At 37.0% G+C, this 122,634-nt stretch overlaps 6 protein-coding genes and 1 long non-coding RNA gene across 8 annotated transcripts; 4 read left to right on the top strand and 3 right to left on the bottom strand.

Moving 5' to 3' along the window:
- Positions 1-2,844: 2,844 nt before the first annotated feature.
- Positions 2,845-24,686, bottom strand: LOC119783392 (phospholipid scramblase 1-like). The gene is made up of 7 exons (XM_038284896.1): positions 24,550-24,686; positions 13,364-13,546; positions 12,606-12,648; positions 9,310-9,530; positions 4,531-4,695; positions 3,716-3,877; positions 2,845-3,628 (listed from the first exon to the last, which is right to left on the bottom strand). The coding sequence occupies exons 1-7, from the start codon at positions 24,565-24,567 to the stop codon at positions 3,602-3,604; spliced, it is 819 nt and encodes a 272-aa protein (XP_038140824.1). The 5' UTR covers positions 24,568-24,686; the 3' UTR covers positions 2,845-3,601.
- Positions 19,926-21,744, top strand: LOC119783393. Its single transcript, XR_005280788.1, has 2 exons — positions 19,926-20,027; positions 21,460-21,744. It is a non-coding gene; the product is annotated as an uncharacterized LOC119783393 (long non-coding RNA).
- A 14,432-nt stretch (positions 24,687-39,118) lies between the features above and the next one.
- On the bottom strand, positions 39,119-59,593 carry LOC119783413 (phospholipid scramblase 1-like). Its single transcript, XM_038284924.1, has 8 exons — positions 59,436-59,593; positions 58,869-58,955; positions 48,889-49,160; positions 48,123-48,165; positions 45,983-46,203; positions 43,472-43,633; positions 40,654-40,815; positions 39,119-40,560 (listed from the first exon to the last, which is right to left on the bottom strand). Exons 2-8 carry the CDS (start codon positions 58,879-58,881, stop codon positions 40,501-40,503), a joined length of 933 nt encoding a protein of 310 aa, XP_038140852.1. The 5' UTR covers positions 58,882-58,955; positions 59,436-59,593; the 3' UTR covers positions 39,119-40,500.
- Positions 59,594-70,558: 10,965 nt separating this feature from the next.
- On the bottom strand, positions 70,559-75,848 carry phf23b (PHD finger protein 23b). Its single transcript, XM_038284919.1, has 5 exons — positions 75,298-75,848; positions 74,117-74,148; positions 73,915-74,007; positions 72,167-72,776; positions 70,559-72,069 (listed from the first exon to the last, which is right to left on the bottom strand). The coding sequence occupies exons 1-5, from the start codon at positions 75,323-75,325 to the stop codon at positions 71,876-71,878; spliced, it is 957 nt and encodes a 318-aa protein (XP_038140847.1). The 5' UTR covers positions 75,326-75,848; the 3' UTR covers positions 70,559-71,875.
- Positions 75,849-75,998: 150 nt separating this feature from the next.
- On the top strand, positions 75,999-81,778 carry elp5 (elongator acetyltransferase complex subunit 5). 2 transcript variants are annotated; one of them, XM_038284920.1, is made up of 9 exons: positions 75,999-76,160; positions 76,295-76,390; positions 76,487-76,547; positions 77,962-78,042; positions 80,524-80,735; positions 80,852-81,027; positions 81,110-81,205; positions 81,289-81,389; positions 81,491-81,778. In XM_038284920.1, the coding sequence occupies exons 2-9, from the start codon at positions 76,336-76,338 to the stop codon at positions 81,597-81,599; spliced, it is 891 nt and encodes a 296-aa protein (XP_038140848.1). In that variant the 5' UTR covers positions 75,999-76,160; positions 76,295-76,335; the 3' UTR covers positions 81,600-81,778. The 2 variants fall into 2 exon arrangements, with proteins under 2 accessions (XP_038140848.1, XP_038140849.1); XM_038284921.1 differs by having other exon boundaries at positions 76,085-76,390.
- Positions 81,779-85,693: 3,915 nt separating this feature from the next.
- On the top strand, positions 85,694-110,923 carry ctdnep1a (CTD nuclear envelope phosphatase 1a). Its single transcript, XM_038284948.1, has 8 exons — positions 85,694-85,826; positions 98,864-98,930; positions 103,150-103,268; positions 103,371-103,442; positions 103,636-103,752; positions 103,851-103,962; positions 106,548-106,632; positions 109,715-110,923. The coding sequence occupies exons 1-8, from the start codon at positions 85,722-85,724 to the stop codon at positions 109,773-109,775; spliced, it is 738 nt and encodes a 245-aa protein (XP_038140876.1). The 5' UTR covers positions 85,694-85,721; the 3' UTR covers positions 109,776-110,923.
- Positions 110,924-117,852: 6,929 nt separating this feature from the next.
- Positions 117,853-121,464, top strand: gabarapa (GABA(A) receptor-associated protein a). The gene is made up of 4 exons (XM_038284938.1): positions 117,853-118,087; positions 120,120-120,198; positions 120,284-120,402; positions 120,543-121,464. Exons 1-4 carry the CDS (start codon positions 117,998-118,000, stop codon positions 120,621-120,623), a joined length of 369 nt encoding a protein of 122 aa, XP_038140866.1. The 5' UTR covers positions 117,853-117,997; the 3' UTR covers positions 120,624-121,464.
- Positions 121,465-122,634: the final 1,170 nt, after the last annotated feature.

Raw genomic sequence — 122,634 nt, 5'->3', positions numbered from 1 at the left:
CTGATCTAACAAGCCAAAAAAACTCTATATTTGATAAACATGGCACAGCAGTGGTAAGATGGATTCAGAGAGAGGAGAGAAGAGAATAGAATAGAAAATCCCTTTATTGTCCCTCAATGGAGAAGTTCTGGTGTTTACAGCAGCAAAAAGATTATAGAAAAATGGTCACACAAATATGGACCTTAGAAAAATGTATAAGAATAACATAATTATGAAAAGTAAAAAAAAAAAATAGTTAATTTAAATACTGTACTGTAAAGTGTTTTAACAATATAAATACAGTGCACCTGGAGAATAAATAACTAATATTCAGCTATGGAAATTTTTACAGTAATGGATATTTGAAGATAGCAGCAAATACCATGTATAATGTAATTATTGCTCTCCTTTCTTCAACACACCCTTAACCTCTAAAACATCTAGATGATTTATTTGAATTCATCAATCATATTCCCAATATACACTGTCCAGGTGGATTTTTCTTTTTATAGGACAAATTCCCAATTATTTGAGGGACTCTTCTAGTTCTAACTGCTCTCCATACATCCAAAGATTTATTTTAATTGGCTTTATCCTTTTGGTAAATAATGCTGTTTTAGTCTTTACCAATAGCTTTATTTTTAATCCTATGCCTGTACCTCCAGGATTGCCTCTTCCATTTCCTAACCATAGATCCAAGACTGTTCATCTTTTCAGTAGGCTTCCTCATCTGCAAACAATGACACTCCAAAAACACAACATAATGAAACACAATATTTATCATGATCAAGAAGAGAACTGGGCTGAAAATGCTTTTTTAATATTCATGATTTTCTCCTTATCTCAGTCAAAATCTCTAAAGGGTTAAAAATAAAATCCAAATAACTTTTTTGTTGTTTGAAAAAATGGCAAGATTTCCTAGAGAACATATTTGATAAAAAAAAAAAAAAAAAGATGTGCTTTATTTAAACACCACGTAATAGTTTGCAGCTCTAGACAAATGCCATTTTGCAGGACACTGGATAAAATGGCTCTTTGCATTTGAAGGTTTGCAGAACCCTGTGCTAAAATAACGTCCTTGTGGTCAAAAGTTGTCGATTCCACATCAAAATGACATCAAATTGTCTTTAAAATTTAGCCAAAAACCTAAATCAGCTTGACATTAATTTGATGTATGTCAGTGATTTTATTGGTGTCATGTTGACATTAATTCAATATCAAGCTTCATTGAAACTTCACCCAAATAATAACATTGCATTGCAAAAAATTGAAATTTAATACATAATTTTTTCCTAAAATAAGTATATTTTTTCTTGAACTGTAGAGGTAGTGAGACATTTTGCAAATGGAGTAAGACAATTTATTTTAATTTAAAATAAGAAAAACAATTGCATTGTCTTATTTCGAGTCCATGTTATCTAATTTCAATCTGAAAAACTCACACAGAGAGAAAAGATAATTAGAAGAATTTATTGATAGAAAGTATAGTCTTTGGCGCTCAGACCTCGGCAGGAACATTCATGCTGAATTATGCTTTAACATGCATGAGTAGATAAATGAGAATAGGGATGTTCCCCCGGCCTGAAACTGGTGGTGGTTTAATCGGAGCTGGTTGACAAGGTGATCTGCTGAGCAGAATGTGGGACTAGAAGACTGAGGGAGCTGACGCCAGGCTTCACTCGGAGACTCTGGAACTGTCCATGATGAGCAAGCATGAAGCGACAGTGGAGAGGAAAAACTCCCCCTTGGGAAGAAACCTCTGGCAGAACCGGGCTCAACATGGTGGTCTTCTGCCGGACCAATGCGGTGAGACAGGGGATGGTGACAACTGGGATTAATACTCTCTGATGAGGTTGAGGTGAAGTCGAGTCATGGATGACGATTCAGCTGCGATGGCGGGGAAGGGGATGGAGGTGGGTGAATTGTCGTCTGAATCGAAGTCCGACATTGCGATTGCAGGATAACGGCTGGGATGAAGATTTGGAGCGTTTATAAAGTGAGAGCAGGACGCTGATTGGGCTTGTGGTGGAGTAGTTCGAAGCTGAATGGCTCGCTTCGGAGACGGATTAGCTTCTGATTGGATGGAGGTACTGTATGTGAGTCAAGGCAGGTGAGCAAATACTTTTGGCAATATAGTGTAAGTCAGAGTTTCTTCAATTGAACTTCCGCTAGAGCTTCATTTTAAGAGTAAAGATACTCTGTTTGCAAATCATCTTATCTACTGAAATTAAGGGTAAATACACTTAAGTTCAGACATTTTACTTATTGGTAGATTGTTTTTGCTGTGTGACGTTATTTAGTCAAAATGTTAAGTTTTTGTAAATAAAATATTTTTTAAAGATTATTTCTAGGCATTTTGGGCTATATTTTTGAAAGTAGGCAAGAAAAAAAATCTGGGATTAGAGAGGGCAGAGACATGCAGGAAAGGTTCTGCTCTGCTCCCTAACTCTGGAAATCTCTCCCTCCTGATATTCGCAATACTGATACTTTACTCTTTTAAATCAATACTAAGAAACTAATCTGTTAAACAGATGATACCTCCACTGATTACCTGTCCTGTTTTTAGTGCAGTGTATAGTTGATTGTTTGTTGTTGAGTGTCCTTGGGGGTTTGAAACTCGCTTTAAATCAAATATATTACTATTTTTTAATCTGCCCTAGTGTTAATGACTAGGGCAATTAATGATCTTCCCTTTTTTTCTTTCCCTAAAGTAGGGCATATTTTATCTTTCTGTCAGCATTATCAAGAAAGATAGAGACTTACTGTACCTAAGTGCACTCTGACTTTGGACTCATTTCAATGAAGTGTATGAGTTCTCCTGTAAAATCAGAGGTTTACTAAATAAGATTACAAAATAAGAGCAACAATAATACAAGAAAACGTTTAATGTTATATCAGATAAATACATTTTTGTCTGTAAAAGAAAATGCAGAAGCTACAGAGCAAAAATAGAAGTGAGCAACTTCTGCATGAATGAACATTAAAAAAAAAAAAATTACTGCAAATTATGACAACTATCTTCACTGAACACAATGTACACAACACGGCTTAATTTCCAGCCTTTAGAGAGAGATTACTGGCATACTGGCAAAAGAAACTGAATGCTTACAGCATTAGTGGCACATTGCATTTTTAGTCAAACGGCTTTGTGAAACGGGCCCCTCATCCAAAACTTAGAACCATCTGCTGTCATAACATTAAAAAAAACAATTTATACATCTAGATCAGTGAGAATATTATAATTGTATTATTTCTTTTATTATTTCCTCATGAGAGAGGTTACAAAAATGTCAATAACAATGAAGAGCACAGATAGATGTGACAGAAATTTGAAATATGACAAAATATAATAAACATTATTTGGATACACTGAGTTCACACCATTCTACCTGGAATATCTATAATATTCCAGGTAGAATCAGCTCAGACAGATTTTCAAAAAAACCACAATCTAATCAGCAGGTTACATTTATGATTAATCCTTAATATATTTATTAATGAAATGTAGATCTTCTGTTGAAGAGTGAATCTAGAAGACAATAATACAAACACTGGATAACATAAGTGGGCTTTTGTACTTGATTTCCCTTCATTCGGTAAAAAATCATTTGGTGTTAGCCCCTCAGTTTCTCTCAAAGAACATGAAGTCCTGCAGGACAGAAAAAATGAAAAACAAACATTAAGTAAGATCTCAGAAGAACAGATTAAACACCTCCATTCATATTACGGGACTTACGATGAGGAAGCAGGTCCCCAGGAGCACAGCCTTCATCTTCACATCTAGGTCCATGGGAAACTGAATGCCGAAGTTTTCAGCGTCTGTGAAAAATTCCTTCACTAGGCCACTCCACTGCTTACTGATCCGACCAATCGACTCTTCACCATCTTTCCCTCTGAGCTATACAGCAGGGGAAAAACAAAACACAGAGGCTCAATAGATTGCGCACCTAAGTAGTAGTACCAGCACCAGTTCAAAACCAGGAAATATTTGCACACACATTGATGAAGTACATCAAATCTCAAATACATTTATGAAAATCTCTGTCACCAAATTTATTAGATTACAGTTTATATCTTATGAGAAAGGAAGTAAAAATATAAAGAAATGCACAAAAACAAGAAGGCATTATAGGTTCTAGCTATATAAATATCACAATCTGAGACTTCAACACCATCAAGGGGCCATTCTGTTGGGTTTTAATCCAGAAAAATGTGAGTTTAAAAGATTAAAAGTTATAATTATCACTCTAACACATTCTATAAGATTTTATGGATGCATTTGTATAGAAAATGAGTAAAAGGAGGGAAGTACCCAGCCAAATCACCTTTGAAGGATGCCAACAAGACTTTATAAATATGCAATACATGTTCTTGATGTTACTATGAATTCCACCTTAACTTCAGTGTTTTAGAAACAGACATTTCTCATGTAGAGGAACAGCATCCAAATCCCTACTCTTAGTTACATATTACTGATACTTTCTGTCTGCAAAAATTAAACAACTCAATATAAAAGATAGGAGAACACTCTATGGACTAATCAGAGCTCACCTCAAAGTTAACATCTCCACAGCAGCAGCTGCAGGTGAAGCAGGGCCCCACCAGCTTCATCACGGTCTGTCCATCTGCTCCCTGGATGGAGAACTTGGGCAGGCAGGGGTGCCAGTCCTGTTTGACAAACCCTATGGTGGTTCCTGGTGGAGACTGGACTTCCATCTGGGGAGTCAAACACACATTTTGACACATAATTAGTCCCTTTGGCAATGATAACCAAAGCTTTTATTTCACCATCATGGTATGCAGGGATAATAAATCTCACATGGCTCCTGCCTGAGAATAAAACAGAACTGTTGTGTGTGAGGCTATTAGTTTGGGCTAATGAATCATAATGCTTTTGGATTTAAACGGGGCTGACAAAAGGTCTATAGAGGCTAATAAACCACCTCTGACTTAGCAGACTGGAGACAAGATGAAAGATGTAAGTTTGATTACATCTAGACATGACAAAAATAGTTTGACCAATCCATGATTTTTAAAAGGCAACATGAAAGTGCAAAATTATCTCCAGTTTATCAGTAGTAGATTACTAAATTAAAAAGAAATACTAAAGGCATGAGAGTGTGGTGGACACTTAGGATGGAGAAAAGACCTGACTGTTGTGTTTCCCCATCTACTGGGCAGTCGGAAAGTTTGGGAGATTAAAGGGAGACTCAGCAATACTTTTCACTCTTCCTAACATTTATTTCCTAAAGAGTGATAGGGAGGAAGATCAGAGGCAACAGCCCAACATCGAACACTAAAAAGAATAAAAAGATAGAATAGAATATAATTTCTAATTATTCCCCCTGTGGGGAAATTAATATGTCTCATTAGCAAAGTGAAAAGCAGGTGGAAGGATGTAGATACACTAAGGTGTAAAAAAACATAATGGAAGACTGTACAGTAAGTGCAACCTTAAAAGAATACAGGGAAGAGAAGAGCAGAAGAGTGCTGCAGTTAAGTGTTTTGGCCACAGGTGACAGTATAATAAGAAAACTCTGTAATGCCTCTACACATACTGTAGCAAATAAAGGTGCACGCAAGTACTAAAAAAACTGGCAAACAATTTCGACCCGAAAGCAATATCCACTTAAATCTTATCCAAAAACACAAGTGGAATAATAAAATACTGCAGTAACTTAACACTGTAAAGCAGTATTCCCCTACCCGTATGGGAATGTGTGGGCACTTTTTGTGGAAGTTAACGACACACAAAGTCATCAACCATCTCATTAACCTTCCAAAAAAATCTGCAATAGTCTGGCTAGGAGCTAGTAGCAGAGATGGGGGATATTGGCTCAACAAGTCATGTATTTGCTATGCCCAGCCACTGAACCAGGTGAGTCCAGTCTGCACAGATGTGGACAAAACATAGAGAAGCAGCTGTCAGTTTTTTTTATATAAAGTTTGTTCCCTTTATCTTAATACCCATCTGTTTAGAGCTGCATTTGATTAGTAGTCAAGTTAAAGCTACAGTGTGTAATTTTCAGCGACATCTAACGTCCAGACTGCAGACCGCAACAACCTGAACATCCCCCCCCCCCACCGCTTCTCCCCCCCCCCCCCCCAACAGTACGGCGAGCGTTACGGGACAAAATGTCTTCCACGACGTCAGCATCACCTACCTTCTCAAGTGATGAGGTTTGTTTACATAGATAATTTTACAGATGGTATTTCATTAGTCTGTGTAGGGTATAGATTTCATGTAGACTTAAGATAATAAATATCCCCGGTTTTTTTCCAGCGTAATGGGCGATCACGCAATCGCTCGTTCTTTCTGCGCTGCCGTAGCGCAAAGATGTCTGCCTCCATGGCTGCGAGACCCGCTCCTATGTAATTATAAATAACGAATTCTAAGGCAACGCGAATATTAAGGTTAAGAGGCTGAGCTTGTGGATGATGATAAATAACATAGTTATGTATAATATATTACATTTCTGACTGTATATCCCTGTAATTATTACACACTGTAGCTTTAAGTCAAAGTAAGTGTTTAGAATGTCTTTTTACTGTTTAAAGTTAACTGTTTACTGAGGTATCATCAGTTTAAGTCTCTGGTCCCACTGTTTTATTTGCTTTACTATAATATATTTACATTACTTGCTTTAATTCTGCTTTTATTTTTCTTCTGTTTTAGAATTTAATGTATTTCTACTGAAATGTGACACAGATAAACTTGCCTTGCAATCAAATCCATTTGAAAAAGTGCACACAAAAAAAATCTTATACAAATTGAAATGTATGCACATCTCCCAATGATTATCATCATATCTGTTTGATGATTTTTATGATTTGGAGTTAGGATTCTGATGTTTTAATGATTTTTTTTGTACTCACCTGATGTTTTTACTGCACTTGTTCTGATGTTTTTATGACATAAAGCACTTTGAAACGCCTTGAAGCTAAAATGTAATATACAAATAAAATGTTACTTACCTCCCTACCAACTTATTTACTAACTGGTTTTGAAGAGGGAGCATGGGGTTCTCTGGTACTGTGCAACATGGTAAAATCCATTTAATTTATGGAGTTATCTTTTGATATAGTGTTTATCTTTTTTTTTTCTAGACACCAGTCATGAAGTGCACCTGGATCATAATGCGTATAGTTTATGCAATGGCAATAAAGAAATCTTATCTTATATTCATAGATAGTGTATGAGACATAGCCAACAGTTCCTTGTTTTCAAGTCAGTGTGATAACATGATGTGATACCAGGGTGGTACCATACCGTGATGCTCCTAACACAATGTACTACTATACAATTGAGTACTACCGGTATTATTAATTTTGTTATGAATGTGACAGACATACATTGATGATACTGTGTAAAAAAAGACCATAAGACCATAAGAGAAGTCACTTCCTATCTTTAAGCTGATTGATTGTAATTATTGCAGTTCAGCAAAAAGCCTGTTAATCAGCTATCAATGATAATCAGCTGTGCTGAAGCAGGGAAACCTCTAAAACCTGCAAGACAGCTGCCCTTGATGACCGACTCCTTACAGCAATATTAGCTTTGATTATGTTGGCCTTGTTAGTCATCTCTAAAGTCTATGACTTTAGCAAGGCAATACAAAGAAAGGTCAACAAATTATTGTATGGCTGAACTGCATGTAAGAGTAATTTGATCCACTACAATTGCTAGCTCAACAAAAAGGTGCATCAGCAAAGTATTAGTTTACAGTTTTTGACAATTATTCATCCAGGTTATCAAAGGCTACGTTCACACTGCAGCCTGAGGTGAGCCAAATCAGATTTTTTTGGCCCATATGTGACCCGAATCTGATCTTTTTATGGCAGTCTGAACAACACAGATCCGACAACACCAATCAGACCCAGGCCACTTGGCTATGTGGTCCTGAATCCGATACGAATCTGATCTTTTCAAATGCGACCTGTGTCTGAACAGCCAGGTCGCATTCATCCAACCTGAACGCCATTTATACCTGACAGTGGTCATTATTCTGCGTCTTGCTACATAGAAGCAGCAAGAAAAACAACAACCATGGCAGATGATGATGTGCAAAGCAGTAGCTATTTATGTTTAACCATATTGAAAAGATTGAGTTTTTATGGTTGGAAAAGACCGCTAGATGCACGCCAGCACTACCATCCATGTTTACTTCCGTAAACACAGAGCACGCTGGCCTGTGATGTCATTGCGTCCTCTACTGTGCATGCGGGACACTTGCGTTGTAAGACTAAAGTTCACACAGGAGATCACATACAAGTCGCATATATTTAGAAATATTTAAAAAAAAAATCGGAATTGAACATGAAGGCCTGCAGTGTGAACGTAGCCAAAATAATCTCATTCTTTTTGCTTTGAAAGATTCCTTTTTCAATTTAATAAACAAAACATCAATCAAATTGAAGTTAAGATATAAAATGCTCTCAAATTATTCATTTTCTTTATACATCACAAACATCTGACAAAGAAACAACAAGGATGTGTGAACTTTATGAGGAAACGATCCACTGTTGTAATAATTATAACCTTAGAAAAGACTGAAAATAATGTGACCAAAGAGACATGTTAACTCAAGGTCAGTACACTATATGGCATCAATGGTGTCCACAATCTTGTAATCAGTCACTGTGCTATTTGGTGACATGGTGTGTACCACACTCAACATGGACCAAAGAATAGGAAGGAAAGATTTGTCTCAGGAGATTAACATGAAAATTAAAGACAAGGATGATAAAGGTTTAGGCTATAAGACCATCTTCAAGCAGCTTGATGTTTCCACCAAAAATTAAGTATAGTTAAGTATTTTTTTTTACACTTCTCTAATTTCTCAAGCATTTAGCAAAAAAAAAAATAGTACATGTCTTGATAAATGGAAAGTCTAATAAAATTTATTATAGCCACTAAACTTATTTGTATTTTCTTTGTGTCAAGGTTTTGCTTCTTTAGTTTTCACAAGATAACTATACAGCTTTTTTTTTTTTAAACACCTTTTTTTTATGAATTTCTTTTAGAAGAGAAAAATTGTAGTCAATCTTTTTCAGCCAGCTGTTTGTTAGTGCACAGCAACAGATTGGGGAGGAGAAGCTGTAAATTGTTCAATGTTCAAAGCAGCCAGACAAATCTCTTTCAGCTCCAATCCTTTCTGTATAGACTGATCTATGCCTAGTTTCATATAGACACTCAGGGCGTGTTATCAACCTTTCCTCTGTAACAATACAGAACTACAGTATATGGCTTAAATAATTAGAAAATTAGATTCTTAACAACTCCTTTTAGAAAAGTTATGTTCAGCCAAAAATACACTATTGAGTACAGACCTCCTGCAGACAGCAAGGGCAGCAGCAGCCGATACATCGCAAAGGCCGGATAAGACGGATGACCTCCCTGTCCATGGTGTCCTTGATCTTCATGTCAAAGCAGCGCAAAGAACCAATACAATTTCTGGTGCAGCAGTCGGTCTCTTCGTTGGCAGTGTAAATCTTCTGGCCCATGGTGTTCTTTATATCATACTTGTTGTTTCTCTCGAATCCAATGATAGCTGTGGAAGAATAAAGAGTGTGGATGGTTCAATAGTTTTATGTGGAGAATAAATAGTATCAATTCAAAAATATTGATCCTTATGGGACACCATAAGCAATGTCCAAGATTGACAACTGATATGATAACCATTTTTACAAATTGCTGTATTCTAATTTAATGGAGCCTAGGTGGAAGTGCAACTGAAGAAACTCATTGCTTTCCTTCATCCACCTGCGACACATCCACTCAGATGACACAATTTCAACCCACCTCCAGCCCCTCCTCCACCATCTTAGCTAAAGCTTCATCAGAGTGTTATTCCTCCCGGACTCTTACTGCGTTCCCTGTCTCATCTCAACCGGTCCGGCAGAAGACCGCCATGTTGAGCCTGGTTCTACCAGAGATTTCTTCCCAATGGGGAGTTTTTTCTCTCTACTGTTGCTTCATGCTTGCTCATCATGGACAACCTGTGTTATCCAAACTGGACTTCCATCTTCCAGGTCCCTGAATGAAGCTCTAGTATCAGCTCACGCAATCCACTGGATCTCCCCCTAAAGCTCAGCATACCGTCTCGCTAACCAGCAGTCTTCAGACTGACCAACTTCATCTATCTCCACTCCACCACCAGTTTCAGGCCTGGGGGGGAACAGCCCTATTCTTTGCTCCTGTTCATGCATATATATCAAAATTCAGCGCTATGTTTCCTCCCTAGGTCTGAGCGCTAAAGACAAAGTAACTGTATCAATAAATTTCTCCTAAGTGTCTTTTCTCTTCGTGTGAGTTTTTCAGATTGAAAAAGCTTTTCATCCACTCCAGAAGCACGCCGTAAAGCACTCCTAATTAATATATAGTGATCCATTGAGTCAAATGCTTTTTTTAGATCAACAGACCTGCAAAACCTTTTTTTGTCTCTGAAGCTGGTGATTTCTTCTATTATTTACAGAACTCACAGTCATGGAGCTCTATGGTTTACATCTACACTCACCGGCCACTTTATTAGGTACACCTGTCCAACTGCTCGTTAACACTTAATTTCTAAGCAGCCAATCACATGGCGGCAACTCAGTGCATTTAGGCATGTAGACATGGTCAAGATAATCTCCTGCAGTTCAAACCGAGCATCAGTATGGGGAGGAAAGGTGATTTGAGTGACTTTGAACGTGGCATGATTGTTGGTGCCAGAAGGGCTGGTCTGAGTATTTCAGAAACTGCTGATCTACTGGGATTTTCACGCACAACCATCTCTAGGGTTTACAGAGAATGGTCAGAAAAAGAAAAAACATCCAGTGAGCGGCAGTTCTGTGGGCGGAAATGCCTTGTTGATGCCAGAGGTCAGAGGAGAATGGCCAGACTGGATCGAGCTGATAGAAGGGCAACAGTGACTCAAATAACCACCCGTTACAACCAAGGTGGGCAGAAGAGCATCTCTGAACGCACAGTACGTCGAACTTTGAGGCAGATGGGCTACAGCAGCAGAAGACCACACCGGGTGCCACTTCTTTCAGCTAAGAACAGGAAACTGAGGCTACAATTTGCACAAGCTCCTCGAAATTGGACAATAGAAGATTGGAAAAACGTTGCCTGGTCTGATGAGTCTCGATTTCTGCTGCGACATTCGGATGGTAGGGTCAGAATTTGGCGTCTACAACATGAAAGCATGGATCCATCCTGCCTTGTATCAACGGTTCAGGCTGGTGGTGGTGGTGCATGGTGTGGGGAATATTTTCTTGGCACTCTTTGGGCCCCTTGGTACCAATTGAGCATCGTTGCAACGCCACAGCCTACCTGAGTATTGTAGCTGACCATGTCCATCCCTTTATGACCACAATGTACCCAACTTCTGATGGCTACTTTCAGCAGGATAATGCGCCATGTCATAAAGCTGGAATCATCTCAGACTGGTTTCTTGAACATGACAATGAGTTCACTGTACTCAAATGGCCTCCACAGTCACCAGATCTCAATCCAATAGAGCATCTTTGGGATGTGGTGGAACGGGAGATTCTCATCATGGATGTGCAGCCGACAAATCTGCGGCAACTGTGTGATGCCATCATGTCAATATGGACCAAACTTCCTGAGGAATGCTTCTAGCACCTTGTTGAATCTATGCCACCAAGAATTGAGGCAGTTCTGAAGGCAAAAGGGGGTCCAACCCGTTACTAGCATGGGGTACCTAATAAAGTGGCCGGTGAGTGTATACTGACTTTAGAAAGTAGTTTGCATTTATCAATGAAATTTTCCAGGCTGCTAATAAAGTGTGTTCCTAAAATTTTGAAAACTGTGAAAGTAAAGAATCAGGCGTATACTGTAGTTTGCAAACATGCGGTTTAGCATAATAGCATGATCTTTGCAATTCCTATTTAGTTGGAAAAAAGAGGTTAGAGATATGAGTCAGTGGTTTCACAATTCAATCAATAATGCTTTTAAATGTTGTCTTATCAACATCATTACAGTGGGTGGATATTTTATTTTTACCTTTTTTAATTACAATCATCCCTCCCTCTTCAACTGCCATGAGAAATAATAATTTTGGATTTTTTTTTTTGTTATCAGTATCTCACTGCAGTTCTCTGTTATCCCAGGACTGGGGATCTTTTCTGCTGGTTTGGGGCCATTATTTATATAAAAATATATATATTATTAGCCACTACATTGATATAGTCAACAATTGTATTTTTGCTCATCAAATATTCTGAATAATTGATTTCTTTGGATCCTTTTCTAATAACTTTACAATTTATATTTTGTATTTTTATATTACTTTTAATCTTTTCTAATAGCTTAGTATAATATTCCTTTTTAGATCTCCTTAAAAATGTGTTTCACCAGGCCAGAGCAGCTAAGGGCTTACTGTAACACAATCCTGGTTGACCAGAAATAAAACATACCTCCTCTAAAACACATCCCAGTCCCCAGACCTTAATCCTATAAAAAAAAAACTTTAAATTCTCCATCCATGCATTAAGCATTCTCAAACTGAATGTTTAAATTTTGTGGATTATCAGTATAGGTTTATTCTAGTGTAACAAAAACATTTGCTTATTTATTGCATATATATTTATAGAGGGGGCAGAAAATGTGTACGATTTACCTTCTAGGAGCTCAACTTTTTGATGGATCAGGATCTGGTCGATCTATAACAGAAGACAAAGAGCGGACAATTTTTGCTGAAGAAATATTAACCTATGATTACTTTTCCCATGCTTAAAAAAAGAAAAACATAACAAGCATATATAAAATATTTTTAGTGAAAACTAATATATATCAAGAATATTTGCTTGGGAAAAAAAAAAAACCTCCACGAATTAAGGCAGTACATGCAGTCTGTCTCATATGGGTAATTTCACATTATTTCATCCAAGTCCACAGCTTCCTGCCTTGGGAATTTTGAAAAATTATTAAGAGAAAACCTGAGACTAACAGATTTTTTTTCTGTTTGTATCAAAATTCAAAAGGCTATTCAACAGGATAAAGTTTATATCAAGTTTTAAAATCTTGATATGTGACTTAGACATTTCAAAAGCCGTAGTCAGACTTTTAATAAGCTTTGATAAGTTTAGTGTGAGCAAGATGGAAGTAAAATAACAGTGCATGTGCTGTTTAACAGTGTTGAAGATTTGCATGAACCACATGATGCTTGGGGGGACACTGGGTCCAAATAGCCTTTTTAGTGTTTCATCAACCTAAACTTAAAGCTATTGTTCCCCAAAAGATGGGCAGTAAGCAAAACCTTTTACTAAAAACAGTGGGGCAATGGAAATGTTGACAACAGGCACCATTCACATATTGTTATCCAAAAGAATCCAAGTTGTGTAAGTTAATACGATATTTCCTCATTGTTTGACCTACCTGTGTGAGGTACTCAAGCCCAGGTGGAACACCAATTGGCGTCATACCGAAACCCATTGGTTGCTGGCCAAACCCCCCAAGTGGAGCACCACTTGGAGCCATTCCGAACCTCCCTGGTTGCTGGCCGTACCCCAACCCATGACCCCCAGCTGGGTCGGGTTGATACACAACAGGAGGTTGGCCCTGAAATACAGTGACACATCATCTCTTACTGATTCAAAACTGATTTTAACAACTTTTAGAAGGATAATAGAATATACTGCATATAGTACAAGTTAACCAAGAATTTTATATGACAGGCTAACACAACATTGGGCAAAATCGTAAAGCAAATATTTTAAAACATTTCAGAAACAGTACAGAAGAAACTTTATTGTAAATTTATAAATAAAATTAGACAACTAGCAGTGCTTTTTAATTTTAATCAAAATAAAGCTGCCTTTTTTTACTTAAAGACAAAATAAAAAATAAACAATGCAAATTTTACAAATGTTCACTCGCTCTCAAGAGTGTTGAATTTGAAAATAAATTGAAATGAAAAATAAAAAAACATTTTACATTCAATTTTTAAACATAACAGGCAGAAATTTATTTCGTAAAAAAAAATAAATAAGTGGAAATGCTTCTTAAAATTCAAAATTATTGTTGTTTTTTTACTCATGAACAAAATGACAAATATATATTCCCCACTGGATTTTTGCTTTCTTCTCCAAGTAGCTCATTGCTTACTTAATTAAAATAGTTAAAGGGATGTTTAACATTTAATTTTCAAAAGATATCCTAGCAACAGCTTTTAAGAATTTATGTTGAGATTCACAAATTAATATATAGATGTACGGTATTAAAAGAATTGCTTTCTCAATTCAACGGCAAAGCTGCATTTTTGACTCAAAATAAATTGCTAGTAGATCATTCAAACTAAATTTGTATTTACTTCTTCAAGACTACCTGTTATGGGACAGAACTTAAGAGAAAGCTAAAAGGATTTGCTTTTTCATTTTAATGCCCGTCCCTCCAAAAAGTGTGCCATAAACATTTGAACAGGCAATTCCAAACAGCAAGAGAGAGAAGTCAATGGAAACTTGGACTCTCAGAGCTTTGCGGTGCTTTTAAAATAAAATTTAAATTAAAATTTATTTTTTATTTTTTTTTGCCACTTTTTGTAGAAACATGTTTTGCTTTCCTGGGAGCAGATGTTTGCTCTGAACATGATTTGCACTTGTGTTGAAAAGGAACTGCATTTGTGAGTTTTATTACTTTTGATTTTATGAGTAAAGCATTTACATTTTCTCTGAAGTCAATGTTATGTATTATCTGCATAGCTCTCAATAGCAAGTAGTAGTAGTAATAGTAAGATATATTAAAAGTATGAACTGAAATCTCAGTGCAGTGATTTAAATCCAGTGGTGATATTTGGTCCAGGAGGTTTTTTCTTTATCTTAGTACTGAGACACTCCATGACAGCATGTTTTCTACATGTTTGACATTACATTTTTATGCTAATATTGCATCCACAATTGCACCTAGAAATCTATTTCCATTAACTTTTACAATATTATCTACCACATCTACCAGTATTAATGCTCAAGTATTACTTTTACAATTTCTAAATAATATGAATTTAGTTTAGTTTAAACAATAAAAATAATATGTTTCCATCAAATCCCCTGTTTAATTTACACAGTTCTACAGTAATCAACCATTTTTCCCTGATCAAAAAATGGACTTTCATCTGAATCCGTATAAATCATTATTGATAGTGCAAGAACAATTTCTGTTTGCTTAGGAATTTGCTTTATCTGTCGTTTAATGTTTTTTTCTTGAATTTCTGAGGACTGTGATAGTAGAAAAATGGGCCTGTAATTCTCTATTCTTAACCTTTTTTACAATTCTCATGCCAATGTAATTAAAATCAGTAGATGTTTCATCTTTACACTTTTCAACAATATCCATTATTTCTTTTTGTTCCAATGCTATGAGAAAAATTAAGAATTAATTTCTATCTATAAGAAAATCGTCCCAATCCTAAAGGAAAAATTGATCAGATTTTTTTTCTTGCCATGTTTAGTTAACTATATCATCCATATTTTCTTTTTTTTTTTTATTGTTATATATAAAACGCTGGTCTAGAGGCATTTTGGCTTTCCCATATTCCTTTGATATTTATAATAGCATTGCTATTCACTAACTCTAACTATATTGCTTCATTTTTTATTATTATTTTATATTAGGGCTCTGCCTTTTTAGTTATTTATTTTATAAGTTCTCAATTAAGTTTATTTTTTTATATAGATATTTTTTTAAATCCTTGGTCGATCTGTATGTTTTCTACTATATTGCTTAAGATACTAGTTTTCTTATATAGTGATGTTAATATCCTTAAAAGTAAGTTATATGCATTCTCAATATTATTCTGTTATAGGTTAAGGTCCTGTCAAAATACTTAACTGGTTTTTATTTTTGACTTTAAATAGGAAATAATAATATAGTTTAATTCAAGATGTTAAATTTTGACTCTTAAATACATGTGGTAACCACAACCAGCTAAACTAAAAGCAAAACACACAATAAACAAATATTACCACTAAGGGATTAAAAGAACAGAAAAACTATTTTCATCTTTTAACATCAGGACGTCTTGTCATTCAAATTTTTATGCAAATCTCTCGGGAAATTCAAATGGTGTTGAACACAGAGTCCCATAATGTTTTTCTTGGACTGCTTTAGAAAAGACTGCAAATACTAATTTTAACCATATAGTCACACCAAATCAGCATTATTTGAGACTTTCTGCCTTCCAGACATCATGACCGACTAAACTGTGGGGTAAAACTGAAAAGAAGAGGATCTCAGAACCAGAATGCAAAGCACTAAACGATTAAAGCTGCTTGTTTCTTATCTGATGATCAGAAGATATGCCAAGTCATTTATTAACAACAAAATGATTCATTGAAAGACAGTAGAAGAAGTGCATGACAGTACTCTCTGTGAGAGTAGACTGCTACTGAGCATCTGTTTAGTCTCAATTATGTTACTTCTGCATGGTGGGAGCACAGAACTAATTATGCCTGAGCCCGGCACAAAGGGAGGCCTTTTACAGGATAGGGAGTAAACAGGTAACGTTAGATGAAGTGTAAGAAGTAGTGGTAGTAAACAAAGTATATTCCCTATTAGTTTGTATGCCTTGTCCTTTAAAGGACAATTAGGAGTTCATATATATGTATATGTGTGTAAGAGTTTATGTATATATACAGTATACATATACACATATATATAGATTGATAGATAGATATAGATAGATAGATCTATATATATATATATATATATATATATATATATATATATATATATATATATATATATATATATATATATATATATATATATATTGTTTTTTAAACATATTTAAAGTGTTGTAAATGCTTTCCATTTTGCTGATGTGAGTATTTATTATGTTGTTATGCTGAACTGTGTTATCAATGCATCATTATATTGATTATGGGTTAACCATTTACATTTATTTTACAAGAGTACATATAATATATGTATACTATTAAAAAAAATTATATATATATATATATATATATATATATATATATATACATTGCTCTAGCTACTTTGTTTGTACGTATAGCAGCTAATTATTTTACAAACAAAATTTATTGTTTAACAATGGTACATTTAGTTAAGAAAAAAACGTTTATGTTAGTCATATTGAGGTCACATTGAGGTTTCGATTGTAGCTTTGCCTTGGCATGTTGTTATCTAAAGCATGAAGATAGGACTGCACCAGATCCTTAAGATTTGACCTCGACCGTTGGCTTCTTGGATACAGTTCAAGAACAGCTTCCTGCTGTCCTTTAGTGTCTGATTTTTTTCTTGTTGTAAGTCTGCTCAGCTTTGTATTTTTTTGTTTGTGGGGACAGACTAACAATCTTCATTCATTCTGAGTTTGTGTGTGGTGTGTTTTGTCTTTGTGTTGCTTCCCGGAATATACGCTTCCCATGTTGCTGTTGATGCATATCTGAGACCTGATCCTGCTTCGAGTGTGATCTTGGGTTTAAATTGTATGTCATCATTCTGCAGTCAATAGACGGCAGTTTAGTGTCTTACGTCGGTTTGTCTGCCTGGAGTGGTATAAAATCAGGTAGAATGTTATTGCATTGACAACAAAGGGATAAAGTTTACAGGAGATCCCGTTCTATTGGTGACAAAAGGTAATGTTAACTTTATTATTAGTTTTACTACCCTTATAAGCATATAATTATCAATAATTACACTATAGATCGTTGTAGTGTCACCAAACTTGTAGCACACATAGATAACCTCATCTAGTTCAGACTGCAACTCTTACTTTGGTAAAATGTGCTAAACTCTATTTTTTTTTTTTTTTTTTTAGATTTTTACGTTGTTATTATAAGCATATAATAGCCAATAATTACACTATAGATCATTGTAGTGCTACCAAACATATAGGATACATAGATAACCTAATCTGGATCATACTACAATTCTAACTTTAGGAAGATAGTTCAAACCGTATTTTTTGGAGATTTTTTTACTGCAATTGGGAAAATGTGCTAAACTCCATGTTTTGAGATTTTTTAACTGTTATTATAGGCATATAATTATCAATAACTACACTCTTATGAACTGTAGCCACACCAAAATCACTGTATACCTCATTCACACCATCCTGGTGATACTACAACTCTTATTATATCAATTAAATACTTTTTTAATATATTTGGGGGGATTTTTTTATTTGGATAAATAATCAATAAGTCCACCATTATGAACTGTGACTTCACTAAAATCACTGTACACATCATTCACACCCTCCTGGTGATACTACAACTGTTATTATATCAATTAAACACTTTTTTATATTTTTTGTGCCCTACACATCTCATGTAGAAGGGCTGGTCATATCACAGGTTAATTACTTTACAATAGGGACAGTGACAAGGTAGAGTGATTACAGAAACTTGAAGAGGGGAGGGGGGGCTGGCAGGAAAACTGAAATTCTCTGGGACATCTAGTGTTAGGAGATGTTAATAGGAGATTTCCAAGTTCTAATAAAGCTAGAATTTCACCAAATTGTCAACTTACCACACCTGATTATCAATGTTCAACCAAAGGCCTATTAAAGCAATGAGCTCATCTGTTCTCTCCACACTGTAATGTGCATAAAATAAAGGTATTTGATTGAAAAGCTTACATTAGTTCATGAGATGGAAACATGTATTGCACAATGAGGTTTAGAGTGTCTTTCACATCAAAGAAATACATATTAATATATGACACAGAAGACACACTTAAGACACAGTCAGGATGATTTTCACCACTTACAGAGGTGTTTTAGTTTGGCTCTCTAGTTGCAATGCATCCTCGGATACACTGAAGAACCACTTACTGAGACGACTTGAGTTTCATGTAACCGCACCATTATCTGGACCATTAGCTTCCAGTGCATAGGTTAAAACAAACAAAAAACAAGAACCGATTGTTTCCACTGTCTGGTTATCTAATATATGTCATTAGTTATCGATAAGCTGCTAAATTACAAATATTTCACCTAAATTTACTCTAATTTGTAACTGATTTATTTTCACTTCACACAACAGTTTTAGAAAACAATTTTAAGATCACAACAGTGTAACCATTTTTTTTAAAAAAGGTTTTATGATTCTGAAAGTCTCTGTGTGATTCATTGGCTTTGGCAGACACTTTTCACCAGGGTGTGTATACGCTGGGAAACAAGTCCTATGCTGTCCTTTAAAAAAAAAAAAAAAAAAAGAAAAGAAAACTTGGAAAATCCAAATCTAGAAATGCTAAACTAAAAAAAAAAAAACCCCATTCAAAGCGTGTGCTGGGACCAAAGCAAAGAGCTGTCAGTCCTGCTCTAATAGAAACAAACTTGGTGCCAGGTTTACCAATGTTTTAGTAGTTTGCATGATCCCATACCCAGTGGGCACCGTTACATCAATTTGATGTTAAAGATTGGTCAAGATTTTGACTTCCATGATAATTATTCTACAGAAGCTTAGAGTTGTAAAAAGGTCCAACCAATAAATCAATCTAGCATCCAAATACTGCCTCATATTGCTAATAAACATATTTGAACTTAAAACAATATCTCTGCACAAAAACTTAACATCAAATTGACGTTGATTTGATGTCTGGGAATAAGGTATTGAATTGATGTCATATTGATGTCACAAAGCATCTTGGGATAAGGGACTTTGCAACAAGCATGAAGCTATTAAAATCTTGGTTGTGTTATTCATGCTGAAAATACATGCACCATTTGACCACCAAATGTGGGGAAATGCATAATATTTCAAAAAACATTTTTGAATTACCAATTATTTTATTTATTTTTTTATAAAATTTTTTTTTTTTTTTTTTTTTTTTGCAACCAGGACAAGCGCAGGTTGCAAATTGTCGGAAACTGAAGAATTACCAATTATTTTCAAAGACCAATTCCTCACGGTTTATATACTTTGAAAAATAAACGTTTAAACGTAAGTGAAGTGTGATTGGACGATCGTTGTCACAGTTGCCAGCCTACATTCAGAATCACTCCCCGCCAGAAGCTCCACCTTTTGCTGCAATTTTTGGTTTGAACGCGCTCTTCTCGGCTAAAAAAAGGTTTTTGTTGGTAAGTACATTATAGTTATATTTTTGTCATTATTAGTGTACACTGACTAATCTTTCAAAACTTTCATGCTAGCAGTTAGCCAGCTAATGCATATGCATATTAATGCTCAACCGCAGTAAATGGCACTATCGGAAATATTTAAAAGATACAGAATTAGCTGGGAGAATTTAATGTGTGTATGTGCGTTTGTGTAAGTATAGATAGAATTTAGTTTCATGAAGATATAAAGATATATAGGCATTATATTTCTGAATTACATCTCCGTCCAGTTGATGGCGGTAATGCACACAGGATGCAAACTGCCAGAAAACTCAATAGAAGAAGAAGATGGCACTATCGGTCTCCGCCAGTCACGTGACATTTGTTGCTAAGACGCCATTTTTGGCGGAAAAGGCGTAGTGTAAACAACCGCAGCATAGCTAAACGAAGGACTAAAGGATTGAGTTTGTTTCTCTGACTATATGGAAAAAGTAAGCAGAATGCGAAATTACCGTACCGGTGTCGTGCCAAGGTAGTTATCCCTGCGAAAATTTTTATCCCCTCGTCGGGAGCGCGCACGGAGTAGGAAGATCAACCCGAGTTAACTCCGCCTCAATTCCAACGTGCAGAACTTGAAATTTGAAAGGTTTTACGTGTATGAAAGTGGAGCTTTACTGTTTTATTCTTTACTTCACATGTTATAGCAGAATATCGCCAGTGATATTGATCTAAAACTAATAATAAAACACAAACGTTTACTTGAAAGCTGGTCGCTGACAGCATTGTCTACTCCTCCCTCTGAAAGCAAACAGATCCTTGTTCTTTTCCACACGTTCCTTAAAAAAATCTCTCATTGTTTCACAGTGTCCAAATGTTCTCATCTTCCAAGGCACAAAGCAACAAAAAAAAAAAAAAAAAAAAATCTATCTCTATATATCTATATATATATATATATATATATATATATATATATATATATATATATATATATATATATATATATATATATATATATATATATATATCCATCCATTTTCTTACACCCTTATCCCTCAGTGGGGTCGGGAGGTGCTGGTGCCTATCTCCAGCCATGTTCCGGGTGAGTGTGTATGTATGTATGTATATATATATATATATATATATATATATATATATATATATATATATATATATATATATATATATATATATAGATATATAGAGATAGATTTTAATCTTCAAAGAAACAATTCAGGACACACCCCTCACATTTATGTGGAGGCTGTGTGCAGTGTCATATGTTCATAGATCTCTGTGCATGTGTGTATTTATGTTTTCTTTGCACCCTCTCCCACACCAACACACAAATGGGAGTCACAAGAGGAACTGACAAGTCCTTCCTTAGGTGGGGCGCTCCTCCATGTTGATCTTATACTCAAAACTTGTACAATTTGCTTTTTTTTTATCTTTTCAGATTCCATTCAGCTATCACAGCCTGGAGCCAGTGAAGCTGACATTGTTTCCCCGATGGCGGCCTATTTGCGTTCAGCGCCAGACAGGAAAGGTGGTGGTGGTCGCAAGACTGCTGCAGCTCAAAATGTTTAATGACTGCAAAATCTATAAAGTATTTCACTTTAGTTCATTGCTGTTGTTTGTGTACAATTTATAGTTCACATATTTGTAGTCAGTTGCCTGTTAAACTACACAGCTGTTGAAATCAATGTTTTGGAATGTTTTAGAATAAAAATGTTTTGTTATACTTGTATGTTTGATCTTTGAGAGAATGCCATGGGGGATTTTTTGTAGAAAAATAGCAATTGTAGAACATCAACTTAGTTTAGATGATCCAAAAATGATTAATATTAGAACTATTGACAATATACTTTACAGAATTGCTATTTTAAAGGCCATGCTTGAAACACTGCAGAACTGCAATACAGCTGTCTTGTATTTCAAACAGAATTGGGTTTGTTTAGGCCATTTCCTTCTCAAAGGAACTTTTTTTTTTTAATCCTAATGAAGGTCCTGTGAGACCGCACATTTATCTAAGTAAATGAAGCCAAGTCTGTTTGCAATACAAAACGTTGCAGAATCTTTCCGTCTGTGCATATTTTTAAATGTTTTTATTTGCAAATGTTTGACATAAAAACAATGTCAAAATAACATCAATATCATTATTTGAGTGAAATTTTACAAAAGCTTGACATTGAAATAATGTCAAAATGACATAAATAAAATCATTATTTGACATACATCAAATTGATGTCAAAGGACTGATTTCAATTTGATTTACGTTTTTTGACCAAATTTTGATAACAATTTGATATCGGTGTTTGATGTCAAATTGATGTTTAATTGACATCTTTTGCCCACTGGGTAAGCTTAATAAAATATGCTTCGCTTTTCATTCTGGTAATAAGTTTTTACATGTAATAAGAAATTGTCAGCAAAATCTAGAGAGTCGTGTTAATTTCAATGCAGATACATTTTGAACGGTTCTTGAAGTCTTTCCTTTTTGCACGTTTCAGTCGTTTATTTTTAGTTGTTTTTTTGTTTTGTTTTTTAACCCAGTATCATCCCGTGACATTTCTGTCATCTGGAATAATTTATTGGACGTATTATGAACGCTTCCAGGAAAGTTTTTTCGGCCTTGTGATAAGGATATAATAAAGTAATTTGGGTCAGTTTTAAACTGTACATGTTGGTCTGTCATTTCATTTACTCCCTTTACTACAAATACTTTTAGAAATACAAAAGTCCTATTAAAATGTCCTGCTTTGCTTTGCTTTTTTTGTACCATTACAGACATCCCAAGTTCCAAAAACTCATTTCAGGGAGATGCTTATCCCCCAACCCCCCGCAGACAACGGACCCGCACCGTGCCCCATACATATAAATTTAAGGCCAGCAACTTTTCAACAACTGTTTATTAACTAACAGTTATTCCTTAAACACTAAACAGAACAGTATTAGTCTTTTATTTTTAATACTTTCAATCTTGTAGCCTTGAACATCGGTTGTGCTTTCTGTTTTTAATAGGACTTCAGCATACAGTGCACCTCGCCACGGTGTCATCATTCCTCACCATGGCCGGTTCTAGACAGGGGCCCACGGGGGCCGGTACCCCTGTAGATCATGTCCTGGCCCCTGCTATGGCCCCTGTACCGAAGACATATTACTTAAAAGAAATTCTAACGATGAAATGAGCTGGAGCAGACATAGTAACAGGTCCCTTGGATCTATTTCATTATTATTCTACAAATTCTGTTAAACTAATTATTAAAAAACAATAAGGTGATAGCTTCAGTGGGATTGAGATAGGATCCCAGTTTTCATCCGTTAATTTTTTTTTCCACAAATAAAAAAAAACTTTTTCAGATGAATGTAACAGTATTTCTTGAGTTCCAAATCAATTTTTATAGAAAACGGTAGTTTTAACTTAAATTAAGTCAAAAAAATATGTAAAATTCCTAAATTATAAGAAATATAATTTTTATTGAATGTAATTGAAAAGAAATTTCACTTCATGCAGCTCTCTTAATATATTTGAATGCCTTGCCCTGTTTTTTTTTTTTTGTTTTTTTTTTCATTTCATGCTTTTCTGGGCCCCCATGAAAGTACGCTGGCCCCCGGTACATTTGGTCTAGATCTGCCACTGTTCCTCACCTTCACTCCAGCTATCTAAGGGCGAGAGGCTAGGGTACAGCCTGGACAAGTCGCCAGTTCATCACAGGCAACGCAGACATAAACAGGACAAACTACCACTCACACTCCTAAGGGCAATTTAGAGAAGCCAATTCACCTAAGAGTCAATTTTCTGGACTGGAGGAGGAAGCCGGAGTATCCGGAGAGAACCCAAGCATGCTCAGGGAGAACACGCAAACTCCATGCACAAAGACCCTGGGCTGCGTATCGAACCCAGAATCTTCTTGATGATGCGGGATATTGATGCACGAATTATTGTACTGTCTGCACGCTCTCACTGGCATTAAAATACACCACCTCCCATAGTCTAAAATCCGGGATAAATTATCCGATTCGCGGGCATCCGTGAATAACTATCTATATCAGGGAGACTCCCTGAACTTCCGGGAAACTTGGGATGTCTCTTTACATCTGCAAAGAGTCGTCCTTATCCACAATTGCGTACACTGCAGTCTCTGTTGACTGATATTTACGCCAGTGATCTTGATGAACTGATCGCACAGATGAAGTTTTCAGGCGGACATTCTCACTTAACATATTCAAAACATTAAAACTACTTTTTACCCGCTGACCACAGCCAATATAGCGGCTTTTCTTACAGGTAAAGGAAGGATGGGGCGCATCAGACGCACTTCAGCCGCGCGCCTGAACTAAACTGGTACAAGAATCAAAGATGAAGCAGCGCGCGGTCTGAATGTAATATTATTCTACGAAGTCAAGGATGCGCTGTGGTTTATTTTCTCTTTAAGGAGAGATTTTCATTTCAGGTTTTGAATCTTTCTTTTAATTTCCTATTTGAAAGATCTCTGGTACCACCAGTTACCATTGAAAAAAACAAAAGATTAAAAAAATAACTTACTCGTGAATATTTATCCATAGGAGCAGATAAGCAGGTCCACAGTTACCAAGTACTTCAATCCTTTCCTCAATCTGTTTGCTTCTGCTGTTCTTTCCTTCACTCCACCCACCCTCAGTCTTTTTCCCTCCTTCATGTCATAGTACTCCTCACTGAACAAACATGAGCAGTGGGAGGAAACAAGTTTCATTCAAGATAAAAATAAATAAATAACGTTTTCATTATTATAGATGAACAGTAGCAGACATAGCCAGCCAGGAAGGGAAAGATGAAACATTTTGTTTGCAACTTCGAAGAAAATGATCGTGTCCTTATGATGTGTGTAAAGACTGGATAAATTTCTCTCTGGTTTCATTTTATAGTTCCCTATGCGCACCTGTAACCAGCAATACGGTAGTTTCGAAATCGACTTGAAAAGTAGGGAGATTTACCAGAAATGAAACACAAAATCTTAACCAGCAGGAAGGAAATAAAAAAACAAATGCTTATTTGAAGACTTGCAATGCAATGAATTTAGATAGATATGCATACATATCTAGATGTATATATATATATACATAGATGTGGGACTTTGCATTGAATCAAAATGTCATTGTTTGCTTTAATGAACCAAGAAAATTGTTTATCTGGCTAGATTGACTTTAGGCAATTACTTTAAGGGCATTCCTCAATCAATAAAATCGCATAATGCATGTGCAGTGCACAGTTTATGATGCACAACAACGTGTTTACCAGTGGGTTTATTTTCTTTTTCTGCAAGCTTAAAGTGATTACTGCTAGGAAAAGGAAAATAAAGATAGATAGATAGATAGATAGATAGATAGATAGATAGATAGATAGATAGATAGATAGATAGATAGATAGATAGATAGATAGATAGATAGATAGATAGATAGATAGATAGATAGATAGATAGATAGATAGATAGATAGATAGATAGATAGATAGATAGATAGATAGATAATATTTTCTTAATCATAAATGGCTATAAGTGTTTATCTTTCTGTTGCACTTCTGACACAGCTAATGCTCTTATATTCTATGAAGAAGGCACCATTAGTAATACTAAACCTGATGCCTCTACATTAGCTTTAAGGCAGCAGGTCCAAATCAGATCATCTTATCAAGAGATTCTGAACACCATGCCGTTCACACAGCAGTGGGAAAGATTGTAGGCCCCACATCGTCTCATAGGAACACGTTTAGGACGACTGTGTTCTCATTGTTGTAGTCAAAGAGCTAAGCTTAATAACTTTAGCTGATGTACTCAAGATTCTCAAGGCAGTTTGTTTTTGTTTGTTTTTTTTTCAAAAAAAAAGTAAAAGGAAGGTATTTACATAAAAATCAGATAATAAGCACTTGCGCTGCTTCAAAGCTCCTAAAACTGTCAATTATCAGCGATATAAGAAGCAGTTTGTAAAGTATATGAATAAGATCAGAGAAAAGGTTTAAGTAAAGAAAATGCATAATGCTGCAAAAGAAGGAGAAAAGTGGCGCATTCCCCACAAAGGCCTATATCAACCCCAGAAACCAGTCAACTTTGGCCAGTCTTCCATACCTCAGCAAAATACATAGGTAATTGTCTCAGTGATCATTTGCTGTCAAGCCCAGATTTTTTGCTTAACAATGTAAATGGTGATCTCATCTTATTTAGAAGGCATCAAGTTTTACTATCATGTGATATTGGAAAAAATGCAACAATTTCACGTATATGGAGCCAACAGAGACTATTGTCATGATCTTGTCGCTGATGACTGGCTTAATTATGTATTTCATTCTCCTGCCTAGCTATGTCCAGTTTCTCATTACCACTCATCATATCCACCTGTTCCAGCTTCTATTTAAACTGCTTGCTTCCAGTCTTCAGTGCCAGATTATTCTTGAGCCTTTGGTGTAGGAGTTTTCTAGCTTTACTTATTGTGTTCTGATTGCCTGATCTTCACCCATTCTGTCTTGGACCTTTGAGCCTGCCTGTCTCTGTTCTGATCTGTTTGCCTGACCTGTCTTTGGATTCTTACTGGATGCTACTGGTAGATTATGCCTGGATCTACCTTCTGACTTCACCCTCTGGATTATCCTGCCTTCCTTTGTCTGCTTGGATCTGATTACCTGTCAGTTCTGTAATCTTCAAGGCTTTCGGCATCTGGAACTGTCATCCGACCACCTGGTATCAACCTCATTTTCTGGGCATGGACTGTACTCTAAACCAAGTTAGTGACTCACACATTCATATTATCCTCCGTCAGGTTTTCGTGGTCACTAACCTGTGTTTCCTGCCTTAAGACACCCTAGTAACTGCTTCTGTAAATTCCCAGTCAAACGCCAGCCGAATGGCAGCCTACTCCCTGCAACTCCAAGCAAAATCCCCTCCAACCACCAGCCACTGGCCTTCTCCTGGGCGTGCATATTTTTTTACTCTGACTCCACCCTTTCACTTAATTACAGGGTCTGACCAGGAGATTATGCTTTTCTTTATATCTTAATGTCCACAAACCATGACAGAAAGAATATCTAAGTCAAAAGATGAATGTTTAAAAAGGAATTGTAGAGGACCAGCCAAAGGCCCATCAAGAAAAGTGGGGAAATTTTGAATGGCTACTACTGTATCCCACTGTCTGCCTTGCCTGAATACAGGGTCCTCTGTCCTGAGTCTTAACAAGTATTTGATATTTTTATAGTGAAAAAAAAGGCAAGCTTAACACACAGACTCAGGAATTAAGAATGACATTGCAAGTTTTTGTAAATCCCCAACCAGTTGTGCCAATTATGAATCTCAGGCGATCTTATTGTGTTCAGCACCTAGCTAAACAAAATGAGATATTGTTTCCCTTTGCATCTAACTTCTTGAAGAGGAACACCGTTTTTTTGTTTTTTTTTTTACATTGGCCCCTTTATTTTACGTTATTATACACACTCTGATTTGTTTTTAAAAGATATAAATATTAAAAATAAAACCGTGGATGTCTGGGGGACAGTGATTCGCCTACATGTTATGAATGCTGGCGTACCATAAAGAATAAATTATCAACAGTTTAGTTTGTGCCTTCAACCCGTTGCCCATAGGAAGACGTTACTTGGACATAACGAAAACGAATATCTTCAGAACAGCTCCAAATGACACAAAACTAATATGGGTCAGTAGAACATGATGTAATAACGTAAAATCAAGGGGCCAATGTAAAACAACAGGTGTTCCCCTTTAATACAGGATTTTTCTAGTAGACGATGGTGTTACAACTTCTGCTGGAGGCTCAGATACAGTGCATCAGGCAGCCTCAACCTACACAAGATTGTAAGTAATTGCAAAACAGTACCCAAAAGCATTTCAGCATCTGAGCCTCCAGCACCAACCAGGTGACCTAGCAGTTAATAACTCTTAACTTGAAAGAGCACTAAGAAATCCCTGGCACATTCGTTTGGACATAATCCAGTTTTATTTGCGCCGTAATGACCAACCTGCTACAAGGTGTGGCATCCTATCCTATCTATGGTTGAATCTCTTTATGACCCACTGGGATTTATCTTCCCCTTCATACTCCCAGTCTAAATAATGTGGGATGACAAGAAAGGAGAACCGGAGAACCTGGGAAAAATCTCAATAACACGCTTTTACATCACCAATGACTTCGGCTAAATAGCTAAAACAGAGCCGCAGCTTTTTTTTCTGACGGCAACTCATATGGTTATGGTCAGTGTTTTTATGTACAATAAATAAATAAAGATAAGGTTGCTGTGCTTTAGTAAAAGAAAATACCAAGATTTGAACAGAAAGCTGCTGCCATCTCTGATAGAGCTATGTTGAACTCAGATTGCCACAGATAAATCAGTCTCTAAGTCTCTAAGGTCGTTTTAGGCTAGATGATTCACACCAATTTCATACATTCGTTTCCAGCAAAGTTCAAACAACATGGATATGCAGCTTCCCCCAGCAGTGACATCACATCATCTCTTCTGAACAAAATCTGCCAGTGCCAGTGAGCTCATTACATCAGACTGGTTCAAATGCCTCAGTTTCTATGGGGAAAAGAAACATGGGAGCATATGGTACAGGGGAGAGTGGGACACAAGTTTTATATTCCCCTCCTATTGTCATATTTAAAATTACTGGTAAAACTGACTATTAGCGTTCTGTTAGTTGGATTTATTCACCTTATTATTATCTGCCTTTTGTGTGCTTATTGTGCTACCAGCAATTAATTAATTAAATAGAATTCAGCTCGGTGTTCTACTGCATTTAGCACCATAGACAATTAGACTTATGGTCTAAGTCTAATTATCTGTTTGAGTTGTAAAGGAATACAGGAAACCTGTGTTTGTCATGTTTCATTTTTAAAGTGTCCTTTACCATTTATGAATTCCCCCCACTCTGTTTATCAATGTTGGGCTGCATATTGGAGCAGTTTTTTAGTGCTGTTGTCTTGCAGCAAGAAGATCCTGGGTACGGTTCCTGGCCCAAGGTCTTTCAGCATAGAGTTTGGATGTTCTCTCCGGGTACTATTTCCTACAGTACAAAAACATGGCTGCTAGGTTAATTGGCATCTGTAAATTGTCCTTAGGTGTGTGTGTGTGCATGTTTGTTTTTTGATGGCACGCAGCACTAAAAATTAAATACGTAAATTTGATTTCCCTACAACAAAATAATGCCCACCATGGGCATTATCTCAAATAGTGTTTTCTCTCTTCAAGCATTGAGGAGCCAGTGAGTCCCTGACTTCATGTAGACTTTGCCCTTTAGGTTCATTGCTAGTGTGTTAAAGGCAGAGCGGATGTAATCTATCCTAGGTCATAAAGCATCTATGCAAGCAGGCAATCAGGGTGGTGACAGACCATTAACCTACTGCTGTTAAACATACAACAAACTGTGACAGTATAGAAGAGAAAGATATTGGGATAAAAATTTATAGAGATCAGCTGCTGGATCATGTATATTGATGCAGCACAACAAGCCCCCGCAGACCTTTACCATTTCAGCAATGTGAGGGACCGAGCAACAAAAAAAATTCAGAGTACCGGGGTAATAAATAAATAAATTGAAGTCAACAAAAATAAAACAACACAAACAACTGAAGTATCAATTGACCTGACAAACTGACACACAAAGGGAAAATATATACTGGCTGACCAGGCCATTTTGACACAAGAGGGAACACTTACTGTACATACATTTACCTAAACAAAACTACAACAAAAAGAGCTAACTAATCTATACAATACAAAGTCAGCAATCTATGAGAGAAAATAACTTAAGTAATTAAACCCTCAAACTTGAATTACAGCAGAAACATAACAAATTGGAAGAACTTAAACTTTCCCACACCTCTTCTTGAATAAGTGGAAGAGTCCAATTAAGTCTCAGTGCCACTGAGATTCTTAGCAGCTGGGACTCTTGCTTCACTGGCCCAGCCAAGCCAAAATGGCAACCCCACAGGAACTAGCAACTATTTTAAAATAAACCGTACAAACAAAATGTGGCATAATGAGCCAACCAAATGTGTGCACCCAATAAGTTAACCAATGCCACAATCATAAGTTAAAAAAAACAATATGGTAAACAAGTACTGGGGAGGAGTGGTGGTCTAGTGGTTAGGGCATTGCCCTTGGAATCCAGAGGTTCTGAGTTTAAGCCCCACTCCCACAGACTGCCACTCTGGTCCCTGAGCCAGAGTGAGACCCCTAACCCCAAACTGCTCCCTGGGCGCCGCACAATGGCAGCCCACTACTCCCCAAGGGGATGGGTTAAATGCAGAGGTTAATTTCTCCAGTGTGAGATTCTATCCATCCATTTTCTAGCACACTTATCCCGAAAGGGGTCGCGAGTGGTGCTGGTGCCACTCTCCAGCAGATCTCCAGCAGTCCATGGGCGAGAGACGTACACCCTGGACAGGTCGCCAGTCCATCGCAGGGCGACACAGAGACAACCATGACCAAACACCATTCACGTACACACTCACACCTAAGGGGACTGTAGAGAAGCCTATTAACCTAACAGTCATGTTTTTGGACTGTGGGAGGAAGCCAGAGTACCCGGAGAGAACCCACGCATGTTCAGGGGGAACATGCGAACTCCATGCAGAAAGACCCTGGGCCGGAAATCGAACCCAGAACCTTCTTGCACTGAGCAGCCTAGTGTGAGATTAATAAAGTAAAAACTGCTGCCAGTTTTTACACAATCAGTTTGGACCTTGGAGCTTTTGGCACTCTTGTTTCCATTACAACTGGTCCCTATATTTTATCATTGACCATTATAAAGGTTGTTATAAATTCATAATATACCTGCATTTCCATTTATCTTTGAAATAAAGTGAAATGCTGTCCTCAAGGTGTGTCCCTTTTCACCTTGGAGGTGAAAGAAATCAGTCAGATTAACCCCACATATTTTTTATTAACATTTTTCATACCGGTAATTAGATTTGGGAAAATACACGTTTTATTTTTTTTTAATAGGTATAATAAAAAAGAGAAAGTTAACGATTAATAAAAATGAAAACGGTTTTGTGTGTCCTGGTTGTATGAAAATATGATCCGAAGGCTGAGTGACATTACCTTTATAGATAAAAAATAAATTGCTCTCATAACTGATTCAGACAGCAGTTACACTTTAGGTAAATGTCATCAAGCAATAGATCCTGATTATTGTAACTTTTTTATCCTATCTTACTCACCCCACCCCAGCCCCCGCCCCTTCCTTTGGATCTTCTAGCAATGCTGTCACATACTGTAGTTGCAGTTGTCTCTTGGATGGAAATAACAATAGAACAGTAATTAGCACCATTATTTGCAGCTGTAGGGAAGCTTGTAAAATAAACACATTATCATCCTACCCTCCTGTTATTTTACTTCTACAAATGTAGAGAAACCTATAAAAGAGACAGACGAGGTGTGATGGTCAGTCTGAGCCACTGAGTAAACAAATTACAGAACTTTTATCTGGGGAAGGAGAAGGGGTGCAAAAATAAAAGAAAGAAAAATGAATCAGGATATCTGCTACTCCTGTATAACACCAGCTAGATGTATATGTTTATAAGTTAATCTGGATAGAGATCACTTTACCTTGGAGATAAGTTGTTTTTAGCTCAAAGTACAAGCCTTCAAGATGGAAAAGGACACACCTTAAGGACACATTTCTGATCTCCTACAAGGAAAATGTAGGAAAACTACACCTGGTAACACCTGTACATTTTCTTATAAGCTGAAACATATCCTTGAATAATATTGAGCAGCTTAACTAGACAGAAATTAACTCATGGCATCTGCTCTTACATACTGTAAACTGGGCAACCTTTCAAATAAAAGCCTTTTAAAGGCAGATAGCTAATTGCTTTTGTTCCTGTTTGTGTTGCCACACACTATGAATACATTTCTTATCTAATCTAACAGCTTTTTAGTTCCAACTATTTGCCAGTAAGCTACCGGTATTATAAAAGTAATTAATTGAGCACTAGTTACTGTACAATAAATTTACACAAAAATGATTTGAGTTCAAATTCTTCACGTCCCCCTCAGTTGAAAAATCCTATCTGCACCCCTGCAAAGATATCCCTGCAGCTGCAGACATTGCATGATTGTACCACTTGCTGATCCAGATGTTAAAGGCAAAAACAGGCTCATAACAAAGAAAAAAGCTCTATCAGACGAGCTAAAAATTTGCTGTGCGAGGAGATAACACAAGGAGCCGCAGTACAACGATGTTATTCTAAAGGACGAACAAGCAGGTTTATATGCAGAGGGGCTAAAGATGCATTTCATCACTGTTTCAAATGGACATCTTTATTGATAGTAAAGGACTCCTTAAGGTGCAAAGAGATGCAGAGATGCTTTGTCCTCTTCCACACCATGTTGCTCAGCCAAAAATAGCTCACAGCAAAGAGTAACATCAAAGGAAAGGACTGACAATTTTGCATCAACAAAGCCTTAGCAAACTTCACACACTGATGTGTAAATTGTCACAAAATCAGTAAAGGCGCAGAGGAACGGAAACAGTTTGATTTTCCAACACAGCTTGTTGATCCATCGCCATCATTTAGATGTTGTGGAAACCCAGACGTCATTTAGACGTTGGTTTTTAGGCTAAATCTGGTCAGTCCGTCATAGTATTCATTTAGTCGAGATATAGCGGTTGAAGATTGGGCTGTGTATGATCAGTCTGATTTTATCCCACTTTAGTCCAGAAATAGACGTTTTTAATAATCAGAAAATTACGGCTTTTCACCTTTTACTTTTCAGCCAGACTTAGATGTTGTTAGGCCAAAAACCATGTCGTCTTTTTTATTATTATTTTTTTTTATAGTGTCCTATCTGGCAATGTGGCAATAAAAATTGCTGTCATAACGCCAGAAAGAGCCCAACAGATTCTACTCTCACAAGTGGAGCAGTATCGCTTTTGCCATAGTGCTTTGCTTGATTTAAATATGTAAATAGTTTTATTAAGATTTATATAGGGACTAGTTAAAGTTTTGTGGAAATTACACAGACAAAATAGAAGAGAGAGAAATGAGAAGGAAAAAAGGGAGAAAAGGTGAAAGAAAGAGAAGACAGAAGAGAGAGATTCACAAAACTTTATGAGTCTGCTACATCACCTGAAAAAAGAGACGAAGAAGAACGGCACAAATAACTGACATGGAATTCATGTCTTTTCAAACTATTTTTGCTGTTTGTGCCCTTCTCTGAATAAAAATTGGGAGCAAAGCAGGATATTGAAAAATCTAATATCCTGCTTTGCTGCAGAGTGGCACTCATAGAAAGGTTAGCAGATGCATTCATCCATGCATTTTTATTGCCACAAGCAGATTAGCCAGGGAGATACGGAAGTAATTTGCCAGAGCTAAAAACAAACTGCAAGAGGCTTTAAAAATGTGAACTCTGACCTCATTATCATACTTTTGCTGAGAAAGCATGTGACTGAAAATCCCACTCCTGGTTTGTGCCAGAGCTGTATGGTAATGGAACAGTTGAAACTTTCTGTGCTCAACAGCTTCGCTTTATCAAGCATAATGACGCATCACAGCAAGCCTCGGTGCACAACCTAAGTGACTCAAATGGCACAGAGTCCTTGACGCCAAATCACCTGCTTACTTTGAAATGCCGTGACATGTATGCATAAAGCTGGCAGCAGGTGCAGTGTTTATCAAAGCAGTTTTGTTCAAATTGGCAAAGAAAGTGTCTATCCATCATAGTGACAAGGTAGAAATGGCAAACTCTGTGGAGAAACCTGAAAACTGACACAGTAAATGACTACAAAGGTGGATTGTCCTGTAGAGAAACTGGTTCTGCTATCAGATAATATTTAACCCCTTTCTACAGTTTAAAGTTCTTTTATGGACTGTGTGTTTTGACAGTTTAATAGTGACAGGTCATTTCTTCATTAGGAAATCATTACTGCTCCAATTGATGGGAGTGTCAATGACGTTACTAAAATTTCATTTATCATGCAATGGGTAAAATATTAAATATTCTGTTGCAGTTCTGACAGGCATAGAACAACGTAGTGCAATAGAAAACTATACAGCAGCAGCATCAACTTTTTGTTGTTGTTTTTCGTTGTTAGGTTGTTTTTATTAACCCAACCCCAAGGTATTGGTCAAATACGAGAGTTGATTTCTCCGTTGTGAGATTAATAAAGTTTTTTTATTAGCTGGGTATCTTTGCACTCAAGTACAAACTCTTGTTGGGAGACATAGTGACTCTTATGTTACAGAAAATGTCAAAACAAATGACAACTAGTTAAATAAATTCCTGAATTAAATTAACAGTCCATGGTGTCTTGAGGTCAGAACAGTCCAAAAGCCTCAAGTCAAAAACTTCGGGAAACAAAAGTATCATACTTATGGGAGTCTGACTTGCATATAGCATGACTGTACATTTAACTGTTTATATTTTTTTAATTCACTCTTAATTTCATAAGATCTTAAATTAGTCAGCTTTTTTGTCAATTTCTGCTAAACATACAGGACATTTTAAGGAAATGAAGCTTAAGCGAAAATTCAATATGGAAGACTTTTATCAGCTCCAGCCAATTGACTTGGGGGCTAAACTCTCCAAAACCAACTGAACTAGCTTCTCTCTCCCGCACACAAGCCAACTTTCAGTCCCACTTACCCTCTTGCTTTTCCATCAACAGCATCCGGGCCCGTGGAGAAGACTGCTCTAATCTGTACGTTGATTTAATGCATCAAAGTCTTTGGCCGGGGCCTGGGCGCCAAAGAACTTGTTTAATTGCTTTCTTTATCTGCTTCTGTCTCCTTGAACCCAAGTCGGCCTCAGGAGATGGCCACTCATACTGACTCTGGTTCTGCTGGAGGTTTCTTCCTGTTAAAAGAGTGTTTTTCTCTCTACTGTCGCTACATGCATGCTCAGCACAAGCGATTGCAGAGACTCAATGAGTCCTCCCAATTAGCTGATTTTCCTTAGAAAGAAATATCTTGAAGAATGTGATTGTCTTACCTGTATAAATAAATGGAATATTTTCTAATTGTAGCTTTTCTTTGTGTGAGCCTCTCGGGTTGAATTGAAATTCTCAAACTCTTGGTCTCCTGACAACACAAGTAACAGCTAAAAAGTTAAAGAGAGAACAGTAAATCTTAATCTATGATAATATCTAAAACATAATATTACAGGATATACACTACCATGTGGAAATAAGGAAAGGACTTAGATATTAACTAATAATTACTTTTTAAAAAGCATGGTATGTCTGAGACTGTGGGTAGAGTGCAACATTTTAGCAGATTGTGCAGTTAGGCAGTGTGTAAAAAGTGCAAACAGCTAATAATAGGCAACTGTCTATTTAGAATGTCAAATATTTAGAAAGCTGCACATATTTCAGTTAACACTATAAGAATCTTTGAGAAGTGACAGAGAAACGAACTACAGTATGTCTGTAATTAAATTTCAAACATTATTAGGGAAGGACATTTATTTTCCATTTCCCGTTGTGAATACAGTATTTGCCAATTCATTAAATTATAATGCGTTTTTTTTATACATTGCAATAGACTTTCATTACAATAATGTTTTTATTCAAGTTAAACAGTGTATTTTTTATTTCAATCAGATGTTTAGTTTTTGCCAAAATGTGTTCCAAAGAACACCTCAAATTAAAGTCTCTTCTGGATTGTTGCTTCAGTGGGATAACACGCATTACATTTTTTTTAATTGCATGCCTTTGACTTTTTTTTTTTTGTTGAGGAACTAGCCATTTTATAAACTTCACGAAATGTTTTCCTCATAAATATTTTGTTAATTTTTAATAAAATGTGATTCAGTAGCGTTTTGGGCAGATTATTTTTTGCTTTTGAGTAGCCTAATGTTCATAGTTTTGTAACAGATTCAATAAAGCTGATGGTATTGCTTTACAAACCTTGTTGTCCTTTAATGGACACTGAATATTGAATTTAATTTTAAAATGTTCTAATCTGGTAACTTTTGCTTAAATATGTGATTAATTAGTTTCCCTTCTTATAGAAAATTTGAACGTATAGGTTTTCTATTGACTGTAATGACTCAATTGCTCCACAAGGTGAAGCCATACAACAACAAAAAAAATTGCTGATGATATTCAGACATGTTGACTAAGTCACACTAAAAGAAGTTTGAAACCTCCCATTATATTTAAATTGTTTTTAGGTTTTACCCGGTTAACTGTAAAAAAAAACAACAACATCAGATTCAAAATTAATTATTTATAGCCCCTTTATTATATTCCTTAACAAGCTGCCATTTTCTTTTTAACATATTTATTTTGACAGATACCGATTGCTTTTTTGTTATGTTGACTAACCTGTAAAGAATAATTGGGGTTCTCCAATTTAGATAAACCTGCAAATTTTTACATATTACTCAGCTACTTCCCAGAATAAGTAAGTCTCTTGTCAACCAGTAATTGAAAGTTTTTGTTATTTCTTCAAGTCTTTTCAACATATTTTTCTTCAACATGTTTGGATATTGCAATATGGATAGCATTTAATTCAGCTTTTTTTCAAAAATCAATAGTAAATCTGTTCAACTTGCGGTCAACAACTTTATTGTGCAGAAAAATGTGTGCTTCAAGGCTAGATAAAGAAAAAAACAACATTGTTGAGCTGCAGTTCTAATCTAAAACAAAATTACCAGCATCTGGTTGATGATGAAACAAGGCTGGTATATTAGTTTAGTTGCAGGAATGTTTATCAAGTTATATTTCATGTGCTGTTGGGTGTAGCAATTATATTTATGTCCATTAAAGAGTGCTCATGCACTTAGTAAATTAGCAGTGCAGTAATATAAAGTATATGGTATGTTTAAGGAAAGTAATAAAATGTGATGAAAAGAGTTTAATAACTATACATAGTAAACGCACTGTAATAGGACTCAAGGTTTATATATAGTAATAATTTAAGGTAAGGTGGTTAAAGCCAGCATACATGTTGTATTTCTAATATTTGTTCTGTATAGTTCACAGCTCTTACGGTGTGTCCACGTGAAAGGCTGTTTTAATAAAATAATTATGAAGCATAGATTAGAGACACCATCTTTTCATTCGGGGATGCCATTGTAACCTTTTTAGTTTGGTTCTTCTTTACACATCCTGACTTCTCTGTAAATGCCTCACCCTCTTAAAAGAGTTAGTTCAAATTAAACCGTGGTACCCTGATGGATTTTCTTTAGCTTTCTTTGTGAAGGTAAAGGTATAGTGGAAATGTTGTTTTCCAGGTGGATCATCTAAATAAGGGATCCTCCTTATTGTCAGTCATTCTGGTGATATGTTTACCTAAAGCCGTCCTCCGTGCTCATCCACATTTTCACTTACTTGGTGAGTCTGACATAGTGGAAAAATTGCAAATCCTCTTTTGGAAATTAAGCTTGTATGAGTGATGCAAACAGCAACTTTTAAACAGAGCGTGCACGAGGAGAGGGCCTTTAATAAGTGTTCCATCTGGAGGCGGGTACAGGGTTGTTCCACTGATCTCTATTTATTCACTGGATTACTGATTGGCAGAAAAAAGTGAAGCCACCGTCTACCATATTGGTACTTCCCGCTCCCACTTAGACATGCAGTAAAAACGCCTACATGCTTAGCTTTTGGCTGCAAAAAGAAGCCGTTTGCCGGCTGTGGGAAGACGTTCCACAGGTAATTTTACAGTCACTGGATGTCCTAGCCAAAAAAATACACATATATGCCAATGTATCCTATAGTATAGTATGTAGCATAACATTAGTCTGGCTATCTTGGACTAACTCAAAGTCATTGATTAAATTAGCCAATGCCATTGACTGTAACGTATGAAAATAGAAAGAGTGAATAGAAAGAAATTCACTGTGAAATGTCAATTTAGTAATTCTTTATTAAGTGGATAACGCTGTCGTTTTTTTAAATATATTGCATGTTATATTGACAGAAATAAATTAACTCAAACTTTTGACCACTATATATACATATATATATATGGATATATATATATATATATATATATATATATATATATATATATATGGATATATATATATATATATATATATATATATATATATGGATATATATATATATATATATATATATATGGATATATATATATATATATATATATATATATATCCATCCATCCATCCAGTAGCCTATCTGACACACTTGTCCCGAGTTGGGTCGCAAGTAGTCAATGGGCGAGAGGCGAGGTACACCCTGGACAGGTCACCAGTCCATTGCATTATATTATATATATATATATATATATATATGTATATATAAAATGCATTACATACATGTAAGATGTAATTACATGTACATCATCAATTTAGCACTTTTGACAAATCTGTATTATTGTGCTACATTAACACGTTAATTTTATTGTGATGGATTTGTATAATATGTTATATTACATGATTTAGAGACTTCATTGACTTCATAATGTCTTTGCAAGGTGATATACCCGTAGCAGCCAATTATTTGTTAATTATTAACAAAGTTTCTTATTTTTGTGGATAATCTAGCTAAGTATATTCTACTTTATTATTTGATATCTTTTATAAGATTATGTTTTTTGGTTATTTAGTTTTGATCCTTAGGTTCTGGTTAGTTATGATTCATTTGGGTGAGTTATTTTTATGAATAGGCTGTCACTAATAGGACCAGCATGCGTCTGGGTGGGCGTATGTTTTTTTGTTGGTTTTTTTTACCCTAAATATGACCTTAATGTGTACATTTGTAAAATTTTCTGATATTGTTTTTTAGTTTAAAGAAAACATTTTTTTTCAGCAAACAAAACACCTTCGACAGCAACGTTTTACAGTAATTACCGTAACATGTTTATAGATGCGCTATAAAATATTCAAGTGACGGTTGCAGTGATTTTATGCCACCGCCAGGGTTCGCCAGAGGGTAAACAGAAATGTTTCCTGGCTAGAAGTGCAACACTAAAAACAGAAAGACTCGACCTTTTCACAAGAAGGCGGAGCGAAGATCGAGGCTAATGTTACCCAAGTGCTTCCTGAGGTTGGACTTGTTTTTGTGGGTTTTCCCTTTAAAAGGGCAGCGGCACATTTTTTAATCCCACTCTCCCCACTGTTTATACATGAAAAGCAACAATGACACAAGCAAAAGTTTAAGGTAATATCAGTTTAATTCATGTCTTTTTTTTTGTAAAAAAATGGAAAAGTTACAGGACAACGATATAAGTGAGCAACTTATGCATATTGCTTGTATGAATGATTTGACATAAGCATACAACAATGTTTAACACAATGTACACAACATGGCTTCATTTCCAGCCTTTGGAGAGAGATTACTGGCATATTGGCAAAAGAAATACAACACAGAGTTAGTGGCAATAAGGAAAAAACTTCACAGGGGTCATGCCCATGTTATCCTGATAATCATAACCAGATCATTTACATTTCTCAAACATGAATGTGCAGTTTTCTAAAAACCATGTAAATTGCATTATGGTGAAATTTTACATTCAGGTTTCAGTCTAATTCTTTTTCCTCCCTCGAACCACAACTTCCCTTGTTTTGGTTTCCTATCCATTCTGCACATAAAGGCTGTTTTATTTGCTTTTAAGCCGTGCACTCAGAGTGGTTTTAAGGAAACCTGGCGGCTAAAGTTTAACCGCTGGATCAGTCTCTAAGGAAAATGCGAACCAGCCAAGACAGCATGCTTTCATTAACGTTACAGTCTTTCCACTTTTATGGTTAACATCACAGACTGTGGACACTTCCACTTAAGGCAGTGAAGCAAACCATGTAAATGAGTGCTTTGGTAAACACGATATGCATGCAACAACTCGAGTTCACAACTTTATTTTTCAAACCAGAATAGCAGAACCACATCCTCATGAAGTTAAATGGAACCAAATTTAAATAATAGCTTCAGATAAATGCTGGAACTAAGATGTCTGAATTCATAGCAAGAATCTTTTCCTAAACAGTAGCTAACCTAACAATGCAATATTGGCTGGAATAAACATTTATTCCCATCATTAGAGTGTAACGTGCATTTACAGGACAATAATCTAATTAAACAGGTAGATATTGTTAGTAGTTCTATAAACACTGGTTCATAGCTAAACTAAAATGATTTATAAAACACTGAGTAACAACGTAGTGAGCCGATGTAAACTGCTGTTGAAATAAAAGAAAAACATTGTTAATACATTTACATCCATGAGATTATTGCACTTTAACTATGTTGATTATGAATTCCTCATGAGCAAGGTTACAAAAAAAGTCAAAAACAATGAAGAGCACAGATAGATGTGGCAGGAATTTGAAATATCATAAAATACATTTAATAGTATTTGAGTTATGCATAAAATCATATGAGGCAGCTCAGATTTCCACACACAATCATTCTAGAAGGTCGTTAGCTATTATTTACTTTTATGCATCTATAAATCAAGAAAGTATTTTTGAAGAATGAATGTAATAAACAAAGATACAGACGCTGGATAATAGGAGTGGACTCTTTCATTAGTTTTTCCTCAGTTATGAAAACACGGAGCTACGTTGGTTAGCCTCTCCGACTTTCTCAAAGAACATGAAGTCCTGTAGGTCACAATCAAGAACAAAACAAAACAAAACATTAGGTAATATCTCAAGATAGAAACCAAACTACGTCACTAAAATTAAGGAACTTACGATGAGGAAGCAAGCGCCCATGAGCACGGCCTTCATCTTTACATCTAAATCCATGGGAAACTGAATGCCGAAGTTGTCGGTGTCTGTGAAGACTTCTTTCAACAGGCCACTCCACTGCTTACTGATCCGACCAATCGTCTGTTCACCATCTTTCCCCTTCAGCTATATAGCAAAACAGAAGTTCCACAGATACTGATATTACCCTGCTGCAACTAGGGGGTTGAAGCACCAAATTCAAATGAGAAACTATGGAAAATTATCAAAATATTGGTCAATGAATGTTTAGATTACTGTTTATATTCTATGATCAGGCAAGTAAAAATAATAGGAAAACAACAACGGGGCATAAGTGTTCTAGATAAAGTATTTATGGCAATCTATGACTAAAATTCCCTCAAGGGGTTATTTATTACATTTAAGACAGCATTTGTGTAGGAAGCTCTTAAAAGAGGGGAAAGTACTGGGCCTAGAGGGCACCTTTTAGGGAAACCAAAGAAAAAACCTTGTTCGGATCTGTTAAAAACAATATGAATATATATGCAATCCATTTTTTTCTAATTATACTTCCCCAGAGCGAGATTAAAGCCCCATTGACACTACCCTCTGAAAACCGATCTGTGCCGGGTTTCAGACCGAGCTTCGATCAGTTAACTGATCCGAGCTGGATTCCTCAAGAATGTTTACACAAGCTAGGACGGTTCCTCGCCTCCAAGTGACCATCTACGGTACTACTGCTCTCTAGAGGAAAAACAAGCAAATCAACATGGCGAGGCCTGTAACATTCAGGAAGTTTGGTTATAATTGTGATATTTCATTGTTTGCGGAGAGTCAGGCGAAGAAGGCAGACTTTGGTGAATTTACTTGACAGAGTCAGCTTTTGGGAAGTGGATACCACAAACGATAGTCTAATCAGGGCTTACATACACAGGAAACAATGATAGACGTTGAGGTTCCTCACACTGCTAAGCAGAATCATCACTGGAAATCGTGTGGCGAGGTAGGGAAGCTGGTATATCTATGAATGTCTGAAATTTCATGATTACAGAGGCTGACTGTGAGGAGATGACACAGTCTGCTCATGCACTCTTTGTTATCTTAGAACTGGGCCAGAACTGAACCATGCCGAGACCTACTGACAAACTAGTACCAGTTTAGCGCTGTGCGTTTGTGTCTGCCGTGGTCCATTTCAGTTTTTTGTGCCATTTACACTCAACAGATATCTCAGTTACCATGCTCGGACATATCTCAGCATGGTTTAAAAAGGTTAGTGTAACTGGGGCTTTAGTGTCTGTGGTTCAGATTGTCTCCGTCTCTGCCTGATGCTCACTCTATGGGTACCTCTGGGTTTCCGCTGCAGGTGGTAGACCCAGTAGGGGATGGCCTTGCATCTCTCTGTCAGGCTGGGCCCGGCCAGCTTGCGCAAGGAGGAACCTGACCAACAGCTGCTCGCCAACAAAACCCAAACATGGCTTGAAGGTGGGGTCCCAGCTCCACCCTACCAGGCAGCAGTGCGTACCTATTGTAGTCATCATAAGGGGATTCTAAAAGGTCTTTCAGCAACTGTTTGAATCCTGACAATATCTTGAATGATTTTCAGAAAGATCATTGGTTGACCTCAAAGTGGTTCTGGCAAACCGTCGCCACCTCTGGAACGAGAAGCAGTGCTTCACTAACAGTATTTTCAGTAGGAGCGTAGAGTTGCGTACTTTGACTGAGGACATTGTCAGACAGTGGGAATAATACCTTGGGGACCTCCATAATCTATCTGACATGCCTTCCCTGGTAGAAGCAGAGACCGGGTGCTCTGAGCCAGACTCATCACTCAGGCTGAAATCATAGAGGGGTAAAAAAAAAAAAAAAACTCCACAATGGCAAGGCTTCAGGGGTAAATGAGATTCACCCAGAGTACTTTAGAGCTCTGGATTTTCGTGGTTGAATAGCCTCTTAGTCAGGCTTGGCCCTGGGGTTGGACTCCAGCAGGGCTGCCTTCTGTCACTGGTCCTGTTCATAATTTTAACAAACAGGATTTCTTGGTGCTACCAAAGACCAGGGGTGGTCTGGTTTGGGGACCAATGGATTTTGTTACTGCTTGGCCATGGTTCTCTACCGGAAAAAGGTGGCTTCTCCTCTTCAGGTAGCAGGGGTTCTTTTCCTCAATTGGAGGAGCTCAAGTATCTTTGGGTCATGTTCATGCGAGAGGGGAAAATGGTGCAAGAGACCGATAGACTGATTGGTGCCGCTGCTGCGTCCAATTTCTTAGAGATAGGGTGAGGAGCTTGGTCATTCGGGAGAGGCTAAGAATAGAGCTGATTTTTCTCCACATCAAGAGGACATCTTTTTCGGATGTCCCCTGGATGCCTCCCTTGGGCGTTGTTCCAGTCACATTCCACCAGGAGCAGGCCTTGAGGATGACCCAAGACATAATGGAGGGACTATGTCTCTTGGCCAGCCTGGGAGTGCCTCTGTCTTTTCTAAGAGAAGCTGGAGGAAGTGTCAAGGAGACAGAGGTCTCGGAGCTCCCACTGGGTCTGCTGCCTTAGCAACCAGATTACAGATAAGCAGAAGAAGAGGAATAAGTGTTTGTTTTCTATGTTACTATGAATTTCACTTAATTCCAGTGTTGTAGAAACAGGCAGATTATTCTTAGACCTGGAGATTAATTTAATTTCTAATGTAGAGGAACAGCACCTGAATCCCTGCTCTGTCACATTTTACTGATACTTTGTCTTTGTAAAGACAAAAAAAAAAAAAAAAAAATCCATGTGAAAGATAGAAGAAAACACAAAGCCCAACCTACTAACTACTAGCCTGAGCTCACCTCAAAGTTAACATCTCCACAGCAGTTGCAGGCGAAGCAGGGCCCCTCCAGTTTCATCAGGGTCTGTCCTTCTGCTCCCTGGATGGAGAACTTGGGCAAGAAAGGGTGCCAGTCCTGTTTGACGAACCCTATGGTGGTTCCTGGTGGAGCCTGGACCTCCATCTGGGAGGGGTCAAACACACATTTTAACCCCAAACAGAATTAGTCACTTTGGCACAGATGATTATAAATAAAAAACATCACAATGTCACAAAGCTTCTCACAAAGGGGAGCAGGAATGCTAATTGAAGCTGTTACTTTACCATCGTGACACACAGAGATAATAAATCTCACATGGCTCCTGCCTGAAGAGTGAACAGAGAACTGTTGTGTGTGAGGGTATTAGCTTGGGATCCGGCTAGTGAGAACGGCGAGCTAACAACACGATTAAATGAGGGAAAGATAGCTGAGGCAGGAGGAATGACAAGGAGACAGTTTGGACACATAATAGGTCTATTGAGGTTAAAAAGCCACCTCTGACTCAGCAGACTGGACACAAGATGAGAGATGCAAGTTTGATTACATCTAGACATGCAAACATAGTTTGATCAGTCAAACCAGGATTTTTGAAATGAAACATGAAAGTGCAAAAATATGTCCAGTTAATGGTTATTTGACACACAAGATCAAATCGTCATTAAACGCCACACTGGTATCGCTGATGACTGAATACATTAGAGTACCAATAATGAGGAGGAAGAGAAGCTACAACCTAAAACTGAACACCAAAACAACAATAGAACATCTTATTTTCCCCGTGAGGGGAAAAGGATATGCCCCAATAGCAAAGTGAAACCATCTGATTGGAAACCGACATCGGAAATCAGTCAAATATCAGCAAAAAAAGAAATATCTAAATATATCGACCAGCATCTAAAATATCAGACACAACCACACTAATAGACACACTGTCAGTTATGGAGTTATGATTTTATATAGCATTTATAATTTTTGTCTAGGCATTAGAATCATCTTGCATATGATGAGGGCATGCAATAGTAATTAGGGAAGTCATTATGCATCTTTTTTTATTTCAGATAAGTTTCATATATTACAGCTTTGAGTATTCTCCGACTGTGATATTGACCCAATACCTATCAATCATACATACATTCACCTAAAGGCTTTATTGATTTTACTCACAGGACAAGAACCGACCATCTTATTAATCTAGGAAATTGGAGAGAAAATGGCGCTCCCATATGCCTACGGGAATCCTACATAGTCTGGAAAAATAGTTTACTGCTGTATAAGAGGACCCTAAGTAAAGCAAGAGCAACAGATTTCTCCTCATTTATAGGGGAGAATAAGAATAATCCAAGATATCTTTATAATATAGTTGCCAATCTAACAGAAGTTATTGTCTTTGGACCAGAGTCTTTAAAAAAGAAGCTGATTAGTCAGTCACTTCATTTGGATGGGATTAAATTGATCTCAGAAAATAAAGTAAAAAATCTTGGTGTTATTTTTGATCAGGATCTGTCATTTGGTTTTGTTTGGTAATAGTATATCCTTTAAATGAGCATGTACGATTGATCTTAACTGATACAGGGGGAAAATATGATGGGTTAAAAAAAAAAGAAGAAGCTGTTGGTAATGGGCTAAATGAATGTGCTCACCCATGATGTGAAAAGTTGTTGAACTACATTTTAATTTAATTTCAGCATTCATGCTTTCTGTGGTTGGAGTCAAGCGGCACCTCAGCACATTTACCATATCGCCCCATATTGCTTTGCAAAAGTTCCCCAAATATCTCAAAAGTGTGAATCTCTATTGCAGAGCCTTCTTTAGATGTCCAGATAAAGCTGTAGACCCTGGGCTGGTCTTTCAAGCACAAACTTTAAGATCTAGGGTCAGAACTGAACTATATCTAAAATAGTGCATTATTTCATTCATCATGTCAAAAAGCTAAATTCCATCTAAAGAAAAAAACAAAATAACCTTTTTTCACCATGTTCTACTGCAAAAATATGTGTTCTATTGTCGAAGTGCAGCAGACATGCATCAATGAAACCATCCCAAAAACAGGAGTCGCGCCTCTTTTAACTCTACTTCTACGACCAGTTAAATATACATACATATATATAAACAAAATCAATACTAACATTGGTTATCAGCCTCATTAATTGGGTCATTATTAGTGGTTATATATTAGTGGTTTCACTGCATTTATGTTCCTTTAGTTTTCAGAAGAGGCCTATAGGGCAATTTAAAATACCAAACTTTGCTGTTGAATTTCTTTTAGAAGACAAAAACTGTAGCCAGTCTTTTTCAGCCAGCTGTTTGTAAATGCACAGCAACAGATGGGGGAGGAGAAGCTGCAGAGACATCTCTTTAAACTCCAATGCTCTCTGTATTAATAGACACTCATGGTGTTATAAACCTTTCCATAGGAACAATACAGAACTACAGTATATCGCTTAAATTATTATGACATGAGTCAAAGAGACAACAGAAATATTTAGAACAGACCTCCTGCAGACAGCAAGGACACCAGCAGGAGACACATCGGAAAGGCCGGATGAGACGGATGACCTCCCTGTCCATGTTGTCCTTGATCTTCATGTCGAAGCTGCGCAAAGAACCGCAGCAGTTTCTGGTGCAGCAGTCGTTCTTCTCTTTGGCTTTGTAGATCTTTTGGCCCAGACTGTTCTTTATCTCATACTGGTTGTTTGTCTCAAAACCAATGATGGCTGCAGGGCAGTAAAGAATAGAGATAGTTAAATATTGACGCAGCTTAACATTAATCAGTTCTTAAAGCTGACACACAAATTAATTTCCATCCTTTACATAGAATAGTTTGTTGCAGTATCATGACTCTCAATGAAGAATACTGAAAGATCCTGCTTTAGTTTGAATATATTTATTCATTGCAAATTAATACTGATATTAACCAAATTCAGCTGCTTCCGAATCGTTGGTGCCATTAAGAATTTGTATTAAAAATACTTTTGTTTTGTCTTTAATTGATTCTTTACGCATTCAAGTTAACTGTGTTTATTGGGTCTAGCAGTTAAACGGGTTCTAATAAACCCATTTCAGTTTAATCATCCAAACTAAAATAATTCTGTTCAGATGCTTACTGAGCTGAAGTATTTTAGTCCTAATTAAATTAGGAGAGGTATGACTGCTATTGCAGGAGAGTCGGTGCTGCAGTTCTCATAAATCTGTAGAAGTAGATATTCCAGTGTGTTTTGCAAGATATTGCAACATCTAGCACCTGGCTGCAGTACGTGTTCACTTGTGAGCGAACACATACGTTGTGTGTGCATGTATGCACGTCATCCAGTGATAGAGAGACCACATATTTACAGCAGAAGGCAGTACATTGTGTTGTAAAAAGGAAATTAAATAGATATTCTTCCAGCTAATAGAAGAACTTATCTAAATAGCATTATTCTTAACTTTCAAAATTATTGGCGCATCATTTAACTTCTGCTAAATAAAGTTTCAGCAGCATAAATCCGCTAATGAAATTCACAAGTTTGTGCCTTTTGGTCGTGGGTATGTCTAAAAGAGTATGACTTGCATTTGGGTTACATGTGGTAAGACACTGTGCAACACAGCAGCTGCAAGCTAAAAACACACTATTAGTTTACTTGTTTAAACTTAAATGTAAAGGATTCTAGTAGGAGCTGTTTGGAAGGGATAAAATTATGAGTCACAAAATAAAATACAAAGAAATAAAACACATAATTCATCTGAGCTAACATTTGTGAGTCTGTGCCCACCAATAATCATTAAAAGGTATAGTCGCGGATTTTTGCGAATTTTTTAAAAGACCCGCCGTCTCCACAAAAAAAAAAAAAAAAATGCACATGTTCAACCCTGTACAATCCTCATGCACGCTCGGTTTAAAAGTTGCAGTTTGCATCGTTCATACAAACTTACTTTTCTAAAGAAGATTTGCAATTTTTCCACTATGTCAGCCTCACCAGCGGTAAGTCAAAATGGGGATGAGCACGTAGGATGGCCTTACTTAAAAATATAACCAGAATGATTGACAATTAGGAGGACCACTTATTTAGATGATCCACCGGAAAAAGAACATCCTCCACTATACCTTTAATTTCATTGTCTAGGGTGGCAGTGGGGGTTGTTGAAGAGGCAGGCTGCTCCTCCAAATGTATTGAAAGCAGTAGATTTAACATTTAACGATCTTGTCTTTCTGCCATAACGATCAAATGTAATTATTTTTTTAAACTTTTTTGCTCAAATTTTTATGCAGTAAAGTTGCCAACCTGACTGATAAAAACCCAAGTACAGTGAAGAGAATGGTAATTTAAACAAACATATGGAGTTTAATAAATGTGGCTGTACTATGCATATTGTACGATTTTCGATGGCATACCTCTGGAAATGGTTCCTAATAGTTTGCTAGAGAATAATGATCCAAATATAATTGGTTCCAATCAAAACAATTCTAAGAAAAAATAAATAAACTAGCTTCTTTTTTGAGACATCTCCCCCCATACATTAAACGCATTCAAATTAAAGGTTTAGATTTCTACATATTTTTAGTGCGAATCTAAGCTAGTGCAACAAAACATAATTTTCTTATACATCTTTAAATGGGGAGATAATATATGCAGTTAAAGTCTGAGGGATTTACCTTCAAGGAGCTCAACTTTTTGGTGGATCAGGATCTGGTCAATCTTAAACAACGAAAAAAGCAGATCAAGAACAGACACTCTGCATCTATACATCCCATTTCCTTCTTCAAACAAATGAAAAACATTGCAACACATTTAAAATATTTTCATTAGGAAGTAATATATATCAATAACATTTGCTTAGAGAAAGAACAAACACCACAAAGTAAGGAAGTAAGTGCAGACTATCTCTAAATATATCAGCCAAGCACACAGCTTCATGCCTGAGAAAACTGTAAAAAATTACACAGAGAAAAACTGCTGACTTACTCATTTTATGTGAACATTGTTTCAAAAGTTCAAAAGGCTAAAAGGATAAAGTTCATTTCTAATTTTAAAATCAAGACATCTGACTGACTTGAAAAGGCCACAGCTGGACTTTTTCTAAGCTTTTAGTAACTTCAGTTTAAGCTCATTGGAAGTTAAAATAATAAAATGCATCTTGGTTAATATTTTAAGTGTTTAAACCTTATATGAATCACTGGAAACCTGGACAGACACCCATTACAATAAGGCTTTTCAATGTTTCATCCAACTAGACTTTAAGATGTTTTTTAACAATTGAAGGGAAGTAAGCAAGTGTTTTTCCAACCAAGAGGGAGGCCCTGCAGATTCTGACAACTTTCAGAACACCATTCATATATTTTTTTTATTCACAATGATTGTATTTTCTTTTCATTTTAAGTTGCATTCATGTATAAGATATGTTCTCCTACTCTGACCTACCTGTGTCAGGTACTCCAGCCCAGGTGGGACACCCACAGGAACCGACGCTGGAGCTGGAGCGATCGCCATTGACTGGCCGCCATAACCTGGTGCTTGACCAGGAACCGGGCCCGGTTGGTACATAACAGGAGGCTGGTCCTGGTGGTAGCCAACATTGAAGCCTGGTTGAGGTGCATAGCTTGGGTCTCCATAGCCCCCTGCTGGAACTGGATAAGGTGGTGCACCTGGGCCGCCGGGTTGAGGGTAAGGAGAATTGGGAGAGCCTGGATACCCTATAGGGAAATACAGAAATTCCTCAGCTTCAACAATTCTACAGGGAATTTACCAACTTTCGTGATAATTTTATATATTGGATATACTGCATGTTTTCCAAAAGAATTAAAAACAATCCACTGGAGTTGGTTTCCAAGTTTAAAGACGTTCGCTTCCCATCCAGGAAGCTTTTTCAATTCAAAATGTCAGGAATGGCGTTGAGTTTAAGGTTTTATACAGTAGCCCAACAGAGGATTGTTTTTGCTTTGAAAACATTTGCTATCTATGGGAAAGACTTCCTTTTTGCTATTAAACATTAAATTGTAATCCGTCTCAGAGACACTATCCCTCTCTTCGTCTCCTCCTCAAACACACGCTGCCCCCCCCCCCCCCCCCGCTGGCTTCCTTTCTCTCTGTCAACCAAGCTCCCCGCCTCAGCTGGCTCTCCCACTTTGCTCCATCTTTCACCCTGCACCTGCACCTCTGCCATCTTTCTGCTCCTTTGGCGCTAAGCTAAAGGAAAAAAAAAAAAAAAACGCTCTTTTTCGCCCTCATGTTCCTCCGTTGTCGCACAAACTTGCCCACACTTCCTCACCACCTCGGCCGTATCTAGACCCACAGCTAATTCTTGATTATCTCTCTTGTGTTGTGGCGTGGAATAACATAGCGCAGACAAAGCTTCAAAATTGAGCATAAATCAAAAATATCTGCGTCATACCTGCGACAAGTTCACTATGACACACTGACGTGGGAGTATAACCAGCCCGGGCTGTGCATACTCCCACAGCAGTGTGTCGCAGTGAGCTTGCCGCAGATATTTTTTTATTTATCCCCAATGTTGAAGCGTGGTCTGCACCATGTTATTCTATGTCATATCATAACAAACATAAGGAAGAATCTGAGATTGTTCCTTATGTTCCTAACAGATACATTTCGCTCTAAAACTGTAGGTTTACAAGTGGTTCCTACAATTTCTAAAAGTAGAATGGGAGGCAGATCTTTTAGTTATCAGGGTCCTGTGGAACCAAGTACCAGTTTTAGTCCTAGAGGCAGACACTGTGTCTAATTTTAAAGGTAGGCCTAAAACTTTCCTTTAAATAAGCTTATAGTTAAGAGTGGCTCAGGTTTTCCTAAGCCATCTCGATAATTATGCTGCTATAGGCTTAGACTTCTGGAGGTCATAGGGACCCCTATTTCATCATTCTATCTCTACTCTCCCATTCTACAGAATCTGTTAGTTCAATCTCTAATTTTATGCTTTCTCCAATTTTTCTCATAGTAGCTTTGCCTTGTCTGTTCCTGTTTGGCCGTTACACCATCCTGGTCAGAAATATCAGCTGTACTGCTGCCATCAACAATTTTGTTTATAGATGTTGGAGGTGGGCCTGTTTTTCAGTGTACTCCTGTTTCTCTGACTCTGACTGGCTTTTACAGTTGCCTTCTGTATGTCTGCTTCTGTCTTCCTAGTCGGCCTCGGCAGATGGCCGCTCACACTGAGCCTGTTTCTGCTGGAGGTTTCTTCCTGTTAAAAGGGAGGGTATTCCTCTCCACTGTCGCTACAAACATGCTTAGTGTGAGGGATTGCCTTCGAGTAAATGAGTCAAGGCCATCAACTGGTTTTCCTTAGATGGACAACTTTGAATCAATTTGACTGTATGATCTGGTGTATATAAATAAACTGAATTGAATCCCTCAAGAATTTTAGATAAGAAAGGAGGATTAGAAATAGGTCTACAATTGACCAGGTCATCTGGGTCAAGAGAAAGTTTCTTTAGTAAAGGTGTAATTACAGCTACCTTAAAAGCCTAAGGCACATATCTCTGTAACAGGAGTACATTAATCACATCTAAAATGGAGATGGAAATTAGAGGGAAGATTGGATCTAACATACAAGTTGAAGGCATAGATGAAGATAATAGTTTTAACTCAGAGTTCAATTGGATCAAAATAGTGTAAACCTGGTTCAGACTCGATATATCTTCTGTGGTTCTGCTCTCTCCGTACGAGCACCACCACAGAATGTAGGTAACACTGGTGTCTGACCTTTGCTCTGTGGTGCTGCTCAGTGAAAAGAGCCTGTGCATAAACCATAGAATGTAGATCACATATGTCAATAGTAAAAACCATTTACAGCTGATTAAAGAGAGCACATTTTTCACAATTTATATCTGAAAACAGTCAGATATTTTAACCGATCCTGGGCTTTTAAACCAGAGAGGTTGCAGCCTAATCACAAAAAGCTAACAAAGAAAACTCAAGCAAAAAATATTCTCATTCCCTAAAAACTGTATTTTCCCCCCGATAACTCCTCTTTTTTTTTTCCCCCCAGAAAAGAAGGTCCCTGGTCTCCCCAGGTGCAAGACAGTAACCTGTCATTTTACCACCTTTAGGTAACAATTACAACCCTCCTTTTTATTTACATCCCTATCATACTTCCTCTTTGGGTGAGTGGGAAGGCTCTTCTTCAGCTCCCAGTAATCAGATTACATCACTATTCCAATGAAAACAGCATCAAGTTCATCACCCAGAAAACCTACTAGAAATAATTAGCCAAAAATCCCTTAGCCCTCCCTTGGAGCACAGCTCACCTGCTCAAGACATATTTAAACGTTCAAATTTTGACTCTTAAATACATGTGGTAAACACACCCAACTGAACCACAAGCAAATATAAAAAACAACAACATGTAATTCTATAAATACTACCAATAAGGATACACCGACCATTTTTTATTTTTATCTTTTAACATCAGGGCATTTTGCCTTTCAAATTTTTATGCAAATCTCTCTGGAACTTCAAATTATGTTGAACCAAGACTCCCATTGTGTTTTTATTGGACTCTGTTGTGTGAAGCCTCTAGACAAGACTTTTAAAGTGAATTTAAACCATATAATCACTCCAAAATCACATTATTTGAGACTTTCTGCCTTCTAGGCATCATGTCCAACTACATATGTGGTAGAACTGAAAAGAAGAAGGTCTTGAAACTACAAAGCTACCTGTTGGTTTCTTATCTGATGATCAGCTCATATGCCAAATCTGGGTTTCTTTAATTTCTTATCAGTTTACAACAAGAAGGTTAATTTAAAGACAGTGTATGATGGAAGAAAGTGGTAGTGTGAGAGTACCTCTGTGCATCTGTTTAGTCTCGACTGTTTTCCTTCTCCACGATGAAAGCACAGAACTAATTACCTCCCAAGTCTCAGAGCAAACAGAGGTGTTTTGCAGGACAGGAAGTAAGCAGTTAGCTTTAAAAGCATCGTGAAGAGTCATGGTTTAAAAGTACACCCACTATTAATTAGTACAGCTTTTGCTATTAAGGAGAGTTATGGGTGTTATTACCCAATAAATATGATTTTAACCCTACTACCCCATATCTTATTACTGAAAAACAAAAGGCCAAAACAGAAGTGTTATCTAAAGTGGTGACTTTTTCAGCAAGTCTGTTCCTCTGTGGAGGATTTGTGGCCAATGCTTTTTTCTGTCATGGCTTCCGTGGTTAGCAGCCAAAGCACTTTTTATGCACCCCTCTGGGTCATCTTTTTTTCCTGTTCTGGCCGAGCCATTTTATTACACATAGCTACTTCAAAATTCCAGATAGTGCCTATAATCCACACCTCATAGTCAAATTGAATAAACATTACAAATGCATTCAGATCCCTGCATAGATGTAAAAGAAATAACTGTTAAAAGATGTATAAAAGAGACAACACTTCAGTGTTTTATTATTCTACATTAAATGCAGAAAACATAACTGTTTAATGCAGCTTACCAATTAAGACAAAAGAGTGCTTTATCTGCTCACTTCTACCTTGTCTGTTTTTTTAAGTGCTTAAATTAGCATTTTAATATCCTCTGATGTAATGACTTGTGTTTTAAAAGGGTAATCTTTCAATCTTTAACAGATATTATCTCAGTTCCTTTCCTTTGTCTTTAATGGTGTCACAGATCAACTTGTCATGGCTGGCTTGAATTTACTTCGAAACACCATGCTGAAACTAAAACATAAAATAACATCTTTTCCTTCACTCAGTGACAATACCCACAACAAAGGAGGACACTGTGATTTCAGAAGTGGCGGGAATAGAAGCATTATTTAATATAACTAACTTCAGCGTGTTTGACCATCCAATCACGGACCCGATTCAGTGGTGCATCAGATATTTGTAAAGTGAGCTTATCAGTCAAACAAGAAAAGACGGAGGACCATTCATGAGCTTGTGTGTGGTCTAATAAAAATAGCCTGTACTTATATAGCGCTTTTTCAAGTAAGGAGACTTGACCAAAGCGCTTTACGCTACATTTAGTCATTTACCCATTCACTCACACACTGAATCTGCTCAGGAAGGCTGGCTTCAGCTTGAGCTGGGGTTTTCTGCTTGGTCCTAGTGCTCGATTAATGTCTGTGTACTGCAGTGTAACGCATTTGGACAGTAAAATTAGCAGGGGACACTTCCGCCCCCTCTCCCCCCCAAAAAAATTACATCCATGCCCACCAATAAGGAAGAGTTGGTGTTAGCACTGATTTGATAAATAATAATATGTATGGTCAATTTTAGGGGTCTAAATCACACCCATCATGGCAATTCGATTCAGTATCAATTTCCTGACCCAACGATTAGATTATTCTTAATACTCAAGAATTTTCCTACGCCACTTTTGTCTTGCCTAGTCTTTACGCGAGCGTGTGTGCAAACATAAAGAGGGTAAAGGCTAAAGGAATCGAGGTAGGAGGGCAAAATAGGTTTAGCGCCACTGCAGCACGGGAGTCAGAATTACGTCCAGGAGCAAATGGATAAAAATAGGACAGAGGGGGAAAAAAACTAAACATGAATCGATACTCTTGAGGACGTGTCGATGCATTAGATTGTTGGCTGTTGGATCGATGCATCGATATAAAACAATTATTATTTACACCCCTAGTAAATTCACAGAGTTAATCAAGAGAAAATTGTTGATGTCGGTCATCAGGGGACTTTTAAAAATCTTTAGTTATTTGACCCATTTTAAAAGCTGAAAATGTTAAATGGAAGATGTTTGTGGGTGTTTTCCCAAGTTCAAATAAAGCTACAATTTCACCATATTGCAAACTGACAACAATAATATAATATGATCAATATTCAACCAAAGGACCTTTAAAGCAATGAGCTCATCTGTTCTTTCCACAGTCTAATATAAAAGCTTACGCTGGTTAAAGAGATGGAAACATTTTACAACTTCATGAGGTTTAGTGGAAAAAAAGTGTCTTGTACTTTGAACATCTTCACAGGTGGCACACCTGTGGTCACGCTTAACCCTGCTCTGACATTTATTTGACCCAACTCCTGATTACAAAGACTGTTTTAGACTTCTTCTGAAAGCTGTGACCAGAAAAGACCAATTTGGATGAGGTAAACTAACGGTTAAACTTTTAACAGTTGTAATTATTAACTGGCTTCAGTATCAGTAGTCAGCCTGAAAGATTGTATCTACTCCTCCTCCTCGCCCAGAATTTCTGGGTATGTGAAAATGTAAATAACTAGAGGGAGATACCCCATTAATGCTTAAATAATCATCTTTCTGCAGCAAAGTTTCTGTAAGACAACATAAATCACATTGGTTGTCACAAATCAAGCCATCCTATTTTAAACCACATTTAATTAACTTTTAATTAGATTATCATGATTTACTCCTTTAAGATTTTTTTTTCAGATTTATTTGATTTTGGTTGTGGGTAAGACAAAGTGGATGGAGTAACCAGTGGGTAACAGTTTATGTGACCGAAAAACTGGGGAAATCACTCCAATCACCAACAACATGAAGAAAACATTAAAGCAGAATATTGATGATCCCTTTTACTTACCTTAAAACTACTAACAGTTATTGCCATGTGTGTAACAGGACACCCATGGGTCTTTCTTATAAGTATATATTTTTTTCCGCAATTAAACAAGACTCAGCATGTTCTGACTGGTCTTTGTAAAAGGTGTGGCAAACCAGCCATAAAGCTGCCAAGTGTACCATATGGAAACAGAGATAATAAAGAAGGACGATCTGAACTACCTTTAGTATGCACTTTGCATAATATTAATAAACTACTTTGACAATTAACAGGTAACAGACGGGGAATCAAAACTAGGAATCGAACATTTTAGAACATGTTAACTATTCCAAAAGAAATGAAGGGAAAGAACTGGTTCTGACCAATTATTCAACCCTACCGTTGTCAGTTTATCTAAAAAAAAAAAAAAAAAAAAAAAAAAACTCAGTTATCTACAAACTCCACACATGGAGCTAAGTACTTTTTACTTATTGGAATCCAATGAATGCAAACTGCAACCAATTTAGTTTTACTTGGCTAAACTAAAGAAAATCTGAGGTCACACCATGGTTATTAACCCTTCGAAAGAGATTCCCTTTAAAGTTTCCATGACTCAGGTAATCTCTGTGTGACACATGGACTTCAGAACACACTTTTTTACCAGGGCATGGACCCTGATAAACAAAGCTTGTGCCTTGAATGGAAAAAACATTACTGGAAAAATGCAGATATGCAAAATCAAACATTACCTGACATGGATGACTGAGAATCTTCATCAGCAAAAAAAATAACAAATTTCCATTGAAAGTTGTGCTGGTTAAGCAATGTTTTAGTTCCATGATCTCAGAAGGTGTGTCCATACAATGAGACAGGCTTTGGCTTTTAAAGGCATGGATTCACTTAGGCAAGAAGTGTTATAAGGAAAAATGAGTCATCAGAGATTAGAAAGCCACATTTGACAGAACTCATATTTTCTGCAAACCATTTTTTTTAAACAATACATTACATCTTGTTTTGTATGTCCAGTCATTTTTTTTTATGTTATATATTTAGAATCCTCCATCCATCCATTTTCTTACACGCTTAATCCCAAGCGGAGCCGCGAGGGGTGCTGGTGCCTATCTCCAGCTGTCTATGGGCGAGAGGTGGGGTACACCCTGGACAGATCGCCAGTCGCAGGGCAAAACAGAGACAAACAACCAACCATTCACACACCTAAGGAGAATCTAGAGACAGTCATGTTTTTGGAGGGAGGAAGCCGGAGTACCCAGAGAGAACCCACGCATGCTCAGAGAGAATGCAAACTGCATGCAGAAAGGGAATCGAACCCGGAACCTTCTTGCTGCAAGGCAGCAGTGCTACCTACTGTTCCACTGAGCAGCCGTGAAAAATTAGTCATGAAAGATCAGAAAGCCACGTTTGACAAAACCCATATTTTCCGCAAACCCTTTTTTTTTTTAAAAACAATACATCACATCTTCTTTTGTATGTCCAATTATTTTTTATATTATATATTTAGAACCCAACATCACCCAATGGTATTTCTGTCATAATTTAAAGGTATATTGGAGAATTTTCGGGAATATTTGAAAAAACCCGCCCTCTCCACTTTAATAAAAAATGCACATGCACAACCCTGTACCCGTTCCTGCGGGGGAACGCCTATTAAACACGTGCGCTTGCTCTTTTTAAAATTTGCTGTTTGCATCGCTCATACAAGTTTACTTTCCAAAAGAAGATTTGCAATTTTTCCACCAAGTCAGATTCCCCACCAGTAAGAGAAAATGGGGAGTAATGCAAGTAGGACGGCCTAGAGTAAACTGGTGAAGATTCTCAGTCATCCAGGTCATAGTCATTCCAAAAAAAGTAAAAAAAAACAATCCACTGGACTTTGTTTCCAATTTTGAAGACATTTTGCTTCCCATCCAGGAAGCAAGGACAAAACCCCCAAACCAAATATGAGCGGAGTGGTGTTCGGTTTCTGACTCTAGATTAAGTCCTCATGCAGATGAAGTCTTAACGAAAACCTTCCTTGACGATTACGGCTCCCATGACAACTGAGTAGCCTTGAAACAGATTATATTTTAAACCAGCTCAAATAAAGGCTATGTTTTAAGCTGCACCCCGTGGCGTCTTTGTCACATCTTTGTATGCATAACCTGCTACATTGTGGTGCGTTTGCGTATGCGAGCCAACGGCAGAAAAAAAAACATCACCTGATTTCATTGTTGCTGTTCTGTTTTCTAATCTATATTTTAAAAGCTTTTGAATTTATTGTGGATTTTACACTCACTACTTGGGCTGGGCGATATGGACTTAAAATCTTATCATGATATTAGGTGATAATGATAAAACACTCTCTTCATTACTTCTTTGAAGACATTCTTTGGGATCTGGCTGTGACTGCAGCAACAGCAATCCTAGCCCCACAATCACTGTGCTTGAACTAAAAAATATACCAATTTAAAATAAGATTAAAATAGGCAACAAGTGTGATTTATATCACTAAACATACCACAGCAAGCACATCTGATCATTTCTTCTAATTTGCCAATGCCCTAATGAAAGCAATAAAATGAATTTACAACTCATTTTATGGGGGGTTAATCATTACTAATTCTAATTTTTTATTTAGATTATAAATGAAATTATTAGGACTAAAAAAATTAGTGAGTACAAGTACAAGTACTCACTACTTGTACTTGTTGCTCCTCCATCTTAGATCCACACAAACCTTTTTTACCTCTCTTCTGAGTTCATCGCTTGCATCCTACTTCTCTCATTTTTCTTATATTTTTAAATTGTATAGCAGTGCTAATACTAATGCATTGGCATAGCATTAGTATTATGATGCCTATTACAGCTTATCAGTTTCATCTTTGTGTACACACCGCTGTGACTCGCATCTGACCCAACTGGTTCTTTGTAATGACGGCATTCAATGTTGGCAATAAGCTTAGTTGAGCCACTTAAAAAGGTCACAAGTTTCCAATTTGTTTTAACTCTCAAACAAGAAGTAAGAAAATGGGTCCACATGTGTTTCACAGTCACCCACCCACTTTTCAGGAAACTTCACAAGATTTGCATCAACTCGAAAGTGAAGCTGACCCTACTAACAAGGAAAAAAGGAACTAGATAGATAGACATGATGCCTTTAGAGCGCATGTGTCATCTCATCTCATCAAGGGAGTCCAATCTATTCAATTCAGTTTAGTTTATTTCTATAGCGCCAATTCACAACACAAGTCATCTCAAGGCACTTTACAATTCAACCAGATCATACAGTCAAATTAATTCAAAGTTTTCAATCTAAGGAAAACAAGTTGATTGCATCGACTCATTGACTCCCTCACACTACGCATGCTTGTAGCGACAGTGGAGAGGAAAAACTCCCTTTTAACAGGAAGAAACCTCCAGCAGGACCAGGCTCAGTGTGAGCGGCCATCTGCCGAGGGGTTCAAGGAGACAGAAGCAGATGACATGAATGGATTCTGGTGTGCTATTGTTTGGTTGGAAAGAAAAGCTGCAGCCACACAGCCCTTTCTGGAACCAGTTTGACATCCCTGCTGTAGAGCCTTCCTTAGGGAGGGAAGAGCCCACAGGACCAAAACAAACATACACCAGAATCCCAAGGAACAAGTTTCATGTTTCATCACTTTTTTAAGGACAAAGGCCACATGAGTAGTAAGAGGATACCAGGGGCTGAATCAGGCCGTGATTCATTGCATTGTGTGGAAAACCTGGGTTAGGCAAGAGTTAAAGAATCTCAAAAGACAAGTTCAACAGCCTCACCATAGCTGTCAGATATTAATGAGAAAAAGTTAGGAGGAGGTAAAAGCAGGCTTTATTTGATTTATTTTTTACTGTAAAGTGGGAGAGTGTACACAGAACCAGCAGTGAAATGTTGATGCTTTAAAGAATGCCTCACCTGGAGCAGACATTTTGATTGGAAGAGAAATGGAGAAGAAAAAGTAGGTCACACTTCCTAGATCCCTCCCAGATTTTCCTTGGAAAGCTGGGGGGGGGGGAAAAAGTAGGGGAGTTGAGATATGAACTGTGGGAGAACTAAAGGGTGAGTACAGACTCCATACCATATGCAGATTAAAACCATGAGGCATTATGAAGCCACATTTACAAAACAAATCTGACTGGATTTAAATCCAGTTAGTAGATCCAGGAAAGTGGGCTTATATATAAATAAGGGGGGAAAATTAAATTTGCTTACACAAAAAGGTAAGAAAAGAAAAAAGTTTAAAAGGTAACAGTGGTACGGTTAAAAAAAAACACACATCTGGTTGTGTTCTACTTAATTAACCCACTTACACACAGCTGTTTTTTTTTTGTTTTTTTTTTGCATATTTCAGGGGGGAAAAAACTATCTGAAACATTTTGTACTCTTGTTGCTTTTTCTCTCTAAAAAAAAAAAAGGTGAATGCTTCCAATTATTCAGTATTATTCTGACATGCAGGAAAATAAAAGATGCAAAACGACTTACTCGTGAATATAAACCCAGAAAAGAAGTGAAGAAGCAGATTCTTGGATCCAGAGTGATACTTGTAGATTTTTCCTCAAGCTGTTAGTCGTTGTTGTTGCCGCTGGTCTTTATCGGTCACTCCACCTCCCTTCCTCTCTCTCTCCTCCCCTTCCGTCAGTTTCTTTGGGCCTCCTTGTAGGGCGGTGTCCCACAACAGAGGGCGGAAACCAGTTTAATTCAGGCTATACCTGTTTTAATCATTTAGAATAACATGGGAGACACAGCCAGTTGATAAACGAGAGATGAAATATGTTATTTATAACTTATTATGGCATCGAGAAGGACGATGATGTCTTAAACATTTGTTTTCATAGGTCCGCGTGCGCACCTTTTACTGATATTAAGGTAATTTCAAAATAAAAGTATGTCAAGACTGAATACCTGACTGCTGCTTACAGAAATAATGAAAAATACAATAATTGAAATGCAACCTCGTAAAAACCAAGAACGGGATCGATAAATTTAAAAAAGTTATAAGTATACAAAGGAGTTTACAATATGCATTTTTTTCTTTGGAACTCAAACTAGCACTTCAACAAATAGGGAATATATATATAACTTTCTGGTTGTTCACAAAAACAGTCAGTTTCTTCCTTCTTTCCTCCAAATAAAATAAAAACTATAAACAGTTTAGTTGTCATCGTATTTACAAACGGTAACTGCCTTTTTTTGTAATTGCATCATCCTCTAAAGCAATTAATTCAAACTAAATTTCTTAAAGTTTCATAAAGGTTTGACTGAACCTTAGATTTTATACTGTAGTTTTATTTTTATCAGACAAAGATAATGTAAGTTAACACACAACCAGTTTTTAATGAATTATGATGTTTACTCCCCTCTTCTTGCAAGGGGGGGATGGATAACCCCCCTAACCCCCTGGAAATTACGCCCTTTTCACTCCTCAGAGATATTAAAGTTATAAGTTACAGTTTTACTTCGACAAAACGTTTGAGGGTGGTTACCGTAATATGTTTGTGGATGCGCTATAAAAGTAATCGAGCGGAGGGAGACTCAGCAATCAAATGCAGCTGCGGGGAGAGGTTCGTCACATCTGTCTGACACATAGAGGCATCAACCACCAGGGGTCGCCAAAGCGCCAGAAACAGAAACATTTCACAGCAGACAGAAATTCTCAGAGGATTTTGCAGCATATTTCATTCAGATATTTAACCTGTCAATCATGTTTGACCAAATAAAAATGTTTTGACAAAATATAAATACTTAGCTATTGTTTTTAAGTAGCTTTTTAAGGGTCGTCACTTGAGTATTTATTTTGCTGAGTGTGTTTTACTTTGATTCACTATATTTAAACACATGTATCTGTAGCCTAATACCATCTCATTACTTTCTCAAAACTAGCTTGTTACCTCTATGCATATTTATAACAAAATTAGGTTACCCCCCCTCCCTTCTGTTTCTGTTACACTGCAACTACAGATTATTTTGCAAATCGATTAATTATGTATTTAATAATCTATTCTTTAATAAAATAATTAGTTAATAATTGGACACCGAAAGGTTCCTTAGAGAAAACTTTTTACGAAATTAAACCAGGTGAAAATAAAGCGTTTCCACTTGACGAGTTCTGGATAGAGCATATTGACAGATGAAAAATGTTTTTATCTTAAATGCAAAATGTTTATGTATTTTCTTTTTTTTTTTTTTTTGGTACAATTAGAATTCTACTATTATTTTATAAAAAAAACTCTGGGTAACCAGAGTAAATATATATATATATATTATAATTTCAAAAAGATGAAATTGTCCAGTGAGCTGTCTCCAAACAAAATTTCTTTTTGTTTTACACTTGCGTAAACAAAATGACAAATAAAATCTGTCTAAAGTCTAAAAAAAAAATTGCTGCTCTAAGTGGGTTGCTTTGTCAGCTAAAGGGACATTTTACAGCCTCTACACTCCAGTTAACGATGAATTGATTCCTAAATTAGTCAATGGTTATTTCAATAATTGATTAATCATAATTAATGTAATTAGTTGTTTCAATCCTAGTTCTGTTTAATATAGATACTGTCAGAAACTTTTATGTAGAACAACACTAGACTGAGTCAGTAGTTTTTATGTTATATTAACTAACTACAATATTAGGTAGGGTAACCAGAGTAAAAGGCCGCCCAGAGTAAAAATGTGTCATAAATTTTTTTTCAGTTCGGATATTCTGATTGGATTCAGCAGGATTAGAATAAAGAGATCGCTGAATAAAGAGGAGAAATTACAAAAAAAAACCCAGCAATTAACTAGTTTTGCACCAGCTGTCTGCTTGTATAGCACTATTTTTTGCCTTCCTGTTTTCAACATGTTTAATCAGTCATTCATAGACAGCTTGCACCTTGACATATCCTAAGTTGTGTTCTTTGCTACTGAGTAAAAGAGTGAAATAAAACATTTTTTCTGTGCATCAAACTTTTTTTTTTTTTACAATAGAGTTTCTTAAAGTTACGTTGTATCATTTACTTTTCTACTTAATTACAATGTAGAATTTGCAATTTTTTGTAGCATTTACTTAAATAAAGAGGCTCAAACTTTTCTTATTTACACAAGCATTTGTGCTTTTACTTAAATAAAGAATGTGAGTACTTTTGACACATCTTTGACTGATCATAGGTTTAAAAAACAAGACAAAGAAATACAGTTAATTAATGAATTAAGAATAAGAAAAATTAAAACTTACAAGTAAAGGCAATAAAAAATATATATTTTAGAAACAGATGGTTATCTTTTTTTCTCAATGGAGTCTCTAGGTGATTCACTTCAGGAGGAACCTATATTCATCTTCTTTATCTTTGCTCTTGTGTACCCACTTTTTCACTAGTAAGGATATTTAAATATCTCAAATAATTCCGTGAATCTTGCTTTTATTAATTTTCACTTATTTTTATCACAATCTTTATGTGTTACATCAACATTAAATTTCACTTATCAGTGCGGTCCCTAGGATTGTATGCTTGTTGTACCAACATTTTTTGTGATTAGTTCAGTCACAAGCAAAGGGTGGAAAGCGTTACATCTATTGCTCTAAGTAACACGTGAATTGATAAATCACCAATCCTGCAACAGCTGGAGTTATTTACACTATTTATTTACTGGCTGTTATGCAGGGTACTTGCTGGCATGAAGCTTTAACAATATTTAAAAAAATCTGTTTTTTAAACCTAAAAAAAAAAGAAGAAAAGTTAAAAAAAATGAGATGCTTGAAGTGCATCTAACAGTTTTTTGTATGGCTGTATATAACATAATAAAACACAATCACTCCCCAGTTTAATAAGCTGCTACCTACTCCCTGTCAGCTGGCTGAAAGAAACCTGTTTTTCTTTGCTAAATACAAGACAAATGGAATGATTGGGAAATATTTTCTGTGGAGGAAAAAAAAACAGTGTGGTAACTTTGTTGCAACTGTAGAAGGCTCATCCATGTATTTAGGTAATGTAGTTTACAACATTGTTTGGCTAGCTAAAAGCAACATGTATAATAAGAAGGCAACTGCACACTTTGAGTAGAGAGTACATTTAATTAACCCACTAATATTATCTTATAATATTACTAACCTTATTAATAATGAAATACAAGGGGGGGAAATGCTCAATATTGGGGAACACAAAGATTTTAGCAGCTGTTCGTCCACAGCGGTAAGTTAAAGTATAACATTTTTACAGTACAAGTTTAAAAAGCACCGGCCAAGTTGTATTTTTTACCAGTTGAAATGAGACGGCTTTGGGGTATGTCCTTTAAAGGGCTCAAGAATTTTCACAATTTGAATCCTTATCTGCCGACATCATATTTCTGCAAGAGATGCACATCAGACCGGGAAGGGAGGGGCTGCTGAGATGTAGCTGGACCACTCCGCTTTTTCCAAGTAAGGCCCGCGGCCTGATCCACTGCAGATTTATTACAGGCTACATATATTCATTTCATGTGACACTAGTTAATAGATATGGCCCTAATTGATGATCCAGACTTTTAAGTAAAAACATTGAATCTAATTCCTGATCTGGTCAACACAAACTTTATTCTAGTAGGTGATATAGTGGTGTTCTGGATGCTCATTTGGACAGATCAGCTCTGAAATCTAACCACTATGCTCCCCCTCTTTTTAAAACTCTCCACAAATCAAGTCCATCCATTTTCCGTCACACTTATTCCTTCTGGGGTCAGTCTTTCAGTAACTTGAAATAATTCTTGTAACCTTTAATACTAATTTTATATCTGTTTGCTTGGGTAATTGAAAGAAATGTCAGTGATGAAAGGAGCTATGCATAACAACAGACAATGAAAGGATTATTTGGTCTTATTTTACATTATCTTTTATGCCAACAGCATTATATGACACTACGCTAAAGATGTAATTATCCTAATACGCTGCCTCACTGTAATTTGTGCTCATGTCTGCAGAGAGGAGTATGTGTGCAGCTATAATTAGTTTAGTGTGGTACTTATAGGGAGCTGGGCTGGGGCGGAGAAATGAGGACACATACACAAACATGCACAAACGGGGCTCATTAAACAGATAAAAAAAACACACACACATGGAAAGAAGTGGTTCTAATGGGTCGGTAGTAATAAAGAAAAATAAAAAATACATGTAAATATTATACATTTAATATATATATATATATATATATATATATATATATATATATATATATATATATATATATATATATATATATATATATATATATATATATATATATATATATATATAAAACTTTAAGATTTAAAAAATCATCTTTCTTTCTTTTTTCTTTAGAAAAAAAAATAGTAACTGTGAATTAGTTCACCAAAATGGTGAATGTGAATCAATTGTTTTAAATGCAAAATATACACTAAATAAATTAACTCCATTAAAAATGTATAACAAAGTAAAGGAAATTGCACTTATTTTACACAAGTTGTAAGTAATTTATATATGTGTAAACCTCCGTAGGAACCTGGTCCCTTTTGGTTTAAGGATAAAAGTCCAGCTGGTCAGAAAGATTAAAATAAAATGACAAAGGCATAATTTAATATTAAACGTTTTTGCACTGGTCTTAAAGTGAACAATGAGGATTTTATTTCAAAAAAGTTAAAAAGACAACCCCCTGGACTTTGTTTCCAAGAAGACATTTCGCTTCCCATCCAGGAAGCTTTGAATTGAAAAAGCTTCCTGGATGGGAAAAAACCTGAAAAGATTTGTTCTTCTCTAATGATTCTCATAATATCCTCTAATTATTTCTCTATACTATCTGTTGATTTTATTGTTATCATTATCATTAATTTATCATAATATTATTATTCATCTGACCCAATCTAAGCCTTCCTTTTGTGTTGAAATCATGCTTTATATTTTAGCTTCCTGTTTTCACATATATAAGAGGAAATCTTTCATTAAATAAAAATCTTACTTTTATTTTTAAATTTGCCAGAGCTATAGATAATTATGGCCATTATAACACTTTTCCTATCACTGATTGTTCTTTGTTTAATGTTTATCCGCTGTTACAGTGCTTAACTTCATATATGTTATGAATGCAATGAGAAATACCAGTATATCAGCAAAGACATGAATAAATGTCAGATGTAGGTGCTCTAGGAACCACCTGCCTTCCAAAAATGACACAGAGTCCAGCTTTTTTGGGGATTAATTATTGGATAATGTTGCCCTTGTCTCTTCTTGCTTTTCTTCCTTTTGTTCCAAATCGGTTTCGTTTTCAGAATTAAGACCTTTCTTTCTTCATATTTAACAATCAAATAAAAAAAATGTGAAAATTAATTGTTTAATCACAAAATGTACTTTTATTTATTTGTTTTTTATTTTGTATCATTTCAGCTCAATTACCTGAATCCTCCCTTTTCATCATCTTTTATTGAATATTATGCTCCTAATTGAAACAGAGCATCCTCCTCTGACCTTTGAACTAAAAGCCAAACCTCAGAGTGATCTCTAAACATCAATAAGTCTTCAGATATACATGTTGCATGTAATAAAACAAAAGGCATGTCCCACACCCAACCTCAGGCTCCTAATGAGGCCTGTCCCTGATAATGGAGGTAATCAGTGCATCCTATCTGGCCTCTGCCCCTGCCGACATGCTGTCACGGTTTATTTATATTCCCCTGATCCATCAGCGCTCGCTGTATGTTTGGAGGGCCTCTGTGTCCTGAAATAGCAATAATTAGGACAGGGTGGGAAAAGAGGAAAAGTGAAAACGTGTCTCAGAGAGCATACCATCGGAGCGGACCCCCGGCCTGCCCCGTTCTCCTCCAATCTCTCCATCCATGCCGGTTGCTCTGTCTCCCATCTGTTTTGTTTTCTGGAGACACAGGCTGCAGGCCGGCGGCGACTAAATAAGAGGAAGAGGAGTGTTGTGTGTGTGTTGTGTGTGTGTGTGTGGTCTCCATTGGGTGGCTTTCTGCAGTCAGGCGGAGCAGAGACCAACAGATTAACACACACACTGACATTCTGGTATCATCTTTGATCTCTCAGGAGCTTTTGTTTGAGTTATTCTAACATAGAACTGGCTCAGAAAAAAAAAAATAGAGTTTCTTGGCATCTTTATTCAGACAGATAGATTTTTTTGTGACCAAATCTGCACACCTGCCACCGCTCCATCCAACCAGCTTCCATAATTCAGTTCACCAGATCAAACCATTTCAGACACTGGGTGCTCCACCTGCTGTGTTGTCAGTTTGCATCTTTGATAGAGGTTTGATAGCCTGCATATTTCACTCACTTCTCTGATAACATCAATATTTATGACATAAGTGACAAACGTGACACCTAAGATGACAAAATGTAACTTTATTTTTCAGCATATCCAACAATAGTTTTAATACATGTAATAAGTGAGCAACAAAAATGTTCCTCATTAACAAAATTTAGCTATTTTAAATAATCACAAATTTCTGGCATCTGAGGCACTTTTTTAATTTATATTTATTTTTTTAATTGTTGAGTTTCCTGAACCCTGTGATTATTTTTCCATGACTTTGTTTTACCTATACTGTACATGTAGCCTGATTCTTTTAATGGCCATCAGCTGTTAGATGGTTTTTATAATCCAATCAGATTTTCTCCCATAAGCATACAAAGCTTGTTTAACTTTACTCTGACTTAACTGAAACTATGAGCTGACAGTGGGACTATTCCTATTGTAAGGTATGGTAGAGGATCTGTCATAATTTGGGTATTTTTGGGGGGGTTTTAATCTTTCACATAAACCTTTAGTTGAATCCCATTAGGATTTTCAAAAGGATTTTGCAAGGCTCTCCAAAGATATATATATATTAAAAAAAACAAATGTATGAACAGTGGTCCTGAGACCAGTTAAATAATAGTTGATTAGAACCCAAATATTACATGACTTTCAGATAAAATACAAGTATCTGCTATAAGAAACATGTTGCAGTTTTCTAGAACCAACATTTTATTTGTATTTTTATGTTTTAAAATTAAGAAGAAAAAAAAGCTTTTGTAGAAAGAGGAAATGTAGATTTTTTGGATGTTGATATCTATTGAAAATTATGTAAACCAAACACATGGAAATTTGAAACTTTACTGCTTGTAACGTTTTTGTGGCGTTTATCTCCTGTAAAGGAGATGTTGGATCTCAAAGACACAACTTGTACAACTGAATGTTTTTGAAAAAAAAAGAAAAAACCTTAAAAAATACTTTTTTGAAAATAGTTTAAAAAAAAAAAATAATAATAATAATAACACTAATAAACATTGTAGAAAGCCTTCTCAGAAAGGTTGACATTGTTCCATTAGCAAAGGGTTGGTGCAGTGCCGCAAATACCAAAGCTAAGCTCAGTATGGTGCACCAAAAATTGTGCCTTAAGTGGTTTAGTGTTATTGTAATTATCTCTTAATCTATAAATATTTCTTCCCCCATGAATAAATCTGGCCTGATGAAAAACTGAGTTTCCAAAAACGTTTGAATGTCCTAAAATGATAGATGAATTACTTTGTGGTCAACTGGTCTCTCTAAACGTTCAGTAAAAACCACCTCCGATAGGATTCATCCATATATTAGAATTATGTTTTTTTCATTTAACATGAGGCAGGCTGAGCGAAGACATCAATTCCTTCCTGTGAAATAGATTAAAGGTGACGAGGATCTCAGCTTTGGTAAATAATGTTGAAAAACATCATAAAAATCTAAAGAAGCTCTGATATATGCGTGAAGGCTCCCTTTATATCCAGCTTAGTCATTCCCCTGTTTTCCTATATAGTTAATATAGCTCATTTTTGTTACTCAAAACATTCATCCTGTCATACTCAAAATAAAAAGTCCAGATTTAATTACAATAGGGTGGCATATTTACAGATATTTATTTCAGATCAGAAAAATACTGAAAGTGACAAACATCAGAGAGTTAGAGCAGTAAAATGTCCCTTTTTATTGAGTTAAAGTTAACATAATCAAATAAAGCTGACTGTAATATGTGCAGTATGATGTGAAATCCTGTCTAAACGTTTCAGTGATCTACTTTGTTCTTCACACTTTATTTATTGAATAGGATTTCTAAACATATATTGGAGATTATTGCAAAAAAATCGGTCTCCACATTTTTCTAGAGTCTATCAACTGATTATTGTTTGTTTTGATTTTTTAGATAATTTTTTTGCCTCGTTGCATTGTTAACACAATTTGGTTAAGGAATATACATGAGTACAGCCATGCATATCATGCATTGCTTGAAAAGATGACAGTCCATAAAAAAAAAGTTGGATCAGAAGAATAAAAAATGAAGTTGCATCCCTGATTAAGACCTAAAACATAAGTGATGAACCAGTTTGATTTCTGCACAATGCAACTAAACTATACCCAGCTGTAATGAGGAACTGGGATCCTTGAGAAAACCTGGGAAAATTATTGACCTTACATGGTTCCAAGAGCATCTGGTTCCCTAAAATCAAAATATAAATACACACTGAGACCTGTCCACATCACTGCATGCTGCACTTTTTAATTCATTCCCCGAGTAGCTTAAGAGACTATATAAACCTGCAGCCTAGACCATTAGTGGAATTAGTGAGAGACCAGTAGTCTATCGGAGGGTAAAACCAGTTGAAACTGGTCTGGTGTCTACACGGTGGCCCAAGACGAACACACTACAGAGCAAGTAACAACATCCTCAACGATCTGGCCTTATCACGCCGCCATCTGTCTTCACTGAGGGTGTGTAATGTGCATGTATGTACGTGTGTTGAGGCATTTTGTCATCGCCTAAAAACTGACTACAGAAGCTTTACAAAAAAAATCATGAAAATACTGGCCAGCAAGGCGGCAGATATAATTGGCATGTCTGAACACACACACACAAACAATGATCCTAAACAGCCCCATTATAGTCCCATAATATAAACCCACCCTGGCTGCATGCCTACAAATAGCCTCCACACGGATCAACAGCAGCACAGTTTGCAGAGCTGCAGCCCAGATCTTTGAGAAGACAAACCCAGTGAGAATATTCAAGGTGAGCATCAGGTAACAGAATCATTTGGCTTATTATAATAAACCCTTTAACTTTGCATTGCTTTATATTTCTCCACCCAGATGCTCTGCTCCAGATGTACGCTTCCACTGCTTGCTCTATACATCCTCTTAGAGCAGATATCTGCAGCTGTTATACAGAAACAGAACAAAAGGGTAAGGTTTCCCCCTCAGTCATATGGTTTAACATTCACTCTTGACCAGCTGTAAGGATTTAGTTAACTTTATGCAATCTTGGTCTCTGATCCCAGGAGGTCATCTGGCCAGACCACGATGTCTTTTCCCACCTCTCAGAGCCCTCTGACACAGGAGACCTGTCTGTGGGTGATGCAGGCGACACACGGAGGGGTGTGGAGGATAACTCAGAGGCCACTGTGCTGCCTGTTTCCACTCAGAACCAGAACCTGCCTAACCGTAAAGCCAACGAAAAGAGGTAAGGATGCATGAAATGCCACTAAACAGTGCAAGATAAACATGTTCTATAAACACCATTACAGCAACATTTTCTTTTAAATTGTGTTTGTGTAAAAATGTTTAAATCTTTTACGATTAATGTACGGTTTGATTCATATCAATGACATGATGCATTTAAACTAACTACAGTTGACCACTAGTGGAGATGAATTTAACTTAATGTTCTGGGCATCCGTAGGAGGAAAGTGGCTCCTCTGGACTCCATCGGCCGTTTTCAGATACCGAGCTCCTGAAAACGAAAGGTAAGAAACAGGATCTTTATAATGAGTTCTGCAGGATTTCTGGTTTTGCTCAAAGAAACCTTGGTAAAGATGTGTATAAGAGCTTTAAACTAAGCTGTTCACAAGATGTGATGGCTCTCTGGGGGCCAATGTTTGCCTTTCTATCCTCTCTGTATGGATTAGAAACATGACTTCATCCAGATCCTGAATGAGATCTGATTGTAGATATGGACACATGGAAATAAAAGCCATTTTGACCTTGCATTTATATCATAGGGGAAACTTTAGCATCGAGTTCATGAACTCTTTGTAGATTTTATTGGCGATCTACTGAATGTGTTTTTTTTTTATTCACGCAAATAAATTCATGTTTGGTCACAGTTCAGCTCCCAAAACGCCTTCCTGTACTGCAGGATTTTGTTTTCTGGCGCTGCGATTATTGGCTGAGTTAAGTTTGTTGCTTAAGGAATTTCACTTAATTAGGAGATTGATTCAGTAAAACAATTGTAAGGCTTTTAACATCTCTTTACCAAGGTTGGACCAGTAAATGATCAGTAACAAATAGACGTTTAAATAACTTTGGCTTGATTTTCCCAATTCAAGTTATTTCTACTAAAAGAAGAAAATAATCTGTTTTCCTCAGGAAAAGAAAAACGTCTACGGAGAAAACTGAACAACCTCTGACTCTCAAGGTTTTTTTTTCCCCAATGCAAACATTTATATTTATTCAACCATTTGTATTTAATTCACCACCTGAGAGGGATTCTTTACAGATGGCTCCCTCTAGTGGTAGATGACAAACATAACAGTTTTGTTGTGTGCCTTGACTTCTAAAATAAACACTTTCAATCTTGTGTGCTTTCTTATCAATAATCAAACAACCCAGCACAATCTCAAGTTTTTTTTTTTTGGTTTGTTTTATTACTCGAGCTACAGTTAAAGAAACAATATCAGACTGCAGAAAATATAGACTTTGCTTGGGTATTCTCTCTTTTCACTTTCACATATTTACAAGTCAAAGAACTGGATATGTACACAGAACGGAAGTTGTACAGAGTGCAACTACTCGTGGAGACTTGTTAAGACTCTCCCAACAACTTAACACGGTAAAAAAAATATATATATATGCCACAACCTACGCAGCCTCAAGGTATACTTTTGTACACAACTTTGTTCTCAAGGCGAGACGCTCTTCTCCTGAAGTGGGCACGATTCTAACCCCACTAGCTAGGAAGAAAATAAAAAGGCGAGGAATAAACTGTTATGTGAAAAAAAAATCTTTTTTTTTTTTACAGCCATTCATAGAGAAGCCTTGGGTCACCTTGACAACGCAAGGAGCCGTAACCAGTCACCTTACAGCAATAACAAACCCAAACTTATACAGAGGAAGTAACAAGAAAATGAAAATGTATAAAAAAAAAAAAGAATCAAACCAAGCAAAACATCCAAATTCAACAGCTTTCCTCTGTAGACGCCATTCATAGCAACTCTGCTAGTAATGTTTGATTAACAGGCCAACCAAAGACATTCGATTATCTCATGTGTACAGTGGAAATGTATTTAGGTTTACATTTTTTTCTTAATTCAACTTCTGGGAAGAAAAACACTTAAAAAATATACATATGTGCAACACATCTGAGATGAGTTCGCTAATTTCAATAAATTAATCAACTCTTGCTTGAGAGGAGCGAGAACTTTATCTTTTTTTCCTTTAACTCTGACCATCGCTGATAGAAATAAAACCCTCCTAAAGTAAGTATACATTGAAATAAAAAGAGCTGCCCGTCAAGCATCATAACATTTAAGCAAATAATCGGAGTGACGATTTTCTTTTTTAGCTATACAAGTTATACTTCTATTTTTTAAGGTGATTGATTATCCGTCTATCTTTGACTGGCTATGGTTTTTAGGTAGAAATGTATGAATCAATAAGAAACCCGGTAAAAAAAAAAAAAAAAAAAAAAGGAAAACGTAAAAAGCCAATTAGGGGAATTTATAAGCAACCAATGAGGGATTCTGTCACAGTCTTCCCCTTCTTCAGAATCCATAAAGAAATAAAAAAGAATGCAAGGGATAAATATGGTTTTTGATTGTCAAAATAATTTGTGCAACTGCTGAGTTAGTTGCCGTCCCGGTGAGAATTTAGGCTGTTTTGGCTGTAGGCATCAGAGTAAGGGAGCTGGTCAGAGGGCGGCAGAAACAGTCCTCCAACAGTTTAAGTGTCCTTTTTGCTTCCCGACCGCCTCAAGTCTCTGCATTTCTGACAGTAAAAGATGTCGGGAACATTGGACTTTTTGATCTTTGCGCACGACAGGTGCACCCATATTCCGCACTGGTTGCACTCGATCATGGGACGTCCGGCGAACGGCTTCCCACAGTAACAGGTGATCAGGTCCCATGAGTCGTCCCCTGCGACGGATGAAGAGATTTAAGGCGTTAAATGTTGAACTAATCATGTAAATATAAATACATGGATCAAAGTAGAAAAAGGGGGATTGTGTCGTACCTGACTCCACCATGATATCTTCATCTGCGATCCAGGTTTCGCCCTCGCTGGAGCTCATTTCCGCTTCCCTGATGGATTCATCTGCCTTCCCCAAGCCGTGGCTGCTGGAGGTGGAGCCCCCGTGCGACGCCAGCTCCTCCCTCATGGGCCGCGCCTCGGCGTGTGAGTTCCGCGTCTCGGAGTCTGTCTCGCTCTGAGCAGCTGAGCTCTTCAACTTCTTGGCTTTGGGCTGTTTGGAGGAGTTCTTGCTTCGCTTGATGCGAGCCCTTTTCTCGCCCTCGCTGCTCCCGCTGTCCGGCGCCGTGGTCGAGCCCAGAGAGAGCTTTTTCAGTTTTTTGTCTTTTTTGCGCTCAGCTTTTGTGCTTGCCTGGCTGTCGTACAGAGAGTCTTTCAGGCGCATCTTGTCCAGCAGGGTGCTGTCAGAGTGCATGCGTCGAATGTTTTTGCCCTTATTTGCCCGAGCTTTGCGCACAAATGTGTGGATGGTGTGAATGTCAGAGCTCCCATCCGTCCAAGTGTTGCTTATGGAGCTGCTGCCCCCGACGCCTGCATCTGCTGATAGTCCTGAACTATGGGCAGAGCTGGAGGATGTTGGAGACCAGGAACTTTCCTGCAGATCAAACGTAGCCAGTAAATTTCCATATCTTACAAACAGGAAGCAGTAAACCTATGTTTAATCGTTAAGGTCGACCTTTATATTATAAAAAAAAAAAAAAAAAAAAAAATCCAGGCATTATTTTATTCTAAAACCCCTTAATTTTAGGTTGGACTGTCCAGTTTTCTGCTCGTCATAAACAGAGCAGGGTTTCTTTATATTTTCCCACTACAACATTAGATATTTCAGACTTAAACAGCAATCTAGACATTAATATCAAACGATCGTTTCACTTATTTTATGCAACACCTAGGGTTTCATTAGACTCTCCAATACTGGGAAGGTTTATCCATTTGTTTGGACTTTCAAACCAAATGGGACTTAAGCTACGTGGTTCCGATTCGAAACCATAATCCAAGTCATTCTAGAGGTTAAAGGAAGACATTTTGTGATTAAAGTATAAAATCAGTTCCCAAACTTAGACCGTAGGGATCATTCGTGGCTTATTAAACGTCGACACTTTCAGTCATCAGAACATTTTAAACAGTTTTCAAAATGTTAAAACTTCTTGGCCTTTTGAAGAGCATGTTAAGAAACTAAAAGCACCACAACCACAATGCAATAAATCTGATTTTAAGATGCTGCGATTTAAAAAAAGAAAAATATTTACCCAGGGCAGCTTTGTCTGCCTCATCCTCAGTCATATATTACTTATGACTTTACTGCAAATGGAAAAACGTTTAATAATGATATAAGACTTCCTATTTTCTAATTGGTTTACAAATGGTTTATAGTTGAGCTTTTACAGTCCAAGATAATTCTGTCCAATTGCACAATTTGGAAGCCAATACGCATGGTGTTTGGAGACTTTTCTAGCTGAAAACCTCCATATTGCTATTAATGTGTTATTACCAGGCCTATGGGTGTCTATTTAAGGCAACTGTATTTGTTGTACCAGAATCATCTATATCTTGATTTCTATTAGACATTGAGAGGTTGTTTTGGATGTGAAAGACAAACCAAATGGTATCAACCTATTCATGTGTGAATATTCTTCATGCATCATCTATTGCTAACATCCTCCTGATCAAATGCTACACAGCTAACACTAACAGTGACAGTCCAGATATAAACAAACAAAAAAAAAGCTCACCTCCTTTGGACTGGGGATATAACCAGCATAAGCCAGAACAAAGCTGCAGAACTTGTTGAAGTCCTCCACGGTCCTCTTTTTTCTTTCTGGGGGCTACAGAAAGACAGGCAAGACTGATGTCAGGAAGAACCGAATCTGCTCTGCATAAACTTTCCCCCAATGCTAGCAACAAATGAATGACTACAACAGAAAATTGACTCACCAGGGGTTCCGTTTTACACGTCAGAAGCGAATCTGCCGGAGCGAAACAGAAATAATTTCATTTAAAATTGAACCCTTCTAGGCAAATAGATAAATAAAAGGCTACATTTTCTTTACACTATAGGAGCACTGAAAGACAAGTGCAGTAATGTTAGCATTAGCCGGCTAACTAAGGCCAATAACTTAATGGGGATTATTAAGCGCAAGCACTTCGGGCTTTATTTAAAACTCTGACTCCACTGGTATCTTTAAAAAGATGAGAATGGTTGCGAAATAAAACTAGCGAACGATAGCGACATAAAAGACAACGAGGAATAACCGCAACCGGGTTCAGTTTTACACAATCTGAGCGTTTTAAACCGCTTTTTCTCATATCTACACATTCTCATGTACCATATATGAGTTTGCAGAATAAATCAACAGAAAATAGCTTTATACTGCTTAAATGTCACTTGCGTTTTAACTGCAGGTACAGCGACAGATATTTGCAGCTTGCAGATATACCGGTCAATTCAGACAACGGTGCTACTCTTCGTGTCGGACAAATCGGAATTACTTTTCAGACACTTTTGATCCCTTAAAGACGTGGGTAGCGATAACCATCTGCTAATCGGTCACTTGATGTTGGCTTATCTTGAAATGGAAGTTGAAAGGAGAAGCAGGTTGTGGGGCTAACTTGATGCTAGCACGTTGATGCTAACGTTTTATCGGGCGTGTCTGGTTGATCAACGTTTTTTAAAAAGTTAAGACATTCGAGTCAGATGCAACATAATGTATTTTTCCTCCAAACATGTCAACTATTATTTGTTTGACAGCGTGTTCGGATAGTTTTAGAGACGGAGATTTTAGCTAGCTTGTATTTAGCTTTTAGCAATATAATTCGGCGCGTTAGCCAACTAGCAAGCCGTAGACGTAGAATTTATTGTAAAACTTCAGCAGGAACATTAAAAATGGCGCATATTTTATAAATATGGCGTTTCAGCAGTAGTTTAACAACTTTAAGTGGATTAGTCGGGAGCAAGCAAAGCTAATAATAAAGCCTGCGCAACTAAAACGTAGCAGTAGCATTAGTCACAACTTACGGGCTTAAAGCCAATAAAAGGCCACTGACCGTTAAAACCAACGATTTCTATGCTCCAAGTGTTGTTGCATATGCTTTTAAACTAACGTTAACATACATACCTTGGTGGTCAGACATTATGTCGAGCATTGTCGCCTAGCCGACGAGGCCCTGATCCAAGGAGAAGCTGCTTCTCAGCTAGCCGGAGAACAGCAGCCTTCCCCGGCGTGGTTGAACTTAATCACCGGGTAACTTGCCACTAAAAAGAAAAATCAGCCAACAGCGCTAAGGACTAAAAAAAAAAAAAAGTATTTCTGAAGTTGGTCCACAGCGGAGCTGAACTTGTGGGTAACCCCGCGATCTTGATCTCGAGACAACGGCTGTCGTCAACCGAGCACCAACAAGCCACTATTTTTTTTAAAGTCCAAAAAATAGTAACTCCTCATTCGCCTGGCATACTCAGCTCCGCTTCAAGATTCTAAATGTGTTTAAAAAAAAAAAAAAAAAAAGCATCGCTATAGAGGGGAAAACGTATAATCCTTAAATTAGCGCAACTGCTAAATACAAATCCATGGCGAGACGTTTTCAGTTGAAGTTTGTCGATTCTTCTCTGGAGGTACAAACCCACTAGAGTAGACTTTGGGCTTTATTGCGCGCGTCGGCAAACCCATCGAAGAGGGAGGGATAACATTAGACAGGATCGCCCGAGACAACACAGCGGGAGGAGATTGCTTAGCTCTGATTGGATACTAAGGTTACAATGCGTTAGCTGATTGGTCGTCTGTTTATGAAGGGGGCGGGACCTGTCCAGTGAAAGGGGTTCAAGCTGATGTTGGGTAACGTAGTCTGGACTGCAAGGTTTGTTCAGTGTTAGTGGCCGCTAATGAACTTCATTACCCATAAACCCAAGGTGGCAGGAAACATGAAATATGACGTTTAGCTTGGACAACCCAAACACGCTAACCAAGCAAATATGCAGATAAAAGTAAGCCTTAGAATTAGAAATACTACTTTTCGGCTAATTTTAATTTAACATTGGTATCAATCCGAGGTGCTGTTCGTGTAGTTAATTCAAAATTTTTTTTCTCTTTTGTTCGTTGCTTTAACGTGCTATTATAGCATGCTAAGTAGCCCCGGCTACTTATGTACTGAAGTCAACCATGTTGCCTGGATTACTGCAAGGCATTGAGACTGGAGGGCTTCTTATAATACAAGGTAAAAAAAAAAAAAAAACTTCTCTCGTTGTGGCAAAAAAATAACACACCAACGGTTTAAGATGACCAAATGTATGTTTACCTCCACCATCAACAGACTCCAGTAATTACTCAGGACGAGACCTTCTGAAGAGCTTCATCACTGCTGCCTTAAACAGGTATAATGCTGTGCTCACAGGAACATTTGATGAACATATGTGTATTTAACATGCATGTTTGCATTATCTCATAAAATGACTTGTTTATTTTCTTAACTCTCAGTTTTTCTGTTGTTTTTATAGACTTTTTCTAAGGTCCAACTTGTGTGACCACTTCTGCTATAACATTTGGCTGCTGTAACACCACAATTTCCCTGTTGTTGGACAATAAAGGGATTTTCTTTTCTAAGTTAAAAGCCAAAGATCTAGAGTTTTTGCAGCTTATAAATCTGGCAAGACATCTGATATGCATTTATTTAAACTGTCTGGATTAAATAATTTTCTTCAGGGGTCAAGTTGGGTCCATTTCAGGAGATTAAATGTCCATTTCTGTATTCATATCAAATTCAGTTTGTTCATCTTTGTATAGATCAGTCTCATGTTCAGGAGTCTGATGTCTCGAAACCCAGTCAACCCCTCTAAGGAAGGAAATTGCTTAAATGGATTTTAAAAAATATGCCAAGAAGCACATCGTCACTAAAACAGATCATCATCTGGAAGATGTCAAAAGAGAAGTACTAATTTAAAGAGTGAAGTAAAATAAATGTTGCCATGAGCTGTAAAGGTTTACTGAGAAAGATGCGCTCTGCTCCTAAATAATATCTTTCAACAGAATTTAAATCTTCATCTGGACAAAAAAAAAAGGCTCAGGCGAGGCATATAACTGTAGAAGCAGTCTGTATGTGTGGAGCTATCAAGTTGACAGTGCTGGTAGTGACATTAGGTGTAAGTCTGCTGGTGCATTACAGAGATTGGATGGAATAATGAAGAAGATGAGCTAGCTCAAAAATCTTCTGCTTCATGATAACTCAACTATTAGACAGTTAAACTTTAGCAAGGTTAAGTATTTGAAAAGAGAAGTAAACAGAAACCCAGATGAAAACTGGCTTAGGAAATAATAAAATAAATCTGTAAATACCCCGGAGGTCTACTGTTTCTTATAAGAGTCAGATCTGTCATAAGCTAAAAGCTTGTTAAGAGCAAAAAAATAGATATATTTTTTTGCTATATATCTAAATATTACTTAAGTGTATTTATAATTTTGAGTCTGACTGTAGAATTATAATCCTGGATACATTTAAGAAAATCCATCATAAAACTTGCTTTTGAAAATTAAAATTAGTATTGAAGTTACATGTAGTATTCACTAAAATCAATAAAAGCCTCAGATTTCAAGTCCCTTGAATGAGTGGGCTTTCCCATGGTACTTTGCTTGACCCATCCAGTGTTCACTTCACTTCTTCCCCATTGACTCGGCACCAGCACCCCCTAAAAAACCCTGCAAGGATAAGCAGATCTAGACGATGGATAGATTCGTCTTAGCACTTAAAAAATAAATGTAAACACACTCTTTTTGCATATTTTCTGTCATCAGGGAGGAGGTCGTACATGTCCTTTGTTTTGATGTGAGCGAAGAGGAGCTAAGGGATAGATTGAAACCATTGGACACGCAGAGGTAAATATAACGCTATTCCATTTGTTTAAATATTTTTTTTAAGAAAAATAAATTTTCATGGTTAAAACAGGTTTGTTTTTTCAAAAACAAATGCGGTTGTTTTTACCAAATTGTGAAAGTTTCTGCCATTAGGTCTTGATGGTATGTTAAAAGATCGGAGCTTTAAATAAAGTGATAGTAAAAGGGGGCAGGGTGGGTGTAGCATGCAGCAAACCTCCCTGTTGTCATCATGCCTCAATGTTACTTTAAATAAACATAAACAAATTAGGGTTTGCATGTATGGCCGCCGTCTGCCCGTCTAAGCCCTGTCACACCTTGGTGATTTAGACAGCGTATGCCTGAAGTACCTCAAATCTGGCAAAAACGCTGGCATACATTGGATAAGTTATGGGTAGGTTTTGTATAAGTTATGTGCACGCTGAAGCACAGTAAACTACGCTGGGACACGTCCAGGTACTTACTGCAGGTACTTTGAGAAATTTTGAGCATGCTCAAAATTACCCGACATATAACAGCGTATATATGTGGGTTATAAGTTACAGGTAAATTATTTGATCGTTGACATACGTTCAGTGTAAGTTACTCATTGCGGCGTCTAGCTTATCCAAAACCTATAACTGATCGTGCATAACTTATGCGTAACTTATCAAGAACTTCTCTCCAACGCATATCAACGTATGTGACGTGTTCCAGACGACCGCTGAACATTTTTCTAACTTACAGATACTGTATAATGGTGTATTGGCAGCATTTTGGTATAAAAGGGGATCACAGGAAGAAACCGTCTGTTCTCCTCCAAACTTCATCCGCACATAGGATGAGCGTTCACGGCCACGACCAACAAACTTCCTAGCAGACTTGACGTTGAATCTGCTGTGACTGTAAACCTTCTTTCTTTTTCTTTTTTTTTTTTTTTTGGGCAGGCGGTAAACAGCAGCTAGGTTAATACCGTGATCAAATAAAACCTTTTTATGCAGGCCGAGCATCTCCGGGCACATTGCTGCTCCCCTCAGGACACAGGCGTGTGCATCATTTCATGGGCATTACGCTGAAGTGCGTTATACATAAGTTAGACTGTCGTTGGACATCAGTTCTTGACTCGTTGTGAATGCTCTATGTATATGTCCAAATTTGAAAAAATACATAGAAAGTTCAGCGTATGCCTGACGTCCCTGAGTCTTCTAAAACACTAGCAATTGCTGAACTTTGTTTGAATTTTTTTTCAATTTAAAGTCAAGGTGTGATGGGGGCTTTAGGTGGTTTAGATTTTGGTAATATGATTCATTTCTAGGCTTGCTGTTTGCAGTACTCAATATGAATTTAGCTTCAAGTTGTGTTTCTTTAATAATAAATGGTCAAAAACATAAATTTTTTTTTGGTTTTGATTATGTCTTTTTTTTTAAGCTGTAAATCTCTCACTAGCTTGCTGCTAAAAACACCTGGATTTCCCAGCTTTGTGACATAAAAAGGATTATTATGATATATTATTTTTCTCTATGATATAGGATAGGGTTACTATTATAGTAAAAATTAAATAAGGTTGAAATTAAATCAGTTTTTATAAATGTATTCAATGCCTTGCAAAAGCGTTCATATCTCGATCTGTTTGAAATGTGCGTGTGTGTATGTATCTACATATATACATAAATATTTTATCTTTGTCAAATATTTCTACATATATAAATGTGTGTATATTAAGGCTAACAATTAATCGGATTAGTCCTGATTGACTAATATATTATATAATATGCTCTATCCAGAACTCCTCAAGCGGAAAAGTTTAATTTTCAACAGGTTTGATTTCTTAAAAAGTCTTCTCTAAGGAACCTTTTGCTATCCAATTTTAATCAAATAATCGAAAAAAATAATCTTCAGATTAATGGATTTGCAAAAGAAAATTAATACATTGTTTTAAAATCTAAAAAGTGTGGTGTGCATTCATATTTAGTCACTTTTACTCTGCTACACCAAAATAAAAACAATCCACCTGTGTGGGACTTTTTCTCAGTACAAATCTGACTGTTTTTGGAAAACTTGAGTTCCTTAAATCCTGCCCTCGACCTCCGATGCTCTGCACCTTTTTAGACGAGTCGCTGCTTCAACACCTGAATCAAATTTCTAAATGATCTAATGGGAAAGCAATCAAGTTCTCTAGACTCACGCTAACGATCTAAATATTTGACTCGGGTATGTGAAAGCAGAGACACTAGAAATTGAGGGCTGAAATTGAGAAACTCTGCTTTAGACGTTTACCCAAACCATTTTCCCCATTCAGTTGGACCACCAACAAAACTAAAAACTTGTAGGGATACTTCTCAAAAGATTCCATTAGTAATTTATAATGTGCTCAGGAGCTAACAAATGCTTGCCTCATATATTTATTTTTAAAAACTATCATCTGTTGAGTCTGTTTTTACAGCATGACACAGTGGAAACCTTTTTAAGGCTTAGAAAATAAATTTTCATTCACCTAAATTTCAGGTTGCATATTCACAATGCTTATTTGGACCCTCTGGGATGGACCGCTCACCCAGCTTTCACAGTTCAACAGTTCAATTCCAAGGATCTCACTGACTTGATCAGACAAACCTCACAGCAGAGGCCAGCTACGCTCGTCATCGACTCTTTGTCGTGGATATTGAGGCATGCGACTGCTCCTGCTGTCTGCAGGACACTTCAGCAACTCAGAAAAGGTGATACCTTTAATTTTTAGATTTTTTGACAATAACCATTTCAGCTATTTGGAGCTTTAAGGTGATTAAAACAAAAGAACTTCTTCCACTGATGTATTATTCTCTGTTTTCATCAGGGGGAGCTGTGAGAGCTATTATCGGCCTGCTCCATACAGATATGCATCAGAGGGGCACTGTGGGGAGCGTCTGCCACTTGGCAACTTCTCTCATCTCTGTGGCACCTGGAGTGAAGGGAAATGAAGCAGTGGCAAGAATAACAAAGCGCTCCAAATCAGGGAAAGTTATGCAAGATGTAAGGATATTTTCTAGGTAGTCTACTTTATTAGGCTAATACTCTGCTGTAAAGTTACTGACCGTCTCTGTTTTACCCCCAGGAGGAGATTTTTTGCATCACAGAGGACCTCGCAGTCACAGTTCTGAGCACGTCCTGTCATCCTGAACCGAAGCCGACTAACACAGAGGAAGAGCAGGTGCTGATAAACTCATCCTAAATAGAGTCAGGTGAACACATACATGACAGGTGCTGAAACCGATCCTCCTTGTGTGTCAACAGGCGGACCCAACAGCTAACTTGACCTTTAACCTCCGACTGTCTGATTCAGAGTTAGAGGCCAAGCAGAAACTCACACTTCCTTTCGTCTTCAGCAAAGAGAAGTTAGTCTATTCGATGAGTTTATTTGTCTTTATTTTTCAGATCTTCTTCAAATGTATATGTATGAATTAAAAAAAATGATTCCTTTCTTTTAATGGTGCAGGAAAACAGCTCTGCTCCATCCAGGTCCAGGTTCTGGGCGAATTCTGTATGAGCCTGATGCAAATGATGATTACGACCAGGAGGACCCCGATGATGATCTTGATATCTAGTGTTCAGGCATGATGGACTGTGCTGCTGAAACTGAAAATCTTTGCAGCTGGGCTGTTGTTTCCTTTGTTTCCGTTTATGTAGTACGGAGAATGTAGGATGCAAAGCCACACAACTTCTAATTTTCTACAACATGTCTTCATTCTTTATGAAATAAAAATAAATAGGTCTCTTTCTTAAATTTGCACTTCATTTTTTATGTTTGGGTTTTCAAAACAATAAAACCTTATGAGTTTTTGATGTATTTTGCTGATCAGTGTTATTTCCCCTCTGACTGGAGTATCCAAAATAAAACAAAAGTATAGGATCATGTCGTTCTGAAAGGAAACAACTGAAATCATGAATCAAAAGGAGCAGAAAGTAGTAAAAACATTATCTGCCCTCATTTTCAATAAAGCATCACTTATTCAACTCAGATAATTACATCCACACCATGTTAACCAATACAAAGAAAACGTTAGCCAATCGACTGATCAAAATTACCTTCAAGTTTATATTAAACACAGGATAAGTTTCAGATCGATTTAACTCTCTAATAAGCTTATTCCACAAAACAACAGCTTTAATAGAAATACATCTTTCCATCATCTCTGTTCTGAACCTGGATTTTTTGAAAATTTCCATTTTAAGTTATCCTTACTTTCTCTTTTAGAAAATCTGTTTTTATATTGTTTGGTTGAATTTTATGTGCCTTTAAAACATAGAATATCAATTCAGTAAGTTTTAATGTATTTTACTTTATAAATATCTGATTTGCGCTTTAAGTGAAAGTGGATATTTCTTTTATAACTCTTGGCTCCCTTCTGCAATCAAAAGAGGATTAAAATGTGATTCATAAGCATTACCCCACACTTCAACACAATATGTCAGATGTGGTACAATCAGTGATTTATACTGAATTCATAAGGTTTTTTTGTTTAGGAATTCCTTTATCCTGCTTAAAAGAGCAATCGTTTTTTATTTTAAAGCTACAGTGTGTAATAATTACAGGCATATAAATTCAGAAATTTAATATATTATACATAACTATGTTATTTATCATCACCTATGAGCTCAGCCTTTTAACCATAACATTTGCGTTGCCTTAGAATTCGTTATTTATAATTACATAGGAGCGGGTCTCGCAGCCATGGAGGCTGACATCTTTGCGCTACGGCAGCGCAGAGGCAACAAACTAGCGATTGCGAGATCTCCCATGACGCTCGAAAATAACTACGGCAAGTTGAGAGAGATGAACTGAGACGGTACTGAACAGTAGATGGCAGTATTATGCCTGAGAAGCGTTTAGTCTGCCTGAAACCAAAGAAGAAGAAGAAGCAGGTATACTGCGCCTCGGTAACAAGAAAGGTAAACAAGGCGGCAGGCGTGAGTGACTTTGCAAACTGTTTGGCACTGTGTGGCCAAACATCAGACGAATGGAGGATCATGCCTACTCTGTATCACAACGAAAAGCGGCGGACACCGAACCCCCGTCATCTAAGAAGCGGAAACACGACGAGAATAAACGCAAGAGTGACAAGAAACGACAAAAAACACGGATCAACATTGGCACGGCATTTACACGATGGAAGTCACTGATGGAGGAAAAAGGTTTTCAAAGTGACGCTCAAGTTGCCAGTTTTCTCTTGGACAGGTAATTAATCCTATACACACAATTGTCTAATATCACTGCAGTTTTTGGAGTACAGGATGCTCAGACCTGTCTAAAACAATAACATGCTGCGTGATGATGCTGTTACTCTCCAGTATACTTATTCAGCAACGTCCCTGACGTTTCACAGGTAATGATTCAGTAATTTTCTGTAAAATAATTTTCTGGATATATACCTCGGTTACTTCTCTCCGGCTCCTTTGGAGATCTTCAAGCCTTTCGTCCTCTGCTCTCACCCCGCTGGCTCCCCTCTCTCGCCTGGCCCCAGCTGCACGCTCACCCCGGCCTCTCTGCCCTCTTCCTTTCCCTCTTCCTTGCCTTGTAACCCCCGTGCCACAAACAAGACTTGGACTCTGTAAACGGGGAATATATATTCTTCCAGCGAACACAATCTCGCTGTTAAACTAATGACTACAATTACTTCGTCTGTTTATATCACCATGCAAAGCAGCTCACCAAAACGTCACAACGACGTAGAAAAAATAACGGGTATATTTATTATCTTAAGTCTACATGAAATCTATACCCTACACAGACTAATGAAATACTATCTGTAAAATTATCTATGTAAACAAACCTCATCACTTGAGAAGGTAGGTGATGCGGACGTCGTGGAAGACATTTTGTCCCGTAACGCTCGCCGTACTGTTGGGGGGGAGAAGCGGTGGGGGGGAGACGTTCATGTTGCTGCAGTCTGCAGTCTGACCGCTAGATGTCGCTGAAAATTACACACTGTAGCTTTAAGTTTTGTGTGATCAATGTAAGGTTTCCATGTCAATTGTTCATAAATTAGATCACCAAGAAACTTAATTGTGTAATTGTATGAAAATATCAATCTTGTAAGTCTTTATACGATTTATTCGATTCTCGAATTATTATATTCAGTAGTTGTGGGCTTTCACCAGTCCTTTCAAAAACACATATGCTTTTGCTCTGACTGCAAGATCAATAGCCTCCTTTCACTCTAACCTGAAAATATGATGTACATTAAACTTGAATAAATTATTTTTGATAAATTTACAGCAAATAGAATGTACAACTAGTGTGTTTATTATTTCAATTTGATTTGTGAACTAATATTAACTTTAAATTCAAAAACTGATTTCAATCATAACAAACCTGCATATAAATTCAATGAAGTCCTAAGATCAATTAAGAAAAATATGAATTAGATGTTAATTTAAATAAATTCATACTTTTTCCACAAAACCTGTTTTTTTTTTTATTAAGGGTTCACGTCTATGGAAGAGGATTAGGGCCACTAAAAAAAAAAAGTTAACGGATTTTTAAATATTTCAAGTTTAATATGGGATAAAAGTCAGAATTCTGACTTTTTTCTCATATTATACTGAAATTTTTTTTTAAAATTAGTAAACTTTTTTTTTAAATTATTTACATTAAGTTCCAAAATTCAGAGATTAAAGTCAGAATTCTAAGAAAAAAGTCAGAATTCTGAGATTAAAATCAGGATTTTTTTTTCTCATGTTCTACTGAAATAAAATTTGAATAATAACTAAACTTTTTTTTTGTTTTTTCAGTGGCCCTAATCCTCTTCCGTACAAATCTGTGAATATGAAGCGAGCTTTTATTTATTTGTTTTCTAACTAAATCAGTGGAATAAGCGAGTTAATTATCACAGGTTAGACTGCTGTTTGTGTAAAATAATTGTAAACATCCTTCATCGTGTTTAGATATGTTCTTAGAAAGATTAGCTGTTTAAAAGCCAGCAAGAAAGATAAGCTGTTTAAAAGCTAGCAAAAAAAAAAAGCTGCGTTTCATCAAACTAATCAACTTCTGTGGTTCCACGCGCTCACTCGTCCACGTCGGTATGTTTTCTTTCCACGTGGACGCGATGCGCGCCCCCGCGTCCTCATCCTCGCAGAGCGCAGATCTCCTTGCGGAAGTGACGGCAAGGCGGCTATGGCGGCTCGCAGCTTCATTCCGGACTTCCAGTGGACTACAAACTGATTTTAAGCCCAGCGGCTGGACTTCGGAGGAACTTTTACTCAAGCGACTCTCTTCGGATGCCGAACAGAGTGAAGCCGCGTCCCACCGGTGCATGTCAGCAAGCGGATTCTCGGCTTTTTGGGGCTATTTTTGTCCTCGGTTTCAAGGTGGTCACCCCGTCGAGCTAGCGGTAGCTTCTCGGCTATCAGCTAACGGTGGTTTGCGCTGTGGTTCATACAGAAGCAAGCGACGTGAGGCGGCTTTTTTTCCCCTCTTCCTTCCCAACAACGGCTGTCTGTCTCTGCCATAATGTGCTGCATTTAAAACTAACAGAAAGCCATAAGTTTGAAGAAGAGTTCGGCCTCTTGTTAGTTGGAGCTGAGAGTTTAGACGTTTTTTCTATAGCAGCACGTTAAAAGTCGCGTGTTATTTAGCAGATCAACGTCGCCAAACCGCGGCGTTCTCTAACATCGCTTTGAGACTTGAAGCAGACCTGCTGTTTGGGGGTCTTTGGGTGCCCATCAACATGCTGAAGACCCGGCAGTGTCTACTCGGTATCCGCACTTTCCTCAGTGTCACGTCAAGAATATGGGGCTTCATCATGTACATCCTCAGGAAGCACCTCAGAACGGTGAGCTCTGAAACCTGCGGGTTTCCGTAGTGTTGCTCTGACATATGCACTATTTATTTCCCCTCTCAGATGACACGTTTTAGGTCTTTTTTAATAGTCATTTACACCATTAAGTTGTTAGTTAAGACAGCTTGACGAGTTTATGACCTATGGATGAGAAGGTGTAAACATATTTACAACCTAGGAGTTACATAAGGTGTTACACTGTATGCCAAAGTGCAATAAAACCATTTAACTACGTGCTGACTTTACATTCATTACACACTCTCCAAAGGATGCGATTTTAAAATACATTTTCTTAATTTTTTTTTTTTAATTTTCTTTAAATTTCCCACATGATCATGCCATTTTTCTTCTCAGCTTACTTATAATTTGATGCTGCATGATGACTGCAATATAATAATGGATAAAAGAAAAGGAATAGCTTAAAAGTTAAAGTTCAAAAGTGTGTGTCTTGAGGTAAGATCTATCAGAATTTTGTTAAAGTTGTTTAAAGAAACTTGGAAGAAAGTAAAGTCTAAAGAAAAGCTGAAAATCCTTCATAAATGTATTAAAGGTCTTAGTCTAACAATAAGCTTTTAGTCAATTTTGACTGTAATTAAATCTAAATTGTGATTAGGAGATGAAAATCTGCAGATTGGGAATGTTTATTGCTTATAGGTTGGGGAAAATGCTAAGATCCTTCAATGGGTAACTTCACTTTGATTAGAGCTACTCCTAAAATCCTTAAAGGGAAACTGATTGTATTTTGTTAAAAAGTCAGCCACTCTGCAAAGGATTTTAAAATAAGTTTTCTTTAATCCATACTGGATTTTTACGATCATTTACTGCATGATCATGCCATTTTTCTCTTCAGCTTGGGTATAAATTGATGTTCCATGATGACTGCTTTAAAATAATGAATAAAATAAAAGGAATGGTTGAAAAGTTAAAATTTCAAAATGTGTGTCTTGGGGTAAAATCTCTTAGAATTTTGTTAAAGTTGCTCAAAGAAACTTGGAAGAAAGTAAAGTCTAAAGAAAAGCTGAAAATCCTTTGTAAATGTATTAAAAATGTAAAGTCTAACAATAAGCTTTTAGTCAATTTAGACTGAACTGGTGATTTCAAGATGAAAATCTGCAGATTGGGAATTTTTACTACCTATAGGTTAGGGAAAAACCTAAGATCTATCAATGGGTAACTTCACTTTCATTAGAGCTACTCCTAAAGTCCTTAAAGGGAAACATATTGTATTTTGTTTAAAGCCAGCCATGGTAGGTGCATTTCTGATGCTTGCCCTCTTGTTTTTCTTGCTTCAAAATAAAATGAAAGTTATCTCACTAATAACACCAGCAAGTGTGACTTTATCATTTCCAGTGCTGACATAAACTTTCAATGAAATATTGATAAAAGTAGGTAAAGAAGATATATTATGAGTGCATAGCTCAGTCCTATACTATAAGATAAACTTATAGGTCGACTTACTGATGTTAGTGTTTTTGGTTTCTATCAGCCAATATGTCAATGCGTTCACAGATCACACAAGGCCACATATTTGCTCTCAGTTATTAATGATTGCTTTACTTCATTGGTAAGTTTTTCTTTTTTAGATTTTTTGTTTAAACTGCGACTTGCTTAATATTTGGTATCATCGTGTCCTTTAAACGGGGGGAAAAAAAGGAACACCGAGTGGAGAATCAACGGAAAAGGGATGGTCAGCACATACCGGTTAAACTGACGTCAAAATCTTTATTACTTTATAACCTTAAAAAAACTGCATTGATTAATTTCTTTGATGTCCAACATACAGACTTTTATTTTGAGCTGTTATATTTTGTGTTCTTGTAACACATATGGGAACAATGTGCTGAGTTTTATTTTTCATAAAGTTGAATTTTAATTTAATAAAAGAAGAAATTTACCATATAAATTTCTGCATTAAAGCCTTTAGATCTTTTAGCATTTACACATACATCAATGTGAATACTTTGGGTTAATCCAGTTATTAAATTAAAATGCTCAAATTTTCATTTTGACAAGACAGCCAATCAAAGGGATCATCCAATCTCTACATGGTTTAATTTACTTTATAATATGGTGGATCTCCATTTAGACTTTAAGCAGCTAATCAGATATATTTAAACGATAAGCTCTTATTGCTAAGTTGTTAACTAAATATCTGGGATCTGATGTGGGACACTTTGGCTTTAAGATCAGTTTTTTATAAAAAAAAATCAACATGCTGTAGTTTGACATTGTACGCTAATCATAACATCGACTGGCTGTTTGTTTCTCATCTTATCTCTACGTTTCTGTATCACTGATTGGTTCATCCCACTGAGGTGCAAAGTCAAAATCTCCCTGCACTTCAAAATGTTAGATGTTTTTTAAAGGAAATGCCTCCAATATTATAATACGACAGAAGCCACCTGCTTGGTGAAGTCAGTGTTTTTCCCAGGTGTTGCTAAGTCGTAGGCGGACCTGCATACGCGCTGTAACGTGAGAGGACTTCAACTCGGGCTGCGAGCATATCGAACCAAACAAAGCCTGGAGGTGGGCCCTGTGTGGCGTAATCATCTCGCTGCAGTGCATTGTGAAGCAGTAACACTTGCAGGGTGAGAGTGAGAAGTTCAGTCCATGCTTCAGCTGAACTGCGAGGGATTATGTCAGCACAGAGAGTGCACAGTTCTCCACCTTCTGTTTCCTATCCTTTAAACTCGCACTTCAGCTCTGTTTACAGTCTGTGGTCCAGTCTAAGACTGTCCTTATCTAGCCATACTTAAGATGGACCCTGGGAAATATTAACCTGGATTAATTAAATCCCTTTAGGTATAAACCAGCCTCATTTAAGGACCCTGTTTGTGAAGGTTGGCCTGATCTGAAAATTTGGATCCTTATTGGATTAACATATTGGAGGCCGATCATAATCCCTCTTACATTGGGGCTGTACTGTCAACAAATGAAGAGATGATTGTTGTTTCCCAATCTTTCTCGTATCGCAGTTACATTACATAATTGTTTTTGTTTTTATTAGGGCTGCAGCTAACGATTATTTTGCAAATCGATTAATCTGTCGATATTTTCTTCCGATAAAGAATAGCCAAAGATTCCTTAAAGGATATTTTTTTTATGAACGTAAACCAGGTTAAACTAAAACTTCTCCACTTGAGAAGTTCTAGATAGAGAATATCGACAACAGTAAAACATTTTTTTTTATCTTAAATGCAAAACGTTTATATATTTTTCACTATCTTGTTATAATTGTTGCTTTAAGTGGGTTGCTCCATCAAATAAAGACATGTTTTTGAGTCTCTATACTCCAGTTAACGTTTAATCAATTACTAAATTAGTTGACAATTTTCAATAGTCCATTAATTACAAATAATCCGATTAATTGTTTCAGACCTGTTTATTATTTTGAACCGTGTTTAGATATATTCTATGAAATAAAACAATTTCCTGTGGGCACAACATGATCAATATTTTTAATGTTCTTAAAATGTCTTTTATTCTCATAAAGTAATCATAAACGCGTATCCCTGAGGCAGAGCTAGTCCGAAATATCAGGATGAAAAATTTGTAACTAACAGCTATAAATAAAAATAAGAAATGGCCAAAAAAAAACAAGCTACTGGCATACGTTAAATCGTGAATATAACTGGGGCTGCAGCTAATGATCATTTTGTTAAACCTTTATTCTTGATATTTTTTCGAATGCTAATCTAATAGCCAATGGTTCCTTAAAGAAGGTTTTTGTGCAGTAATCAAACCAGGTGAAACTAAAAGTTTTCCACTTGAGTTCTGGATAGAGCATATTGAGTGACGAAAAAGCTTTTTAATGCAAAATACCCGTGTATCTTTTTTCACTGTTATAATTACAGCTCAGGATAAAGGGCTGGTTATACTCCCGCAGCAGTTTGTTGCAGTCAGCTCGTCGCAGACATTTTTAATTAATGCACCATATTGAATCGTGGTCTGCGCTATGTTATTCCACAACACAAGAGGGACAATCACGAACTAGCTGTGGGTCTAGATACGGCCGAGGCGTTGAAGAAATCGGGGCAAGTTTGTGCGACAACGAAGGGACATGAGGGCGAAAAAGAGCGGGATCCAGGTGGAAAAAAGGTTCCTTCTTCTAGTAGGTCCATCTTCACGAGTCATTTTTCACAATGGCGGTGGTGCAAACAAAAGAAGTTGGTAAGGTACCAAAAAGGAAATATGCATAGTGTAGGATGTCAATTTGACCAATCAGATGCCTCCTGTCTGCGGCACTGTCTGCGGTCACCTAATATTTTGGAGAGTTGTACCAGAGTGTCTGTGGAAGGGATGGAGGCGCATTTGCGTTCACTACGACACACACAGACGACCTGGTCTCTGAGTATGAATCAGGCCTAAGAATGCAGGAAGGCATGTTTTAGAGTCTCTATACTCCAGTTCAGGCCATCTTACAGCTTTGCTACGGCCTGGGACTGTTGTCCGGGGCCCCAGCAAAACTGACTAGATGACACTCCGGACCAGGAGATGAGCTTCTCTTTAGATCTTAATTTCCACAAATCATGACAGAATATTTTAGTACAAAGATTGATGTTTAAAAAGGAATTTTGGGGGAAAAGCTAAGGAGCTGCCAGGGGCCCATCAAGGAAAGTGTGGAAATTTTGAATGGCTACTACTGCAATGCGTTTAGCATATTAATAAACACATTGCTTCTTACCTGCTTTTGAATGGGCATCATTCTTCTGCAACTCCGTCCCTGTACCTGTTCCTGACTAGCCCAGTGTTTATTTTCAATATTTACTCCTAAAATCCCTCACCCCTTTGGTTTCATCTTCCCTTTTTCTCTTTTCTTGTTTTCTGTGCGTCGGACTTCTGAAAACCTGACATTCTTAGTTTGCAGCAAAACAAACTTTAAAAGTTGCACCCCGCCATTGTCCTGGTCAAACCATTATATTTTGGGGTGGGGTTCTAATGACCTCTTATGAAAACATATTACATGTAACTAATGCAGATATATATTTAGTTACTCTAATATTAAATATTTTTATCACATATATTTTCTGAAAAATTAATTCTGCCTTTATTTTTAATGGTGTCAATTCTGGCCCCCCTCTGTCCTGGGGCTGGGACAGTTGACCCGTTTATTCTCCCATGTCAGCGGTTGTGCTCCAGTTAACCATTAATCAATTACTAAATTAGTTTACGATTATTTCAATAATTGATCAGTCATGATGTCGATATAAATGTAGTCTCTTCCCACGTTTCTTTCTCTAAAAATCAAATTTTATTATCCGGTCCCAGATTATCTGTCATCTAACTCACTTAATAGGACATTCTGGATTCTGCAGTAGTTCCTACTATGTAGCCTGAATGTATCTCTAGCTTAAGGAAGCTGCTGCAGTGCTCCAAACAACTTGCTGATCAACTATGAATCAAATATATAATTTCTTTGGCTAATTTCAGACATGTAGTGTGACTATGTTTTTATGTAGAGCAGTTAGCTTATCTATTAAATCTAAGCCAGGCGTTGATATGCCTAAAGGATCATTTAGCTTGTGCTTGTTTTAGTAACTTTGTACTGTCATAAGTGTCATAATAAGTTAATGTGTAATGTTTCAGTTGATGTATGTATGTTAAGAGTTGTCAAAAATAATGGACAATAATAAGACATTTTGCATCAGCCGCCCGCCTGACTAAAACTGGATATTTTTAACTCTTACGGGACGAGTTTGTCCAGGAGAAGGGGAAAAAAAAAATAAAAAAGACATAGCACTCTTATGTTGACAGGGCAAACACTAGTTTTTTTGGAAAGGTTCTTTCCCTGTGGGGCAGATGGACGGGAAAGAAAACTAAATTCTGCAGAGAGCTATATGGTAGATCCAACTCAAGAGGTCTATAAAGGCTCTGTTTCAGCAAAACCTCCTGGATAACATTAGCTAAAGCTATCTATGTATACGTTTCCAACATGCATCGCTTTGCTGTGGTACGATTTATGTTGATCAGCTGATGGCTGCTAAATATTTGGGTTACTTGTCTGGGCTCTAAATGTCACTACAGTCTGGTTCCACCATGACCTGTTTTATGATTATGCTTTCACAACTAAACAGAGAAGTAATTAAGGGGGGGGGCACCTTTATTTTTATTTTTTTGTTGCGTTAATATTTAGTAGCTGATTGAACCTTCACCTGATCAACATTTTCCAGTTTTTATTGATACCAAAGTAGAGCCTTTTATGATATATTCACCAGAAAGACATAGTCATGTAGAGCTGCTGCTATATCTGTTTGCATAAACCAGATCCTCTTTTTGAACTGTGTGAAATAATGGTGTTTATGCATCAGATCTTTTGTCATTTTAATGATTTAGCATTTAAAATAAGGATCCTTTATTTGTGTCTCAGTGCTACCCTGTTGCTCTGAAGAAAATGGATCATAACTGAGATACATTTTTCCATAGAAACACACTGTAATATCATCTACTCTTTCTTTAAACACGAAAGTGACACTTTTTAATATTTTTTTCAATTAATTAGCACTGAAACCTCTCTTACTTAATGGCTTCCCTTAATTAGAAAAGTAAAATTATTGTTATATTGTAATTTTATCTTTTTTTGGCTTGAAACTAGAAAATCAAAAATCTGCCATTCAAAAAAAGAGTTGCCACGGCACCAACATGGATATTAAGTATTTTCCTTTGTATCTGGCTTGAGTTTTAAATAAAAATAAAAAATAGAAATAAAAAACTATGTAAAGAGATTTAAAAATGCTGGAAAGATCAGATCCTGATGATCAGAACATAGCAGGCACAGAAAGCCACGTGAAGCCTGTCTCCATCTTTTCTTAGTGAAATGATCCAGATGCTGGATTAGGGGTGTGGTTGACACATTAACAGACAGTAAACCTACAACAGATGTCAGGAGTCTGGTTTCTTTGTTCTGATCATTTAGTCCCAATTTAAATCTATCCCTCTAATGATTATGGCATCAGTTCAGGATGTCATTAAACTAATCATTTAATCTTGGTGCCAATTAATTCGAGGTGAAAAACATGTTACTTTTAGGCTTTAAAAGAGGTTGGTCTGTATCAGATTCTTTTATCACTATCATAATAAATTTCTAGCCATGGTAACAATTTGATTTATTGTCTAAACAATAGATTAATATAGGCATTAAAAAAAACAAAATGAAAATGTGAATTTATTTTCTAAATATCCTTTCGTTTTTTTTTACCATTTTGGCATTGGCATATTTGAACAAAGGCACTGATTAAATGTGTTTACTACTGCTGGTGATATAAATCACATTAAGTGATCAAAATCACACTTTTTAATATCTGGTGTCTTCAAAGCGCCTATTTTAAATTTGTATGTTTTTCGTCACAGATGTATTTTGGTCGGAGCTGCACAATGGATGATTTTAAAATGTGCTTAATTTAAAGGTTAAGAGTAAATGTTCTAAGCTGGCATCTGAAAGTTGTGGACAGTCTGGCTTTGAACTCCAGTGGGATTTTGTTAAAGTTGCAGGATGATGTAGGTGAGGCTTTTCCCCTCCTGAGCTCACTCTACCCAGTAGCAGCAGCAGGAGGAGGAGGAGGAAGTAAGCTGCCCGCCTCCTCCTCGGTTTTGGTACCAAGCTGCTCAGTCGAAGTCATCCAGCTAGTCTTCTTTTTTGCATGAGCCCTTGTGCTCCGCTGACACCCGCCGACAGCTGAGGGGATAAAAATAGCAGTGTGAAGGAAAAGAGCAGAGCACCCCTGGTGCAGGAGCGGCTCTCTGAAGGTTCCTCACTGGAGCAGAGGGAGGGTAGAGCGTACTCCATCACCGTAATAGTTTTTATTCTGCTGCTTGATCCAGTTATACACTTAATTAACTCTTGCAGCCTAAATGTACATTTTATAATAGAGATGTTTATATTTTATTCTATTTTAAAGTCTTTTTTTTTGGTAATCTCCTTCAAATATGCCTTGAGAAAAACATGAAGCAACAATAAAAATGGCAGCTGTAAGAGACAATGGCTTTGGGATCCTAGAGCAGGCATCCCCAAAGTCGGTCCTCGAGGGAGGCTGTCCTGCAGGTTTTAAAGGTTTCTCTGCTTTAGCACAGCTGATTATGATGATTGCAGTTGAGCAAAAGCCTGTTAATCAACTATCAATGTAAATCAGCTGTGCTGGAGCAGAGAAACATCTAAAACCTGCAGGACAGCGGCCCTCGAGTACTTACTTTGGTGATGCCTGCTCTAGAGCTTCATCGCTTCTACTCGGAGCTGGACTCTGTTCCTAGTCAGGGTCTGTTTTGATTTTAAAACATAAATTTTTTCTTAATGACCTTTACTCTGAATATATCAGAAATATTTATGTGGTAGAATGAGGGGTGGGCATTTATCGTTTTCATTATAAACTTCTAATCATGCAAAAAAAATTTGATATACCATCAAATGATAATTTAGAATTAATGATTGAAAACAAGACAAAAAGGGTGAACTTTCAAAACTTTTGTTAATATTTCTAGTTTTTGTTTCTACCAATGGAATGACACATTTGAAGAAGATAATTAAATGTAGGAAGGAGTCCAAATGACATCTGAGGACCATTCAAAGCTCCTTGGTCATTTAAAGGCCACGTTTTCAAACTGCCCTGCTACGTTTTTCAGGATTAGAGCTGTATATCAGACAGCTGTATTAGTGTGTGCAGCAGAAAACTTGGTTGCAATATTTGGTTGGATTTAATGTTTGAAGTTTAAAGGTATTGTGGAGGAGTTTCACGATTTTTTTAAAAGACCCGCCCTCTCCACTCGTGAGAAAACATGAACAAGCCCATTTCTCCTTATGCACGCTCTGTTTTAAAGATGCTGTTCTAGTAGCTCATATAAACTCTCTGTGCCCTAACCCCTAAATCCCTCAATCCCTATATAGAGTGCGGACTATATAGTGGACCATATAGTGGACTTTAAGCAGTGATCATCTGTCTGATGACAGATGATCACTTTTTGCTCCCCGTTGGTCATGTAAATTCTCCTCCACTGCACGGTGCCTGCGCCATCTGTGTTATTAGCCGCTGCTGTCTGGTAGCAACATCCACTGTGACAGCATGTCCCATAATACCTTGCAAGGAGAGCTCTCCGCTTCACCCAGAAATAAAAGATTCTCTCTATGCCTTTTTAATGTTTTTTTTTTTATTCCCTACTAAAATTTTGTTCGGATTTAATTCTGTTTCGGCAGAAATGGAATGTTTATAATTCTGTGATCTGCATGCTAACTGCTAGTCTGCTTCCATTTTTTGCAGCAACAAACCTACTTTAAGTGTACTACTACCACCTTAAGGGTTGGAGTGAGAAAGTAGTGTCTCACTCTGGTTAAGTGGTGCGGTGATTGTTCGAGACCTTTTCCCTGTGTCTTTCCCCCTGTGTTAGTCTAATTTGCTGTCTGATAACTTTCATAAATCAAGATCTGTTTCATTCATTTTCCAATAAAAGCAAAACACGAGGGTAAAACACATGAAATAGAGCTAACAATTAGGAGTAAAACAATTAATTGAATTAATTGATTATTTAAATAATCAACTAATTTAGCAATCGATTAATCTAAAACATACATTTAGCGGACAGAGCAACTGACTCAGAGCAGTAATTATAATTAGATCAGATTAATCAATTAACAAAATAAATGTTTAATTCCTACTAACACTAGATAATCTATATGTAAGCATTAGTGAAGGTCAACATAGTTCATAACATGCAAAGTGAACCTAAAGCCAAGAGAAACAGAAAAGAAGACATAAAATAAAACCCAAGCAATCCCTCCTCAATCACTGCCAGAAACCATTTTGCATTAATTCAGGTAGATTGTGCTGTCAAAGAGATTGGAAAGGTCCCATAATCCTATTAAATGTAGCTTTTTTTTTATTGTTGAAGCGAGAATCCAATTTTTCTCCAGGACAAGACATGATGTCATCCAGACTGAGCGTAAGTAGGCGCGGAGGCCTTTCTACAACAGAGTGGTTGTAGTATCAGTGCCTAATCAGACTTCCAATACACAACGTTTCAGAAACTGAAATATCTCTTTCCAATATTTGTTAAAAAAGCAAAAGTGGAACATGTAGATGAGGGATGGTTCAGCATGTTTGCATCTCTCATAGTACATGATCCATGGAGAATAATTTCAATTTAAAGATGGGAGCTCTTTAAATTGGATTAGATATTGTCCAGCACATTAAAAAGTAGAGCTTGCACGGCTAAATATGGAGTTACAGAAGTCTTCTAAGACAAGGGCGAGACTAGATCATCTTTACAAGCAGATTTAAGTAGAAAAGAGGAGGCATGCTGCAGATCAAATAGTGTGCTTAAAATAAGCAATATAGGTTTTGGTTTTATTTGTCGGGGTTCAAAGAAAAGGAAAAAAAAAATACTATCAACAATAATCATGTCTCTTGAATACCTTACTTTGGAAATAATAAACAATATAAAGGCTAGGGGTTACTGGAAAAAAAAACTAAAAAAAAAAAATAGGAAAATGGACAAAAATCAAGTGTCTCTTCAATGTGGTTCTTTTTATTGTGTCTATTTTGCAAGCACAATTAACTGTCCAGCCTTAATCTTGTTTAAATGGATTCATTATATCCGGCAGCTCTATCTGGAGTGTAAAATTCTTTTTTTCTTTCTGAAAATCTTTTGCAATGTGTGATATTTTAATTATGCAGAGTTATAATAACTTATTTAATCAAGTATTGCTGCTCTAAAGCCTGATCTATCTTAGCTAGTTCTATTAATTTAAAGAGTTTTATTATTTTCGCTTTCACAAATAAATCTCTGTATGAAAATATCTCAATTCAAAGCTATGTTTAAAATTACAGTTGTTGACTTCTCTGGTAAAGATGTGTTTAAAAACCTGAACATAAAGTCATATTTAATGAGCTAGCACCAGCCATATAGGTAACATCAGCCTGTAATGTTATAACAAAAAATGTTAAATTCTAAAAAATATTTTTGATGCAATATTTGTCAGAATATTATATTCCAAGGGCCATGTATTAACCTTCATTATTCTAACAATATGTATGGTGTGTTGGATGGGCTTAATGCCAGCACTATATGTATATTTATAGGTGCCTAGATCTTTAATTCTCCTAAATAGTGATGGAGACATTGGTGTGAGGATGGGGTGGGAAAACATGGGTTTTAACTGTCTTTTTTTTACTGGATCCAATGTTATTGGCAGCCGTTGCTGTTAATATTCCATGCAGTCTTATTTTGTTCCTGTTTAAAGAAGTTTGGTGTTCTATGTTTCACTTTGAGTCGGTGCCATCCACCTATTCATCCGTTTTCCATCACGCTAATCCAGTGGTGGCTGGTGTTTTCTCCGGGAGGGGCTATAAATTAAAAGTAGACGTATGCCAAAAGCCACTCAAACGATGTATGAATGCAACAAAGAATATTATAAAAACACTTTCTAAAAACAAAACCTAATTTCATGTATAGGTTTACTTTTCATACATAAATGTTGCCTGTCTGAGGCGTTGTGAAGATAAATTTATGTTTTGCATGGTCCAATATTGTGTAACAAACCTAAAAAAAAAATGTACCAGTTCAATAATGGATAAGCTATTAGTCAGCTTTATATTCTTTTAATATATTGAAAACTATTTATTTTTTTGAGAATATAGATATGTTTATTTAAGAGCAACTATGCAAATTGACAAACACCTAGAAAAAGTACAGTATATTATATTATTTTACATGTGAATCCCAGATTGTTTATTCTTTGCCCTTTCTAAAAAGTGCTTTAAATCAATCCTGTTCTGACGTTTGAAAAAGGAGGCAGGGAAAGCAGAATAAAGTGTTAGCCTCGCTACATGCAGTTAGCCAAGCCCTCTTTCTAAACTAGGTCTAAACTGCGCAATTTCTCTCTCTCTCCAATCCGTCTCCCAACTCCCGCAACTCTCGTTATACGCAATACGTCTGCGCTGTGGCGGGAGGTGGTGAGCAAATACACTTCCTGCCACCTCAGAGCGCACCAGAGCTGCCCCCTGAGCTCTCCTATACCTTTGTATTGCAGACCAGCTACTGCGTATCTACAACTTTTAACGAGAGTCAAGGGGCAAAGCAGAAACCAGCCAGGAATCTAACCCAGAACCTTCTTGCTACAAGGCAACAGTGCTACCCACTTGCTGCACTGAAAAAAATTGAAATCTAAATAAGTAATTTTTTTCTTAAAATAAGTATATTTTGTCTTGCAATGAGGAGGTAAGTGAGACACTTTTCCAGTGGAATAAGAAAATTTTCATTTAGAATAAGAATATATAATTGCATTCTCTGATTTCAAGTTCATATTATCTAATTATACTCACCTACTCAAATTAGGAATAACTAACCTTAATGGAAGATTTTTTTTTTACTTAATTCTATATCTTTCTTTTGCAGTGTGTGGAGTTTTTCTTTACTTTATCCTTTTTGATCAGAGGTTAATTCACTTTACAACTGCTGAAATGCAACACAAAATGGACACATTTCCCCAACTATATAACAGCCAATTATGAGTGTTATTATACAAGCATCATCAACAACTGCTGTTTTTGATTTTGTCTGCTTATAATTAAGATTTTATATCATCAATCTCCATGAAAGAAATACACAATCATATACTTGATCATTACCAAGGTAGCAACAGAAACCATATGAGGTGGACTCTCAACTTTGTATTTTTGTTTTGTTTTGTCTTTTGTTTCTAATTCTTGATCAGTGCAACTCTCCGACAATATTGCCCCAAATATAGTATTTCACATCAACATAATCTTGTTTTTCCTGCCCCCCAAAAAAACTCAGGTTAAAGCAAGCTCAGATATTTATAGAGGGGAATATTCAGACTTTTCCCATCCCTGGACAGTAGCATTAATGTGAATATTCACTTATACGTTCTCCTTCTCACTCCACAGATTTCCCGGTAGATATGGGTTTGTGGACTGGTTGAACAAATGTAATGAAGAAAATAAAAGATTGAGATTGACAGATTTTAAAAGCATTGAGCTTGTGTTGATGCATCAGTTACTGACCGTCTCATTTGCCTCCATTTTCAGATAATCCAGTATCAGACGGTGCGATATGACATTTTGCCCCTGTCACCTATATCCAGAAACAGACTCAGTAAGTATACATTTGTTTTCATTCATCTCTCTCTCCCTCTCTCTGCAAAATCATACTGTGATGACGAGGAAGCATGTAGAAAATCACCTCAAAAAAAAAAAAAAAGTTAAAAAAATAAGAAAAACGGATTGCCTCATTTTTTGCATTGTCTCTAGTCTGGATACCACAGAGTGGACTGACAATCAACACAATTCTACCGAGCAAAAGTTAAACCAGTTTGTCAAGAATAAAGTAGTTGTGCTCAAAGACGTTCAGCACTTCCTTGCCTCATACAATGTGATCACCACTTTATTTTAGCCCAGGGTTTAGTCCTGACATCATGCATGCTTTTTCCTCATCAGGAGACTCAAAACAGTGTAGCTTTGTCCTGTAAAGCAGTGTTGTGAGAGTTTACCAAAAGATTATGAATTTATTAAATGAGTGGAACTGGAAGTTATAGTTAATTAATATGTCATTCCAATCAAGGGTAAAACTAATTATCAGTTGAATGATTATAACTGTAATTTGCTTACTGACCAGGTTTTTTTTTGCCTCTTACCTAAAGGGTTGGACTCCTGAATCCGGCTATTAAAAATTCAGTTGTCTTTCACCAATTTAGTAATTTAGACTTTGGCTATCAGCAATGTTATTAATCACCAACCAAATAAAGGTGTCTCTGTTCATTCGGATGCTACTAAAATAGAGTGAATCCAGCCTGAGTGATAAATGGTTCACTGTGTAAAATAAGGACTGTGAGTTAAAATACAATGGCACCTTTATTAGCTACAATCACACTGTAAACACTACTGAAAATAAGTAAATAAAAATAAAAATAAGTAAATAAAAATACAAAAATAAAAGGGAAGAGGGGTTTAAAAGTCTAACGAATGTTCAAAGTTTAAGGCTTAATGCATTTGAAAGTGTCCTTTAGGAATAGCAGCAGATAAAATGTGGATAAACCCTGATGTAAATATGTTCACTGGAGTCAAAACAGTAAAGTTTCAGTTTTATGGTGAAAAATGAATGACTCAGGAGTGCATTAAACAGCAATGAGACTGAAATGGAAATGGGTTAGCTTCACTGTCCCCAGGGTTTGTGGTCTGGTCAGGTCCAACTAAAAAATAAAGGGTTGCTCACGATGTAGCCTCCACAACGTGTTCAGCGTGAGTTAGCTGATGCTACAATGCTAGCCAGTCCACTGCAGCAGTTAGATTCAGAAACACGTGACTTGTTTAGTCTGGCACTGTTTTGGTTGTTTGGAGTGAAGGCCTTCGGCTCGGTTTTCTGCAGTCCAGTCTGTTCGTTCAACAGCACCTGAAAGAGATTTGGATCAATCCGATGCAATAATAAGAGGCGAATTTGCAAAGAGGGTTAATTTTATAAATCAATGTAGCAGAGGCGTCACCCTTTTTAGCTATGGAGGTTAGCTTGTAGCCCGTCTTCAAACAGCAGTACCTCCTCGATGCAGCTCCGTCTCACGTTGTCAAGGGTCTGGCGGCTTCTAACGGCTCCTTCAGCGAACAGCGATTTGGGACCCTGTTGTTTAGCGGTTAGATTCAGGTTAGCAGAGCTGGATTAGCTTTTCTCTGTCTCTCCTGCAGCAGGCTTCAGGGAACACTGCATTCAACTCTGTTTGCAGGAACAATGAAAAAATGAATAAGCTGCGGTCAGCTCCTTTTGAATCACAGGGAAAAGGCAGTCTGACTTGGTCCAGTGAGCGCAGACTTCTCCGGAGTGCTTTGGTTTCTACTTGGTGTAGCCTTCAGCTGGAAGTGCTCAGACTAGCGGCCTGGGGCCACCTGCAAAATAGGATGTTGAACAGGAAGTTACCTGTTTTAAAACCTCTGGCAGAGGGGTGTGTCTTCAGAGGGGAGAAGTTCTGGTTACATCAGCAACACTTGCTACCAACAGTAGATTTGACTTTCAATTCAATTAAATTCATTTATCCACACACATCATCTCAAGGGACTTTAAAGAGACATTTTAACCAGATCACACATTCTAATTGGTTCAAAGTTTTATATCTAAGGAAACTTTGATTAGAAAACCTCTATGCTTTTCAGGCAACATATATGCTGTATTTTCCTCCTGATATGCTTCAGTAAATCATCACTCTTTCGTTTAGTCCTACTAGGCATTTCGGTTTCTGTTGACCTTAGAAAGTGAAAGTGATTCTGTATTCTCAGAGGAAATTATGCTGAAGAGCAAGAATAATTGTATTTACAGGGCTTTAAAATTACAGAGAGAAAACAATTTATTGCCTTTAGGTAAACATGGATAAGATGCTTTATTATTCTTTTATAATGCCACAAATATCCAAACTGTAGTTGACTTTGTGCAGTTGTACCATAAGCACAGGCTAAAAAAGGTCAACCATCTTTTGTGTGAACTACTATCCTCCCAGAACAAGTTTGACCAGTGAAATGACTGCTTACAGGTTTCAGAGCAGCTCTGCATGTTAAAGTGGAGGAAATGGCATGGATACAGGAAGCACTCAGATTAAAAACGACTCCTGATGGCGTAGGTTTGCTCTGAACTTCCCTCATGTCAGTGGAGAGCTCATTCAAGCCGGACATAGAGGACAGATTATGTTTCAGTTGTTTCTGTCTTTAGCTGCAAACTCCTTTTTTTACAGCTGCGTTTCCAGAATTATATCTGCATTAATAGATGGTGATTAAATCTTTAAGTGACCCTGATCTAAAGATGGTTTTTGATACTTTTAAGAGAATATATGAATTTTGGAAAGTTCATCCCTAAAGTCCATTTCATTTAGTGGAGCTCTATAAAGCCCCGCATTATGTTCCCATTTTTTTCCAGTCATTATTGTTTCATATAAGTTTTAAGTAAACAGTCCTTAATGATTAAAGACGTTTCCTGGATTTTTTTTATTTTGTCTTTTTTTTCCAAAAGGTTCTGCAGCTGAAACAAGATGTTTAAATACACAGATAAAAAAACAACAACCTGTTTTTATTTTTCTTCTCTAATTGACTAAGACTAAACATCTCTTCTGTTAGATCAGTTTAGGATAAGAAGAATTACTATTCGCTCAGTGCCAGAATAATACGCTACAATTTATTTACTATCTTTAAATCCAGAGGTTAACATACATTTTGATGGTATTTGGTAGAACTGTCATTTGAAATTACTACACAAATCTTTAAATTACTCCTGGAATTGAGGTCAGTCAGCTTAACAGAGTTTGACCACATAAGGTTTGCAGACCACCTCACACATCACACTCAGCTCTGCACATCAACTTCCTGTAGGCCTGGGATTAAGAGTTTCCTATGGTTGTGCCAAAACATTGACTTTGTTAACCCTAAAGCCACTTTGTAAATGATTTAACGGTGTTCTCTGGGTTAATATCCACGTGGACGTCCGATTGATGCCCAAGCATTACGCTCCCGGCTCATTGCTTGAGGTGCTGCTTTAATATATCTATTTTGTGTGGTGCACCTGTCCCTCTTGTTATAAAGCATCAAAACATGTTGCTGCCATTATTATAATTGGAGCATTTGTATGATTTTAGCCTCCTATTAGTAACCATAACTTCCTGTTTCCCTTGGGTATAAATAAAATGTGACAAAGTAGCTGGTTCTATGTGAAATTTGTTCAAATGAAAGACAAAAAGAAATTAATTAGACCACGGTGGCAAAAAACAAGCAGTCTGAACACATGGCCATTTTTACATTTCCCAATAAATAAGGACAAAAGTTCAGGTTTAAGAACCAGCGTTTATCTTGTTAACTATACCGTTGTTGTGTACCAATTTTTCAGTGAAAGATAAATATACAGCAGTAAAGGAGGAATTTATTTAGAGGTTTCTTTTTAATACATCTTGCCACAGGTCCAATTTGTCCGGAGGAAGCAGCATAGAAAATAAAGAGACTTCAAGTTCACTCTGCATGCTAGATATGTCTGAATGAGAGACACAATAAAAAGTTTTATTTACCCATTTTATTTCTGAAAAGATTTCTCACGGTTACAGATCTATTATTTGATTATCAATAGCAGAATGAATAAAAAAGAGAAATAATCAGCACCATAATATAATTAGTAAAACATGCAGATTTTTTTTTTTTTTTTGTTTAACTCGGCCTTGTATGGTATTTTTTATTTTTGTTGTTTATTTTTCAAGGAAAGGAAAGCATGACCAGCTACAATCATCTCTCATGAAGTCTTACACCAAGACTAAAATGTTTAAATCTGTTAAATCTGGATCCTCCTTCTTCTGTTCTAGATGCAGTAAAGAGGAAGATTCTGGTTCTGGATCTGGATGAGACGCTGATCCATTCTCACCACGACGGGGTCCTGAGGCCCACAGTTAGACCGGGCACGCCGCCAGACTTTATCCTCAAAGTAATGGCCGACAGTCAAAAAAAAAGAAAAAAAGAAAACGACTGAATCTGAATCCTGTTTCTGTCCTAGTTAACTGGTCTGTGTGTTTGCTCCTCCATGCAGGTCGTCATAGACAAGCATCCGGTCAGATTCTTTGTACATAAAAGGCCGCACGTCGACTTCTTTTTAGAAGTGGTGAGTGTCCGCCAGTTTAATTGTATCTTTAGAGATAAAAAGCCACAATAATCCCTGCTATGTTAAACTTTGTTTGTTCTCATCTGATCTGCTGCCTGATGTCATAAGCTAATATTTATTTTGTTTATACTGCACATCCCTGACGACTCTAACTTGCCTGCTGTTGTGTGCTCTAAACGCTCTGTGTACACAGGTGAGCCAGTGGTATGAGCTGGTGGTTTTCACAGCCAGCATGGAGATCTATGGCTCAGCTGTTGCAGACAAGCTGGATAACAATAGGAACATCCTGAAACGCAGATACTACAGACAGGTATTGCTCAGTGCTATATGTATTCATCTTAAATGTGTGATAAATCAAAAACTGGTGACTCTTCACTGTTCTATTTCTTTGTTTTTTTCCTCTCCCAGCACTGTACATTGGATCTAGGTAGTTATATTAAAGACCTGTCTGTAGTACATGATGACCTGTCCAGTATTGTTATCCTGGATAACTCGCCTGGTGCTTATCGAAGTCATCCAGGTAAGGCTTACTTTGAATTGATCAGCAATTATCATAAATTAAATGTTGTAAGAAAATTCATAAAATGTAGATTAGAATCATGAAAATTGACCATAATCACAGAAGTTCCCTCAGGCAGTAGTTCTCATAGTTCTGACGTTAATATCAAAGAAGGTGTGACAATGTGATCCTAATACTACAAACCGGATTCCAAAAAAGTTGGGACACTAAACAAATTGTGAATAAAAACTGAATGCAATGATGTGGAGGTTTCAAAAACAAATATTTTATTCAGAATAGAACACAAATCGCAGATCAAAAGTTTAAACTGAGAGAATGTATCATTTAAAGGGAAAAATATGTTATTTCCAAATTTCATGGCATCAACAAATTCCAAAAAAGTTGGGACAAGGCCATTTTTACCACTGTGTGGCATTCCCCCTTCTAACAACACTCAACAGACGTCTGAGGACAGAGGAGACCAGTTTCTCAAGTTTAGAAATAAGAACGCTCTCCCATTCATGTCTAATACAGGCCTCTAACTGTTCAATCGTCTTGGGCCTTCTTCGTTGCACCTCTTTATGATGCGCCAAATGTTCTCTATAGGTGAAAGATCTGGACTGCAGGCTGGCCGGATCCTTCTCCTACGTAGCCATGATGTTGTGATTGCTGCAGAATGTGGTCTGGCATTATCTTGTTGAAAAATGCAGGGTCTTCCCTGAAACAGATGACGTCTAGATGGAAGCATATGTTGTTCTAGAACTTGAACATAGGTCTCTGCATTTATGGTGCCTTTCCATACATGCATGCTGCCCATGCCACAAGCACTCATGCAACCCCATACCATCAGTGATGCAGGTTTCTCAACGGAGCATTGATAACAGCTTGGGTTATCCTTGTCCTCTCTGGTCCGGATGACATGGCGTCCCAGTGTTCCATAAAGAACTTCAAATCGTGACTCATCTGACCACAGAACAGTCTTCCATTTTGCCTCACTCCATTTTAAATGATCCCTGGCCCAGTGCAAACAGCTGAGCTTGTGGAGCTTGCTTAGAAATGGCTTCCTCTTTGCACTGTAGAGTTTCAGCTGGCAACGGCGGAAGGCACGGCAGATTGTGTTCACTGACAATGCTTTCTGGAAGTATTCCTGAGCCCATTCTGTTATTTCTTTGACAGTAGCATTCCCGTTTGAGGTGCAGTGACGTTTAAGGGCCCGGAGATCACAAGCATCCAGTGAAGTTTTGTGGCCTTGTCCCTTATGCACAGCGATTGGTCCAGATTCTCTGAATCTTTTGATGATGATATGCACGGTTGATGATGATAACTTAAAAGTCTTTGCTGTTTTACGCTGGGCAACACCATTCTGGTATTGCTGCACTATCTTTCTGCGCAACAATGGTGGAATACGTGATCCTTTTACCATTTTGGCTTCAGAGAGACACTGACACTCTGAGAGGCTCTTTTTATTCCCAATCCTGTTGTCAATTGGCCTAATTAGTGTTAGTTGGTCTTCCAGCTGTTCATTATATGCTTAATATCCTTTTCCCAGCCACTTATTGCTACGTGTCCCAACTTTTTTGGGATCTGTAGACACTGTGAAATTTTGCATCAACATATTTTTCCTTTAAAATGTTTCATTTATTCAGATTAAACTTTTGAGCTGTCATCTATGTTCTATTACGAATAAAATATAGACATTTGCCATCTTCACATCATTGCATTCAGTTCTTATTCACAATTTGTTTAGTGTCCCAACTTTTTTGGAGTCTGGTTTGTATTATTATTATTTTTTTAAATAAACACCAGTTCTCTAAGGAAGGGGACTTTATGGCAATCTGCATGTGTACCATGTTTGCTTATGTTGCAAATTATGTATCATATTATGTAAATTTTGTAAGAACAATTTAAAAAGCTTAAACCTAAAAATTGCTTCAATATGATTTTATCTTGTGTAAGAATTAAACTCTTATAATAACACTACAGAACTCTTATAATAAAGCTACAGAAAAAAAATAAATAAATACATATATGTATGTGTGTGTATAAGATAAATAGTGAATAGTCCATCTCTAAGAGCACTAAATATAAAGAGAAGCAATGCACTGGATTACCTGAAATTAAGTTAATTTAACAAAAGCCATGTCTGGCAGGAGGAAATGATGAGAGGAATGGAAGAGGAAGCTATTTTCATCCTTTTCATTGTGTTTGAAGCGTTTCTTCTCTCTCTTGCTACCTTTCCACTGGTTATGTATTATACTTTTTTTCCCCCCATGGGAATATTGTACCAGCTTTTAACATAAATGGACATTGAATCTGTAATTGACCTAAAATATATAAACAGTTAATCAAATCAAAGTATGTTTTCAATATGTAACAAGACAGCAAATCAGGGCATGGTTATTTTTCTCTTTGCCTCTAAGCATAGATAAAAATTAAACATTTCAGATGGGAAGATTTTTTTTTAATGCATAATGAGCTACATGTTCATTTGATTGCATAACTGTGTCTAACCACGATCTCAGTGGTAAGCCTGAGCTGTAAAAATTATTATTCTAGACATTTTCCCTCCCTCTGTTGGGTCTGACTGGCTGTTTTCTGCCCTACAGACAATGCAATACCAATCAAGTCCTGGTTCAGCGACCCTAGTGACACAGCACTTCTAAACTTGCTGCCTATGCTGGATGCACTAAGGTAATAGACACTTTGAACTTGTTAATGACTTTGCATACAATCCTATTTTAGTCCATGTCTTTGTTAATGGCTGACAGAGTTAGGTTAAAAAATGCCTTTAACTTTTTTCTTTGTTACGTTACAAGCACAAACTACTTGATTGAGTGCAGGATTATGACAACAAAGGACTTTTATACCGTATTTTCACGACCATAAGGCGCACCGTACTAAAAGGCGCACTCTCAGTTATGTGTCCCATTTCTGTATTTAACACACACATAAGGCGCACCGGACTATAGGGCGCATTTTTTATATACAGGTACATGTCCTCTACTACCTTTAAATAGCTCTACTGCGTATTTAAAAATACAGCGGGGGCAAAACTGAGTATGACTGTGCTTTATTCATGTATTTATTACAAAGTATTAATCAAACCTGCGAGCTGGCCATGAGACAGGCACATCGCAGATGACAGTGCGCTGTGATTACTCCTAAATTAACTTAAAATCCTAAAACCTGCCGACGGAATATGTTCGCTTTTATTGCCGGTATCCTGGTGCCTGCAGTTAAAATTATTTAGATGAAAAACACCTGCCAGCAGCTGCGGTGAGGCTGCTGTTGAATGGATTCCTACTGTCGGTGCACCGCTGGTATGTGGGGGTCTGAGTGCCTCCGACAGAAATAGATAATCTGGATGAACTGACTGCAATTATGAAGTTTTCAGGTGGACTTTCTCACTTAAAAACATATTAAAACTACTTTATTCCCACTGATCACAGCAAATATAGCTGCAAGATTTAGATTATTTAGATGAAAAAACACCTGCCAGCCACCGCGGTGAAGAGGAGGAGACCCGCCCAGAGGCTGCTGTTGAATTAAGCTTTCAGGTAGAAAAATAAAGCGGGAGCAAAACTGAGTATGACTGTGCTTTATTCATGTATTTATTACAAAGTATTAATCAAACCCATCAAAGTCATCATCCTCTGTTTCTGAATTAAACAGCTGCGCTAAATCAGACATGCCAATTTCCCCTTCTGCGCTGTCAGAGTTACTTTCCGTGCAGCGCAGCTCCTCAGAAATAATGCCGGCTTTTGCGAAAGCTTGAACAACAGAGCCAGCAGACACGTTAGTCCATCTACAATCCATCCGCAAACGGTGGCGTAACTTGCCCGGCGCTGCCTTCCACTTATCCTGAAACTGTGGTCTCTGTCGGCCATCCATCGCTCCCACGCCGCTCGCAGCCTTACTTTGAACGGCCGCTTCACACCGATGTCGAGCGGTTGAAGTTACTTTGTCAGACCCCCGGGATAACGGCGAGCACAGCGTTCATTTGATTCACCTTTTTTTTCACATCGGCTGTGAGATGGGCAGGCAGCGATGGTGATGCGTGGAAAAAAGCACCTGGTCTCCTCACATACACCTGCCTTTCATCATCTCCTCATTCATCCAGCCTTTTTCATTTGCGTTCATATGTCATCAGAGCGCTGTGTCTGTCTCGCTGTCAGCTCCCAGATTAGCTTCTCTGATTGGTTGATGCGGCGCGTCCAGCAGCAAAACTTCAATTTTTCCATCTCGAGCAGCAGCAGCGCGTTGGCGGTGCGTCAGATGATTAAACGCTCCTGAGGCGCTGCGGCTGCAGCTCAAAACGCGCTGCAGGACCTTTTGCTGCGCCTATACGCGCGTCAACCATTGACTTTGCATGTAAACTCGCTGCTTCTGCTGCACCTGCTGGATCTGGTTCACACCGATGTCGAGCGGTTGAACAGCGAGCACAGCGTTAATTTGTTTCCCCATGTTTTTCACATCAGCTGTGAGATGGGCACGCATGGAGTTACATATTAACAGCGATGGTGATGAGTGGAAAAAAAAACACCTGGTCTCCTTACATTCAGCCACTCTTTCATCATCTCCTCAATGAGGTGGTCTCAAAAGTCGCAGTTACAACACACATAAGGCGCACCGCACCATAGGGCGCACCGCACATTTTGAGGGAAAAAAAAGACGTTTAAGTGCGCCTTATAGTCGTGAAAATACTGTACTTTAAATAAAATGTGCAATAATTCTTACTGCAGTACAAGGAGTCCCGAGTTTTGAGTAACTTGATGAAAGAATAAATATGTGTTTATTAAAGGCCTCAGTAGATTTGTTAGTGTTGGTGTCCTGCAGCTTTTAGATGTAAATATGCTACGGCATACAAGAATCGCATTAATAGGTCCTTAGCAGAACTCTGGGGAATCTGACTGCATTAGGAGGTTATTGAGCCATGATTTAAGTGTGTCAGAAATGTGCATATCTTAAACTGAAGTTTGCTGATGAAGATTCTCAGTCATCCAGGTCATAGTCATTCTGTAAAAGTTTAAAAAACAATCCACTGGACTTGTTATCCAAGATTTGAAGACATTTCGCTACCTCTCCAGCTTCCTGTAGGGGAACCGAAACGTCTTCAAATCTAGGAAACCAAGTCCAGTGGATTGTTATTTAAACTTTTTACGGAATATACTGAAGTTTGTTACACCTGATTGGATGGAAGCCATAAGATTGATATTTGAAACATTACAATGAGCCAAAACAATTGGATGATGAGGACCAAGGTTGAAACCTTGAATCCAAGGTTTGGTGATAGAATAGCCCATTCAAATTTTGATTTCAGTGTTTGTGTCCTCTCAGCTGTTCCCTTATTCAGGGGTCACCACAGCGAGTTTCTTCTTGGCACTACTGGGATTCAAACTCTGGTTCCCCTACTTTCAATTCAGTGATTTAAACCATATGGACTCCGAATGTCCAGCTCTAAATTCAATTAAGAATATATGAGAATACAAAAGGAATCCCTTTTGTCCCTCCTGACTGTTTGCAAATGGTACTGGACAAAAACTTAAGTCCCTAGATGTACCAAGCTGCTAGCGACATACCTAAAGAGATGTGCAGGTGTAATTACCAAGAAAGGTTGTTTTATAAAGTAACGACTCTGTGCAGCTGACCATAAATGGACGAATCCTTAGAACGTCTCCAAAATGTCGAGGAGGACTAAATCCTTTGGCAAACCTGTATGAATGCAGTTTTTGTATAGTTTACTTTAAGACTTCTTTAAATGTGCCTGTTGCAGGTTCACCGCTGACGTTCGATCCGTCCTCAGTCGAAACCTCCACCAGCACCGACTCTGGTGATCGGCTACATGAAGAGACGTGGGGCTGTTTCAGCAACGTCCTTCTCTCTGCCGGCCTCCATCCTGCCCTCCTTTCCCACTCAGACGACCCACCAGCCCTCTTAGATGTATACTGAGGACCAGGGGTGGTGGGGTGTGCGTCTAACCTGGGATGAACAGCACGGGATCATCAGAACCTAAAAACTACTGGGGAGGGAGAGGGAGTCGGCTGTTTTTTGTTTTGTTTTTTTGTGTCCTCCTTAAATCTTGATTTTTTTTTTTTTTTTTCTAAAACAAAAAACAGAGCCTCTCTGCCTTATAGCTCCTGATGCTGACTGTATGAGTACGGAGAGGAGCTTGTGTATGTGTGCTGGAGCTGGTTAGTCCTTTTTAAACTTTTTTCTGGGAAGACATGGGGGGCCTAAAGAAGCGGATCGGCGAAGCAACAAAGACAATTCGACATCATTATCTCTGCCTCCTCCATTATCATCATAACTTCAACATCCACCTCATCTTACCTTCACGGAGCAAATCAAGGGGGTAGCATAGAAAACGAAATGGGTTTGATTCATTTATAACTGAGGTACTATTTCCTTCTGCCCAATAAGAATGGATTTATTAAAAAAATAATTTGCTGGAGTTTTCTTTAAATAATACATCCACTGGCCTATTTTTCTGAACGGGTATTTTTTCCCTCCCATTCCGTTGGGATCTTCACTTTTTGCCCCACAGCTCCTCATGGGACTCTGTGACATGAGACTGAAACATTGTGATAAGAGCAGATGGCTTGTTAATGATATGTGGACTGCAGTATTGCTTTTCCATATCTGATTGTTTTCAGCCGCCATTATATATGATAAGAATTAATTCTCCATAGAAGATGTTTTGCTTTCTCATTTAATGCCATCCTGATTTTTGCCTAATAGAAAATTGCACTTAACCCTCCAACTTTTTTTTTTTTTTTGTTGCAGGTTTTGTTTTTATTTTCTGTTTTACAGCCTTCCATGTTCTGTTTCCACCTTGGGTTGTATGGGTTCAGCTGTAAGACCCTCTTATCTTAAAAATGCCTTCTGAACAATGTCAGTTTCGTCAAAGCTCACAGCGGCTTCTGATTGGCTCTGTCTCCATGTCCATGTTACTAATAAAACACTTGTCAGTATCGAACAGCTACCTACGCAGCTTTGTTCCTTTTCACTATAATACAACCTTATAGTTCTATAGTTATTTTTAAAGTAAATTCTTCCACTGGCTGGATTTCAGTTGGATGATCTGCTGACACCATGTGTTCTAAACGGGAACTACACCTTTTATTCCATACGTAAGGATGGATGCTTAAAGGAATAGTACACCCAAAACATGATTAGCCTTCATTTTCTACTCACCCCAATGCTGAACAACACTCTGGAGTACTTTTTTGATATCTCAAATGCATCTGGAGATCTGGGAGGCTTCTTGCTGTCTGCTGACATTCAAATAATGGAGGTCCATGGCGCCCGAGGCAGAAAGGTCCATAAAAGTCCACAAAAAACGTGTCAATATTCCTCCATACTGCTCGTCCAATGTATTCCAAGTGTCCTGAGTGGGTAGCATCCATAATTTACTCGAAACGAAGTCATTTAGAATGTTTTTAGAGCATAAACAGTAGTGTATAGGATTTCCTAAAAGCACGTTCACGAGTCTACGGAAACCGCGGCAGACCAAACCAGATGAAAGTGCGCATTCAGCGTCTGCTCTGCCAATAATGCAAGCGTAGAAGAAGAAATGTGCTGTTTACCTGTGCAAAGAAAGAAACAACGAAAGAAAAATGTCTGAGGACTTCAGTGTTGAGGAAGAGCATGAGTTCTTCGCCGAGCTGAATGCGCACTTTCATCTGGTTTGGTCTGCCGCGGTTTCCGTAGACTCGTGAACGTGCTTTTAGGAAATCCTATACACTACTGTTTATGCTCTAAAAACATTCTAAATGACTTCGTTTCGAGTAAATTATGGATGCTACCCACTCAGGACACTTGGAATACATTGGACGAGCAGTATGGAGGAATATTGACACGTTTTTTGTGGACTTTTATGGACCTTTCTGCCTCGGGCGCGATAGACCTCCCATTATTTGAATGTCAGCAGACAGCAAGAAGCCTCCCAGATCTCCAGATGCATTTGAGATATCAAAAAAGTACTCCAGAGTGTTGTTCAGCATGGGGGTGAGTAGAAAATGAAGGCTAATCATGTTTTGGGTGTACTATTCCTTTAAGGTAGATACTACTTCTCTGTTTTTTGTTCTGCAGGTACAACCCGATAACAAAAATCTGATTATTTGTATACCAGAGTTTTAAATGCATGCTCCCATCAGTCATTGTTTCTGTATTTTGAAACAAAGCGGTGTTCGGTTATACTCAGTTTATTCATGTAGCACTTCACAACACCAGTATCTGAGGGTACTTTACAAATAAAGTTCAATCAAACACAGGTTAGTTAAGTCTTCTGCCCAAGTAAACCAAGCTGACTGAATGGACTCATTGACGCTTTAGCAATCACATCAAGCATGCATGCAGCGACAGTAGAGAGGGAAAACTCAGTTTTAACTGGAAGAAACCTCCACCAGAGCCAGGCTTATTTTGAGTAACTTACGGAATCAGACATGTAAAATTAGCATAGACTTACTCATCTATAAATAATTTGTTAGAAAAGTTAACAAAGTATGGGACTCTAGGAGATAAACAGTGAAGGAAATTAGCTCTGAGCCAGTTTTCATGTCAAAAAGGATGAAAGGGAGCACATACAGTAAGTCACATTAAAAGCTGACCATATAGTTATGTCTAGGACAGAAACGGGACTGAATACTGAAAAAACAGCAACTCGATTGGAATTTGTTGACAGCAGCAGCCGAGCTAATGACTTCCTTCAGGATTATGTAACTGCTGAATGAAGCACCACATCGGATGTAGCTATCATAAGAAAAAAAAGTTTGTTCACTAACAAATCGTACAGAATTGAAGTAGAAGAAGCAGAACCCCATGTCCTCCAGCAGCCTAAGCCTATAGCAGCATACCTACAGGGATGGGTCTGGATAACCTGATAACCTCATTTTATGGATGTCATCTCCATGTATCCCAGTCTGTACCCTCAAAATAACTTTGCATGGCTTCTTCAGCTTCCTGTGACCCTCTTCTTACAGTTCTTGTTAATTCAGGTTGTCTCTTATAAAGTGGCTTATACCCTGACAAAAAACAAGATTTTGATCCGATTTTCCAAGAAGCAGTCTTACTTCCGTAATGTAGAGGAGTCCTTGACATTTCCATAAAACAAGTACAAAGTTTAGTTTTCTGTGGTACAGCAAACTGTTGGAACGTTGGTAATGTAGCAGAGAGTTAGGTGTAATTAAAATCACCAGTTATTGCTAAAAGTGGATTCGGCTATTGTGTCCATAGCTAAGCAACAACTGAACTGATTACATCACATGCAGTGTTTGCAACAGCAGAAGGTGGAATGTAAACTTTACTAACAGAACACTGGTAAACTAGGCAAATAATATGGTGGAAAGCCAACAACAGTTCAATATCTTGGATGCATTGAATCTTCACAGTAACATGTCCTGGATGACACCATCTGTTATTCACAAGCACTGCCATCCCATCTCCTTTGAATTTTCCAGTCTTCTTTAAATCTCTATCTGCTCTTATGTTCAGAAAGCCTGAGAGACGCTGGAATCCGAGACATGATCTTGTAGCCACATTTCCGGAAAACGCAATGCTGCATTACCGATTTTCTGGCTGGGATCTTGCTAGCGCTTAAAATATTTGTTTCCTAAAGATCTCACATTGCCCATGATGATTGATGGAAGAAATTGTTTACATTTCTTGTTCCTCTATCATGGACTTGCTCTGGCTCTGCATCCCTGGTGCCTCCTTTTCAAGTCAGTTGGTACTTGCAGAATTAGTTGATGTATTATTTTAGCTTTAGTGATCTTAATTAGCTGCTCTTGGGTGTAAAAAAATCAACTTGCTATGGTTGCTGTGGTTACCTATCATAACGAGTATCCAAAAACAAGTAGACACAAAATAAGTAGCCACAAATGAAGAAACCAAAGTGCCCATAAAAAAGAATATCAGAGTCAAGCTAGCAGCGCTACTCCAATGTACAGCCACCTTAAGCAGCGCAATTCTACAACTTAAGTTGCTGAAGAAATAGTTTGAAATAAGCAAGGGATGCAGGAAACACTTGAAAAATCTCACAAAAGGATGCTGTAGCTGGCAACTACAAGTGTCTTATTGCTCCCCGGGCGCCACACAATGGCAGCCCACTGCTCCCAAAGGGAATTGGTTAAATGAAGAGGTAAATTTCTCCTATGTGAAATCAATAAAGTTCAATAATTATTATACTGTTTAGATAATTCAGGGGGATAAGAGTAGATATTAAAGGATATAATGTCCTAAATCTACATTCTACACTTTTTTTTTCATAAGTGAGAAAAAAAGTTTGCACCATTTCTAGGCTTCATCCCTTGTTCAAAATGATAAAAATGTAAACCCCCTGTAAGATAATAAATATAAGACTCTGGGTCAAATAGACCCCTTCACTAGTTTGTACTCTCATTTCTGAAGAATGCACTGCTGTTTTGACTTTTCCTTCTTCAGTTTCTTAGCTCTAAATTAACTATTTCATACTCAAGGACTTGTACCACAAGTCATCCTTTTATTCTTTGGGTAAAACATTTTTCAAATTATGGATATGGACATAGAAATCCAAATCTAATGTATAATATAAATGCATTCTATAAAGAATTGATTTACACCCATTTCCATTTATTTTGGTTCCTGCTCTAATTCAGACTACTTTATTTCTGAAAGATAAGATAGATTATAATTCTCCCACTAAGTTGCTGGTCAAAATTCAATGTTTCAATTATAAAACATTTTCTTACAGAAGAGCACTAATGAATTGTAGGAATTGACTGTAAATCAAGATTGTAAAAGCATGTATGAAATGCTCCTGTGTGAGGTAGCCCAGTAGCCCAATGCTTAGTCTCTCAACCCAAGAAAGTTGGTTACAAAATAACCAAAACTGCAAAAGTTTACAAGGGTGCATAAGTGAGGAGCAGTTGATGTCCTTTGTCTTTTATTTACTGCATCACAGCTGACAATTCTGAATTATCCAAACATACCCCACAGTAAATAGACACACCACTTCGCAGACCTAAAACCTGCTAGATCCATGCTGTTTTGGTATTGTTAAAATATTTTAGATGTTAAACAAGCAAATTGTTGGAATTTTAAAAAGTAGATAAATTAATTAAATTATTACATAATTTTAATTTTGTCAAGGATAATTTAGGACACATTTATTAGGGCTGAGTGTTAAAGGAGACCAGAAATTAGTTCAGTAAACTAGACAAGCTCTATGTAAAGGAAAAAACCTTTTAGTATAAAACAGAATCACAAACCACATTTAATATAATATTGTTTAAGAAAGTGTTTTTATTATTTTATTTTTTCTATAATAAATATATTTTTAATCTTCTTTTTGTTTGTTTTACTATTATGTTAAGGCTTTTTAAATAACATCAGTGATGTTAACACTCTAATGTGTCTGGATATGAAACGATGAAAGAAAATCTAGTGCCTTTTTGGTGTTTCCTGTACGAGGGCTGCCTGTGGAGCTGGTTTACAGCTGCTTTTTTTTTTATTTTTATCACTGCTTCTGTCTCCTTGAACCCCAGTCGGCCGCGGTAGATGGCTGCTAACACTGAGCCTGGTTCTGCTAGAGGTTTATTCCTGTTCAATAAGAGTTTTTCCTCTCCACTATCACCACAAGCATGCTTGATGTGAGGGATTGCCTTCGAGTCATTAAGTCGACGCAAACAGCTGGTTTTCCTTAAATAGAAAACTTTGAATCAATTTGATAGGAGGATCTGGTTGAATTGTATAGTGCCTTGAGATGACGTGTTGTGAATTGGTGATATATAAATAAACTGAATTGAATCTTAGAATTATTTAAAGGCACAGGACAGGATGTTATGAGTACATATTTGACACAAGGTTCTCATCCAGATATTTTAAGAACAGAAGGGATCAAATAACTATCAGGATCAAATCTTAAACTGTAAGTCTGGTTTTAACTAGATCAGTGGTTTCACTTTTAGATGTTACTGTCAACCAACAATGGATTTTTTTTTTTTTTTTTTTAAATCTCTTCTACCTGTCACAGGGAAGTCACATGAGCATGGTGAGTCATGGAAATTCCCTTTTGCATTAAGTTGACATAGGCTTTAAGAAATTGGCTTCAATAGTTGAAGTCTGGTTCTGACAAATATAATAAATCTTTTAATTTGATTAGTATTAAAATGAAAAAAGGGTCTATAATGTAAGTTTCAAAAACCCAGTAACTGTCCATCACATTATTGCATCACTTAGGGCTTGTATTCATTTGAGCAAGTGTAGAAATAAGGAATGTTGGCAAAATATAATTAGGGCAGCAACTAACGATTATTTAGCAAATCAATGAATCTGTCAATAATTTTTTTGATGAATCGATAAATAATCGGGTTGCCAAAGGTTCCTTAAAGTAGATTTTTTTTTACCATATTAAAACAAGAGAAACTAAAACGTTTCCATTTGAGGAGTTCTGGATAGAGAATATTGACAGACGTAATATATTTTATCTTAAATGCAAAATGTTTTAATATTTTCTTACAATTTTGATATACCTACTGCTCTAAGTGGGTCGCTCTGTCAGCTAAAGGCATGTTTGGCATGACATGGCTGTACTGTCAACAAATGAAGAGATGATTGTTTACTTATCTCTCTCGCATCCCAGTTACATAATTGTTTTTGTTATTATTAGGGCTGCAGCTAACGATTATTTTGCAAACTGATTAATCTGTCAATCATTTTTTTTTCGATAAATAATCGGATAGCCAAAGATTCCCCAAAGGAGATTTTTTATGAACGCAAACCAGGTTAAACTAAAACTTTTCCACTTGAGAAGTCCTGGATAGAGCATATCGACAAAGGTATATATATATATATATATATACATTTTTTTTTCTTTTTTTTTACCTTAAATGCAAAATGTTTATATATTTTTCACTATCTTGTTACACTATCTTGTTATAATCACAGCTCTAAATGGGTTGCTTATAAATAAAGACATGTTTTTGAGACTCTATACTCCAGTAACGATTTATCGATTACTAAATTAGTTGATGATTATTTCAATCAATTCATCAATCAATTAATCCGATTACATTGTTCAGCCCTATAATCCTTTAACAAGTTCACATATATTTAGAAGCCTGAATTGATTTTTAGAAGCCTGGAATAAAAATTTTTATCTTCAATGCAAAATGTTTATATATATATATATATATATATATATATATATATATATATATATATATATATATATATATATATATATATATATATATATATTTATTATTTTTTTTTTTTTTACAATTTTGATATGATAACTGCTCTAAGTGGGTTGCTCTGTCAGCTAAAGGGAGGTTTTAGAGTATACTCCAGTTAATAATTAAATAATTGCTAAATTAATTGAAGATTATTTCAATAATATATTAATCACAATTAATCTAATTACTTCTTTCAGCTCTATATATAATACACCTTTTGCTGTAATGGCACCTTAATCAGCAAATTTTCAATTATAGAGCGTTTATTAAAATTTACTTTAGTAAAATCAAATAAGGAAGGAGTCATTTAAATAAAATGCCTTTTATTCCTGACAGTTCACAGCGTCATTCATAATAAAACCAACAGTAAAAGGCGACAGGCAGGATGTTGTTGAAGTTTCCTCCTCTGCTGCTGCTGCTGCTGCTGTTGTTGTTGTTGGGCCTCGGTCATATGACAAGGACAGTTCACATCACCGCCCCCGCCTCATGTCTATATGCGCGTTGGTTCACTAAAAATAAAATAGTACCTTGAAAAACTTTTCAGTGAACACAAAATCTCATTTAATTGTATCAAACCACAAAATTAATAGTTAAATTTTACTAACTGTCGGTTTTATTGGCAAGACGACATACTGAGTTACACCCTACGAACTAGATTCCTCTCATACGTCATTTTTGTTATTGTATCCCTGCGCCACTGGAAAAAAACTGCTGTGACGGGCTAAAGCTAGCTAGCATTGAGTGTGTTTGTGTCAGAGCTTCGAGTTGATTCTTTGAACGGGAAACACTAGTCGGTTTTAAACATTGAGTGGCCGACTTGTCGTCTGTCAACTCTTTCAACAATGAAGTTTCAATACAAAGAGGAGCATCCATTCGAGAAGAGGCGGTCTGAGGGCGAGAAAATAAGGAAGAAGTACCCGGACAGGGTTCCAGTAAGTGGCTAACATGGTAGCTTTACTGCTCCGTGTGACGGAGGACACGGGTGTATTTAAGATGTAGACATTTTAAAGATGCGAATAAAAAAACAAAACATTTAATGGACAGACAAAGCGACTTAAACATATTTCTATTGGCAGCTAAGTCACTTTTTGACTGCCATGGTAGTAAACACGGTGGATAGCCTGAGACGAAAAAGGTTATCTCAGTTAACAGGCCAGGTTGTCAAGCTAGCTTCCTGTAATTCCGCTTTATTTTCGTGTATTTATACTTTTAAATAATCATATCGCAGTAAAATTGCCAGTAAGCTAACATAGTTTATTTAAGTCTGAACTTTGTGTTTAATTAAGTATTTACATGTAAAGATTGTATTTAATTTTTTTCTCATAAAAGGTATGTTAAAGCTTTTTTGTCTTTTTTGATATACATTAGGTTCTATTGTCTGCTTGTCTGCTCTTTTTTAAACTAATCCTAACCGAACAGGAAGATCAGGTTAAAAGCTTCAGATGACCCTTAATAGATTATCCGGAATTTTACATTAGATCCTAAAGTCTAGTTTCTCATATCATTCTGGTGGCATGTAATAGTATATATATATATATATATATATATATATATATATATATATATATATATATATATGTAGACCAGTCCATTATTTAATGTCATATTTGAGACCACATATCGATTAAGTACAGTTTAGCTGCAGATGATAAATTTATGTAGAATAATTAATAATTAAAGTTTTGCCAGAATAGATTCTTGTTGGCTCTTTGGATTGGGGTGAAGAAAACATTTGAATTAACCAGACTTATGCTATACTTAGTATAACATGAAGCCAGGTACCAGATCACAGTGTGGTTGTCAAGTACTTGAGCTTCTGTTAAACAATTCATCTTAAATCAAATATTAAGGTAACAAACAAGAAACGCACACAATTTATATTTGGTGAATAGTAGTTATTGTCAAAGAATACAAAAAAAACATGTTTAGGTTATAAAATTACAAAATGTATGATTGCTTTAGAAATTGCTTGGGTATGTTTAGTAAACACTTCAATAAATGTTCAATAGTTTTTAAAAGTGTCAGTTAATTGAGTTATTCTCCTCTACTAGAGAATACAATGTTTTTAGCGTAAGAAACACCACAGGATGTAGCCTGCTTTAACAATCTAATCGATTTTTTTAAAGTACTTTAAAATTTTGAATTTTTTTTTCAATTCAGAAAAAAAAAGCTTTATTTGTTTTGGTGATAAGCTGCTGCACAGACAAGCAGGCTTCTTAAAGAAGATATGCATACATATTCAACATAGATTTTTTTTTTATATTACCTGAATTTTTGGTTTATTTCCATACATATAATTTTTTATATAAGGAAGATCTGCTTGTTTTTAGATTAACCAAATATTTTTAGAACAAAAACGTTTAACAATTAGCTGTTTTCTGTTAGCTATGTCACTAACCGGTACAAAGAAAGGATAGAAAACAACATTTTGGGTACTTCTATGGTATCAATGAAAGTTCTCAACTCTGTATCTCAAAAAAAGGAAATAAAATGACTGCTTTCCTAAAACAGGGAAGCTAATAAACAAAGCTGCACATCATGTGGTTTAAGCACAACTACAGCTACAAACTTTTAATTAACGTTCATTCTAACCACATCACACCCGGTGTGAAAAGCGAACTGCTTTCGTCGAGTGTTATATATTTGGAGTCTTTCAAATAACTATTCTGTAGGGTGGATTTATTTATAATTAAACTTATTTAAGAATCAGTTGATGCCAGATTAAAAATGTTTGGGATATTTTTGATAAATATGTCTCTTTCTGGTTGTCAACCTTAGCTACCGTCAACAACCTGTATTTAGATTATTTGAAACCTTGCCTGACCACATGTTTGGTCATTCTCAGATCCTTTTTTTTTAAACCTGTGGTCAAAGTACTTTGTAAACACTCTGCTCAGTGGTGAAGTGATGATTCATTGATTAAGAACATGTTGTGCAAGTTATTTTTTTCCTTTGCTTCTTTAGGTTATTGTGGAAAAGGCTCCTAAAGCCAGAATAGGAGATCTGGATAAGAAGAAGTACCTTGTCCCCTCTGACTTGACAGGTAATCACTGCGCTTAAGCTGCGCATGAGTTAGATTTGTGGTTTCAACAATCTTATATTCTTTTATGTTTTTTTTTCTCCAACAGTGGGCCAGTTTTACTTCCTAATCCGGAAAAGAATCCACTTGCGAGCTGAGGATGCTCTCTTCTTCTTTGTAAACAACGTCATTCCACCCACCTCTGCCACCATGGGCCTGTTGTATCAGGCAAGACTCACCACATGTTTTGTGACTCAATGAACTCATCTTCATTCTATTGTTCCGTTTAAATTAAATAAACCCATCACATTTTTGAACAACATTTAAACATGTGTTTTCTTTCTGTTTTTTTTTTTTTTTCTCCTCAGGAGCATCACGAAGAGGACTTTTTCCTCTACATTGCCTACAGTGATGAGAGCGTGTATGGAAGCAGCCAAAGGGAAATCTGATCTCCTTTCCACCACTTCCCATCTTCCCCGGACCTCCACCATCTATTCATTCATTTAAATATTAAATATTAAATCCAGCTCTGCAGCCTAGACTTCCCAGAATAAACATGTCAGTTGCACTTTCATCTCTACAATACATCACTGCATTCTCAGTGAATGTGTCTTTATTATTCTGCAGTCTGAATTGTATTTCCTCCACTGTTCAATAGCTATTCTAATTCTGTGGCCACTTTGCCAGTTCTTTTTTTTCTAGCGTCATAACTGATTAGTTTGATGGTAGAAAGTGGAAAGGAATGGATCTAATAATCTTAGAATGCAGCTGTTATTGTGGTTGCATCAAGTGTAAAGGAAGGAGGGCGGATTATGTTGATGATAATAGTAACGCCCAGTTTTAGTCAACCTGCTTGGTATAAAGGTATTCTGAGTTTAGGTTAGGATTAATTTTTTCTGATGGTGTGAAAGGATAACTTTCCCATCAGCGTTTTAAGTAAGAAATTCTGAAACAGTGAAGTTGTCCTTTAATTCCGCGCGCTAATAAAAATGTGAGAATATATAATGTACCATCCCGCATCTGATCGTAGGAGTAAGATAGAATTCAGACTACACAATCATCCTCTGCTTTCAGTGGTATGACTGTTTTGTTGGCTGCTTCTATGATTAATGTTGTTAATGTTCATTTTAGGTTGCTTACTTTCTAAAGGTATTGTAAAGCCGAGCGCAATTTCTTCTTTTTTTTTAAAGTTTCTTTTTTTTAATGGAAACAGTTTAAACTCTGTATACGGCTACATTACTGGCTATTTCTCTCCATTACCATACGTGATAAAAATGTAATGAAACTCAATTCTTGTTTCTTTATTGAATTTAATTTGAAAGAAATGGCAGACTTTTAAACCCCGGTTTAGATGTTTCTATATTTACTTGCTGGAGTAATGAGTCCCTCTTCTTGTTTTTTTTTTCATTTTGGTCTTGATGCCAAGTGGGATGAATGATGGAGGTTAAGCAGGCTCTAAATCTTAACAGCTGTAAGATGTTTTGCTGCAATCTAGTGTTTATCATCCAGACCATACAATAGTAAGTGCTGCACTAATTAGCAGATGTGAGCCAATTGCGAAAGGGTTAGGGTTAGAAAGAACATCTGTTAACTTTGTTGTAGCATTAATATTAAATAATTGCTTTAATCACAATGAATTCTTCACTACTGATCCAGATTTTATCTTAAAAGGGTCTAAACGGAAAAATGAATTCTGACAATGTTTTTGTTGTAAGGCAATAAAAATTGTCTTCATTTAAACCACCATTGTGCTTTGCAGGGAGCATTTAGAGGCCAAGGACCCAGAGTGGCAAAATGTGGGCCAGTGCCACTTAGAACAAACCTTGGGCCCTGTGCAGAAAAAATTTTTTTTTCTTCGCTTGAGTGTATTTTTCCTTGATTTAAGCAGTTATGCAATACAATTTGCCCCCCAAAAAAAACAAATTTACATTTAAAATAAAGAAACTCCATTATTACAAGTGCTTCATATCAAAATGTATTGATAGGAGTGGCGGAGTGGCGGCCTAGCATGGGGAGTGGCGGCCTAGTGCTTAGGCCATTGGGCTTTGAATCCTGAGGTTGTGAGTTCGATCCCCCACTCCCACAGACTGCCACTCTGGGTCCCTGAGCAAGACCCTTAACCCCACACTGCTCCCCGGGCGCCTCACAATGGCAGCCCACTGCTCCCCAAGGGGATGGGTTAAATGCAGAGAATTAATTTCGTTGCTCTGTACTTGTGACAGTGGAATGACAAAAAGTTGAATTCTATTCTATTATAATGGCAAAAATAGTTTCCTTTGGCAGATCATTTCATGTACAGAAATTAAAGGAAAATTCTGTTATTTTGACAAAGTTTTACTCAGGATTGGTCTTTAGTGTAATACTAAATTTCTTATGATAAACTGACCACCCTTTGACCAACTTGATATTTTGTGTTTACGATATACTTTGGCAATTATTTAAAGATTACACCTAGCTTTA

The sequence above is a fragment of the Cyprinodon tularosa genome, unplaced genomic scaffold (assembly GCF_016077235.1).
Source record: "Cyprinodon tularosa strain WSP-4 unplaced genomic scaffold, ASM1607723v1 ctg204, whole genome shotgun sequence".
Lineage (NCBI taxonomy): Eukaryota > Metazoa > Chordata > Actinopteri > Cyprinodontiformes > Cyprinodontidae > Cyprinodon > Cyprinodon tularosa.
The sequence above is the reverse complement of the archived record's forward strand: the minus strand, read 5'-3'. Positions and strand labels throughout refer to the sequence as shown.

Bases quoted from the DNA above. Each gene is read 5' to 3' on its own strand.
- LOC119783413 (XM_038284924.1), bottom strand. The intron at 46,204-48,122 runs GTAAATCCCTCA...ACTGCCCTGCAG, and splicing joins AAAAGTTGAGCTCCTTGAAG to CCATCATTGGTTTTGAGACA. The intron at 40,816-43,471 runs GTGAGCTCAGGC...TTTGCTATATAG, and splicing joins GTGGAGATGTTAACTTTGAG to CTGAAGGGGAAAGATGGTGA.
- LOC119783392 (XM_038284896.1), bottom strand. The intron at 12,649-13,363 runs GTAGGTCAAACA...CTTCTGTTATAG, and splicing joins GGCTTGAGTACCTCACACAG to ATCGACCAGATCCTGATCCA. The intron at 3,878-4,530 runs GTGAGCTCTGAT...CCTGCTGTATAG, and splicing joins GTGGAGATGTTAACTTTGAG to CTCAGAGGGAAAGATGGTGA.
- ctdnep1a (XM_038284948.1), top strand. From the start codon at position 85,722: ATGCTGAAGACCCGGCAGTGTCTACTCGGTATCCGCACTTTCCTCAGT. The intron at 85,827-98,863 runs GTGAGCTCTGAA...CTCCATTTTCAG, and splicing joins TCAGGAAGCACCTCAGAACG to ATAATCCAGTATCAGACGGT. The intron at 103,753-103,850 runs GTATTGCTCAGT...TTCCTCTCCCAG, and splicing joins AACGCAGATACTACAGACAG to CACTGTACATTGGATCTAGG.
- gabarapa (XM_038284938.1), top strand. From the start codon at position 117,998: ATGAAGTTTCAATACAAAGAGGAGCATCCATTCGAGAAGAGGCGGTCT. The intron at 118,088-120,119 runs GTAAGTGGCTAA...TTGCTTCTTTAG, and splicing joins AGTACCCGGACAGGGTTCCA to GTTATTGTGGAAAAGGCTCC. The intron at 120,199-120,283 runs GTAATCACTGCG...TTTCTCCAACAG, and splicing joins TGTCCCCTCTGACTTGACAG to TGGGCCAGTTTTACTTCCTA.
- phf23b (XM_038284919.1), bottom strand. From the start codon at position 75,325: ATGCTCGACATAATGTCTGACCACCAAG. The intron at 74,149-75,297 runs GTATGTATGTTA...TCGCTCCGGCAG, and splicing joins CATAATGTCTGACCACCAAG to ATTCGCTTCTGACGTGTAAA. The intron at 72,070-72,166 runs GTACGACACAAT...CATCCGTCGCAG, and splicing joins AGATATCATGGTGGAGTCAG to GGGACGACTCATGGGACCTG.
- elp5 (XM_038284920.1), top strand. From the start codon at position 76,336: ATGTTGCCTGGATTACTGCAAGGCATTGAGACTGGAGGGCTTCTTATA. The intron at 76,391-76,486 runs GTAAAAAAAAAA...CACCATCAACAG, and splicing joins AGGGCTTCTTATAATACAAG to ACTCCAGTAATTACTCAGGA. The intron at 81,390-81,490 runs GTTAGTCTATTC...TTAATGGTGCAG, and splicing joins TTCGTCTTCAGCAAAGAGAA to GAAAACAGCTCTGCTCCATC.